This window comes from Mesoplodon densirostris, chromosome 1 (genome assembly GCF_025265405.1).
Source record: "Mesoplodon densirostris isolate mMesDen1 chromosome 1, mMesDen1 primary haplotype, whole genome shotgun sequence".
In the NCBI taxonomy this organism is placed as follows: domain Eukaryota; kingdom Metazoa; phylum Chordata; class Mammalia; order Artiodactyla; family Ziphiidae; genus Mesoplodon; species Mesoplodon densirostris.
Window position 1 is genome coordinate 150,688,360 of NC_082661.1, and position 144,179 is coordinate 150,832,538.

The following is a 144,179-nucleotide window of genomic DNA, read 5'->3' on the forward strand; positions in this document are numbered from 1 at the left end:
CAAAATTTATAAGCAGCTCATGCAGCTCAATAGCAAAAAAACAAACAACCCAATCCAAAAATGGGCAGAAGACCTAAATAGACATTTCTCCACAGAAGATATACAGACAGCCAACAAACACATGAAAGGATGCTCAACATCTTTACTCATTAGAGAAATGCAAATCAAAACTTCAATGAGATATCATCTCACACCAGTCAGAATGGCCATCATCAAAAAATCTAGAAACAATAAATGCTGGAGAGGGTGTGGAAAAAAGGGAACACTCTTGCACTGCTGGTGGGAATGTGAATTGGTACAGCCACTATGGAGAACGGTATGGAGGTTCCTTAAAAAACTACAAATAGAACTACCATATGACCCAGCAATCCCACTACTGGGCATATACCCTGAGAAAACCATAATTCAAAAAGAGACATGCACCAAAATGTTCATTGCAGCCCTACTTACAATAGCCCGGAGATGGAAACAACCTAAGTGTCCATCATCGGATGAATGGATAAAGAAGATGTGGCACATATATACAATGGAATATTACTCAGCCATAAAAAGAAATGAAATTGAGCTATTTGTAATGAGGTGGATGGACCTAGAGTCTGTCATACAGAGTGACGTAAGTCAGAAAGAGAAAGACAAATACTGTATGCTGACACATATATATGGAATTTAAGAAAAAAAATGTCATCAAGAACCTAGGAGTAAGACAGGAATAAAGACACAGACCTACTAGAGCATGGACTTGAGGATATGGGGAGGGGGAAGGGTAAGCTGTGACAAAGTGAAAGAGCGGCATGGACATATATACACTACCAAACGTAAGGTAGATAGCTAGTGGGAAGCAGCCGCATAGCACAGGGAGATCAGCTCGGTTCTTTGTGACTGCCTGGAGGGGTGGGATAGGGAGGGTGGGAGGGAGACGCAAAAGGGAGGGGATATGGGAACATATGTATATGTATAACTGATTAAATTTGTAAAATAAAAAAAAAGAGCTAACACCTATCCTTCTCAAACTCTTTCAAAATATAGCAGAGGGAGGAACACTCCCAAACTCCCTCTACAAGGCCACCATCACCCTCATACCAAAACTAGACAAACGTGTCACAAAAAATGAAAACTACAGACTAATATCACTGATGAACATAGATGCAAATATCCTCAACAAAATAATAGCAAACAGAATCCAACAGCACACTAAAAGGATCATACACCATGATCCAGTGGGTTTATCTCAGGAATGCAAGGATTCTTCAATATACGCAAATCAATCAATGTGATAAGCCATATTAACAAATTGAAGGAGAAAAACCATATGATCATCTCAGTAGATACAGAAGAAGCCTTTGACAAAATTCAACACCCATTTATGATAAAAACTCTCCAGACCGTAGGCATAGAGGGAACTTACATCAACATAGTAAAGGCCATATATGACAAACCCACGGTCAACATCATTCTCAATGGTGAAAAACTGAAACCATTTCCACTAAGATCAGGAACAAGACATGGTTGCCCACTCTCACCACTATTATTCAACATAGTTTTGGACGTTTTAACCACAGCAATCAGAGAAGAAAAAGAAATAAAAGGAATTCAAATCAGAAAAGAAGTAAAACTGTCACTGTTTGCAGATGACATGATACTATACATAGAGAATCCAAAAGATGCTACCAGAAAACTACTAGAGGTAATCAATGAATGTGGTAAAGTAGATGGATATAAAATTAATGCACAGAAATCTCTTGCATTCCTATACACGAATGATGAAAAATCTGGAAGAGAAATTAAGGAAACACTCCCATTACCATTGCAACAAAAAGAATAAAATATCTAGGAATAACCTACCTAAGGAGACAAAACACCTATATGTAGGAAACTATAAGACACTGATGAAAGAAATTAAAGATGATACAAACAGATGGAGAGATGTACCATGTTCTTGGATTGGAAGAATCAACATTATGAATATGACTGTACTTCCCAAAGCAATCTACAGATCTAATGCAATCTCTGTCAAACTAACAATAGGAATTTTCACAGAACTAGAACAAAAAAAATTTCACAATTTGTATGGAAACACAAAGACCCCGAATAGCCAAAGCAATCTTGAGAGAGAAAAACAGAGCTGGAGGAATCAGGCTCCCTGACTTCAGACTATACTACAAAGCTACAGTAATCAAGACAATATGGTACTGGCACAAAAACAGAAATATAGATCAATGGAACAGGATAGAGAGCCCAGAGATAAACCCACTCACATATGGTCCCCTTATATTTGGTAAAGGAGGGAAGAATATACAATGGGGAGAAGATTGCTTCTTCAATAACTGGTGCTGGGAAAACTGGACAGCTACATGTAAAAGAATGAAATTAGAACACTTCCTAACACCATACACAAAAATAAACTCAAAATGGATTAAAGATCTAAATGTAAGGCCAGACACTATAAAACTCTTAGAGGAAAACATAGGCACAACACTCTATGACATACATCACAGCAAGATCCTTTTTGACCCACCTCCTAGAGAAATGGAAATAAAAACAAAAATAAACAGATGGAACCTAATGAAACTTAAAAGCTTTTGCACAGCAAAGGAAACCATAAACAAGACCAAAAGACAACCCTCAGAATGGGAGAAAATATTTGCAAATGAAGCAACTGACAAAGGATTAATCTCCAAAATTTATAAGCAGCTCATGCAGCTCAATATCAAAAAAACAAGCAACCCAATCCAAAAATGGGCAGAAGACCTAAATAGACATTTCTCCAAAGAAGACACACAGATTGCCAACAAACACATGGAAGGATGCTCAACATCGCTAATCATTAGAGAAATGCAAATCAAAAGTACAATGAGGTATCACCTCACACCAGTCAGAATGGCCATCATCAAAAAATCTACAAACAATAAATGCTGGTGGGAATGTTAATTGATACAGCCACTATGGAGAACATTATGGAGGTTCCTTAAAGAACTAAATATAGAACTACCATATGACCCAGCAATCCCATTACTGGGCATATACCTTGAGAAAACAACAATTCAAAGAGTCATGTACCACAATGTTCATTGCAGCTCTATTTACAATAGCCAGGACATGGAAGCAACCTAACTGTCCATCAACAGATCAATGGATATAGAAGATGTGGCCCATATATACAATGGAATATTAGTCAGCCATAAAAAGAAACGAAATTGAGTTATTTGTAATGAGGTGGATGGACCTAGAGACTGTCATACAGAGTGAAGTAAGTCAGAAAGAGAAAAATGCCGTATGATAACACATACATATGGAATCTAAAAAAAAATGGTTCTGAAGAACTTAGTGGCAGGACAGGAATAAAGACGCAGACCTAGAGAATGGACTTGAGGACACGGGGAAGGGGAAGCTGGGATGAAGTGAGAGAGTGGCATGGACATATGTACACTACCCAATGTAAAATAGCTAGTGGGAAGCAGCCACATAGCACAGGGAGATCAGCTCAGTGCTTTGTGTCCACCTAGAGGGGAGGAATAGGGAGGGTGGGAGGGAGACGTAAGAGGGAGGAGATACGGGGATATATATTTATGTATAGCTGATTCACTTTGTTATAAAGCAGAAAATAACACACCATTGTAAAGCAATTATACTCCGATAAAGATGTTAAAAAATAAATAAATAACCTGGGCTTCCCTGGTGGCACAGTGGTTGAGAGTCCGCCTGCCCATGCAGGGGACACAGGTTCGTGCCCCAGTCTGGGAGGATCCCACATGCTGCGGAGCAGCTGGGCCCGTGAGCCATGGCTGCTGAGCCTGCGCGTCCGGAGCCTGTGCTCCGCAACGGGAGAGGCCACAATGGTGGGAGGCCCGCATACTGCAAAAAAAAGAATAAATAAATAACCAAATAAATAAATAAATCATGCAAAAGATGTACAAGACCTCTATGTCAAGAAACATAAAATTATAGGAGAGTTAATAAATGTAATGATATAGCATGTTCATGGACTAGAAAAGTAAATAGTGCAAAAATGACGGTTTTATCCACATTGATCTATTAGATTCAGTGCAGTCCCAGTCAGAATCCCAACAGCTTTGGAGTTGGGGGAAGAGATTTTAATAAACTGATTCTAAAATGTATGTGGAAATACAGAAGACTAAGAAAAGCAATAAACACTTGAAGAAAAACTAGGTAAGAGGATTCACTCTATCAGATATGAAGACTGCAGCTTTAGTTACAATACTGCAGTGATTAAGACAGTGACACAGGGATGGACAAATAGTCCAGTGGAATAGAAGAGAGAAGTAGAAATAGACCTAGTATAAATGAAGTTTTGATTTTAAAAAAATGGCACTGCAGGGAAAGAGTTTTTTGGTAAATGGTGCTAGGACAATTGAATATCCATATAGAAAAAAGAAATGACCCCATCCTTACACTATAAACGAAAATCAATTCCAGACAGATTGTTGATCTAAATATAAAAGGTAACACGATGGGGCCTCCCTGGTGGCGCAAGTGGTTGAGAGTCCGCCTGCCGATGCAGGGGATACGGGTTCGTGCCCCGGTCTGGGAGGATCCCATATGCCGCGGAGCGGCTGGGCCCGTGAGCCATGGCCGCTGAGCCTGCGCGTCCGGAGCCTGTGCTCCGCAACGGGGGAGGCCACAACAGTGAGAGGCCCGCATACCGCAAAAAAAAAAAAAAAAAAAAAAAAAAAAGGTAACACGATGAAGCTCCTGGAAGATAATAATATAGAATATCTTAATTACTGTGCAATAGGGAATGACTTTTTACACAGAATGAAAAGTGCTAACCATAAAGAATAGGAATGATAAATTAGGCTATATTAACATTAAGGACATCTATTTATTAAAGAGCACCATGCAGAGGGAGAGTGGGCTGGGAGGAGATGTTTCCAATATGTATATCCAACAGAGGATCCATATCCATAATATATTAACAAATCCTACAAATCAGTAAGAAAAAGACACACAATCCAGTAGGAAAAAAATGGCAAGAGGTTTGTACAGGCACTTCTAAAAGTGAATATGCAAATGGCCATAATATAAAAGAGGATGTGAAAAGGCCTCAGCCCCATGAGTGATCAGGAAAATGCTATATCTCTTCAAGAGAAATAATAACGTGTCCATACAAAAATTTGTACACAAATGTTCATAGCAAGATTATTCATAATAGCCAAAAAGTGGAAGAAACCCAAATGTCTATCAATTGACAAATAGATAAATAAAACGTAGCACAGTGGTCCCCAACCTTTTTTGGCACCAGGGACCGGTTTCGTGGAAGACGATTTTTCCCTGGGGGAGGGGATGGCGGGGGATGGTTCAGGCGGTAATGCGAGTGATGGGTAGCGGCAGATGAAGCTTTGCTGGCTTGCCCACTGCTCACCTGCTGTGCGGCCCGGTTCCTAACAGGCTGCGGACCACTACCCGTCTGCAGCCGGGAGATTGGGGACCCCTGATGTAGCATATCCATTTAATGGAATATTATTTGTCAATAAAAAGAAATAATGTACTGATACATGCTACAAATAGATGAGCCTTGAAAGAAGCCAGACACAAAAGGCTTTTTTATGATTCCACTTATGAAATATCCAGAAGAGGCAAATCTATAGAGACAGAAAGTAGGCTAGTAGTTAACTTAGAACTGGAAGTATGGAGGGAAATAGGAAGTGATGTTAAAGGATATGGGGTTTCTCTGGGGGATGATGAAAATATTCTAAAAATTATTGTAGTAATGGTTGTACAATTCTGTGACTATGCTAAAAAGCATTGACTATTATACTTTAAATGGGTAAATTGTATGGTATCTTAAGTAAAGTTGTTTTTAAAATATGAGGTAGTGGGCTTCCCTGGTGGTGCAGTGGTTGAGAGTCCGCCTGCCGATGCAGGGGACACGGGTTCGTGCCCTGGTCCAGGAGGATCCCACATGCCGCGGAGTGGCTGGGCCCGTGAGCCGTGGCCGCTGAGCCTGCGCGTCCGGAACCTGCGCTCCACAATGGGAGAGGCCACAGCAGTGAGAGGCCCGTGTACCAAAAAAAAAAAAAAAAAAAAAAGAGGTAGTAATATAAATAATATAAATTAGGAGTTTGGGATTAACATATACAAACTATATAAAATAGATAACCAACAAGGACCTATAGTATAGCACAGGGAACTATACTCAATATTTTGTAATAACCTATAAGGGAACAGAATCTGAGGTAGTATTTCTGCCTAACTCGTTTTTTAACTGACAATACCAAGTATTGGCAAGGAGGTGAAGTGATGGCAAGTCATGTCCTGCTTATGGGAGTATAGCTGGTACAACCTTTTTTTTTTTTTTGCGGTACGTGGGTCTCTCAATGCCGTGGCCTCTCCCGCTGCAGAGCACAGGCTCCGGACGCGCAGGCTCAGTGGCCATGGCTCACGGGCCCAGCCGCTCCGCGGCATGCGGGATTCTCCCCAACCGGGGCACAAACCCGTGTCCCCTGCACCAGCAGGCGGACTCTCAACCACTGCGCCACCAGGGAAGCCCCTGGTACAATCCCTGGTACAACCATTTTGATATCACTCCTTAAATTTGAACACAAGCATACCCTATGGTCCAGAATTTCCATTCATAGGTTTATACCCAACAGAAGACAAGTCCAGAGATGATCTTGACTATATTATTTACAACAGCTAAAACCTAGAAACAACCCAAAAATCTATCAGTAGTACAACAGATAAATAAATTGTGATGTAGCCACACAATAGAATATAACACATCAATGGAAATGAACAGACTACAGCTACACGCAAAAGATGAATATCACAAACATGATATTGAGTGAAAGTAGCCATACACAATGCATACTATCTGACTCCATTTTTATAAAATTCAAAAAACAGGTAAACTCAGCTGTAGAGCTCAGGGGAATGTATGCTTAAGTAAGAAAGCTGTAAAGAGAGCAGGAAAACAGTTACCATGAAAGTCAAGATAGTGATTACTTTGGTGGGGAAGGAGGGGTTAGTAATTGGAAAGGGGCAGAAAGGGGGCTTGTGAGTTACTGGTGGTATTCTATTTTCTCTGTCTGGTGATGATTAAAATTTATTACATGATGATGATTCTTTATGATGTACATTTTTTGTGTGTGTACTCTTCTGTGTGTGTTGTGCAATAAAAAATGTTTAAGAAATAAATATTTAATACAGCACATGTCAGTAGTATATCTTTATATGTGCTCATGTGTATTGAATCTAATCAATAGTAAATGCTTATTTTGTGAAGATAGTGTGCTAAGGAGTATAATTTAATTTCTTCTTTATTTTTGTAGGAATATGTTTATCCAGAAGCCAGAGACAGACAATACTTATTATTTTTCCATAAAGGAGCCAAAAAGTCACGTTTTGACCTAGAGAAATACAATCAGCTCAAAGATGCAATTGCTCAGGTAAGTTTTACAAAAATTAAAATAAATCCCAGCCCCATCTTGTATGGCATCATCATCATCATCTACAATCAAGTACTTAGATGGGTAAACTCTGAAAGAATGATCCAATCCTCTTCTTCCTATGTAAATTATTCCTCAGTTGATAAAAATGACTATTTTAGCATGGTCAACACTCCAAAAAGTTTTATAACACAAGCAGATGAAAAGATAATGAGTCCTATCTATCGTTTTATCACTAGCATATTGAAATTTTTAAACCTATTTTTATATTTTTCATTTTGTTTCTTTAGAGAGGTCTGTTTTTACTTTTCTCTCTTTTTTTAATCTTTCTGCAATTGACCCAAAGATCTCTCACCTAAGATGTGTGGTAGCAATGGAGCCAAAACAAAACCCAGGTCAGAGAGAGACTACTAGAAATGTTTGCAAGGTGCAGGTGAGAGATTATTGAGCTAGAAATGCTTTTTTAAAAGACTGATATCTTATTTTTCATAACAGCTACCTCTTTCACATTTCTGATCGTGCCTCCCCCTCACTCTGATATCTTTGATTTTGGTGAAGAAATCCTCATTTCTTTTCTCTGCAGTCTTTCATGGCTTTAGAGATTTTTTTAAAACCTCTGGAAGCCCTTCCATCCTCTTTAATGTTTAATTACTCTTCTCTGGACCTTCTCTGCCTTCTCTGTCCCTTTTTGGTGACAGGGTTGTGCTTTGAAGAGGCTTAATTCATCTCCCTGCCTTGGCCTAAGTGAATTCTTACCTTCTGTTGCTCTGTGTGGTGGTTCTCAACTGGAGGGAATGCGTCAGAATCATCTCTGGAGCTATTAAAAATACAGGTGCTTCAGCCCCGCCCTAAACCTATTAATCCAACTCAGGGGTGAGGCCCAAGCGCGTGTGAGTTTTGAAAGTGCTACAGTTGACTGCACATCCCTGTTTTAAAAGTTACTGATAGTGAAAAACTTAAACAACTACTAGACAAATAACTAAAGTCTTCAGGAGCATAAATTTGAATTCTGGCTCCAGGCAAAAAGTTTGTAAAAGGGCTTCTCTCTGGAGAAATGCCATCAAGGTGCATCAGATGCTCCCACATTCTTGAACCCCTGAGTCCTACCCTGTTGATTGCACAGTCTTTTCTGGAGGCTCTGTTGATAGATGAAACTGCCAGGACAGACTTCTGTTTCTGTCCCACTTTGTTGTCCTGTGCCTTTAACATTCTTTGCCTCTGAGGCACTCTTACTTTGAGAGTGATTGAGATGATTTCTCTGACTCATAGTGATGGAGGAAAGACAGTTTCCTCTTCTCAGGAGACAGTAATATCATTGAAAGCTTGACTAGCCAGTTTTCTCAACTTTTGTTTCTATTTTAGGCAGAAATGGACCTTAAGAGACTGGTTTAGTCTTGGAAGGTTGTGCTTTTCTAAGAATTTGTCCATTTCTTCCAGATTGACCATTTTATTGGCATATAGGTGCTTGTAGTAATCTCTTATGATCCTTTGTATTTCTGCAGTGTCAGTTGTTACTTCTCCTTCTTCATTTCTAATTCTATTGATTTGAATCTTCTCCCTTTTTTTCCTGATGAGTCTGTCTGATAATGTATCAATTTTGTTTATCTTCTCAAAGAACCAGCTTTTAGTTTTTTGATCTTTGCTATCATTTCCTTCATTTCTTTTTCATTTATTTCTGATCTGATCTTTATGATTTCTTTCCTTCTGCTACTATTTGGGTATTTTTGTTCTTCTTTCTCTAATTGCTTTAGGTACAAGGTTAGGTTGTTTATTTGAAATGTTTCCTGTTTCTTCAGGTAGGATTGTATTGCTATAAACTTCCCTCTTAGAACTGCTTTTGCTGCATCCCATAAGTTTTGGGTCGTCACATCTCCATTTTCAATTGTTTCTAGGTATTTTTTATTTCCTCTTTGATTTCTTCCGCCATCACTTCGTTATTAAGTAGTATATTGTTTAGCTTCCCTGTGTTTGTAGTTTTTACAGATCTTTTCCTGTAATTGATATATAGTCTCATAGCATTGTGGTCAGAAAAGATACTTGATATGATTTCAATTTTCTTAAATTTACCAAGGCTTGACTTGTGACCCAAAATATGATTTATCCTGGAGAATGTTCCATGAGCATTTGAGAAGAATGTGTATTCTGTTGTTTTGGGATGGAATTTCCTATAAATATCAATTAAGTCCATCTTGTTTAATGTATCATTTAAAGCTTGTGTTTCCTTATTTATTTTCATTTTGGATGATCTGTCCGTTGGTGAAAGTGGGGTGTTAAAATCCCCTACTATGATTGTGTTACTGTAGATTTCTCCTTTTATGGCTGTTAGTATTTGCCTTATGTATTGAGGTGCTCCTATGTTGGCTGCATAAATATTTACAATTGTTTTATTGTCTTCTTGGCTCGATCCTTTGATCATTATGTAGTGTCCTTCTTTGTCTCTTGTAATAGTCTTTATTTTAAAGTCTATATTTTCTGATATGAGAATTGCTACTCCAGCTTTCTTTTCATTTCCATTTGCATGGAATATCTTTTTCCACCCTCTCTCTTTCGGTCAGTATGTGTCCCTAGGTCTGAAATTTGTCTCTTGTAGACAGCATATATATGGGTTTTGTTTTTGTATACATTTAGCCAGTCTATGTCTTTTGATTGGAACATTTAATCCATTTACATTTAAGGTAGTTATCGATGTGTATGTTCCTGTTACCATTTTCTTAATTGTTTTGGGTTTGTTATTGTAGGTCTTTTCCTTCTCTTGTGTTTCCTGCTTAGAGAAGTTCCTTTAGCATTTGTTGTAAAGCTGGTTTGGTGGTGCTGAATTCTCTCAGCTTTTGCTTGTCTGTAAAGCTTTTAATTTCTCTGTCAAATCTGAATGAGGTCCTTGCTGGGTAGTGTAATCTTGGTTGTAAGTTGTTCCCTTTCATCACTTTAAGTATGTCCTGCCACTCCCTTCTGGCTTGCAAAGTTTTGGCTGAAAGATCAGCTGTTAACCTTATGGGTATTCCCTTGTATGTTATTTGTTGTTTTTCCCTTGCTGCTTTTAATATTTTTTCTTTGTATTTAATTTTTGATAGTTTGATTAATATGTGTCTTGGTGTGTTTCCCCTTGGATTTATCATGTATGGGATTCTCTGTGCTTCCTGGACTTGATTGATTATTTCCATTCCCATATTAGGGAAGTTTTCAACTATAATCTCTTCAAATATTTTCTCAGTCCATTTCTTTTTCTCTTCTTCTTCTTGGACCCCTATAATTCGAATGTTGGTGTGTTTAATGTTGTCCCAGAGGTCTCTGAGACTGTTCTCAATTCTTTTCATTCTTTTTTTCTTTATTCTGTTCTGTGGTAGTTATTTCCATTATTTTATCTTCCAGGTCACTTATCTGTTCTTCTGCCTCAGTTATTCTGCTATTGTTTCCTTGTAGAGAATTTTAAATTTCATTTACTCTTTTGTTCATCATTGTTTCTTTGCTCCTTATTTCTTCTAGGTCCTTTTTAAATGTTTGTTGTATTTTCTCCAGTCTATTTCCAAGATTTTGGATCATGTTTACTATCATTATTCTGAATTCTTTTTCAGGTAGACTGCCTATTCCCTCTCATTTTTTTTTGTCCGGTAGGTTTTTACCTTGCTCCTTCATCTGCTGTGTGTTTCTCTGTCTTCTCATTTTGCTTTACTTACTGTGTTTGGTGTCTTCTTTTGCAGGCTGCATGTTTGTAGTTCCCATTGTTTTTGGTGTCTGCTCCCAGTGGGCGAGGTTGGTTCTGTGGGTTGTGTAGGTTTCCTGATGGATGGGACTGGTCCCTCTGTTCTGGTGGATGAGCATGGATCTTATCTTTCTGGTGGGCATGACCATGTCCATTGATTTGTTTTGGGGTGTCTGTGAACTTATTATGACTTTAGGCAGCCTCTCTGCTAATGGGTGGGGTTGTATTCCTGTCTTGCTAGTTGTTTGGCATACGGTGTCCAGCACTGTAACTTGCTCATCATTGATTGGAGCTGGGTCTTAGCATTGAGATGGAGATCTCTGGGAGATCTTTCACCGTTGATATTTTGTGGAGCCAGGAGGTCTCTGGTGGACCAATATCCTGAACTCGGCTCTCCCACCTCAGAGGCTCAGGCCTGACAGCCAGCCAGAGCACCAAGACCCTGTGAGCTGCACAGCTGTTTGCTCCCCAGTCTTGGACTAATTGGAAGTGTTTTCTGGCTCCCCATATGGGCCACAAAATGTTGACCTCAGCTTGTCTGCTATGGTATTTCTCTTTTCCTCTCAATTGGGTAAGATTATCGAAATCCATTATAGTGGCACTAGCCAATGCAAGAAACAAACATGCTCATAAGCTGGAGCTCTTCACGCATCTTCCTGTACGATGATGAGTCTTCCTCATATAGTTTTAAACACATTTTCTAATGTAGCTCTTTACCATTAAAATAGATATGTATGAAAGAAAGAAGCATTTATTAAAAGAGGGACCTAAAACTGATATATTGATTTGTCTACCTGTTTGATGCCCACATAAATTTTACATCCCATAGTTAGATACAGAATGGGAACAAGCTAGGCCTTTCTACTGTAAAGTGAAACAACAGTTTTGAGAGCACACCTATGGCCTGTTCTCAGGTTAATTTTATATATGAGTTTTATAGAACTTGAAGATATGGAATTTTATTCCCATTAAACTATCTATATCTAGACACCCAAGTTTGATGTTAATTGGAAAGAAAAAGCATAGCAGCCCAACACACTAACATTGGTTTAACAGGTACATTATAATGGTAATCATTTTATGCCTTATATATTCTTTCTCACTGTTCTATGGAAATAAAGCTCACACTGTAAGAAGTAAACTTTGTATCTTTTTCTTCTATATGATTAATATTCTATAATAAAATCCTGATGAACATCAAACAGTTTACCTTATACAGTTGGTTATTTTAGTCAATGTATCACCTTGACCAAGACTTTGAGTGTACAATCTGAACGTTTATCCCTCTTTCCATCATCCTATTTTATCTTCCCCTAATTTGGAAATAATAGCCATTCACCTAATTTGTCTTATTCTCATTTTAGTTTATGTAAATATGTACCCATAAACATTCCCACTGCAGCTAATTACTGTAAGAATACTGCCAAAATCCAAAGAATTTTTTTCTCACATATGCATGCCATTATACTTTCACAGGAGAAAAATGCTTCTAGGTGCTTTCAGAAGATGTTGTTCATCTTTCCATATCCTCATGTTTGTAATGTCATAGTGAGCGTATTCTCATGAATAATGAGATGGTAAAATTCTCCATTGTCTTTTTTGTTTTGTTTTGGCTTTATCTTCTTTTATAACTGACATACTAATGCTATTTTTTTCACCCAGATAATTTTTAGTTAACTTTCCCAGTTCATTAAGCTCTATTTTATAAGTTTCTGTGCAAAACTACGATGAATAATTCTAGCTCAATATTCAGTCATTTCAATATATTGCTTTCTTTTTCTCATTTGGTTAGCAGAAACAAAGCTAAACCCTACCTCTTTTCTGTTAATATGTTTTGTGACTATTGAAAGAAATGTCACTTGTTTCAGGTTGCAAAAATTAACATTGGTTTTAAAATAATTTTCTGCTTCTATATATTTATTTAATATTAAAGAACATTGTAATGAGAGAAAGGAGACCTGTCAAAACTCAATATATGTGACTCCATTTGTAAACTTGGGTAAAAGTCATTCAACATATGTAGGCCTTTCATTCTCCATCAATAAAAGAAAGTAATAAGATAAAGCACCTTAGGGGTCTGATATTTCTAACTTCTTTCTACACAATTTTCTCTAATGTATCAATTTCAAAAAACTTTCCTAGAACTTTTGTGTCAAAAAGTAGTCTTCCATTTAAATTATGCACAATTATAAAAATCCTACATTTTTAATGCAGAAAATATAACACAGAGCATGAAGCTTGGGAGATATTCATATGCTTTTTTATGAAATTCCCCACTTACCACTCTTCCCTAGTTAAGAGTCCATAATGTTGAGGTCTGAAATTTGATTTCATTGAGAATCAGAATATCTACAATCTGCAATGTTTGTTTACCCTTATATAATCCAATCTTCCCTCTGCAGTAGATAAGAACTTTCTATGGAGAAAAACCCACTGCTCCAGGAGAGAGGGCAGGTGATTTCAAACTTGCAATTTGAAGTGTGCTGCATGTGACTGTTGTTTCTGCCTCATTCTCTCCCCGTGCCACAGCTTGTTTGGGATGCCCTTGTTGACTCATTTTACTGGCATGAATAAACCATAAAAAAGAGTTTTGCTCATTCTACCAGTACTTTCTGCATTTCCCACACAAGTTAAAAGATTTCCAACATAATTTCATAAAGGCTGAATTGTGCATGGTCATTTAAAAAAAATTCTAGGACTATAACTAATACAAAAAGGTAGAGAATAAGATTTGGCACAAAGGAAATGGTTATTTAGGGAAAGTCTTCAAAGAAAAGAGTCAAATATCTTTAGGGTTGATTCCTTCTTGTCCCACATCAAGAACCAATTACTTTAAAGAGACTAGCAAAAAAAAAAAAAAAAACTTTTTTCTCTGGAATTTACACTATCTTCTCTCCATTCTCCTCTACTATTCAGCATCATTTGTCACCCCTCTAACTAACTGCCATTATTATATATTAAATATATTCCCAGGTTGTGTGATAGCCAGAGTTACCAAGTTGAGAGCTGAGAGTCTTGACGGATTAGGGAACCAGCAATATTTCAAAGCTAAAGTTGGTGGTAAGCAAGAACAGCAAGATATATTTGAGTATAAACTGAAATACATAATTTTTGAAAATCAGGGAATTCTGTGCAATAAATTTGGAGCACGACATCTATTTAGTCCTAATTTACTTTTCCTCACTTAACACCTCCCTTCATTGGATGTTGAGGCACAATATTGATGCTATGTCAGCAACTGCTATAGCAGCTCACCAACCCTATTTCATCATTTTCCTGGACAAACTGCTAGTCAGTATTTCCCAGCCTTTTTCTGCCCTTGGGGATTTGGAGGTAGGAGTTCGTGCTCTAGCAAATAGAATGTGACTAGCAATCATGAGAATTACTCCCAGGTCTTCTCCATAAAAATACCACCCCATGTAAAATTTTCTGTGCTTTTCCTTTATTTTATTTTTTTTTTTCTTTTCCTGGATTAATGCAAATGAACACAATGATCCACAAGATCATGGTAGAAGCACAAGATAAAAGAGACTGGGCTCCTGGAACATCACTTGGGGGAAAAACACCTGTCATAAGGAACACCCATTGTGGACTTTGAATGAGTTCTTTTTTTGAGACATTATACCCACTGGAGTTTGTTTGTCACAATTGCTAGCATTATATTAACTAACATGCTACCAAACTAGTGAGAATCATTTTTAATTCTCACTCACGCTGCCTTGCCAGGGAAAGTCCATAAAAAATAAAATATTTACTCCCTAACTGTTAATCATAGTCTATTCAAGCAATACAGGTTAAGTGAAGTGATTCCCCACCTGGGGTATCTGCCTCCCTGGGATTGAGGTTGCCCTCCTTCCCCTCAGCCTATACTTGAGAATTTCTACTTTAAATGACAGGTAGTCCTGATGGGAATGTGTTATGCTGTGCAAAACATCCAGCAATGGATGAAATACCAATTAATGCCTCATATCTTCCATGATATCATTAGCATTTACCAAATGCTAGCCCTAATTCACTATCACTTATCAAGTTTCTAGAAACTCAGTGTGGCAGAGGACCATAAAAGGGTGTAGATATGAGGAGGCTTAGTTCATTGGGGATCTTTGATGTGACAGTCTAACCAGTTACATTTCTTGTTCTTCACATTTCTTCAGAAATAACGAACAACAACTTTACAATTCCATTTATAAACTAATCAGATTCCTAGGAAATAATTAAACTGAGCACAAGTCTTGAGAACTAAAAATTTCATGATCTCTACCTATCTTGAATTTCAAAATTGATTTGAGAGGCATTGCAGGGATGGAAATCTAAATTTAAGAGTAGAGCCAAAAACGCCAGAGATAGGGCTCTGATCCAAAAGAAAATCAGGCAATGACTATGTCCTGCCAAGGCCAGAGAGCAGACACAGAGGAAAGATTATAATTGCCCCCAATGAAGACCACTTTTGAACCTGGGCATAAATATATATATTCTGTTTCAGAAAATTGTTATAGAAGCAGAGGAAGAACCCAAATGGACTAACTGAACCAGGAAGATCAACTGCAGTAGATTGGCTGCACCTATGAGAGGCATGTTCCTGGAATGGGTAATAGTTTTACTAAGGTGTAAATTGACATAGTCAAAAAGCCAAGAAACAAAGCAGCAAGAGAGAGATACATTTTCCCTCAAGGCAAGGCTGGATATTCTCTAACAAGGAAATTCCTACAGTGATTGTTTTAATCTGATTCACTCTCCCTGTAGGATGCTCTATAGTTACTTCCTAAAGAAATTCCACTTTCCACTTTTGAAAAGAAAAATATTTTCCTTTTCATTTTAAATCCAAATATTAGTCTTTTTGGTGGAGAAAGCAGAAACAATTAGCAATTAAGCAGTCCTTCAAGGAATTGTGTAGGAGAGATTCCAAGTCATGAATATATAGTTCTATTTTGTTCACTTGATTTTAACACTCCCATACTTCATTTTATAAAAATGATGTTTACTTAGATATTTAACAAATCTCTCTATACAGATGATGAGATAGCTATAAACACACACACACACACACACACCGTTTACCATCATTTTCTAGATCATTCAGCAGCCACTATTAATAAAAACACTTGTATATCTATGGCAAAATTAAGGTCATTTCTTCTAACACAAAGAAAATGCCTAAACTCTTCACTTTCCATTGTCATAGCAATGGGGAGGACTAAGGAAAGAGAAGTGAAGGAAGTCAGTGCTCAGAAATACTATCATTTATATGGGATGTCCAAGGGATATTTGCAAGAGAATCTTAAGGCTAAATGAGGCTAAAATACTAGTCATTAAGCCAGTTTACTAAAGCAAGAAGAAGAAAACAGTCAGTGAGCCAAAAGGCAAAGCAGGGTGCAGAAAAGCAAGTTAAATGAAACCATTAAAGTGACACTGGGCAGAAATAAAGGGGAGTTAGAAGATGAGCGTAGGCAGTTGCACACAGTATGGGCTGAGGTAGAATTACACCTGATGCAGACAACAGCTAATTGAGAAAAACTCAAATAAGTGTATCTATATAATCATGCCCATGGAATATATCTGAGTTACATCAAGGTAAATGAATAACCTACCTCTCATTCCAGCCAATTGCATAGAGCATTATTCATAAAACTTTATAATTTTGTGAGGCATTTTAGGATGTCAAAAGGCAATGACTTGGCATTTCAAATGCTCCAAATTGAAAGACTATCTTTCACTCTTCTCTTTCTTTGAATAGACAATAAGGTGCACAAGAAGGCTTTATATACCTAGGTAGGTAGGACAGTAACTTTGATCATGAGTGATCATTGCCTGAGTCCATCCTCAGGCAAATCTGGAGATTTTCTCATCCTTCCTCTTTATGAAAATGGAGAAAAGTCACAAGAGGTGCTACTGGACAGATGACTGCCTCATGATAGGTTAAAGGGTATTAATTCCCAAATCACTCAGAACTTTAGTTCTGAAAATGCAAAAATGTTTCAGGATCTTCACAGATTACTGAGAAACTCAAGAGTTCAGAAGGGATGGTAGTGAGGGGAAAGTAATTAACACACCCAATCTTAATTATAGGACCAAAACATTTAATTTTAAGTAATACCAAAATACTAAATGTTGTTCCCTCTCATTTTCTGGAGAAAGGTGCATGACTGCTTGTACAAACTTCCACTTAACCCCTTGGACTTCTGAGAAAGGGAAAGGAATACCTAATGCAAGTAATATTTTGTCTTCTGAAGAATGATTTCAATATACAGTCCTGAAAGATTGTTTTATACAAAGAAAATGAATAGTCTCCTTGAAGTTTGTTTTCAAATATGGTGACCAGAAATGTCCCGTACTTAGCAGAAAGTCTAATACTGTTTTATAGAAGATATGCTGTCTGATGGTATGGAAAAGAATTATTCATCTTTAATAACGCATCTTTAATAAACCTTAGAGAATTCTAGCCTGTGGCATGAGTTAATCCAAATAAACTTAAAATCCCTCGGATCACAGAGAGGTGGTCTTACTTACTGAAAATACTACTGATAAGTGAAGTTCTGGAATCCCTTCAAAGACATTAGTTTTATATTATAGAAAATGTCTTCTGCTTTCTGGACAAAAATACATGAGGTCTCATAGACTACTAAGCTGAAATTGTGAATTACAAAATGAGTCAAAATCAAAGAGGCTCCAGTGTTTTTACAAGGACAGCAAATCTCTCCAACTCAGAAGAGAGAAGAAAATATCCATTCATTATTTTTCTTTTGTCTTTAAGGTTTTTTTTTCCAGTAGTACCTTAAAAAAAAAAAAGAAACAAAATCATCAAGGATCAAGAGAACTATGAAACTCTGATTTTCTGTGACAGTGAAAATATATTCTGTTCTTTTTTACAAAAGCACTACAGCAAACAACCATGAAAATTCTGCCTCCTAGGGTACATAATATATTTATATCCATGCAGAAAGGGAATAGGTTAAAAGGTATTTATAAAGGCCTAAATCTGTAAGTCAGTGTTATAATTCAGATTTGTGGGTGAGATTTTTACCTGGTTCTAGGACTTGTGAACAAGTTATTGATTCTTATGTTCCTTATATTTAAAAATAAAAATAGGAAAAGAAAATGAAGTGCTTTCACAGAAAGAGATGGTATTTTGCAAAACTTTTCACTAATACCAAAAGAATTGGTGTCACATATGTAAATTGATGGCTTAAGAACAAGTTTTGCTTGAATTACCAGAATTATTCACTTTTTAAAACTGGTAACATTGGCCAAAGAGTATCATTCAAGATGAATTAAAAAACAGTTGTAACTATACACTGAGACCCCTGTGCAAATATTATAGAATAGACAAATGGATATAAGATATCTTCCTATGTCTCCTTCTTTATTCAAAAATGGGAAAACTAGATGAGGACAATGCATATTTATTTAGACTCCAAAATTTTTTAATCTTATAACCTTCAGTGTTGGAGCTACTTCGTATGAGTAATTTTACTTAATTTTCACATTATGCATATCAAGCAGGCATTATTATTATTATTACCACCACTGCATAGATGAGAAAACTGAATCTCAGAGAGATTTTTATCACTCATTCTAGTCACATAGGTAAGAAAGAGGAAAGACCATAATATGAACCCAGATAGCTCTAAGTTTAATGGAATCTTTTCACTGTACCTCAACTCATTTATCTGATATTCATCTAAGATCAACTGAAGAAAGATAATTGCAAATATAATACTTTAGCTATATATCCAATCTCCTACTTGAAATCTCCTGGATATCTAACAGAAATCTCAACCTTAGTGTGTCTGAGATTGAAACAAAATTCACTGAATAGTTTTTCATTTCAATAAATGGTGCCACAGCGTGCCTGTGAAACTCCTGCCCCAAAGCTGAGATTAATCTATATTCCTCTCTTTCTATCACTATTCATGTCCCCAAATTTCCATTTTTCTCTTTCCCTGCTGTTAACTCTAGTCAAAGCCACCCTATCACTCCCCTAAAATATGACAATACATCCAAATCTGCCTCTCTACTCCCTTACATTTCAACTTCTCCCTCAGTAATTTACTTTCACAGTAGAGAGTGATATTTTGAAAAAAGCACACAGGATCTTAACTCTTCACTCCCCACACACTGCTTTGATTCCTTGATTGTCTTTCTGTTGCTGATAGGAAAAAAAAAAGCCAACTCCTTTATGATGACATAGATCCAGGTTTGACATTTTCCTGTCTACTTCTTTCCAACCACACTTCATACAATCCCTTTCTTTCTTACTGTCTCAGACAGTAACAAATTACTCTACACTGAGTAGCTTAAACAACAGAAATTAATCTTCATTGTTCCAGACGTTAGGAATTCCAAGATCAGAGTTCCAGCATAACTGAGTTCTGGTGAGAACCTGCTTCTTCTTTTGCAGATGATCATCTCATTGTGTCATCTTCTCATCATGTCCTCACATGGCAGAAAGAGCAGAGAGGAAGCAACCTCTCTTCTCTCTCTTCTTGGGGGTACTAATCTCATTCATGAGGGCTCCACCCTCATGACCTAATTATTGTACTTCTCAAAGTCCTCACCTCCTAATAGAATCACACAGGTGATTAGAATTTCAAACATCTAAATTTTGGAGGGACAAATTTAGTCCATAACGTTTATCATACCCCAAACTTTCTTAATCACTTTGTAAATCTTTGGATATACCAATCATTTTTTCTACCCCTAGGATTGTATGATTATTGTTCTCTCTTTTTAGAATAATCTTTCTCTGCTCCTTTGTATAGTTAGGTTGTTTTTTCTTCAAAATTTCAGCTAAAATGTTTCCTAACAACCATAATTAATTAATGAAGATTGCCTCCCTGGTTACTAGCTATCACCTCACTTTATTTCCCTCATAATCTGCTATTACTATTTTCTATTTGGGTGTTCTCTGTTTCCTGTGTCTCCCTCAGTTCAAGGTCACATTCAATTTTGGATCTTCAGCTCTTATCAAAATCCTGACTATGTGCCTATTATACCACCTAAAATTACTACAGTGACAACATCATTATGAACAGAACAGTTCCCAGTAATGAAATTGAATCATTAATTTAAAAACTCCCAACAAACAAAAGTCCATGACCAGATGGCTTCACAGGTGAATTCTACCAAAAATTTAGAGAAGAATTAATACCTATTTTTTTCAAACTATTCAAAACAATTGCAGAGGAAGGAATGCTTCCAAACATATTCTTTGGGGCCAGCATCACCCTGATACAAAAATCAGACAAAGATTCCACAAAAAAAGAAAATTACAGGCCAATAAAACTGATGAACATAGATGCAAGAATCCTCAACAAAATATTAGCAAACCAACTCCAACAACACATTAAAACAATCACACACCATGATCAAGTGGGATTTATCCCAGAGATGCAAGAATTTTTCAATATCTGCAACTCAATCAATGTGATACATCACATTAACATATTGAATAAGAACCATATGATCATCTCAATAGATGCAGAAAAAGATTTTGACAAAATTTAACACTTATTTATGATTAAAAAGCCTCCAGGAAGTTAGCATAGAGGAAACATACCTCAACATAATTAAGGCCATATATGACAAGCCCACAGCTAACATCATGAGTATGGTGAAACAGTGAAAAAGCTGAAAGCACTTCCTCTAAGATAAGGAACAAGACCAGAATGCCCACTCTTGCCAATTTTATTCAACACAGTATTACAGGATAGTTCTATGCACAGCAATTAAACAAACAAACAAAAAAGAAACAAAAAGAATCCAAATTGGAAAGGAAGAAGTTAAACTGTAGATGACATGATACCATACACACAAAATCCTAAAGGCACCACCAAAAAACTATTAGCACTCATCAATGAATTAGGTAAGGTTGCAGGATACAGAATTAATACACAGAAATATGTTGTATTTCTATATATTTACAATGAACTACCAGAAAGAAAAATTAAGGAAACAATCCCATTTACAATCATATCAAAAAATAATAAAATACCTAGGGATAAACCTACCTATGGAGGTAAAAGATGTGTACTCAAAAAAACTATAAGTGCACTGATGAAAGAAATTTAAGATGATATAAACAGATGGAAAGATACACCATGTTCTTGGATTGGAAGAATTAATATTGTTAAAATGACCATACTACCCAAGGCAATCTACAGATTCAATGTAATCCCTACCAAAATAACAAGGATATTTTCCACAGAACTAGAACAAATAATTTTAAATTTCCTATGGCAACAAAATAGAGCCTTGATAGCCAAAACAATTTTGAAAAAGAACACAGCAGGAGGAGTGATTCTCCCTGACTTCAGATTATACTGCAAAGCTACAGTAATCAAAACAGTATGGGACTGGAATGAAAACAGACACATAGATCAGTGGAACAGAATAGAGAGCCCAGAAATAAACCCTTGCATGTACAGTCATTTAATCTATGACAAAGGAGGCAAGAAAGGAGAAAGGAGAGTCTCTTCAATAAGTGGTGCTAGGAAAACTGGACAGCTACATATAAAAGAATATAATTAGAACATTTTCTAATACTATATACAAAAATAAACTCAAAGTGTAATAAAGACCTAAATGTAAGACCAAAACCCACAAAACTCCTGAGGAAACATATGTGGAACACTCTTTGACAAATCGTAGCAATATTGTTTGGGGATATATCTCCTAAAGAAAAGGAAACAAAACAAAAATAAACAAATGAGACCTAATTAAACGTAAAAGCTTTTGCATAGCAAAGGAAACCATCAACAAAACCAAAAGAAAGGGCTTCCCTGGTGGCGCAGTGGTTGAGAGTCCGCCTGCCGATGCAGGGGACACGGGTTCGTGCCCCGGTCTGGGAAGATCCCACATGCCATGGAGCAGCTGGGCCCATGAACCATGGCTGCTGAGCCTGCACGTCTGGAGCCTGTGCTCTGCAACAGGAGAGGCCACAACAGTGAGAGGCCCATGTACCGCAAAAAAAAAGAAAAAAGAAAAAAGAAAACATAATGAATGAGAGAAAATACTTGCAAACGATATGACTGCTAAGAGGTTAATATTGAAAATATATAAATAGCTCAAACAACTCAACATCAAAAAAAAAAAAAAAAAACACAACAGCAACAACAACAACAAAAATCCCAACCTGATTAAAAAATGGGCCAAAGATCTGAACAGACACTTTTCCAAAGAAGACAAATTGCCAACAAGCACATGAAAAGATGTTCAACATCATTAATCATCAGAGAAATACAAATTAAAATCATAATGAGATATCACTTCACATCTGTCAGAATGGCTATCGTCAAAAAGAACACAAATAACAAATGTTGGCAAGGATGTGAAGAAAAGGGAATATTCCTACACTGTTGCTGGGAATGTAAATTGGTGCAGCTACTATGGAAAACAGTATGGAGGTTCCTCAAAAAACTAAAAATAGAACTACCATAAAACCCAGCAATTCCACTCCTGGGTATCTATCCCCTCAAAAATGAAAACACTGATTTGAAAAGATACATGCACCCCAATGTTCATAGCAGCATTACTTACAATACTCACAATATGGAAGCAACCTAAGTGTCCATCAACAGATGAATGGATAAAGAAGGTGTGAGATATATTAATATATATATATATATATATATATATATATATATGCATACACACATATACATACACACACAATGAAATTCTACTCATCCATGAAAAAGAATGACATTTTGTCATTTGCAGCAACATGGATGGACTTGGAGGGCATTCACAGAAATCCAGTGCTGTTGGATGGAATGTTCTGAGTATATCTATTAGATTCATTGGTCTATATTGTTATTCGGGTCTACTGTTTGTTAATTTTCTGTCTGGATAATCTATCCATGGTTGAAAGTGGGGTACTGAAGTCCTTTACTACTATTGTACTGTTGTCTATATCTCCCTTCATTTATTTTACTATTTGCTTTAAATATTTAGGTCCTACAATGTTAGGATGCCCATACATTTACAATTGTAATATCCTTTTAAGGAATTGACCCTTCAATTATTATTATTATTTCTGTCCCTTTTGAATTCTCTTACTGTTTGAACATTCAGGAGAATTGTACATTTTCCCCAATAAATGTATTAATAACCTTAAGAATAAATTGATTCCTCATCCAAATTTATATTGTTTATATAAAATATAAGAAGTTTGAATAAAAATTAATCTTTATAATCATTTTCAATATGGAAAATGACTGAAGAAGATGAAAATGCAACCAAATGGAAATGGATGTCATTAAAAACTACCTTCTTAACTAAATCAGTAAGTAAAATCATTATTCTGTATCAGTTACATTATATTTCAAACTACCCAAATTGGAATACATTCTAGCTATGAGTTAAATTCAGGAAGAATTGACAATAAAGGAATTGTCTCATATACAAGGAAATATAACTCACATTTTTAGTCTAACAACAAACAGTGTTTACAGAACAAGTTATAGCTTATTCTTCAATACAAAACAATCCTGAGGGTTTTTTTTTCCTTCCAATCAAAATTCAATGTAGAGTCAGAAATGAAATGATGTTCTTATTTCAGCAATGAATACATAAGTGAAATGACTTGATTTTTCTGAAGACTGTATGTTTTGATGTTCATCTGGGTATAACACTAAAAAGTCTCTTTCAATCTTTAAATAAGGTTTGGTTTGTGAATATAAAACATACCTTTTCAGCTCCACTTATTATTCTGCAGAGGGACCCTTCCATATCAAGGATTAACACAATATGCACCATGAGTTCAAAAATTTCAATTTGCAGCTATCCTTAGCAAATAATGAGAACCATCTGGACTGATTGATGTGGAAACTGAAAGTAATTGATCCTGCAATTGAGAAGCTTTTATGAAACATGAAATTAAACAAGATAATATTAAGCACTCTAAAGTTCATCAGAACGACACATCAAATGTCTTACTAGTTGTTCATTTTCCTTCCTTATATGAAGAGACTTGACTGGCATAATGCAGCTGAAATAAAAGCTAAAAAATCTAAATATTGATGTACTGATCGAAAGTCCGCAGCTGGTTTACTTAGTTACAATAAACATTCTCTGTGGTACAAAAAATCTTTGATTTGTAGGTAAAGAATTATCAGTATAATAATTATTAACATGCACAGATCACCCTTAAAAAGAGCAGACTACATAGAAGGGAATTAGCAATAATATTATATTTGAATAAAATTTACATAATGTCAGATTATTTTCTTATTATCTCCTTCTTGGTAAAAGGAGTGCTTCACAAGCCCAGTTAAATATTATCTGATTTCCATAGCAAACTTAATGGTAAACAGAGCTTATTCTTCACATTTTAAGAATAAAAAGCTAACTCTCAGAGGTTATATTATTTGCTCAAACCTGGGTAAATGGAAGACTAAGCCAACACACCAAAATTTTATTTGTTTTTATTTTATACCCTAAAATATTTTCCACTATAGCACATTGTTTCTTGATAAGGAAACACTAACAGACAACTGAAAGCATAAATATTGCTTTACTAGAAAGTTTTAATTTTAAATATTCCATATTACTTATAACTCTTTGCTTGTTTCTCTGTATGAAAAGACACTTATGAGAATTCTTCCACATGTGCATGGTATTCAACTATAGCACTAACTCAGGCACTATTCACAGTATTCTCCTGTATCAAAAGGACACCTGACAACAGGGGCCATTGTGACTCCCGGTAGAATAAGAAGGCAGGCATTTTGTAACTTGAGGATGACATCCTGGGAATTTGTGAATGTCCAGAAAGTAGTATAAAAGAAAAACTTGGCCTCCCTGATGGCGCAGTGGTTGAGAGTCCGCCTGCCGATGCAGGGGATACGGGTTCGTGCCCCGATCTGGGAGGATCCCATATGCCGCGGAGTGGCTGGGCCCGTGAGCCATGGCCGTTGGGCCTGCGCATCCGGAGCCTGTGCTCCGCAACGGGAGAGGCCACGACAGTGAGAGGCCCGCATACCGCAAAAAGAAAAAAAAGAAAAAAGAAAAACTAAGACCTGAGCCTAGTAAAAAGCAGGGCTGCTATTTCTGGAACTGCTTAAGGCTACAACAAGAATCTTCTCAAAATCTGGGCATAAGGTCCAACAATGGCATCTTCTGATATAATCTTGGACATATTTCTCAGTAAGGAGCATTATAAAGTGCGACAAATGTTAAAATGTGATGAACTAAGGAAGAAGCTAACTCTTTCTCGTTTATCTCAATGCTGAAAGTAAAACAATACAGCCTGACACAGAGAAACATCATACGTGTATTCAGAGATGAAGGATATTCAGCAATACATTTACTTAAATAATGGAATGCATAGGCATGAGATTATGCATATTTGTGTAGGAATGTAATATACCCTTTTTGTTTCTCTAAAGCTGCCAAAGAGGTTTCATGGAGAAAGTGAGATTTTATAAGTAATGCTAGAAAAAAAATACATCTTGAGTGATTGTGGAGAAAAGGGCGTGTTTCAGAGATAAAAACACAGCTTGAGAGAGTTCAGGGGCAAGAAGTAATGCATCAATGATCGGTGTAAATGAACCATTTAGGCAATAAGATGTGTCCACCCAAGCAGCTAGTCAACTCTAATCTCTTGTTTTATCTATCTAGTAAAGTGATACCCAAACCCCATGCGGGGCCATATGAAGCTGGATGTTCCCCTAATGTGAGCATTCTTGCAGAAGCTAAGATCAAGTAAAGGGACTGAAGATGCCCATCAACCAATGAGCAAATTACAATGAACTGTCATACATTCTTACTCTCAACACTTTGCTGCATTAAGTAAACAAATCTGCCTCTCAAACTACGTAGGAAAAAAGTTTTAGCACTTAAATAAAAATGTGAAATTAATAACCTGCTTTAGGCTACATGAGAAAAGGGAGCTGTGAGTTCTTATTTCTTCAAAGACATGTACCTTGCATTCCTCATTATAGGGTAGATTTACCCTTGGTCATAGAGTTGAAAACAAACAAAAACTCAAGAAAATCCTAACCTCCACCTCATCCCTCCAAAAAACTTGTTTTTACTTGCTTTCTTGGGAGGTATCTCTAATTTTATCTAAATTAATGTTAAAACTGCTACTATATATTGGTTGTATCATATATGCCCAACATTTTGTACTATTAAATTTTTAATATTTTTACATAGGATTAAAATTCATGTTGTTGTTACAGCTATCAAGGCATACCAACAGAATATCAATTCTTGAGGTAGATGGTATTAGTAATTCCATATTACACATGAGTATATTCAGAAACAGAGAAACTGAAAACTATCCAAGATTCGCCAGCTACTAGTCAGCAGACCAGGCTTCAACACAATATGGCTTCTTAACCTCTGTTATATTTGCTATTAAATCTTCAGTTCTTTATACAGTAGAAAGCAGGTAGGAGAAGCACTGGATGATATATTAGCTGATAAGCAAAGTGCTATAACAAAAAAACTCCAGAACGTACAATAATTCTCACACAATGTGAACACTGTTTATAATAGTCCAAGGCTGGTGTTCTGATCAGCAGGTCCTTTTGACTGAGAGGTCCATCAGTAATATTAGTTTGCTTGCCAAACTTTCATCCCAGTGTTCTTTCACATACTTCATTCCCAATTCTCCTCACACTCTCCATTTATTTATTTAGAGTGAATATGCTCATCCTACCTTTGCTTTTAATGGCAGAAGGAACCTGGGTTTTAAAAATGCAACTAGAGAGTAGTTAGGAATTTCACCTTGGTTTTTAATTATGTCAATGTAATACGTTTATCTGTTGTCGAATAGCTTACACAGGCAGTACAATCGTTAATCTTGATTTTTTTAATCCACATGCAAGCTTATACATTTGTGCTATTATCACAATTAGTGATTACTTCTAGTCTAATAGTAATTAGTGTTATATACACTAAGATTAGATGAAACAAAGCATGCTATCTGTCATTTTATTTGTAACTAATAAGTGATGGAATTCTGTCCTCTAATCCAAGTCCAGGACTATTTCTACTAGAATACAGTTGCTCCCTCTTCATAAACCATCAAAAGCACCTTAAATAATATTTGTTTCATATAATTATCACACTTAAACATAAATTATTATTTGAGTAATAATATTACCAGGGAATAATTTTTAATGGAACACAGAATGAGATTACTCACAATATTTGGTTCATAATACACTGTAATTATTGATACAAATCTGGCCACTTTCATATGCTTTATTTCTATATGTAGTTATGTATTTTTTCTTAAGAATCTAAGGAATACTGGTGAATTTAGTACCAAATCCAATAACCAAGTCTTCAAAAATAATTAACATGTACCCATATACCTCATGTGCTTTTTCCTATCCTGTTTACAACTGTTCTATTCTGTCTACAACTAGAAGTAATTGTTATTCTGTGTTTTAATAACGGTTATATGTGCAGGTGTGTGCATGTGTGGGTGTGTATATATGTGGTTTAGTTTATGTTTGAATTTTTTTTAAAGAACATCAAACTGCATGTAGTTTTCTAAGATTTAAATTTAAAACATTCAACATTATGGTACCAAGATTTGACAATGCTATTGCACATACCCAAAGTTCATTCATTTTCACTACTGTATCAATGCCCATGGTGAAAATTTACCATAATGCATGTATCCAATTTACTATAGACTGGCATTTGGGATTTGGGGGATTATGAAGAGCTTAGATAAAAACCCTTTTATATGTCTCTTGGCACATATGTGTATGAGTTTTTCAAGGATATATATTTAGCAGTGGAATCCTAAAGTCCTAGGGCATAGAAATGTCTACTTTCCATAATTATTTCAGCAAGTTATACTCTTTGTGTCAAGGCATACCACTGGGGAAAGGAAGGACTGTACAATTACTGGAAGTGATAGTATCAGTAATTCATATGGGAAATATCTGAAATTGAATCTAAGTCACTTAAAAACTACAAGTCAAGAACAAATATCTAAATATTATGAGTAAAACAAACACACAAAACACAAAGAAAGTTTCCACTCTGGGCCAAGTTACAGTAAGAGGGACCACATTTTACCACCCTGTCTCTCCTACTTAAGCAAGTATAATAATGAAATAAAAAATAGACAGTAAACAATAGCTGATAACATCACAAAAAAGGCAATCAGTTTTTATGCACATCTGATGGAAATACACAATACCACCTACAAAACCATCTTACCAAAAAAAAAGAGAAAATTTTGATCAAAATATTAGATACAATAACCAATATGGAGAAATGCAAAAGAAAGAGGAGCTTTTTAATTGATACCCCAATGGTAAAAACCTTAAATTTAGGACTATGGAAACTACAGAATAAGTATCATGTCTTCAACAAAAGTAAGTACAGGGATAAAATTGTGGGAAATTTATAGATTAAAAGACATTTACCTAGAGATTGTCATACAGAGTGAAGTAAGTCAGAAAAAGAAAAACAAATATCATATAATATTGCTTATATGTGGAATCTAGAAAAATGGTAGAGATGAACTTATTTGCAAAGCAGAAACAGAGTCACAGATGTAGAGAACAAACTTTTGGTTATGAAGTGGGGAAGGGGAGGTGGGATGAACTGGGAGATTGGGACTGACATATGTACACTATTATGTATAAAATAGATATCTAATGAGAACCTACTATATAGCACAAGAAACTCTACTCAACACTCTGTGGTGACATGAACAGGAAGAAAATCTAAAAAAGAGTGGATATATGTATACGTATGACTGATTCACTTTGCTGTACAGCAAGAAACTAACACAACATTGTAAAACAACTATGCTCCAATGAGAATTAATAAAAAATGACAGTTATAGAAATTTCAACCAGTTAAAATGTATGAACTGTATACCAACACAATTCAAACAGTCAAAAAATGAGATAACTGGAAAATATGAATACCAATTATTTAAGTATATTAATGATTATTAATTCTCTAGGAATAGTAATGGCATTGTGGTCATGATATTTTTAAAGATTGCTTAAGTTTTGAGATGCACACTGTAATATTTACAGTTGAAATCATATGACATCTGGGATTTATTTCAAAATGTATCATAGTGAGTAAATTGTGAGTGTAGGATTATAAATGGAACAAATTTGGTTATGTATTGTTGTTTGAAATTGGGTGATAGATATTCAGGTTCAATACACTATTCTCTCTACTTTTATATATGGTTTAAAACTTTTATAATAAACAAGAATATTTGATCATCAAAAGATATCTTGGTGAAAGAAGGAAGCTAAACTAAAATATGGAAATTTTATAGAAAATATAATGTACAAAGGAGTGGTATTATGTGTGCATGCTGTAAATCAAAAGAAAAGGACAGGGGAAAGGAAGATGGCAGAAGAGTAAGATGCGCAGATCACCTTCCTCCCCACAGATACATCAGAAATACATCTACATGTGGAACAACTCCTACAGAACACCTACTAAATGCTGGCAGAAGACCTCAGACCTCCCAAAAGGCAAGAAACTCCCCACGTACCTGGGTAGGACAAAAGAAAAAAGAACAAACAGAGACAAAAGGATAGGGATGGGACCTGCACCACTGGGAGGGAGCCGTGAAGGAGGAAAGGTTTCCACACACTAGGAAGCCCTTCATGGGCGGAGACTGCTGGAGGCGGAGGGGGGGAGCTTCGGGGCCCCGGAGGAGAGTGCAGCCACAGGGGTGCGGAGCGCAAAGCAGAGAGATTCCCGCACAGAGGATCGGTGCCGACCGGCACTCACCAGACTGAGAATCTTGTCTGCTCACCGGCCGGGTCGGGTGGGGGCTGGGAGCTGAGGCTCGGGGTTCATTTGGAGTGCAGGGAGAGGACTGGCAGCGTGAACACAGCCTGAAGGGGTTAGTGCACCACGGTTAGCCGGGAGGGAGTCCGGGAAAAAGTCTGGACCTGCCGAAGAGGCAAGAGACTTTTTCTTCCCTCTTTGTTTCCTAGTGAGTGAGGAGAGGGGATTAAGAGCGCGGCTTAAAGGAGCTCCAGAGACGGGCACGAGCCGTGGCTAACAGCGCAGACCCCAGAGACGGGCATGAGATGCTAAGGCTGCTGCTGCCACCACAAAGAAGCCTGTGTGAGAGCACAGGTCACTCCCCACACCTCCCTTCCGGGGAGCCTGTGCAGCCCGCCACTACCAGGGTCCCATGATCCAGGGACAACTTCCCCGGGAGAGTGCACGGGGCGCCTCAGGCTGGTAAAATGTCATGCCGGCCTCTGCTGCCGCAGGCTCACCCCACACTCTGTACGCTTCCTTTCCCCCAGCCTGAGTGAGCCAGAGACCCCAAATCAGCGGCTCCTTTAACCCTGTCATGTATGAGCAAAGAACAGACGCCCTCCAGTGACCTACACGCAGAGGCGGGGCCAAATCCAAAGCTGAACACCGGGAGCTGTGCGAACAAAGAATAGAAAGGGAAAACTCTCCCAGCAACCTCAGGAGCAGCAGATTAAATCTCCACAATCAACTTGATGTACCGTGCATCTGTGGAATACCTGAATAGACAATGAATCATCCCAAATTGAGGAGGTGGACTTTGAGAGCAAGATTTATTATTTTTTCCCCTTTTCCTCTTTTTGTGAGTGTGTATGTGTATGCTTCTGTGTGAGATTCTGTCTGTATAGCTTTCCTTTCACCATTTGTCCCAAGGTTCTATCCATCCGTTTTTTGTTTTGTTTTTACTTAACAAAATTTTTTTCTTAATAAAAAAATAAATTTTTTTCTAAATAATTTTTTTCTTAATAATTTTTTAAATAAAAAATTTCTTAATAATTTTATTTTACCTTACTTTATTTTCTTTCATCATCTTTCTTTCTCTCTTTCTTTCTTCCTTCCTCCCTTCCTTCCTTCCTTTCTACTTTTTCTCCCTTTTTTTCTGAGCCATGTGGATGAAAGGCTCTTGGTGCTGCAGCCAGGAGTCAGTGCTGTGTTGCTGAGGTGGGAGAGCCAACTTCAGGACACTGGTCCACAACAGACCTCCAAGCCCCACATATCAAATGGCGAAAATCTCGCAGAGATCTCCATCTCAACACCAGCACCCAGCTTCACTCAACGACCAGCAAGCTAGAGTGCTTGACACCCTCTGCCAAACAACAAGCAAGACAGGAACACAATGCCACACATTAGCAGAGAGGCTGCCTACAATCATAATAAGTCCACAGACACCCCAAAACACACCACCAGACATGGACCTGCCCACCAGAAAGAAAATATCCAGCCTCATCCACCAGAACACAGGCACTAGTCCCCTCCACCAGGAAGCCTACACAACCCACTGAACCAACTATAGCCACTGGGGACAGACACCAAAAACAACGGGAACTACAAACCTGCAGCCTGCAAAAAGGAGACCCCAAACACAGTAACATAAGCAAAATGAGAAGACAGAAAAACACACAGATGAAGGAGCAAGATAAAAACCGACCAGACCTAACAAATGAAGAGGAAATAGGCAGTCTACCTGAAAAAGAATTCAGAATAATGATAGTAAAGATGATCCAAAATCTTGGAAATAGAATAGACAAAATGCAAGAAACATTTAACAAGGACCTAGAAGAACAAAAGATGAAACAAGCAATGATGAACAACACAATAAATGAAATTAAAAATACTCTAGAAGGGATCAATAGCAGAATAACGGAGGCAGAAGAAGGGATAAGTGACCTGGAAGTTAAAATAGTGGAAATAACTACTGCAGAGCAGAATAAAGAAAAAAGAATGAAAAGAATTGAGGACAGTCTCAGAGACCTCTGGGACAACATTAAATGCACCAACATTCGAATTATAGGGGTTCCAGAAGAAGAAGAGAAAAAGAAAGGGACTGAGAAAATATTTGAAGAGATTATAGTTGAAAACTTCCCTAATATGGGAAAGGAAATAGTTAATCAGGTCCAGGAAGCACAGAGAGTCCCATACAGGATAAATCCAAGGAGAAACATGCCAAGACACATATTAATCAAACTGTCAAAAATTAAATGAATAGAAAACATATTAAAAGCAGCAAGGGGAAAACAACAAATCACACAAAAGGGAATCCGCATAATGTTAACAGCTAATCTTTCAGCACAAACTCGGCAAGCCAGAAGGGAGTGGCAGGACATATTTAAAGTGATGAAGGAGAGAAATCTACAACCAATACCACACTACCCAGCAAAGACCTCATTCAGATTTGATGGAGAAATTAAAACGTTTACAGACAAGCAAAAGCTAAGAGAGTTCAGCACCACCAAACCAGCTTTACAACAAATGCTAAAGGATCCTCTCTAGGCAAGAAAGAGAAGAGAAGGGAAAGACCTATAATAACAAACACAAAACAATTAAGAAAATGGGAAGAGGAACATACATATCGATAATTACCTTAAATGTAAATGAATTAAATGCTCCCACCAAAAGACACAGATTGGCTGAATGGATACAAAAACAAGACCCATATATATGCTGTCTACAAGAGACCCACTTCAGACCTAGAGACACATACAGACTGAAAGTGAGGGGATGGAAAAAGATATTCCATGCAAATGGAAATGAAAAGAAAGCTGGAGTAGCAATTCTCATATCAGACAAAATAGACTTTAAAATAAAGACTATTACAAGAGATAAAGAAGGACACTACATAATGACCAAAGGATAAAACCAAGAAGACAATATAGCAATTGTAAATATTTATGCACCCAACATAGGAGTGCCTCAATACATAAGGCAAATACTAACAGCCATAACAGGGGAAATTGACAGTAACACATTCATAGTAGGGGACTTTAACACTTCACTTTCAACAATGGACAGATCATCCAAAATGAAAATAAATAAGGAAACACAACCTTTAAATGATACATTAAACAAGATGGACTTAACTGATATTTATAGGACATTCCATCCAAAAACAACAGAATACACATTTTTCTCAAGTGCTCATGGAACATTCTCCAGGATCAATCATATCTTGGTCACAAACCAAGCCTTGGTAAATTTAAGAAAACTGAAATTGTATCAAGTATCTCTTCCAAGCACAACACTATGTGACTAGATATCAATTACAGGAAAAGATCTGTAAAAAATACAAATGCATGGAGGCTACACAATACACTACTTAATAACGAACTGAACACTGAAGAAAGCAAAGAGGAAATAAAAAATACCTAGAAACAAATAACAATGGAGACACAACGACCCAAAGCCTATGGGATGCAGCAAAAGCCGTTCTAATAGGGAAGTTTATAGCAATATAATCCTACATTAAGAAATAAGAAACATCTTGAATAAACAACCTAACCTTGTACCTAAAGCAATTAGAGAAAGAAGAACAAAAAAAACCTAAAGTTAGCAGAAGGAAAGAAATCATAAAGATCAGATCAGAAATAAATGAAAAAGAAATGATGGAAACGATAGCAAAAATTAATAAAACTAAAAGCTGGTTCTTTGAGAAGATAAACAAAATTGATAAACCATTAGCCAGACTCATCAAGAAAAAAAGGGAGAAGACTCAAATCAATAGAATTAGAAATGAAAAAGGAGAAGTAACAACTGACACTGCAGAAATACAAAAGATCATGAGAGATGACTACAAGCAAGTATATGCCAATAAAATGGACAATCTGGAAGAAATGGACAAATTCTTAGAAATGCACAACTGCCAAGACTGAATCAGGAAGAAATAGAAAATATGAACAGACCAATCACAAGCACTGAAATTGAAACTGTGATTAAAAATCTTCCAACAAACAAAAGCCCAGGACCAGATGGCTTCACAGGCGAATTCTGTCAAACAGTTAGAGCGGAGCTAACACCTATCCTTCTCAAACTCTTCCAAAATATAGCAGAGGGAGGAACACACCCAAAGTAATACTAAGAGGCCACCATCACCCTGATACCAAAAGTAGACAAGGATGTCACAAAGAAAGAAAACTACAGGCCAATATCACTGATGAATATAGATGCAAAAATCCTCAACAAAATACTAGCAAACAGAATCCAACAGCACATGAAAGGTATCATACACCATGATCAAGTAGGGTTTATTCCAGGAATGCAAGGATTCTTCAATATAAGCAAATCAATCAATGTGATACACCATATTAACAAATTGAAGGAAAAAAAACATATGGTCATCTCAATAGATGCAGAGAAAGCTTTTGACAAAATTCACACCCATTTATGATAAAAACCCTGCAGAAAGTAGGCATAGAGGGAACTTTCCTCAACATAATAAAGGCCATATATGACAAACCCACAGCCAACATCGTGCTCAATGGTGAAAAACTGAAAGCATTTCCACTAAGATCAGGAACAAGACAAGGTTGCCCACTCTCACCACTCTTATTCAACATAGTTTTGGAAGTTTTAGCCACAGCAATCAGAGAAGAAAAGAAATAAATGGAATCCAAATCGGAAAAGAAGTGAAGCTGTCACTGTTTGCAGATGACATACTACACATAGAGAATCCTAAAGATGCTACCAGAAAACTACTAGAACTAATCAATGAATTTGGTAAAGTAGCAGGATACAAAGTTAATGCACATAAATCTCTGGCATTCCTATACAGTAATGATGAAAAATCTGAAAGTGAAATCAAGAAAACACTCACATTTACCACTGCAACAAAATGAATAAAATATCTAGGAATAAACCTACCTAAGGGGACAAAAGACCTGTATGCAGAAAATTATAAGACACTGATGAAAGAAATTAAGGATGATACAAATGGATGGAGAGGTATACCATGTTCTTGGATTGGAAGAATCAACATTGTGAAAATGACTGTACTACCAAAAGCTATCTACAGATTCAGTGCAATCCTTATCAAACTACCACTGGCATTTTTCATAGAACTAAAACAAAAAATTTTACAATTTGTATGGAAACACAAAAGACCCCGAATAGCCAAAGCAATCTTGAGAACGAAAAATGGAGCTGGAGGAATCAGGCTCCCTGACTTCAGACTATACTACAAAGCTACAGTAATCAAGACAGTATGGTACTGGCACAAAAACAGAAAGATAGACCAATGGAACAGGATAGAAAGCCCAGAGATAAACTCACGCACATATGGTCACCTTATCTTTGATAAAGGAGGCAGGAATGTACAGTGGAGAAAGGGCAGACTCTTCAATCAGTGGTGCTGGGAAAACTGGACAGGTACATGTAAAAGTATGAGATTAGATCACTCCATAACACCATACACAAAAATAAGTTCAAAATGGATTAATGACCGAAATTTAAGGCCAGAACCTATGAAACTCTTAGAGGAAAACATAGGCAGAACACTCTATGACATAAATCACAGCAAGATCCTTTTTGACCCAGCTCCTAGTGAAATGGAAATAAAAGCAAAAATAAACAAATAGGACCTAATGAAACTGCAAAGCTTCAGCACAGCAAAGGAAACCATAAACAGTACCAAAAGACAACCCTCAGAATGGGAGAAAATATTTGCAAGTGAAGCAACAGACAAAGGATTAATCTCCAAAATTTACAACCAGCTCATGCAGCTCAATAACAAAACAAAAACAAACAACCCAATCCAAAAATGGGCAGAAGACCTAAATAGACATTTCTCCACAGAAGATATACAGACTGCCAACAAACACATGAAAGAATGCTCAACATCATTAATCATTAGAGAAATGCAAATCAAAACTACAATGAGATATCATCTCACACCAGTCAGAATGGCCATCATCAAGAAATCTAGAAACAATAAATGCTGGAGAGGGTGTGGAGAAAAGGGAACACTCTTGCACTGCTGGTGGGAATGTGAATTGGTACAGCCACTATGGAGAACAGTATGGAGGTTCCTTTAAAAACTACAAATAAAACTATCATATGACCCAGTAATCCCACTACTGTGCATATACCCTGAGAAAACCATAATTCAAAAAGAGTCATGTTCCAAAATGTTCATTGTAGCTCTATTTATAATTGCCAGGAGATGGAAACAACCTAAGTGTCCATCATCGAATGAATGGATAAAGAAGATGTGGCACATATATACAATGGAATATTACTCAGCCATAAAAAGAAACGAAATTGAACTATTTGTAATGAGGTGGATGGACCTAGAGTCTGTCGTACAGAGTGAAGTAAGTCAGAAAGAGAAAGACAAATACCGTATGCTAACACATATATATATGGAATTTAAGGAAAAAAATGTCATGAATAACCTAGCAGTAAGACAGGAATAAAGACACAGAGCTACTAGAGAATGGACTTGAGGATATGGGGAGGGGGAAATGTAAGCTATGACAAAGTGAGAGAGTGGCATGGACATATATGCACTACCAGACATAACATAGATAGCTAGTGGGAAGCAACCGCATAGCACAGGGAGATCAGCTCGGTGCTTTGTGACCACCTAGAGGGGTGGGATAGGGAGTGTGGGAGGGAGGGAGATGCAAGAGGGAAGAGAGGGCCTCCCTGGTGGCGCAAGTGGTTGAGAGTCCGCCTGCCGATGCAGGGGATACGGGTTCGTGCCCCGGTCTGGGAGGATCCCATATGCCGCGGAGCGGCTGGGCCCGTGAGCCATGGCCGCTGAGCCTGCGCGTCCGGAGCCTGCGCGTCCGGAGCCTGTGCTCCGCGACGGGGGAGGCCACAACAGTGAGAGGCCCGCATACCGCAAAAAGGAAAAAAAAAAAAAAAAAAAAAGAGGGAAGAGATATGGGAACATATGTATATGTATAACTGATTCACTTTGTTATAAAGCAGAAACTAACACACCATTAAAAAAACAAAACAAACAAGAAAAACTCTACCTTGTTTCCACCTTAATTGTCTGTATTCTTGACTTTCAGAAACTGGGTTGCTAAATTCAGTTAAATTCAAACACACTCTAATTAGGTATCTATCATCACATATTTCAGGTTAAACACAGCATGTGTTCTGGCATGTAATTTTTTTTTCAATATCAGTGTCACATAATATAAAGCAACCCCTTTTTTCTCCTTCAAGTAAGCAGCTTATGCATCCAAGGTATCCAAGTCCAAATGAATTTCTTAAAGACTTCACAGGAACATTGTGTTAGTAACCGAGTTCTACAAGCTACATCCTTAGTCTCCCTCCCCACCCCAAAAGGTCACACATTTACTCTTCTCTACCGTGAGGTTTGAAAGAGTATGTGTCCAGCATCATAAGAGTCACTGAGGGCAACACAGAATGAATATGGCATGGCTGCTCTCCTCTAGGTAGATGGATAAGGCAGACACACAAGTGGGTAATTATAGTACAACACATTTTGTGCCATGGTAGAAGTCTAAAAGTATAGAAATGAGAACCATTAGTTGAGTTTTTACTGCCCCCCATCAGCCAGTTGATAAAATCTGTCCATATCATCCAATCAATCTGAGACCTCAAGTTCAGTGGCATATTACCATTGCTTTACATTAACATCTACTGACACAGTAAGCAAAATCTAGACATGCCTTGTGGAAACAAAGACAAATTCAGAGTTGTATTTTTTAATTTTTGATTTTAAATCTAAGGATGTTATCCTAGTTAAAAGAGAAAAAAATAACTAAAGAAGAACTAGATTATATAATGAAAAATTTAGGGTATTTAAAAAGATGATTTCCCAAAAGTATTAGAAACTGTTATGTATGTAAACATAAAATAGATTACCAAGACAGATGCTGAATCATGAAGCTATAAATATATAAACCATGGTCACATATATGAAGCTTGAAATATATAACTTTTCAGCAAGGTTACTCCTAAAAGTGTTACTAGGACTTGTAGCACTTTGTGACAATATACGTGTCAGAACTCATTAGGAATTTAATATCATTTCCTCCCACTGTGAATTGTGGAGCTACTCTCATTGTTCTTTTCTGCCTCTGAGCTGCATCAACTATTTCTGAGAAACAGAGGTTGAAAAGCACTAGGGAAGAACTTCACATACAGAACATAATCTATTTTTAGAATTTAGCTCATTCTGACGTGAATGCACGATCCACTGTGGCTACAATACCTGGGAATTTCCTGTTCTTAGTAAACAAGGTCAATACATAGCATTCACTGTATCTGGATTTATAAAATTCACCAAATATTTGACATAAGATTTAATGTAGGATTGAAAAGGGCTTGAAAATTTCACAAATTGCCAAATTGGGTCATTGTAATTAACTAAGAGAAGCCTGAATGGAAAGTATTCAACAAGGCAAGCAAGGAAAAGAGGAAAGGATAGAGAGGGGGAGAAGGAGGATGTCTTAATCTGGTCAGACTGCTATAACAAACAACAGAAATTTACTTCTCACAGTTCTGGAGGCTGGGAAGTCCAAGGTCAAGGTGTTGGCATATTTGGGTTCTGGTAAGGTTCAGCTTCTTCATTAATGGCTGTCTTCTCACTGTAATCTCACATGTCAGAAGAGCAAGGAAGCTGTCTCTAGGGCCTCTTTTACAAGAGCACTAATCCCATTCATGAGGGCTCCCCCACATGACCAAATCACCTCCTAAAGGCTCCATCTCCAAATACCATCACATTGGGCATTAGGTTTCAACATATGAATTTGGGGAGGGGGAGAGACACAAACATTCAGACCATGGTAGAGTTGGAGAAAGGAAGAGGAAAGGTAGAACTGAAACTGACTACCGACCTAGTGCAACGTTTGCATTAGGTATTTTCACGTGCATCATCTCATTGTGTTTTCATATATGTTTCTGTCACTTAGAAATTCTTGGAGCCTCAGTCCCCTCACAGTTTAAACCTTGAAAACTGGCTGTGAAGATTAACAACATGTATTCCCAACCAAGAGCCTGGTGCTTAGGAGCTACTCAGTAATTTGCAATTATCAGTAAGAACTGCCATCATCTATACACCTATGCCCCAGAAGAACTTTCTGAGAACAATTCCTCCCTTTCACAACAGGAAAAAAAAGACAAAGTTTTTAGTACATTTCTTTAGACAAGGGAGATTCAGTGTCATCAGGCATCATTTGGCCTCTGAGTGAACTATTTCCAGGAAGTAAAAGCCATTTTACAAATTCAGAGAAATTCATTCACAACTTACACACTGCAAACTCAGTGAATAGAGTAAAGATTAATAATGTGCTTTCTATCCCTTAAAACTACCCATAACTATACAACAGAATTCCCTCCTTAATTTCTAAATTTTAAACTAAATTTGATTACTCCTCTGCTCAACATGTTTCAAGGATTCATTTTTTAAATAACTTAAATAATTTTTGTGGGATCAATAACTATCACAGATTTGTCCTAAATTGTTCAAGGAATTAGACCTTGTACTGATTGAGAAATGAAGCAAATTTTAGTGATAAGAATGCAAGTGCTCTAAGAAAGATTGTTAGCATAGTAATTACTGCACTTATTTATATGTATATCTGACTCCCCTCTGTAAGTTTTATGGCCAAATCTTTTTAGTACTTCAAATTAAACTCCTGAATCAGGCTCTTTGTTCCCATCTCTCAGTTCTGCCATACTCTCTATTGGCTTTATTCTTATGTTAGATCTCTTCCTATGGGAGCAAAGATAGAGGCCCAAAGGTGCCAGGTTTATGTGTTTTGTAGTGTTCAAGATCACAGAAAGAGAAGAACCCCTTCTTCCACTGTGGTTATATCAATCCCTGATAAAGAATTGGCCTTGCTACAATCATGAGCCCACAAGAAGATTAATCATTGTTTTCAAGTTGCACAGATCTTAAGATTGCTTCTCTTCAGCTGAAGAAAGAAGGGCCTAGTATTTTAAAATACCATATGGTACAAGAGGGGGTGAAGTGCAGCACTCAAAAACAAAAATACTAAGGAAACAAACATAAATTTATACATATCCATTCTACTTTATTCCCCCTAATTCAGTCTCCTCATTTGTAAAATGTAGATAATAGCAATAATCTCACTGATCCACTGGGAAGGTCGGATGAGAGAACACAGGTAAAAACAAATACCATATGATTTCACTCATATGTGCAATACAAAAAACAAGCAAACAACAAAATAAATGAGAAAATCAAACCAAATAAAAACAAACACATAAACACTGAGAACAAAGTAGGGGTTATCATAGGGGAGGGAGAAATGGGTAAAGGAATCAACTGTATGACGATGGATGGAAACTAAATTTTTGGTGGTGAGAACACTGTAGTGTATACAGAAGTAGAAATATAATGCTTTTATACAGGAAACTTGTATAATGTTATAAACCAATGTTACCTTAATAAAATATAAATTAAAAACAAACAAACAGGTAAGCCTCTTGGCTTTTGGGAGGGATCTGATGAATATTAATTCCTCTCTTCCCAACTGAAAGTATAGAACATGGTGATTGGATCTAAAACTAAATGATCAGTTTAATCACCTTTGACATGTTTATAAATGGTATGCCAACAGTAGTAAAGACATGTAAATAAACAAAATTCTATCTCCAAATTTTAGTTCAAGAGTTATAGGAAAACTGTAAGTCACTAAATGACGGGAAGTTATAAACCTGGTACAGCAATTTGTTTTTACCTAACTTGTTATACTTCAAGGTCTCTCATTATTCCATAACAATGTCATCGCTAATGAAAATGAAATTACAATGCAACATAGACTCACGAAGTAACTAGATGAATTCCCAATTTTTATACTCTGCAGGTTAATCATGAATGTTGTTCTTATTTCAGAAAGTCTCTAATGCCAATCTTACTATTCATGTCACAGTTAACACTAACATGCAGAACTTTCATTTACAGGCACACAACTAATGACACTCTGGTCCTGAGAAAAATAGCTATTTGATGTCCCAAATAGACTGACAACTGTTAGGAGAACTGTTTCAATCTTTCAGATTGAACGTTCACAAAATAATTAGCAAGAAAATTTTTATGTTCTTTCCAATTGAAAGGCCGATGACTGTATATTTTATTGTGTCCTATTCTTCACATATCTTCTCTCTCAAATCCTTTTCAAATCCTGTTCGTCCATAATAGCTCAAATGCAATATATCTCCACATCTATCAAGTCTTCCTAAATTGTCTGTTCTCCCCTAAATTGTCAGATATCTCCCAGTGTAAGTGATCTTCTACTCCCAGGAATAAATACTCTCAAGGTATTTTGTTAATATTTCTCCTAGAGAACAATTAAAAATTATACCTTACGTTATAGAAATTAAAGTCTAGGACCTTCCCATTAACACCATTGCACTCCAGAGGGTTTCTAGAAAAGAGAAGAACGAATATGACAAAGCCAGTCCATAGTAATTTGAAACACTTCATTTTCCTAGTGAAAACAATCAAGAGAATCCTTTCAGAGATCAATGGGTCTGTAGCTCATCTCAAAGGAATATATTTTGATCCAGGAATATACAGATCAAAATATACAGTAGACAGAAAAAGGTGAAGTCCATTTTTTTCAAAAATATATTTTTTTATGGAATTCAAGAAAAATAACTTCACTGAAAGAAAATTTCCAACCAGCTCAGACTTTCTGGAGCAGAAAATAGGGCCTTGTTTTTGAAAAACCCTAAACATCTAACTTTTATAGAGAAAAATATAGTTCCCTCTAAGGAACATAAAGGATTTTGGCAAGATGGTGATGGAACACTAATAAGAACAGTGTAAAAGAAAGTCAGTTAGTCATATAGAAGAACCAAGAGATAACATCTGCCGAGGGCAGGTATTCAAAGATCATTTCCTAAGGTAACCTTTAAAAACTCCTGACAGGGACTGGTAGATGAAACAAAATTTTAACGTGTTTGGTGCTTGCTTCATTTTTAAAAATACCATGCTTTTAAATTTTGATAACAACTATTTTTAAAATTTAATCTCTGGCAATGTGTGTACTTGTGGCTTATAATGAAGTGAAGGCCAAGAAACCCCAGAAGAATTAGCTCTTTGTTCATTATCAGCACCACATAGAGTGAGGAGCAGAGAAGACCCAACACCAAACTCCTGCCAGGACCACAGAGCACCTAAAGAAAGCGTTTACTTTTGTCTTAAATGGTGAATCTTCCTTAAAGGAATTATCTGATTCTCACTCAGTAGATAAGGACTTGAATCTTGCAGAAATTGAATGCCTTGGGGACTTCTTTTGACTGGATGATTTCAAAAGGTGCTTTGTGTTACTGGTTACTTTCTTACGTGCCACAGAAACTCCTGGATTTGTCTTTTGTTTAACAATGTCTCACAATATGTTCCCTATGTCAATTTCCAGCCCTAATCCTGCTATTCAACTGCCTCTACACCTTACTGCTTTTCAGCTCACCTATCTGCCATCCCCTGAATCTACTATGTTCATTCCTACCCATGGGCCTTTGTACATACTGCTCCTTCTACTTGAGATGCCCTTCTTGCCTCTATTCCTAACAAATGCTGACCTATGTTTTACAGAAAAAAATGCAAATGAATGTCTATGCAAAACAGAAACAGATTCACAGACATAGAAAACAAACTTGTGTTTATCAAAGGGAAGAGGGAAGGGAGAAGGGACATATTAAGGGTATGGGATTAACAGATACAAACTACTATATATAAAATAAATAATTAACAAGGATATACTGTATAGCAAAGGAAATTATACCCATTATCTTATAATAACATACAATGGAGTATAATCTGCAAAAATACTGAATCACTATGCTATACACCTGAAACTATCATAGTATTGTAAATCAACAGTACTTCAATACAAAAAAGAAAGAAAGAAAGAAAAAAAGAAATCTTGGGAAGAAATTCAGTCTCTGGTATTATATTAGAAGATACAAAAGAGCTTATTGTATCTTATTTTTTTAAACCTCCTATAGCAACTAACAAGGTTGTAGGGGGAAAAAATAGCTATATAAATTAAAGTAAATATTTTTACATGTCAGTTAGTGAGAACACTCCATGCTAAATATTGTAAAATGAGAATGAAATAGTTTGAGATAAACTTAACACCATGAATCATTATATACTATTATCTATTAAAGATATGATTTAAACTATGATTTAGACAAAAACACAAAATAACACTTTTATAAACTGTAAGCCTTAAGGGTAAAAGTTTGATAATGTAAGAAGTTCAGAGTTGTGAAAATGTAATATATTGACTGGAATTTTTCACTTTTACTCTGGAGGTTGTGAGGAATTGTCAATGTTGACCTAATGACACAGGAAGGCCAAAGTGTACTTTTGATTCCCAGATCAATGCCTTCCTTGTGAATGTAAACTGCCTCAACCATGATAAAAGAGTAAGCATATCTTATTTTGCAGTGCAGTGTAGTTAGCCATGATCATGCAAACTCATCTTCTGTGTAATGGATGGTCTTTTGTTAGAAACAGAAGGACCAACCTAAAAAACATGTAGCTACCAGAATAATTATTCAGGAGCATTTTCTATAGCCATAGATGAGTAAATCATAGATTTCTAGTGTGGGAGCATAAGAATTTATCACATAAGGAAAACAGGTTTGAGATCAGTGTTGATATTATAAGCATAGCATTTTATAGTTACTATTATGTTGTTGTCCTTTTTTGTTTTTAACATTTCCTGAGGGCTATAGATGATTTTAAAACCTGTGGCGCATCTGAACAAGAGCTCAGACATTACTTTCTCTAAGAAATTGAAAATGGAATAGATGGCCAAGAATGTCACCCAACATAAAATTGAGATAACAGTCTCCTGTGTATAGCATGCTTCAAGCATAAATCACTCAGTGACATGCACGAATTGACAAAAGTGAAACCTCCACTGTATCTATAAAAATATAGGCTGCATCCATATAGAGTTATGAGGCCTAATGCTTTGACAGAAATAGTTTATCCATTCAAACATTTGCTCAGGTTTAGACTATCAATTTTGCTGACTTTTCTCTAAATTGACAAGTTTTTGACTGAAGTAATTGAACTAGCCAATTGTTTTGGTTTCCTGTAGTTCCATCTCTGAAGATGATGGCCAAAGAAATAGATCCTCTGACCAGAAATGCTCTTTTTATAATATATTGTGTAAAGTAGAATTTTCAAAATCAAGTATTTATAGAAAGCAGACAAGTAAGTTAAAAAAATACTGAATTATCCTATTATAACCAACTGGGAGTTCATGAGACATCTAGAGAGGAAAAATGAGCAAGTGCTAGAAACACATCAGCCACTCAAGTCTACCTAACTGTTGCCATGCAGGAATACAGAAATTCTGCAACGTTTGGAATTAGGAACAGAATTTCTAGATATTCCAGTTTTCAAGAAAATCCAGATTTTTACATGAAATCTCATTACTTGTAAGTGCTAGGAAACAATTCAAATAATTTTAAAAATGGAGGTCAACATTGACTCCCTTTCTATATATATAGACCTGTTTGTATATGTGTGCAAATATATACACATTATGTATATACATATATGTGTATATTAGACTATAAAATGAATACATATAATTATACATATAATTTACTTCCAGGCCACATCCATCCTAGACTTTGTTGCCTTGCTCTTCAGTGTAATGCAATATTTACTTCTCCCTCCTTTTTTTTTTTACAAGAAAGATGTGAAAGGTCATTTTCATTCTTTTAGTACATTTGTAGAAATGTGATAGGTATTAGCTAAATGAAATAAGTATACAGTAGACATGTGTTGTTAAATGTGACGTGATAAAGGTTACACTGTAGTCATGGATGAGGACAATCAGTACAGGTCTCTAGGACTCAATTAAATGCCCCAGTTACCCTTGTAATGTAACATCTAAGAGCCCATGAGGGAATCCATTTCCTAAAAGAGGTTTACTTGAAAGGGCGAAACTAAATGTCACATAACCTCTCTCCTCTAAATCCAAATCTTTACACTGAGAAGGGAGAAGTATCCACATCAGCTTCAGAGAAAATGGGGCCAGTGTCCTTACTGTTCAAACGTACTTTAAGTGCTCTAGAGCACATGAGAGGATGGCCATCCTCCTCTGCAGAGAGCATCATGGTAAGGGAAAATGCCATAAATAGGTCATTCTTTACTTAGATGCTGGTGTGGTAAAATATTTAAATACAGGTTTTTAAATTATAATAAACACTAGGGGAATCATTAAAATAAAGTATGAAAGCATTATGTGATAGAATGATATATGGCCATGACAAAATGTGTGGGTTTTAAATATGTTATGGTATAGTAAATGCTTTCAACATAATATAAGTCAAGTAGGTTACAAATCTACAGCCTACAAATACTTATGAAAGTGCCTCTAAAATACCTGTAAAAATCTACAGGTTACAAACCAATTTTAGAAATCTATCTTTATTTAGTCTAGATCTCTATTTCTACATATATTGATATCTGTATTTTTACAATATTGATATTAAAAACCCTGATGCTGTAATGAGCAAACTTGTACGTAAATATTCTCTGTACTGATTTCTGTGGGAAGTTCTCCTCCACTGTCCCCTTTCTCTATAACACGTACATAGTGGATACATAGGAAATCTAGATATATGCCCATATACTTATATATACCCAAAAGAAATATCTGGAAGACATCCTCAACTCCTCCTTCTTTCTCGGCCCTCATGTGGAATCAGTCACTAATTCCTGTAAGTCTATCTCACACTTTTCTAATGCCTCTACTTTTTTTCCATCCTTCCTGTCATTGCTTTTTGTATCAGTCTCTCAGTATTTCTCATCTGGATAACTGAAACTAAAATCCAATCATCTATTTCAGTTGTTTTTCCTATAATATTTCTGCATTCCCCCTTTCCAACCCCCAACAATGCTTGGTTATTACAACTCATCTTTTAAAACTTCACTACTACAAAGAAATCTTCCCCCAAATTCCCCAAATCCCAATTCTAAGTCTAAGATAGTTTAAGCTTCTCTCTCAAGTTACACTGTCTGTGCCTCTATCATAAGACATACTTAAATAATATTATATGTATCTGTTTGTGTCTTGCATCAGGACAAAAGAGCATGTCTTTTTGTTTTGTATATCAAGTCTTGTAGCAAAGTGCCTGACTTATAGAAGGAGCTCAATAAATGGTTGCTTAAAAACTTCAATTTTAGAGTAAGATGAAACCATGTTAGATTAGAGTAACAATCGCAAAGCGATCTTTCTCCATCTTCTATATGATAAAGAAATTTAAGAAAAGCGTTAGTTCAAAACCATTACAAATAATGTATTTTCAGAGTAAAGTTCTTTGATCTCTGTCCCTCACTTTGGACATCACACCAAGTAAAAGCTTTCAAAAATTTTAAAACTAACCTTAGATATTTTGCAGCAATGCTCTTGGCACCTGAAGATAGATACAGAATTTCAGGTTAAAGAAGCCTTTAGAAGTCTAATGCTAATATTCGTTTCACTATAACTTTGAGAGAATATCATGGGTGGCCACTCAAATTATGGGGTTTGCTAGATTAAATAATACCCAGTAAACAGATTTTCTTTCTCTCTGTCTCTCTTCCCACCAGGCAAACCAGTCTCTGTAGTTTGAATGCTACATAGCAAACATGGCCATAACACTCCTTTCAGTATCCATATCCCATTACAATGTAACTTTGTATCTCCTCTCATTAATTGTGGGGTATATCGCCTCATCCCTTGATTCTTGGCCAGAAATATGATTTGCTTTAATTAACAGAATGTGGTGGAATTAGAATTATGCCACTTCCAAATTTAGGCCTTGCTCTCTTTTACTCTGTCTACCCAGTTAGCATGTGACAAGCCTAGAGTAGCCTGATGGATGATGAGACACATGATTCAGTCACCACTGTCACCCCAGCCAACATCTACTCAACCTCCTCAACCTCAAGCTACATATTTTACCTGATGTGTAACTAACCACAAAAGCATAAGGGGGCCCAGCCATGGCAAAAGTACTGCCCAGTTGAACCCAGACCAATTTGCTGACCCACAGAATCATGAACTACATAAATGGTTACTGTAATAAGGCACTAAGTCTTGAGGTAACCTGTTATATAATAGAAACTAAATATAACCTTTTTGTGCTGTTAATTCCTCATCTGTAAAAGGGAACAACAATACTACCTACCTCATATGGGTAATCTGAGTGTAAAATGAGCAAACATATTAAAATGATTTGAACAGTGCCTGACACAGAGTACGAAGTAATAGTGTTAACTATTGTTATGTCAATTTAACACATCTTTGCTTGGAGCATGCTTTTCAAAGATTCTCAGTTCTGACCTCCCATATTTCAAATATGCTTTGCTATTATACTACCGAGAAAAAAAAGTGAGAAAAACATGATTGCATGGGACATGTAATGTCTTTATCATCCTTAGAGGCAATATGACCCAAACATTAATGTTCACCCAAGAACTGCTAACTTCAATTTGCATAATTGCAAATACTGCATAGGTAGGTAAATGACTTCTAAGAGGATAAAGTAGCAAACTTTGTATGTGCATTAAATAAGTGCTTGTATAATGTCCAGATGTTTTCACAATAGTATATGAAGGCCCTATTGGCAATATTTTAACCAACATTTATTGAATACTTACTATGTGCTGGGCACTGTGCAAAGCACTCGTAAGTCATACTAGGGTATTATTAAGTCCTACCCTTCACAATAACCTAATTTATAAGTAGGTTATAAAATGAATATTCGAAGGCTTTATATGTCTAGGAAACAGAAGAAAACATTGGATTTGAAAAGGTCAGGATTGGAGATTTGGACACAGATATGATTTGAAATCATGGGTATATATGTATGGATAATAACATTGCATGAGACAGCAATAAAAGTTTATGCCCATGAGGGTTTAAAATGAGGATGGTGACTGATGTGTAAATGAACATCAGGAGAATATTCTTATTATTCCCATTTGCTTTTACCCTCTTCTTTCTCTTTTTCCTCTCTCAAAGGGGTTGATATATATATATATATATATATATATATATATATATATATATATATATATATATATCACACTACTCCACGTGCATAATACTCCATGTCCTTTTCCAAAGCTTGTCAGGATGAGAGGGAAATACACTACTTAGGAATGTGTAATTAAAAAAAAACTAATTGATAATAATGAAGTACTTCTCTTACCCTTCACCATACTTATAACCCAGACATACATAAAACTGACAAGAAGTTTTAATTTAGAAATTTAAAAAATGGATTTCCTATGGTTTTTTGGCAATGCAAAGGAGCACTGAAATTTTAAAGATATCAACAAGTTAGCTTCATTGATGCATAAGTTAGCATTAGCTTTGAATGAAAGTGACCAAAAAAAAAAAAAAAGCTAAAGTAATAATGTATTAAACAACTGGAATTTCTTCATGAAGACCAAGGACTCAATGACAGCTGATAACACCTATATGCTCTGAAATCAGTAAAAATATATGGTGCTCTTTCTCCCTTAGTAAGGAATCTTGGTTTCAAGACTCAAAAGGTAGGAGTGGGATTAGCTCCTCTGCTAGTATCCTTAATGATCAACTAGGAAAATGATGCTTCATCTCACTACAACTATGCTGGCTTTAGAGATTTAAGTTCTTCAAAGAGGAATTTTTCTCCCAGGGGATAAAATAAAAAGTTCCTTTGAACTGAAACCTGGAATTTCTACTAGGCCACTTTGGACTCCTCATGCCACTAAATCTACAGGAAGTTACAGTTCTGGCTGGGGTGACTGTTTCTGGTTATCAAGAGGAAATAGAAATGCTACCCCATGTTGGGTAATGGAGAGGTATATCTTGAGCTCAAGATAATATCAAGAGCACCACTTAGCACTCCTGTGTTCAGTAGTAAAAATTAATGAAAAGCTATGGCAATGCAATGTATACAGAATAACAAATGCCACAAACATTTTAATACGTAAGGTTTAGATCCTGCCTGGTAAAGAAACATCATCAACTGATGTAATACCTGATGGCAAAAGAAACAAAGAAAGAAGTTCTAAATGTAAACTACAGCTGTGTAACTACATATAGGAAGACAGTAACCATGCATATTTTACTTCTGAGCATTACATGTGTATGTGTATGTGTATACACACACACACACACACACACACACACACACACTGATTGGATTTTTTTCACATTCCCTGTCTACTGAATATCAGGTATATTAATAATAGCTAAACTTGTAATTCAATACTTGTTATAGTATCACCAAAGGGGAAGTGAGTGAGCCAAAAAAGCAATGAATGTAATCTTGAGGCGGATAAATGACATACGGGACTTTACACAGGCCCATTTATGTAAGAGGAGTGGTAAGCAAAGTGTGGAGTTGTTATTGAATTAATTTGGAATTAAGTGTGAGTTAAATGCCATCTATGGATGTTGTGTTGAACACACAGGTGGGCTGTATTGGGCTGTCCATTAACAAATCAGTATCATCACAAGCTCATTCTAAGGTTTTTCTGCAGGACAAAAGAGAAGTCAGGAATCAAGGTTAGGATTTTCTTACGAGAGGCACTCACTTCAGATTCAGAGGCTGAAGAAATGAAAGATCATAATCTCTGGAGGAAATTATCGCCAGATATGTTGTCAGGTGTGTGACTTACAGCTGCTTCCCAGTGGGCCCTGTGAACAACTCACTTTGCTACTGCTGATGGAGATAACTGACTGAGGGAGCTTTTCGGAGATTCTTCATAATTTGGGCATATCTATCTCCAGTAAACTTAAGAACCAGCCAGTGTGTTAATTCAAACTAAGAAAATCCCTAGTAATTTCCCTGATTTCTGCTTTCCCTGCTTTTCCAATTATTAGGTAAACTCCTAATTATCTATATATTCAATGTCTGGAAGAAATAGAATGGCTTCTGTTTACTGACTAATACATTCCCATTAAGGACACTTTCAAGAAGTTGCTCACATCTCTTTTGCCAAAACTTAGTGCGATGAAAGATGAGAATTACTGTTCTTTTCAGGATGGCCATGTGCCAGCTTAAAATCAAGGATTCTATTATTAAGAAACAAGAGAGTGGATATTGATGGCAACTCTGCCCCAAATAGGATGATCCACTTTTTTGTGCGAGGGGAAAGGCACTGTCTTCCTCACTCTAGAGATCTCCTTTAAGCTATTTTTTCATAGCACTATATGAGGAGGGCAGAAGCCTCAAGCTAAAGAAAATAAACACCAGACATCCATATGAGAGAAATTTCTCGAATGCTATGCTCTGGATCCAAATAGCTTTCTTCTAGTTTGATTTCCCCTATTATTTTATTCAAGATGCCATTTTGGACCTCATCAAATTACACATGCACAAACATTACCTTATACCTCTCTGAGCCTTAATTTTGTTCAATTATTAAATAGAAATAATAACACTTTTGCCATAATTACTTATGTTTATTTTAGTAATGAAATGATGGTTGTAAAAATATTTTGTGACCGACAAAGCCCTATGCCAACATAAAGGATTAAGATTAGTATTATTTTAATGGCTGTGCCAAAGTGTTCTATTGATCTATTTCACAAAAGTTCTTGTCTGCGAGGAAGAAATCTATACATGGTTCTGGCAGTATCACGAAATGGATAAAGTCACCTTCTTTTTACAGTTTCCTCCGGCATCTTTCAGTAACCCAGAGGAAAAGGTCAGCTGTGTCATAGTTCCCAAATCAGGATGACCCCAGCATGTGTGTTCTGGCCACTGGCAATGCTGCTTGAGAATCTTAACATTCACGGTCAGTGCTTATGGGCTGACAGCTGGGATTTAAAATACTTGTAGCTAAATCATAAGAGCAGCTGAGAAGCACAGGCCATCTGCTTCAGGTGTACACTAAAATACCCTCAAATTCAACAAATCCACATTGACATCCATTAACGAAACATTTAGCAGTTCAAGTTCTCTTCAGTAGTTTTATTTGGGGTTAGCTCCAAAATGTATCCCTAAGCTTTGTGTCTTTTTCACAGGAAACACTCACTGTCCTCAGCCAAGTATATTCTGACAGAGTGCTGTTCACATGGCAACATACATCAGACCCCATGGAAGCTGGTGACCTGGCACATCTTGGCTTTGCACCTCATCTGTCTGGACTAGACATTTATTGTACAGGTGCTCGCACTGCAGACAGAATTTTATCTATCTCATTACAATCCACTGCATTGACTTCATAAGCCACAAGAATAGCCAGAGTGCAAAATAAGCCCTGGGCTCAAATTTCTAGGAAGTTGGTATTTTCAGTTTATTTTTGCTCTACTTAAGTGCACATATCTGCTTCATGTGTCATGCTATTCTGACTGCCCTATGTCTTATGTAGTCGTGATGCTCATGGACCATCCAAGTCCCCACTGTGCTCCATATTGGCCTAACCTTTAATGAACACTCTTAGGATAAGCTAAAAATTTCAATTTTTTTTATTGGGAAATAATTGAAATAATCTGCTTTGTAATAAGCCTTAAATGATCATCCGTAAGTTCTTATATCTTAATAGAAGATGCTTTATAATGAAAGAGTGGTCTGCCAAGCCAGCTATGATGTATTAATATGCATCCTTTGCCAATGGATTATGTTCAAATGGAGATTTATTGAATCCTATCACTTTCTCTTCCTCCATTTTGACAAAACAGAAACAAAAATAACATAGAAGTCTATGTACTTATGGCTTGAAACCCCCTGAAACATCCTCTCAAAACAAGGATTTTCCAGTAAATGTTTTGTGTAGGAGATAGGTAAAGCTGGGAGACCTAAGCCTACAGCCCAGCTGGAGCCCCTTGCCAGGTGTGGTTACTTAGTGCTCCCAGCAGCTACTGCAATTCAGTATCTAAATTTTTAATTTAATTTGTTTGAATTTTCATTTAGGATCTGAAATGGTGTACAATAATATTTTTCAATTAAATGTAATTCTAAATGCACTCTAACCATTGAAAAATTAGTATCCAAATTGACATGTGCTATTAGTGTAAAATAAACATATTTTGAAGACTTACTATGAAAAAAATTGTAAAATAATGTAAAAAAGTAAGGTGTGATAATTTAAAATTGATTATGTGTTGAAATGATAATGTTTTGGATATACTGGGTTAACCAAATATTTTATTTAAATTAATGTCATCTGGGCTTCCCAGGCGGTGCAGTGGTTGAGAATCCGCCTGCCAATGCAGAGGACATGGGTTCGTGCCCCGGTCTGGGAAGATCCCACATGTCACGGAGCGGCTGGGCCCATGAGCCATGGCCGCTGGGCCTGTGTGTCCGGAGCCTGTGCTCCGCAACGGGAGAGGCCACAACAGTGAGAGGCCCACGTACCACAATAAATAAATAAATAAATAAATAAATAAATAAAATAATAATAATAATGTCACCTGTTTCTTTACTTTTCCTTATTGTGGCTATTATCAAATTCAAATGTACCTAGGTTACTTGCCTTATATTGTTATTGGACAGTGTTGCCAAGAGGACAAAGTCAACAAAGTTCCCTTTACTTTGATGTCTACCTTTACTCTCAGTAATGTTTATTTAAACTCCTATCTCTCACTTCGTCCAAGAGTCCTGATCCTTACTCATCTCTACATTTTCCTGACTATTCAGACACCTGCTCTCAGTAATAGTAATAACCCAAACTGTGTTACAGCAGGAAGAGATCCTGATCTCACTGGCAAAAAGAAAAAAGGGAAGTGGTTACAGAGAAGATAGACGCCCCCCATCCACTTCCCTGGCCCTGCCACAGCAATGCATTTGTATGTGGAGATGGTGAGGGGTAAAGGCAGAAAGAAAATGGCTTCTGGACATCCCAAATTGTATTTGAAGCCATTTCCCAACAAAATATCTTTATCAAATAAGGATACGATACTGAGTTGTTTCTGGACCAAATCACATGTTTCACATACATCATATAGACTTTTTATCAATTATTTAAGGGACCTGCCTAGACCCTTAATATTATTTGAATGGGACCATATATTCTGAGTTTTAAGAAAATAATTCCGAACAGTACTCTAGAAATTTTAATAAAAACAATCATATTTCAATAAGTAATAATCTTTGGAGTAAATTTGAAAAGCTTTTATTACTAAATTAAGGTTAGATTTGGATTTTCTTATTAATATCAAAATTATATTTAGGAAAAGAGCACAAACATTTGGAATTAAATAGTTTTCTGAGATAATGTCATACCATTGCCTAAAACAAAATAACCAAACTCATGATTTTCAAATTGTGCTCTGTGTAATTCTTTGGGTTCTCCCAAGGATGGCAAAATTGCCTCTTGTGAGAGAAGGTCACAGCAGGCATGGATCTCCTGACTTTCAGTTTCAGCCTAATCCAGAGGAGCCCTTCTGTTACTGGAGAGAAACTCAGACAGCAGTTGAAAGTACAGGCTTTTAACTCAAATGAATTTGAGTCTCTATCTGGGCTTTGTCACTTACTGGATGTAGGATCTAAGGCAATTTCCTCACAGGAAAAAGACAGATGATAATATTTACCTCACAGTGGTTTCTGAAAGTTATTTTAGACAAGAAATGTAAATGTGTGTAAAGCACTTAGCACAGCACCAAGCAAAGATTAACCACTCAGTCTAAAATAACTATTACAGTTTATCTGTTTTATAGATTTGGGTCTTTGATAAGATTTCATGTGATTTTCAAGAATTCTAAGATGAAATTTTTATAACCACTAATGTGGACCTTCTTTATCTTTGTTTTAGAAACTAGGCCTGAGGAAAAACTCCATGCTTTGATAAAGTACAAAGCCTTGAATGAGGTATTCTTCCAAGAATGTGGATTTTTTTTTCCAATTAGACAACTTCTACTAAATGAGAAAACTACATTTAAAATGTACTTTAAAACAAAATGGAATGATTTTTAGTTTTTAAAGGAACCTCCAAACTGTTCTCCATAGTGGCTGTATCAATCTACATTCCCACCAACAGTGCAAGAGGGTTCCCTTTTCTCCACACCCTCTCCAGAATCTATCGTTTGTAGGTTTTTTGACGATGGCCATTCTGACTGTTGTGAGGTGATAACTCACTGTGGTTTTGATTTGCATTTCTCTAATGATTAGTGATGTTGAGCATCCTTTTATGTGTCTGTTGGCAACCTGTATATGTTCTTGACCCAGCAATCCCACTGCTGGGCATATACCCTGAGAAAACCACAATTCAAAAAGAGTCATGTACCACAATGTTCATTGCAGCACTATTTACAATAGCCAAGACATGGAAGCAACCTAAGTGTCCATCGACAGATGAATGGGTAAAGATGTGGCACATATATACAATGGAATATTTCTCAGCCATAAAAAGAAATGAAATTGGGTTATTTGTAGTGAGGTGGGTGGACCTAGAGACTATTATACAGAGTGAAGTAAGTCAGAAAGAGAAAAACAAATACCATAGGCCAACACATATATATGGAATCTAAAGAAAAAAAAAAAGGTTCTGAAGAACCTAGGGGCAGGACAGGAATAAAGGCGCAGACATAGAGAATGGACTTGAGGACATGGGGAGGAGGAAGGGTAAGCTGGGACGAAGTGAGAGACTGGCATGGACATATATACACTACCAAATATAAAATAGATAGCTAGTGGGAAGCAGCCACATAGCACAGGGAGATCAGCTCGGTGCTTTGTGACCACCTAGATGGGTGGGATAGGAAGGGTGGGAGGGAGACGCAAGAGGGAGGAGATATGGGGATATGTGTATATGTATAGCTGATTCACTTTGTTACAAAGCAGAAACTAACACACCATTGTAAAGCAATTATACTCTAATAAAGTGTTAGAAAAATGGAATTAGAAAAAAAAAGACATATGCACTGGAAAGAACTTTACACTCTGCTGAAGATCAAATCTCTTGCAGTAATAAATATGCCAATTCATAAACAGAATTCTCAATTTAACATTTTCAAAGATGATGTTAAGGTCAAGAATTTCACATCTATGATAGTACATATAGAAGGGCAGTATAAATACAAGCCACATTTATAAGGGCATATAAAGAATGGCCACATAAATATCCATATAAAGCTTACAAATTTGCCAGGGCTCAATAAAAGCTTTTAGAATCACATCCAAAAGTGCTGCATAAGTGTGATAAGAAGTGATCTGTCTACAGGCCATGTAGTAGGAGTGTTTGTTCACATTTATTGTGAGACCACAACCTATCCCAACAACCCTAACCAATACTATTAGCCAAGTTATGAGCTGAACAGAGCCTCTCTTTTACTACCTCATCTGTGGTTTGGGTCTCAAAATAGATAACAAAACAAAATTATAAATATCGATAATATCACATTTTAATTCACACATTTATCAGCCTTTCTTCCTGTGGATTTCTGCTGAAAGTCATCTGAGATTTCTAAAGGCAACTTGAGAAAACAGAAGTTTCCTTCATTTATCTACTTTCTGCAAAAATCAGTTTCTTTTTATTCCCAGATCATTATCTCATCACTCAATCCTTATTTCTATCCTAATATTTGAAAATGCTGTGATTCTCACCTGAATACCCCTTTTAATTTTCTTCCATTTATTAAAACTTCCTCATTCTTCAAGATCTCAACTTCTTTAAGACATCTAAAATCTTCCATGACCTATAAAGGCTTCTTTGATGACTGTAGCTAATCCTCTTCTCTCACTTCTTTCTGTAAATTTTTCTCACAATTTGAGGCAATGCTACTAGTTTAGCCCTTAATTGTTTTCTTTTTATTTTGTGCATATTCATTTTGCCTCCCAACTGGGTTGCAGGTTTCTTAAGGGCACCCCTATAAACATATCCTAGATATAGGATAAATGCTTCCCAATTGATTTCTCAGCAAAGGTTTCAAACCAGTCATTAATTTAAGGAGCAGATTTGGCACCAGAAAAAGGCTCTTGTGCTAATACACTGAGTAGATGTTAAACCAGTGTGGTATGCTACAAGGCCTATTTCAAAATCTAAATGAAAACACTCAGTCGAAAAGAGACACATACCCTAATGTTTGTAGCAGCACTATTTACAATAGCCAAGACATGGAAGCAACCATGAACAGACAATAGATTAAGATGATGTGGTGTATATAGACAATAGAATATTACTCAGCCATCAAAAAGAAACACTGCCATTTGCAGCAATGTGGGTGGACCTAGAGAATATTATGCTTAGTGAAATAAGTCAGACAGAGAAAGACAAATACTGTATGATAGCACTTATATGTAGAATCTAAAAAAATAATGCAAATGAATGTATATGCAAAACAGAAACAGACTCACAGATATAGAAAATAAACATGGTTACCTAGGGGAGAGGGAAGTGGGGAGGGACAAATTAGGGGTATGGGATGAACAGATATTAACTACTATATATAAAATAGATAAGTAACAACGATATACTGTATAGCATAGGGAGTTATACCTATTATCTTATAATAATCTCTAATGGATTATAATCTGCAAACATACCGAATCACTATGCTGTATACCTGAAACTAACACAATATTGTAAATCAGCTATACTTCAATTTAAAAAAAGTCTTAGCATACTCAGACATAAACACAACTAAAAACAGAGGTTTATAATCATAAAGTAGTTTTCCAAGGTCAAGAAATCAACAGGTGGTGACACTGAAACTAAAGAAACTTCATTTTATTATAGCATAGTCTCACAATTCCAAAATGCCATTCCAGATAAAGCTTATTACTAAAATAGAGCTCAAAATACTTTAGGTGAATAAAATTATTGAGAACAGAAGGAAGGCATTATATTTTGGAATTATGGGATAGCTAATTTAAGCATGTCAAGCTTGTACTCTCCAGTTTGTCTGTGTCTATTTATGTTTCTCTTCTCTTATGCCTGCCTAATTCTTTGTGTGTGTGTGTGTGTGTGTGTGTGTGTGTGTGTGTGTCTGTGTGTAGAGGTAAGGGTAGGAAATCCCTGTCATTGTTGCTAAGTAGGTAATTGCCCCTTTTATTAAAAACAACATGATATGTTTCCATTTCTCTATATCTTTTCTTATTTACCCCAAACAATGTAGTCTTCCTTTAACTTGCAAATTATATTTTATTTTTTCTTAAGTGAGATGCATGTACAACATCTCTCTCAAGTGTTTTGTAATTTATTTTCTGGAAACTTCACTATATCTATTATTCAAAAAGTTTTTTCAAGTCTGAATCATTTAAAATCTAATCTCTGCTACTGGTTGGATTTTGCACTGTAAACACAATAAAAGAAATGCCATATTATAAAGAAGTAGTCTTACAAGAAAAAAAATAACTTAGAAGTTTAGTTCAAGGCCTTCATTTTTTGAGTGAAGTAACTGAGGGTTATGATTTTCCCAAGTAAAAGTGCTTTATCCATAACAAAAATATTACTTTTAAATAACTGTGGTTAGCTGCTACCCCAATTCCATGACAGTACCAAACTATGAGGTTTATTTTGTTCTGGATAAAAGAACAAACAGGTAATTTTCTTGGAAGAGAAAAAAATATATACATCCAGAGAGAGAGATTTAATTATATACCATGACCAAACTTTTATATCATTTAAGATTCTTATTCTATTTATATTAACCCAAATTTGGTCATTATGGATAATTTTGTCTTTTAATAAAAGTTTTAAATGAAAATCACTATAATTTGAACTTTATAGAATTAGAAAATGTTATTTGTGTCCCTTTTGTTCTTTTTTTCTTTTTTTTTTGCAGTATGTGGGCCTCTCACTGTTGTGGCCTCTCCCGTTGCGGAGCACAGGCTCCGGACGCGCAGGCCCAACAGCCATGGCTCACGGGCCCAGCCGCTCCGCGGCATGTGGGATCCTCCCAGACCGGGGCACGAACCCGTGTCCCCTGCATCGGCAGGCGGACTCTCAACCACTGCGCCACCAGGGAAGCCCTTGTGTCCCTTTTGAAAAAGAAAGAAAAGGATTTTATTAGGTTGGTCAGGTTTGAAAGTCATTTTTCTTCCCCATCATCTTTAAAGCTGGCTTGCCATTGTTTTGTTCAGGAAGAGCAGCAAGTATAGGATTCTTCCTATGGAAGTTTATTATTGCCTCATGCCAGACAAGTCTTGAGCTCCAATGGCCATGTACCACGGCCCCTGTTGCATTCTCCCATAGTGCTCATTTTATATTAATTACTATTTTAACTACAAAAATAATAAATCACAAGTTTAGAAAACAGAGAGGAAAAACATTCATGCTTCCACTTAAACACTTTTCTTCCATTTTCTCAACCAGCCTTGTTTCATCCACTTATTTTGCATACTTGTAAAAATAAAGCATATATTAGTTATGACCTATATATTTGTACCTGATAATTGCAAGAAGGAACTGATATGGGATGCACAGCAGTTATTTTTGAACACCTCAATTTTCCCTAATAACGGGCTGACCTTTAGTAAATGTATCATTATTTGTATGACTAAGAGTGTAACAACCTGTCCATTCTATAAGAAACAAACCAGTTATATATTATTATTTCCCTCTCTGCCTCATCACCACTATGAAAACTTTAATTTCCTTTGCAAGCTTTTGAAAGAGACTTGTCTAATCTTTAGGACTGAGACCTAAAAATCTAGGGCATGAATGAGATAATATTTTACTTGGTTCAAACATATTTGAACGCACAGTGGGCTTTATGAAAGCTGCAACATTTAGTACAGATTGTTCTACTAAGCTTGCTCAGAAAAATTGTGTTGACCCTTGTAAACAGGAGATTACAGTGGAAATGTCAAACAAGTCCACTGTTCTCTTTTCTTCATTTGAACATTTTTGTTATCTTACTGACATCAACAGAGCCATACAGAAATACTCCAGTTCTAAAAAGCCAACAGAAAATAACATGTAACAAAAGAATGATGCACTTAGGCAATAGGAGATTTAATGGAAAAAAATTGGTCTGTATTTATCTTACATAAGAACATAGCTTCTCACAAATAAGTTTGTGAATAGGCTATGAATGGAACACAATGTTTTAGCTTTTATGTTTGCTCCATAATTATCTACATTCTATCATCTCCCTATTGCAAACAAGATTGTTATCAACTTTTGATTAGCATTCCTTGTAGCCCTATATTTTATTAGCAATTCATTCAACAAATATTAATTGAATGCCTTCTATGTGCCAGCTACCTTTTAGGTGGTTGGAACACAATGGTGAACATAGATCCCTGCATTTGTAAAGCTCTCTTTCAAGTGAGGAAAGGTAGACAATAAACAATAAATCCAATAAACATGGATACTAGAAGGAGATGAGCACTATGGAAAAGCAAGTAGAACAGAGTAAGGGGGATCAGGAATGCTTTGGTGAGGATGGTTTACAGTATTAAATAAGGTGAGATGGGTGCTCCTAGGCAGAAAAGAGCAGTCAAAACAAAGGCTCTAAAGCAGAAGTGTCTGCGCTATTAGGGAAAAGTAAGCAGAGTGAAGGAAAGAGTAGTAAGAGACAAAGTCAGGGAGGTTAGGGAAGGCTTCCACGTAGGAGCTTATAAAGCACAGCAAGGAGTCTGCTTATACTCTCAGAACGGGAATCCATCTGGAATTGCCAGATTTAGCAAATAAAAAGGCAGACACCCATTTATATCAATTTCAGATAAACAATGAATATATATTTTAGTATAAGCATGTTCTATGCAATATTGGGGACACACTTAAACTAAAAAAAATCTGAATAACTTTATTACAAGTATGCTACATACAATATTTGGGACATACTCATTTCTAAATGTGTTGTTTACCTGAAACTCAAAATGAACTGGATGTTCTATATTTTCTCTGGCAACCCTAAACAATGGGGCAGCTTTAACCAAAGGAGTGACATGACGTGACTTATTTAAAATGATCACTCTGCCTAGAGAATTATTTTAAATAATCTACTTTTATAATGACATTTAAAATGATCACTGCTGCCTAGAGAATGGACTGAAGTGGGGCAAGGGCAGAAACAGGGAGACATGCGGGGTAGCTTTTGTGTGGACCATGTGAGAGATCATGGTGCCTGGAACCAGGATGATAGCAGGAGATAGAAAGGGTGAGAAAAGGTAGGGTTAGAAAAGAAAAAGAAAAAAGCAAGATATTTTATTTGCTTATTGTTATGTATTGTTACATATTTAAACATATATAGTTGATATGTATTTCTGATCAATTTAAACAAATTGGTTATATGACCAATTATTTTGAAATTGAAAAAGAAAAAGGAAAAAGAATGTCTTCACTGCAGACCTGAATAAGAAAGTGGAAAGGAGGACTCTAGACTAGAAATCAAAACACCTGAGTCATTTGTCACTTGTTTGTATTTGACTTAAGATATATCACAACCTCTCAGAGAGCTAGTTTTCTCTTTCAGAAATGTGGATAGGTTTCCCCCTTCTTTACCTCACCAGATTATTTTGAAGGCCAGATGAACCTGGATACCTTTGATTGTCTGTAATGTGTCATGTAATTACTAGTTGCTATAAATATTGAGGTTACAAGTAAATCATATGGATAAAACTATGCAAGTGGGGAAACAAAGTATTCAATAAGCTGAAAAATGCCCTATTGCTTATTCAAGGAAAAGGAACTAAAAAACCTTTTCTTCTAGGTAACAAGTCAAAAGTACCAAAAATCTATAATGGTTTTCAGAAAATCATGTACATGTCTCAATTTTACCTTTCTTCTTGCCACAGAAGCAAGAAGACAGCATGTATTAGCACACATTCTTTCCAGTGTAATGAGGCTTTCCATGGGAAGAGGAAAAGTAAACTTCATAAACACTCAGTTGCTCTTTGTCTCAGAAAATTATTTAGGAATCACAGTGAAATAGAGTCAAGGTGATTAATGAGAAAAGAATTAAAGGTTATACTGTAGCCCCAATAAGACTAGACTTGCCAGTGTTGGAATCAGTATGTGAAATGAAGTGAGGAACTGGAAAAGAGACATGGCCAGTATTCAGCTATTGATCCATCCATCCATTCATTTAATAATAACTTCTTGAGCACTCATGTATAAAAGTCTATGGCGTATTCAAAACTAAATAAAATGGAACCACTATTCTCAAAAGAAATGTACACCAATAGGCAAAATATTAGCTAGAATGTGAGAAATATAGATAACAGAGGGAAGAATGGGCATTGCAAGGGTTGGTTAGAAAGGCGATAGATATGGCAGCGGTTGTCAGGTGGTAGACTATCAGGTGGAATAAAGATGTAGATCACCGTGGTTACAATGTACGGCAAAGGGAAGGAATGGAGAAAGTTAAGGTGTTTAAGATAGGTGAATCCAACAATATGGAAAATATCAAGAGTCAGATGAAGGCACATGGTGTTATTATGTTGGTGGAAGTAAACTACTGAAGGCTTTTGGCAGCACTACTAGAATCAAGATTAAGAAAAATCAACCTGGCAAGTATGTGTAGAAAGGACTGAATGCAGGAAGACAAACTAGAAAACTATTATGATCATCCAGTGGAAAGATGGCAATAGAATGAAGAGGATTGTTTGTGAGGCAGGTACCAGTTAGGATTAGAATTAAATGAGTGGAACAGGCGATCTAAAATATGCGTGGCTTACCCATGATAGAACTTCATTTGTCGCTCGTTTAAAAGAACATTTGCAACACCCCAGAACTAATACAGTAACTTCAAGGAACCTTCAGAGGATCCTAACTTTCCATACTATCGTTCTTTTTTTTAGATTTTTTAAAGTTAATTTTTACTGGAATATAGTTGCTTTACAATGTTGTGTTAGTTTCTACTGTACAACAAAGTGAATCAGCTATACATATACATACATCTCCTCTTTTTTGAATTTCCTTCCCATTTAGATCACTGCAGAGCACTGAGTAGAGTTCCCTGTGCTATACAGTAGGTATCCATACATCCATACTATCATTCTTTTTTTTTTTTTACAGTTCCTCGAACTATTCTTTTTTTTTATTTTTTTTTATTTTTTATTTTTTTTTGCTTTATAACAAATTTAATCAGTTATACATATACATATGTTCCCATATCCCCTCCCTTTTGCGTCTCCCTCCCACCCTCCCTATCCCACCCCTCCAGGCGGTCACAAAGAACCGAGCTGATCTCCCTGTGCTATGCGGCTGCTTCCCACTATCTATCTACCTTACGTTTGGTAGTGTATATATGTGCATGCTGCTCTTTCACTTTGTCACAGCTTACCCTTCCCCCTCCCCATATCCTCAAGTCCATTCTCTAGTAGCTCTGTGTCTTTATTCCTGTCTTACCCCTATGTTCTTCATGACACTTTTTTTTCTTAAATTCCATATACATGTGTCAGCATACAGTATTTGTCTTTCTCTTTCTGACTTACTTCACTCTGTATGACAGAGTCTAGGTCCATCCACCTCATTACAAATAGCTCAATTTCGTTTCTTTTTATGGCCGAGTAATATTCCATTGTATATATGTGCCACATCTTCTTTATCCATTCATCCGATGATGGACACTTAGGTTGTTTCCATCTCCAGGCTATTGTGAATAGGGCTGCTATGAACATTTTGGTACATGACTCTTTTTGAATTATGGTTTTCTCAGGGTATATGCCTAGTAGTGGGATTGCTGTGTCGTATGGTAGTTCTATTTATAGTTTTTTAAGGAACCTCCATACCGTTCTCCATAGTGGCTGTACCAATTCACATTCCCACCAGCAGTGCAAGAGTGTTCCCTTTTTTCCACACCCTCTCCAGCATTTATTGTTTCTAGATTTTTTGATAATGGCCATTCTGACTGGTGTGAGATGATATCTCATTGTAGTTTTGATTTGCATTTCTCTAATGAGTAAAGATGTTGAGCATGCTTTCATGTGTTTGTTGGCAGTCTGTATATCTTCTTTGGAGAAATGTCTATTTAGGTCTTCTGCCCATTTTTGGATTGGGTTGTTTGTTTTTTTGTTATTGAGCTTCATGAGCTGCTTATAAATTTTGGAGATTAATCCTTTGTCAGTTGCTTCATTTGCAAATATTTTCTCCCATTCTGAGGGTTGTCTTTTCGTCTTGTTTATGGTTTCCTTTGCTGTGCAAAAGCTTTGAAGTTTCATTAGGTCCCATGTGTTTATTTTTGTCTTTATTTCCATTTCTCTAGGAGGTGGGTCCAAAAGGATCTTAATGTGATTTATGTCATAGAGTGTTCTGCCTATGTTTTCCTCTAAGAGTTTGATAGTGTCTGGCCTTACATTTAGGTCTTTAATCCATTTTGAGCTTATTTTTATGTATGGTGTTAGGGAGTGATCTAATCTCATACTTTTACATGTCCCTGTCCAGTTTTCCCAGCACCACTTATTGAAGAGACTGTCCTTTCTCCACTGTACATTCCTGCCTCCTTTATCAAGATAAGGTGACCATATGTCCGTGGGTTTATCTCTGGGCTTTCTACCCTGTTCCATTAATCTATCTTTCTGTTTTTGTGCCAGTACCATACTATCTTGATTACTGTAGCTTTGTAGTATAGTCTGAAGTCAGGGAGCCTGATTCCTCCAGCTCCATTTTTTGTTCTCAAGATTGCTTTGGCTATTCGGGGTCTTTTGTGTTTCCATACAAATTGTGAAATTTTTTGCTCTAGTTCTGTGAAAAATGCCAGTGGTAGTTTGATAGGGATTGCATTGAATCTGTAGATTGCTTTGGGTAGTAGTGTCATTTTCACAGTGTTGATTCTTCCAATCCAAAAACATGGTACTTCTCTCCATCTATTTGTATCATCTTTAATTTCTTTCATCAGTGTCTTATAATTTTCTGCATACAGGTCTTTTGTCTCCTTAGGTAGGTTTATTCCTAGATATTTTATTCTTTTTGTTGCAATGGTAAATGGGAGTGTTTCCTTGATTTCACTTTCAGATTTTTCATCATTAGTATATAGGAATGCCAGAGATTTCTGTGCATTAATTTTGTATCCTGCTACTTTACCAAATTCATTGATTAGTTCTAGTAGTTTTCTGGTAGCATCTTTAGGATTCTCTATGTATAGTATCATGCATACTATCATTCTTGTATGGCTCTTATCTTCATGTTCCCCAAAATGGTGACTGAATCTCCATCATAACATCCTCATTATAGGCCTGCATAAGAAAGCAGAAGTACAAAAAAGGATGTCCTCTTCTCTGAGTCAGCTCCCTCTAAGCAACCTTTATGGAAGGCACCCCAAATTTTCAGTGACATCTCCTCAGGTGTGAACTTGGCTATGTGACCACCCTTAGCTACAGAGAAAGGTGGGAAATATAGTCCAGCCAATGCAGGCAGAAACTAAAATTGGGGTTTTTAATGTGTATCAGGTTGTATAATTAGTCATTTTTGCCAAAAACTGAGACATAGACGATTTGATGTCCAGTTTAATAGAGAAGAAGTCTGTGACTGTAAGAGAAATATTAAATACTTAGGAAGCTAAAGTTGAAAAAGATAGAAAAGGAACTGGATGAGGTTGAGATGTCCACAAGCATAAAAATCATGTTCTCTGTTGCAGATATTTTAAAACACTGGAATGTATCATATTTTCATAATAACTTTAAAAGATCTAGCATAATTAATGTCAAGTTTGTTTATTTGTTTGTTTTTTGGAATGTTGTTACCTGTCTAGTTAATTATTTTGGAAGGCTGGCTTTTCTAGCACCACTATACAAGTCAAAGTCGTTATGCTATTGCAAACGTGTTTTTACCATCATTTTTGTTTTCCTAACAATACCATGTTTGAAAACTCTTGGGAAACTGATGAATTTTACTTTAACCTGGTTGCACAGTATTGCAATTACAATCAAAGTTCAATGGAGATATTAAATTCTTTCATCCATTTATTCAACAAATGTTTATGAGCACCTATCATATGACAGGCATTGTTCTAAGTGCTGAAGATAAGGCAGTGAGTAAAACAGACAACGTATTTTCCCTTAAAAGCTTACATGATAGAAGGAGTATGGTAGATACTGGGAGGTCAGACAAAGAGTATATATATATATATATTTGAGACAAAGATTGATGGGGGTAGAGGGGAGATGAGCCACGTAAACAGCTGGGCAAAAAGCTCTTGCCTCTCCTCCCTGCAAGGAGAGGCAAGAGCAGGTGTAAAGTAAAAAGACATGGGGGAGGAGAAATGGTAGCAGGAGTGAAATCATATAGTGATTTGTAACACATGGAAAGGACCTTATTTTAAAATATTTTTTAAATCAAAATGGTTTGAAGAGTTTATTGGTTTGCAGATAGTGACTTTTTCTTAGGAAAGAAATCAACTCTCTTTTAAACTGTACTTTCTTGAAAAAATGCTATAACTCTTCCATTTGCTTGCTTTTGTTTTGCACTAATTTTGAATAGAGTTTACCTAAAGCACCAAATATCAGAACTAAATCTAAAGTATGTGAATCTGTAATTCCTTGAGTGTGCATTGTCTAACACTGCTCTCCTTACAGGCCAAACTGTGACTTCTGTGATCTTCCCAGAGCCATTTTCTTCTGATATGGAGCACACAGGTTAAAGTCCTAAACCCATGATAGGTCTCCATGGTTACAAGAGGACAAGCTGCCTCTCTGTGCCCAGAAGAGCTGGAATTGTTTTCACATGAAAATGAATATCACCCAGGCTGCATTTTCAGAATGACATACACAATAGCGAGTGACACGTTTTTATTCCAATATAAACAGAATGCATTTAAATCACATTAAAGAAGAGATAAAGAGCATTAATGCAGGCACTTAATATTCCAGTCTACACTGACACATGCTCAAGAACATGAACCCAAGAGATCAACAGTGCAATTATGAATTCACTGAACACTGCACTCAGAGTGGAAATCTCTTTCTAGAATTAGAAAAAGAAGCAAGATTAAATCAACCAATAACTGATAGGTCACAATACCTATTGTCCTGGATGGAAAAGTGTGTGTGTGTGTGTATAAACAAATGGTAATTTGTGTACTGTTCATGTTTGGATTCTATTCCTTAAGTATACCTATGAATTCTCCAAGTTAAGTAAGAAATTCTACATGTGTCCACTTTAAACAAATTTCTTTCCTTTTCAGTATTCTTTTGATCAAATAATAATGCCTTAACTCAGAAGTTTCTCTTACATTACCCAAAAAGCTTACACTAAAATAATTTTGTCAATTTTGAGTGTAGATATAACTTTTTGAAACCCTTCACATTCCATATAGTTTGTAATGGAGATGTTTCATTGATGCTCAGCCTAAGGATAGGCATCTGTCTCTTTGCAGACTGTGACCTATAGGAACAAGAAAGACCATAGAGCTAGGCCTGGCCAACAGGTGCTTCTATGTATAAGGAAAAAGAAACCAAACAAGAAGACAGGACAATACATTGAACAATGAATGAATTACAGAAGTATGAAATTAAAGAAAAAAATTAAAATTGAAGGAACAGTGGGTTTGGCTTCCATTTTATAGTCTTAAAAAAGACACTGTGGTCATGGGTGTAAGATGGTAATCAGCAGGCTGAAAATACAACAGATCCTTAAAAAGTAAAGAATTCCAACCAGGTAGGGTTTATCCCAGGTTTAAAAGGCTGGTTCAATACCTTAAAATTAATTAATATAATCTACCACATATGCTAACACATATATATGGAATCTAAAAAAAGAAAATAAAACAAAAAAAGGTCAGAAGAATGTAGGGGCAAGACGGGAATAAAGATGCAGACCTACTAGAGAATGGACTTGAGGATATGGGGAGGGGGAAAGGTAAGCTGGGACGAAGTGAGAGAGTGGCATGGACATACATACACTACCAAATGTCAAATAGATAGCTAGTGGGAAGCAGCCGCATAGCACATGGAGGTCAGCTCGGTGCTTTGTGACCACCTAGAAGGGTGGGATAGGGAGGGTGGGAGGGAGGGAGATGCAAGAGGGAAGAGATACGGGGACGTATGTATATGTATAACTGATTCACTTTGTTATAAAGCAGAAACTAACACACCATTGTAAAGCAATTATACTCTAATAAAGATGTTAAAAGAAAAAAAAACAAAATTAAAAAATAAAAATGAAATGACCATGTCAATAAATGCAGAAACAGCATTTGACACAATAAAACCTCTCAGGAAACAGAAATAGCGGAGAACTTCCTGAACTTGATACAAAAAACCTACAGCTAACCTCATCCTAAATGGTGAGAAACCAGAAGCTTTCCTGTTAAGATCAGGTACCAGGCAAGGATGTCCCCTCCTACCACTCCTTCTTAACATCTTGTTGTAAGTACTTACTAATGCAATAGGCAAGAAAATAAAATCTCCAGATTAGAAAGGAAGTCATAAAACTATCTTTGTTTGCAGATAACATGAAGGTCTATATAGAATATCCAAAAGAATTGACACACACACACAAAAACCCTGGAAATAATAAACAGTTATAGCAAGCAGGATAAAAGCTTAATATACAAATGTCAGTCACTTTTATATATAATAACAATGAAGAAGTGGAATTTGAAATTAAAAACAGTATCATTTACATTAGCATCCCTCAAAAATGAAATACATATAAATCTAACAAGATATACACAAGACCTATATGAAGACTACAAAACTCTAATGAACAAAATCAATGAAGAACTAAATAAATGGAGAAATAGTCCATGTTCACAGATAGAAAGACTCAATACTGTCAAGATGTCAGTTGTTTCCAACTTGATCTATAGATTCAATGCAATCTGAATCAAAATCCCAGCATAGTTATTTTTGAATATTGACAAAATTGTCTACAGTTTACATGGAGAAGCAAAAGAACCAGAATAGGTAACACAATATTGAAGGAGAAGATCAAAATGGGGAAACAACACTACCCAACTTGAAGACTTACTGTAAAGCTACAGTTATCAAGATAGTATGGTATTGGTGAACAAATAGACAAACAGAACAATGGAACAGAATAGAGAGCCCAGAAATACACACCCATAAATATAATCAACTGATCTTTAACAAATGAGCAAAGACAATACAATGGAGCAAAGATAGTTTCTCCAACAATGGTGCTGGAACAACTGGATTTTCACACGTGAAAAAAATGAATCTAGACATAGACATTATACTCTCCACAAATATTAACTTAAAATGGATCACAGACCTACATAGAAAATGAAAAAATATAAAACTCCTAGAAGATAACATAGGGAAAACCCTAGATAACCTTGGGTATGGTGATGCCCTTTTAGATACAACACCAAAAATATGATCCATTAAATAATTAAATGAAATGCTAGATCCTATTAAAATTAAAAACTTTTCTGTGAAAGACAATATAAAGAAATTAGAAGATAATCCACAGACTAGGAGAAAATATTTGCAAAAGACACGTCTGATAAAGGACTGTTATCCAAAATATACAAAGAACTATCAAAACTCAATAATAAGAAAACCAGATTAAACAATGGTGCTTAACAGACACCACACCAAAGAAGATATACAGGTGGCAAATATGACATTAAATAATCTGCTCTACATCATATGTCATCAGGGAAATGTAAATTAAAACGAGATACAACTACACACCTATTAAGATGGCCAAAATCTGGAACACTGACAACAATAAATGTTGGTGAATATGTGGAAGGACAGGAGCTCTCATACTTTGCTTGTGGGAATGCTAAATGTTACAGCTACTTAGGAAGACACTGTAGCTTTTATTTACAAAACTAAATATATTCTTGTCATATGATCCAGGAATTGTGTTCCTTGATATTTACCCAAAGAAGTTGAAAGATTATATACACACAAAAACCTACACACATGTTTATAGATACTATATTCATAATTGCCAAATTTGGAAGTAACCAAGGTGTTCTTCAGTAGGTGAGTGGATAAATAAACTGTGGTATATGCAGACAATGGAATATTATTTAGTGCTAAACATAAATGAGCTATTAAGCCATAACAAGACATGGAGGAATCTTAAATGGTTATTACTAAATGAAAGAAGCCAGTCTCTAAAGTCTACATACTGTATGATTCCAATGAAGTGATATTCTGGAAATGGCAAAACTATGGAGACAATAAAAAGATTAGTGACAGCAAAGGGTGAGAGAAGGCAGAGAAATGAATTGGCAGAGCACAGAGGATATTTAGGGCAGTGAAAATTCTCTATATGTTATTATAGTGAATATATGTCATTACACTTTTTCCAAATCCATAGAATGTACAACACCATGAACAAACCCTTAGGTAAACTATGAACTTTGGGTGATTATGATGTGTCTATGTACATTCATCCTTGGTAGAACATGTACCATTCTGGTGAATGTTAATAACAGGGGAGGCTATGCATATGGGCGGTGGTGTTTATACAGAAAATCTTTGCACCTGCCTCTAAATTTTGTTGTAAAGCTAAAACTGCTCTTACAAAATAAAGTCTTACAAAAACCCTATAGTTAAATGGCATATGTAAAATCTACCTTATGTAAATTGATTAAACACTAGAATTAAAAAGCAAAGGATAGCTCAATGTATTTTAAAATTTACTCAACTATATATTGTCTATGATACATACTTTAGATTCACAACACAAATAATTTGAGAGTAAAAGGACAGAAAATCACACACCATACAAACAGTAACCAGAGAGTGCTGATGAGCCCACAATATCAGACAAATAGACTTAAGACTAAAATTGTTATTAGAGAAAAGGAAGAATATTTCATAATGATAAAAGTTCAATCTGTCAAGAGGACATAACAATTATAAACATATATGTATATACATACATACACACACACACACACACACACACACACCTATGAATAGAACTCCAAAATATATAAAGCAAAAATAGAATTGAAGAGAGAAGTAAATCATTCAACAATAATAGTTGGAGACTATAATATACTGTTTTCAATAGGATAAATTAACTAGGCAGAAGACCAGCAAGGAAATAGAAGACTTAACAGGAAATCCAACTAAACCTAATAGACATCTATAGAACATTCCACTCAACAATAACAAAATACAAATTAGTCTCAATTACACATGGAACAGTCTCCAGAATAGGCCACATTTTAGGACATAAGTCTCCATAAATTTAAAAGAATGTAAATCATGTAAAGTATATTCTCCAGCCAAATTAGAAATAATAAGAGGGAAATTTAGTAAATTCACAAATATGTAGAAATTGAATACTTTCCTTAATAACTAATGGGTCAAGTAAGAAATCATAAGGGAAATTATAGAATATTTTGAGATGAATAAAAACAAACAATAAAAAAACCCCAATAAAACACATACCAAAATGTATGGGATGCAGCTAAAGCAGTGCTCAGGGGGAATTTATAGCCCAAAATGCCTATATTTAAAGAGGTATGAGAATATTACAGCAATATCCTACCCTATCCCCTTAAGAAAGAAGAGAAAATTCAACCCAAAGAAAACAAATATAAAGATATAATGAATATTATAATGAACACAAATGAAATAGAAAATACAACAGAGATAAACAATGAAACCAAAAGTTGGTTTATCAAAAAGAGCAACAAAATTTACTAATCTTTAGCTAGTCTGACCAAGAAAAAACAAAGACTCAAATTACTGAAGGCAAAAATAAAAATAGGATGTCACTAAAATCTTACAGAAATAAAAAGGCTTAGAAGGAGTACTATGAAAGACTGCATGCCAACAAATTAGATAACACAGATGAAATGCATATGTTCTTGGAAATACACAAACTACTTTACTCAAGAAGAGTAGAAAATTTAATAATTTTATAAAAGTAGATAAACTGAACAATAAGAAAACTACCCACAAACAAAAGTCCAAGATCAAATAGCTTCTCTGTTGAATTCTACCAAATATTTAAGGAATTAACACCAATCCTTTATAACTCCCCTCAAAAGAATTTGAAAAGGTGTGAACACTACCCAACTCATTCTATAAAACTGCTATTACCAAAACTAGACAAACACATGACAATAAATGAAAACTTCAGACCAATATCCACTACAAATAAAAATGCAAAAATTCTCAACAAAATACTAGCAAACTATTCTTGGTAGAATATTGGCTCCCCTAAGAGATTCTAAACCCTGGGATCTGTAAATATGACAAAGAGGAATTAAGTTAGCAGTGAATTATGGCTGTTAATCAGTTGAAGTTAAAATAGGGAGATAATCCTGAATTACCCAAGGGGGTCCAATGTGATCACAAAGGTCCTTAAAAGTGGAAGAGAAAGGAAAGGGCAGATGAGACAGTCAGAGAGATATCTGAAGATGCTACACTCCTAGCTTTGAAGATGAAGGAAGATTCCATGGGTTAAGGAATGCAGGCAGCCTCTAAAAGCTGGAAGGCAAGGAAACAAATCTCTCCTCCCACCAGAGCTTCTAGAGGGAATGCAGCATTTTAGCCTAGTAAGACCCATTTTGTACTTCAAGCTTTCAAAAACGAAATACAGTAAATTTGTTTTGTTTTAAGACATGTTTGTGGTAATTTGTTAGAGCAGCAGTAGGAAATTATTACAGCAACTAACTCTAGCACCGTATAAAAAGAATATATAACATGACCTAGTGGAACTTATCCCAGGAATCCAAGGTTGTTTGAACATAAAAAATTCAGTCAAAGCAATATACCACATTAAGAGAAAAAAGAACAAAAAACAATTATCTCAATAAAAAACAAGAAAGCATTTGACAAAATCTAACAACCTTTCATGACAAAAACACTAAAAATCTAGGAATAGAAAGGAACTTCCTCAATTTGATAAAGGGTACTTAGAAAAACCTCACAGATTACATCTTAATTAACAATAAAAAATTAAAGTCTTTCCCCTAAGATCAGGAACAATACAAAGATACCTCTTTTTCACTACTTCTATTCAATATTACATCAATATTTTATTGAAGGTTCTACCAAGGGCAATTATACAAGAAAAACAAAAGACATCCAGATTGGAGACAAGAAACTATCTCTATTTGTTGATGACATGATCTTCCATATGCAGAAGATCCTAAAGCATCCATAATAAAATGAATACGGTTAAAATAAAAGTTCTGAAAAATTAGATAATACAAGATTATACATCAGCAATGAACAATTTGAAAATAAAATTTAAAACACAAGTCTAGGGACTTCCCTGGTGGTCCAGTGGTTAAGACACCACCACCAGTGCAGGGGGCAAGGGTTCTATCCCTAGTCAGAGAATTAAGATCCCACATGCTGCACAGCATGGCCAAAATAATAATAATAATAATAATAATAATAATAAATAATAATAAAATAAACTTGCACACACAAAATCACTCTGAGATTAAAAAAACAACACAAGTCTATTTAAAAGTAGTATCAAAAATAAAATATTTCAGAATAAATATAACCAAAAAAATGCAAAACTGGTACACTAAAAATATCATTAAAGACCTAAGTAAATGAAAAGACATCTGCTGTTCATGGATTGGAAGATTTAATATTAATAATGCAATTATTCCCAAATTGATGTACATATGAAATACAATCTCTATTAAAATCCTAGCTGCCTTTTATATTACAAATATTGACAAATGATCCTATAATTCATAGGAAATTCAAGAAACCCATAATAGTTAAAACAAGCTCAAAAAGAACAAACTTAGTGAAATCACATTTTTCTATTTCAAAATACTACAAAACTACAGTAATCACAACTGTGTTGTACATAAGGATAGATCTATAAATCAATGGAATAGAATTGAGAGTCCATAAATAAACCCATACAGTTATCAGTAATTCATTTTGACAAGGATGCAAAAACAATGCAATGGGGAAAGAATAGCCTTTTCAACAAATGGTTCTGGGAAAATACCAAAAACCTACATGAAAGAGCTAAAATTATAAAACTCTTGGAAGAAAAATATGTAATATGTTTAAGCCCTGGGCAATGGTTTCTCAGATATGACAATTAAGCATAAGCAACCAAAGAAAGTATATATAAGTTGGACTTTACCAAAAATTTTTAAATTGTCCTTCAAAAGATACTGTAAGTAAAAAAAATGATGTCAGCATCATGGTGAAATTAGATGTTCCCTTTGTCTCCCCTTCAATCTATCATACAATCAGTAAAACACCCATAACTCAACTAAGGTACCTCTGCTCAGCATACCAGGATGTGAAATAATTCCACACATCTAAAGGTGGGTGGAATGGAATGCAAAGAGGAGGTGAAACGGGGGAAACAGTGAAGGTGGTACCTGCGACCCTGGAGCCACAGCCAAGGTGGCTAAAGCTACATGTGGCATCAGAGGAGGCAGCACACATGATTCTTGCCTCTGGGCCACAGAAGCCCCCATGCACAGGAAACGGGCAGCAATAGCAGTGAGACCTGCAACCCATCCTTCCAGTTGCAGAAATACCCATGACTCTGTTCCCCCGCCCCCTACCCACAGTGGTGGTGCCCACAAACCTGACAGTCTTGGACACAGCAGAGGCACCCACAACCCCAGCTTCCCCCAACCCTCATCCTCCCTCTGTGGCAGTGGAGCCTGCAACTAGGAGACCTGGGATGTGGCAGAAGCACTGCCATCCCAGTGTCCCAGGAGACAACACCAGGGACATCATCAGCAGCAAGGCAACAAAAACCCTGGAGAAACAAGCAACAAATTCAAGGGCACCAGGCAACACCTCTGACAAAGGTGGTGGAGGGTGGAAAGTGCTAATTCTCGTATAGAACCAGAGGCAGCTCAAGTAAGAGAAACCCAAAATTTGTGTTGTACCACCACCTACTGATAAACAAAAGGAAGCCCTCTAATTTCTAAGCTGTTGAATCATTAGAATCAAGCACAAAGGTGTTCCTACTTCAAATGCCACATTAGAGGAACAACACATCTAGCACCATAAAGAACCATGGTGACACCGGTTACCAAAAAAAAAAAAAAAAAAAAGACACTTTTTCAAAGACAAAACTTAAAGTCAAAGAATATTGCTATCTAATTGATAGAGAACACCAAATAGCTGTCATGAAGAAACTCAACAAGAAAACTCAGAAAATTAATGAACAGAAGGAATATTTTACCAAAGAGATTGAAACTCTAAAAAAGCATCAAACAGAAATTCTGGAGATGGAGAACTCAATAAATGAGATTCAGAATGCATTAAAAAGCACTGGAAATAGAGCAGACCATTTGAAAAAGAGAATTAGTGAGCTCAAAGATAGAAATCTACAAATGCTTCAGAAATAGAAGAGAAGAGAGAATTGAGATCTAGAAAAAAATGGAGAAATTCTATAAGAATTATCTGACTCTTTTAAGAAGGGCAACATTAAGATATTAGGATAATGAGTATCCCAAAAGGAGAAGAGAGGGATAAGGGAACAGAGAGTTTATTTAAAGAAATAATGGCTGAGAACTTCCCAACCCTGTGTAAGGAACTGGATATACAAGTCCATGAAGCTAAGAGAACACCGAACTACTGCAACACAAAAAGACCTTCTCTAAGACACATTATACCAAAACTGTCAAAAATTGATGACAAAGAAAGAATTTTAAAGGCAGCCAGAGAATAAGGATGGTGACCTACAATGGAAGGTCACCATTAGGCTATCAGCAGATTTCTCAGCAGAAATTCTCCAGGCCAAGAGAGAGTGGAATGACATACTCAAAATATTGAAAGATAAAAACTGTCAACCAAGAGTATTCTATCCAGTAAAGTTATCCTTCAGATATGAATGAGAAATAAAAGCTTTACCAGAGAAGCAAAAGCTGAGGGAGTTCATCAACACTAGACCTGCTTAACAAATGATGAAAGGAGCTCTTCTACCAGAAAAAAAGGCAAAAGTACACAAAACTTTGAGTAAGTTGATATATAGAAAGAATCAGAAAATTTCAACTCTCTTATCAGTAGGTTTTTAAACACTTTATGATGTCATAATGGTTATAGGGGAAAATGCAGTAAAAAATTACTATAGCTACTTCAATTTGGTAACAATCTCACAACTTACAAAAGGATAATTTGAGACAACAAAAAATAAAGGGGGGAGAGAAAAAGAATGGAACCCATATAGGCATATGAAGATAGGACGCTATCAGCAGAAAAAGGACTGATATATTTATGAGACATTTTACATAAACCTCATGGTAACCACAAAACATAAATCTAGAGCAGAGACGTAAAACATCTAAAGGAGGAAAGTGAGAAAAACATCATAGAAAACCACCAAACTAAAATGGCAGACAGAAACACAAGGGGAAAATAATGGATATATAGAATAACCAGAAAACAGAAGATAAACTGGCAGTACTAAGTCCTCATCTATCAATAATCACCCTAAATAGAAATGTGTTGAATTCACCAATCAAAATACACAGAGTGACTGAATGGATTAAAAAACAAAACCGAACATTATGCTGTTTCCTGGAAACTCACCTCAGCTCTAAAGACAAACACAGGCTCAAAGTGAAGGGCTAGAAGATGATACTCCAAGCAAATGGCAGGTACAGGTAAGCAGGTGTAGCCATAATCATATCATACAAAACAGACTTCAAGCCAAAAAGGTAACAAGAGGCAGAGATGGACATTATATGATGATAAAAGGGACAATTCATCAAAAAATCATAACAGTTATTAATATATATACACCCAACATAGGAGCACTGAAATATATAAAGCAATGATCAACAGACCTAAAGGAAGAAATGGAGAGCAACACAATAATAGTAGGGGTTTTAAAAAGCCACTTATGTCAATGGGTAAATCACCCAGACAGTCAATAAGGAAACAGCACATTTAAATGAAACATTAGACCAGATGGACTTTATAGATTTATACAGAACAGTTCATCCATGCAGCAAAATACAGATTCTTCTCTAGCACACACTGAACATTCTCAGGATAGAACAGTATAGAATGTATGTTGAGACACAAAACAAGTCTCAGTAAATCTAAGATGACTGAGGGACTTCCCTGGTGGTCCAGTGGTAAAGAATCCACTTTCCAATGCAGGGGACGTGGGTTCAATCCCTGGTCAGGGAACTAAGATCCCACATGCTGTGGGGCAACTAAGCCCATGTGCCACAACTACTGAGCTCATGCGCTTCAGTGAGAGAGTCCAAGTGCCACAAACTACAGAGCCCATGTGCTCTGGACCCTGCACCCCACAACTAGAGAGCCCACACGCCCTAGAGCCCATGATCCACAACTAGAGAGAGAAAACCTGCAGGCCAAAACTAGAGAGAAGCCTGCATGCCACAATGAATAGCCTGCACCGCAATGAAAAAAGTTCCCACGTGCCTCAGCAAAGACCCCACATGCCGCAACGAAGACCTGACGTAGCCTCCCCCCCAAAAATCTAAGATGACTGAAATCATATCAAGCATCTTTTCTGATCAAAATGGTATGCAATTAGAAATCAACTACAAGAAGAAAGCTGGAAAAAATCACAAATATGTGGAGACTGAACAACTACTGAACAGCTATTGTATCAACAAATAAATCAAAGAAGAAATAAAAAAATACCTAAAGGCAAATGAGAATAAAAAATTTGACATAACAAATCTATGAGATGCAGCAAAAGCAGTACAAAGGGGAAAGTTTATAGCAATACAGGTCTACTTCAAGAAATTAAAAAAAAATCAGATAAACAATCTAAACTTAAATCTAAAGGAATTAGAAAAAGAATAAATGAATCCCAAAGTGAGCAGAAGGAAGGAAATAATAGAGATCAGAGCAAATATAAATAGAATAGAGACTAAAAACACAATAGAAAAGATCAATAAAACTAAGAATTGGTTCTTTGAAAAGATAAACCAAACTGACAAACCTTTAGCTAAACTCACTAAGAAAAAAAGAGAGAAGGGGCTGATAAACGGAATCAGCAAAAAGAAAAAAAAAAAAAAACAGGAGAAATACCACTGAAATACAATGGATTATAAGAGAATATTATAAACAGCTATATACCAACAAATTGTAAAATCTAGAAGAAATGGGCAAATTCTTAGAATCACACAACCTTCCAAGACTGAATCATGAATAAATAAAAAAATCTGAATAGACTGATCACTAATAAGGAGATAAAACGGTAATTAAAAAAAACACCAAAAATAATTCAGGACCAGATGGCTCTACAGGTAAATTCTACCAAACATTTAAAACAGATTTAATACCTATTCTTCTCAAACTCTTCCAAAAATTGAAGAGGAGGGAATACTTCCTAACTCATTTTACAAGGCCAACATTACCCTGAGCCGACATTACCTTGATAACAAAACCAGACAAGGACAGCCCAAAAATGATTAATTACAAGCCAATATCTCTGATGAATATAGATGCTAAAATTCTCAACAAAATACTAGCAAACCAAATACAACAATTCATTAAAAGGATCATACACCATGATCAATTGGGATTTATTCCAGGAATTCAAGGATGGTTCAACATCCACAAATCAATCAATGTGATACACCACATTAACAAAATGAAGGATTAAAAGTCATATCTCAATAGATGCATAAAAAGCATTTGAAAAGATCTGACACCTAGTTATGATAAAAATTATCAATAAAATGGGTATAGAAGGAACATACCTCAACATAATAAAGGTTATGTATGACAAATCTACATCTAACATCACACTCAATAGTGAAAAGCTGAAAGCTTTCCTTTTGAGATCAGGACAAGACACTGATGCCAACTCTCACCAATTTTATTCAACATGGTATTGCAAGTTTTAGCCAAAGCTATTAGGCAAGAAAAGGTAATAAATGGCATCCAAATTGGAAAAGAAAAAGTAAAACTGTCACTATTTTCAGATGACATGATTGTATATATAGAAAACCCTAAAGACTCTACAAAACAACTATTAAAAATAATAGACAAATTCAGTAAAATTACAGGGCATGAAATCAATGTATAAAAATTGTTGCATTTCTATACACTAACAACACACTAGAAGAAAAAGAATTTATGAAAACAATCCCATTTATAATCACAACAAGAATAATAAAATCCTTAGGGATGAAATTCACAAAAGAAGTAAAAGACCTGTACACTGAAAACTGTAAGACACTGTTGAAATAAATTGACAACGACACAAGGAAATGATAAAATTCTCCATGTACATGTACTGGAAGACTTAACATTGTTAAAATAGCCATATTATCTAAAGCAATCTAAAGATTCAATGCAATTCCTATCAAAATTCCAAGACATTTTTCACAAAAATAGAAGCCAAAATCCTAAAATCGCTCTCTTCAATAAACAGTATTGGAAAAACTGGACAGCCACATGCAAAAGAATGAAACTAGACCACTATCTTACACCCATACACAAAAATCAACTCAAAATGGATTAAGGACTTAAATGCAAGACCTGAAACCATAAAACTTCAAATAGAAAACAGCACACTCTTTGATATTGGTCTTAGCAATATCTTTCTGTATATGTCTCCTCAGACAAGGAAACAGAAGCAAAAATAAACAAATGGAACTACATCAAACTAAAAAGCTCTGCACAGTAAAGGAAACCATCAACAGAATGAAAAGACAACCTACCAAATGGGAAAAGATAATTTGCAAATCATGTATCTGATAAGGAGTTAATATTCAAAATATATAAAAAAATTCATACAACTCAACAGCAAAAACAAACAACCTAATAAAAAAATGAGCAGAGAAGCTGAATAAACATTTATCCAAAGAAGATATACAAATGGCAAACAGGCACATGAAAAGATGCTCAACATCACTAATCAACAGGGAAATGAAAATTAAAACCACATTCTAACCTCACACCTGTTAGAATAGTTATTATCAAAAAGGCAAGAAATAACAGGAGTTGGTGAAGATTTGGAGAAAAGGAAACCCTCATCCACTGTTGCTAGAAATGTCAAATGGTACAGCCACTATAGAAAACAGTATGAAGATTCCTCAAAAATATAAGAATAGAACTGCCATATGCTCCAGCTATTCTGCTCCTGTGTATTTATCTGAAGATTACAGAAACACTAATTGGAAAAGATATATGTACCTCTAAGTTCATTGCAGCATCATTTACAATAGCCAAGATGTGGAAACAACTAAAGTGTCCATTGAAGGACGAATGAATAAATATGTAGTGTATATTTATAATTGGAATACTAGTCAGCCATAAAAATAGATGAAACCTTGCCATTGTGACAACATGGATGGAACTTGAGGGTATTATGCTAAAGTGAAATGAGTCAGACAAAGAAAGACAAATATGGTATAATTTCACTCATATATGGATTATAAAAAACAAACAAAATAAATTAAACCAAACAAAAACAAACACATAGATACAGAGAACAGAGTAGTAGTCACCAGAAGGTTGAAGGGATGGTGAAATGGGTAAAGGAGGTCAAACTTATGGTGACGGATGGAAACTAATCTTTTGGTGGTGAGCACACTATAGTGTACTGAAGTTGAAATACAATGCTGTACACATGAAACTTATACAATGTTATAAAGTAATGTTACCTCAAAAATAAGAAGAAAAGAAATGAAAAAGACAATCTATAGAATGGGAAAGTATTTGCAAATCATATATTTTAGAGGGGTCTAATAACCAGAATATACAAAGAACTATTGCAACTCAATGATAAAAAGACAAAATAACACAAAAATTGAAAAGTGTTCAATAAACATTTCTCCAAAGAATACATACAAATAGTCAATAAGCACATGAAATGATGCTCAACATCATTAGCCATTAGAGAATGCAACTCAAAACCACAAGGTGATACCACCTTACATTCACTAGTATGATTACATGGAAAAATATATATATGGGAAATAAATACAAAAGTTTAAGTGCTGATGAGGATGTGGAGAAACTGGAATCCTCAAATATTGCTGATCAAGTTGTAACACTGTGTAGCTGCTTTAAAAATAAGTTTGATAGTTCCTCAAGGAATTATACATAGAGTTATCACACTAACCAGCAATTCTACTCCTAGTTATATGTTCAAGTGAATTGAAAGCAAATGTTCACAGAAAATTTGTTCATGAATATTCTTACCAACATTATTCATAACAGCCAAAAAGTGAGAAAGAACAAATGTCCATCAACTGATGAACAGACAAGAGTGGCATATCCACACAATGAAATACTATTCAGTCATAAAAAGGATAGATGAACTTTAAAAACATCATGTTGAGTGAAAGAAACAGACACAAAAGGCCACATATTGTATGATTTGGTTTATATTAAATGCCCAGAATAGGTAAATTCATGGAGACAGAGGGTAGGTTAGTGGTTGCCAGGGGTATGGGGAGGGTAAAATGTGTAGTAACAGCTAATGGGTAAGGGTTTCTTTGGGGGTTATGAAGCGTTCTGGAATTAGATAGTGAAGGTGATTAGACAACTTTGTGAACATACTGAAAAGCACTAAATTTTACAGTTTAGAAACATGAATATTATATGTCAATTACTTCTCAGTGAAAAAAGATCAGTGGGAGGAGTAGGTATATAATTACTATTGACATAATTGTTCTATCTTGTATAATCAGAACATTTCTTTAGCGAGGTTGTTCTGGATAGTACAAAATTTTCTTTGATTCATGACACATTTTAAACCAAAATAGACTTATTGCCTAGTTCTAATGTTTTTAGTATGTATTTTGCTTTTCTGTTCCTACAGAAGAAAAATAGACATATTCTGCAATGGAAAAATCTCTCTTTCTGAGCCAAAATCTTCCTTATCATTTCTATACCAATTTCCAAGTTTAGAAAAATCTCAAACAGAATTTTTAAAAATTTTTCTTTAATTTCACATTATTTTTAAAATTGAGGCTCAAATGAATAGGACTGTGAAACATAATTTATAAAACACAATACAAATGTTGTATATTACTAAGTATCCCCAAATACTGTAGGCTGACCATACAAATGCAGTACAAGATATACTCTTACTTTTCTATTGATACTATTCAGGTATATTAACCAAAAATGTTAACAAAATGTGAAATAGAAGATAAACTATTAAAGATTAAATTTACTTCCTTTTTTGTTATAATGGACAAATAGAGCTTAAATTGGTATTATTTAAAGGTATGCATATACACTCAAATACTTATACTTAAGTTGATATAAATCATCATAATCAGCACAGAGCATCTGTAAATATTCTTTTTCATATGAACTTTAAAAATCTCTGTGGTTATATATCACCTACCTACGATTTATTCTTTCCAATAAATTTTATTTAAAATGACCAGAATTTTGTTGTAACTAATAAGAAGTTAGGGCCTATTATTTAATTTGCTAAATATATTAACTAATACTATCTTTATGGTTGTCTCTGAGATAAAACAAGGTCAAAATATACACGCACTTAAATTTCAAAACACAAAAATACATTTACTTGGCATGGGAGTCACATGAGTTGTATTATTCTTCAGTTTGTCATTACAATCACTGAGAATCTAATGTCAACAGGGAATGGATACAATCAAATGAAAGGAGCCTATGATCACTAATAAATCAGAACTCCTTAATAAAATTGGTAATTCAGGACTAGAGCAGAAATTATACAAAATAAGCCTGGGGCATCTTGTAGTGCCAGAAAGTAAGGAAGTGCTCAAAGAAACAAACACACACACCATACCACACCACACCACACCATACCCACAATGATGGGGGTATGTTAAAGATGACAAAGGGACAAAGGAAAAACCTGAAAGAGTGCCCAGTGGCCAAAGCTGGAACATTTGAGCAACAAAATATATAAAATGATATTTGATTATAACTCAAAGCATAAAAATATCAATGAGACCACTTAATATAAATGTCTGAATAAATATATAAATGAGAAAGAATAGACAAACCTCCCATGAAGAATTCTGAATAATTTATGAGAATATTCTGACTCAAGAAAGTGGAGTATAATTCTCCTGTCCTTAAGTGTGGGCTTCATAATTGAATAAAGTACATACTTTAGTCATAATGATGTATCAATATTGCTTTAATAATTGTGACAAATGTACCATGTTAATGTTAAGCGTTAATAATAAAGTAAACTGGGTGTTGGGCATATGGGAACTCTTTAGTATATTCCCAACTTTTCTGTATATCTAAAACTAATCTAAAATAAGTAAGTTATATTTTGAAAACAGAATCTGTGCAGATTGGTATAAACTCAAGGACACAAGAATAGAAGACTTTAACATTTTTCTCCCACCATTCAAAGAAAAGTGAATCACATCTTTCAAGTCACCTGGAAGTGGGTGGTAAGGTTTTCTTAAACATCCTAGAGGGAAAAAAAAATGAAGAAATTATTCAGGCAAGAATCAGAAGGAAAGAAAATCTAAGATGGAGATGAACACAATAGAAAGGATAATGCACTGAGTTGTTCGAAGCAAGAAACATTTTAGAACAAAACACTGTATATTGTGATATAGTTTTCCATACCTATTAACATTACAGGTTAGTACATTCAAAACTGTGTATACTATACTTCATGGGAAATTCAAAGGATTCTGTAAAAGCATCTTTTATTTGAAATTTTCTTCTAATTCACTGACTTTGAACTTTTTTTTCCTACCTGAGTTTTCCACATCAGATTTAGGCCAGTGGCTCAAAATTTAATATTCATGCAATCCTCTAGAGACAGGAATTAGGTGGGGAGGATGTAGCCTGTTTAAAATTCAGATTGCAGCCTGCTTCCACCACTAATTCTAACTGGATTGATCTGATAGAATTTTGCTGGAAAATGGTCATGTTGATTGTCTTCAGAGTTCAACTTGAGAAATAGGAATTTATCAAAATCTCCTTGGAAACCTTATTTGTCTTATCTCATGAAAACTTAGTTTCATGCACATACAGTTCTGTTTTCCCGAAATTGGAGAAATGGAGTGTAATAGACTAACATTAACCACTTAAAGCACCATATTTGTATATTTTTGGACCATGTTTTTATTTCATTTAATGAAAAACTGAAGCCAATGAGACATTTGAGAGAAGAAATTAGTTTTTAATTTTAAATATATTACCAAGTGTCTGAAAATATAGCCCTATAGGTCTTAAAGTCTAAAAAAAGATTTAGTTATGCAAAATGAATAAATTCTAGAGATCTGTTGTACAGCATTGTGTCTATAGTTAACCATACTGTATACTGTGCACTTAAAAATTTGTTAAGAGGGTAGATCTCCCATTAAGTATTATTAACAAAATAAAATATAAAGTAAAATAAAATAAAACCTTAAATAGGTCTTAAAAAACAACCACCACCAAAAATAATCTTTGTTCTTTGGGACTCAAGTAGAAATCTGGTAAGAGACAGTGTATAGAGCTGGAGTTATGTAAACCTAGAAATTGTGGGGTTGGACAAAAAGTTCATTTGGTTTTAAGTAAAAATAAAAGTTTCATTTTCACAAAGAACTTTAGTGAACAATGTATTCATTAACCAAACAAACTTTTTGGCCAACCCAATATTTACTGTACAGTATTGGGTAAGATACTTAAATTCTTTGAGCTTCAGTTTTCTCGAATTTAAAATGAGAATAATAATACTTAAAGCACAGGGTTCTTAGAGTTATTCATTGAAACATTATGTGGAAAGCATCTGATAGATTATCAGGCACATACCCGGCACTAGTAGCCAGGAATATACTAGATCAGTTCGCTTATTGTATTACATTTAGGAATAGTACCCCTCACAAGTTAAAAGTTGTTAAACTGTTAATACCATGAACAAAGGCATTTAAAAAATGACCATCTATATTTCATAGATGGAGATATCAAATTTTAAATAAGTTGAATAATGTGCCATAAGACATAGATTTTGTTAGTTCTGATTTCATGCCCACAACCAGAAACCTAGACATCCAAGCCAGTGACATGTGCCCTTACAGAACAGCATCCAGCAATAATGTTTCCTACTCTTTCCACAATAACCAAAGGTCCCTTCTTAAACTGAAAATCACATTTCTGATCAGTATAATAATTTAAATGAACTTTTAAGGAAAACGTTATAGACAGAAAGAAAGCTACCTAACTACATCCCTTTTTTGAAAGGCAGATTTTCTTTCAAACTAACTTGTATTATGAGTATTTTTTTATTGTTGTTGTTGTTGTTGTTTCATTTTAGAATCTTTTAAGAATGGAAACTGGTAAATTATCATTTAAATTAAAGCTTAAGTTTTACCCAAAACAGAAGGAGGTATAGCTAATCCTTACTAAAGCTGGTGAATATCCATTTCCCTATCCAGGATATTATAGTGGATTCAAGTTGCAGAAATCCCTTTAGGATATGGTTATGATTATATTATTTGGCTGATTCAATAAACAGGAAGAATGATTGCTAAGCTCTCCAGGGAACTGGTTGGAAAAATCATCCCCCAGATGGTACTAACAATTATTTACTTTGCTTGATTTTTTTTCAATTTTTGAACAGAATACTTTCTAATATAATAAATGTAAAAAAATATCTGAGGATTTGGACATTACCTACACAGTTAAATGCAATTCAACAATTGTGAGGAATGAGGTTTCTAACATACCTTGATTCAAATGTGTCAACAGAAGCTTCCCTTTTCTACCATTAAGAGTTTCTTTTTGCATGATAATTGAGAAAATACCATAAAAGATGCAGATATTAAACTAATAAAATAGAGCAGGACAAAGGATTTCAAATATGTTAGACCAACTCTAGAGTAAGTGGCTAGATACTGAAATACCCAGGCTTCTGATCTGTGTTCTCTTTTCCTGGATATCTAAACCCTCTGCCTTTGAAATCTAGTTCAATCATTTGGCTTTAAATATCAACAGCATACTGATGACTCTCCAGTTGATGTCTTCTGCCCTAACTGTTCCCTGAGTTCCAGACTTATACATCAAACTGCCAATCCAATCTCCATCTGCATATTTTGAAGTGAGCCTGAAAGAGAGTGAGAGTTTGTTCTAGGTTCTCTGAAAAAGAGAAAGAAGAAAGGAAGGAAGGGAAGAAATACAGAAAGAAAAACAGGAAGGAGGGAAGGAAGGAAGGGAAGGAAGAGGGAGGAAGGGAGGGGGAGAGAGAGAGAGGAAAGAAAGAAAGAAGGAAAGAAAGAAAGGAAGAAAAAGGAAGGAAGGAAGGAAGGAAGGAAACAACAACACTAAAACACCTATCCTCCCATAAGTCTTTCTCATCTCAGTAAATAACTCCACCATCTACTCGGTTTTTTTAACCAAAAACCTGGGGTATATTTTTGAATCCTCTTTTTTCTCCCATATCCTGTATCTAATCCATTTTCTAATCTGTTCTATTTTTAAAATCTATCCCTAATCCATCACTTCTGTACTGATACAACCCTAGTCCAAGCTATCCACCGTTCACCAAGACTCCTACAATAGCCTCTATGCCCACTGTCCTCTCTTTAATCCATCTGCAACATAGCAAATTTATCCTTAGATTTGGCATTTGTTTATGAGCCTCCTATGGCTTCATATTCTAAGTAGAACAAAATCCAATTCTTACTTCAACTTATAAGACTGATGAGATGGCCCCTGCCCAATTCTGCTCTCTTAACTTTAACCACACTGATCTCCCTTTATGGAACCCTTGCACTTTCTCCTTCATCTGCCCAGATAGCTCTAATCCTGGCTCACAATCCTGGCTCCTTTGATGATTATGTCTTGGCTTATATACCACTTCTGAAGAGTGGATTTATGGAATTAATGTCTAATGTCTAACTCTAAATGGAAGCTGAAGAAGAAAAGACTAGTGTCTAGGAAGGAAAATGTACATGAATTCAGTGGAAGCTCCCCCTCCCCTACTGAGGTTGAGAGGGAAAGTGGTTGTCCAATTTCTGTTGGAGGAAGAAGTGCTTCTTCCCTACTCTTCAAGTTTACTTCAGTGGAAGTTCCTCTAATCTGCCCGTCCTCATTCCCAGTCCCTTCACCAAACTGTCACCAAGGGAAAAGGAGCAACTCAATCTGATACACTGGGCATGTGTATTCCAGCCCCTTCCTCTCCCCACAAGAAGAACTACTCTGCTGGATCCTCCTCCCTACACATTTTATAGAGATTTCCTCTATCCTTGCACTGAGTAGGTAACTCTGGCTATATCCCACTGAGCTGCAGCTATAAGACATATCACAATATGTACTTCATCTGTTTAAAAAAAAGTTCTATTTTGGTATATATTTGCCTTATGTCTATATATATATATATATATATATATATATATATATATATATATATATATATATCTCTGCTTCAGTACTCAGGTAGAGACAAGGAATGGTATCTGTCAGAACATTTTTAACTCCAAAAGAAGCATGTAGTCTTCCAGCATGGATAACTAAAATGAACTACAGCTGGCTGCGAGCTGCAGTCTGAAATGAAGCCTTGGTCTGAGCTGGGACTAAGTTCTCCAAGAAAAGGTCTTCTGCTTCCTGGTTAGAAGAAAAAATAATAATGACCACTTAATTAAGAGAGTTTTATATATGACTCTAACTCATAGACTATAGGAAGGCTCAACAATTATCTGTTGAAGTAGTGAACAGGTGGCAGGAGATGCACACGATTCAACACCAGAAGGATACAGCCTATTTGTCCCTAAAGATAGAAGCACAGTAGTAAAGCATCCATATCCACATGCAAGAACAGCCAAGGTGAAGAGGGTGAGAGACAAATAACAACTGTGCTAGCAGATGAAATTTCCAGACAATTATGGCAGATGGATTGTTTCAGAAAGAGAAACAGCACATATATCAGAGTAATCTAGAGGATGTACACAGCAAGCCAGCAGTGAAGAGGTATATGAGAATATGGGAAAAAAGGCAATTTGAGAGAAATCAACAAGAAATAAAGATTTATTATTAGTAACTACATCCTCCAAACCTGGAAAATACTTCTCCCAAGAGCTTCCTTTTAAGTCACTCTATCTGTTGGATTATATTTTACTAATTGTCTTTTTTTCCCCTGGCTTCCTTGAATTTGAAATTAAAAATCAGCTAGTAGCCTAAGAAATATTTTCTTGAAATTTTATTTGAAATCCACAAAATAGTGAGTCTAATAAAGAAGAAAACTAAAAATAAAAGGTCTGAGAGTGGATTGTTCATTTTTATTGAAGTATTTAGCTAGTTTGTTGTATTAAGCAATGATTCCATAAAAGTGGCAAATTCTTAGTTTGTTAATTTCCATGAGGCATTTCAAAAGTCCCATGATTCTTTCCTGAGCAAAAACTCTAGCCTCTTGGGAACAACTCCCAATTCACAGCTGTTTAGCATCCTATTATCATGGTTTGTTGTCACAGTAGCCTGGATTGTCTCTTTGAAGATCAATTTCCTAGTGAGCAATCACATCAAGAGTAGTCAATCTAATTCCGTCACTTTAATGACCCAGATAACTGGAATAGGGCTGGTAATTTTAGTGATTAAAATGACAAATACAAATCTATTGTGCAAAATTGACATAGCTCAGTGCTTGGCTGTGATGTCAACACACATACACAAAAGTCCCTCTGAGCCTGACCAAAGTACTTTGTGGATACAGTCCATAAATGTCCCTCTATTACCATTGCATTGCATGCCAAGGGTCTATCATTTTTGACAGTTCTATCATAATAATGAATTGTACTTTCCATATTCCTTGCATAGCTATATCTTAGTGAAAAAATAAATCAAATTGCACCTTACCTCAATCATATAGAATTTAGAGGTAGAGTTCTGACAATATGATTAAAGTAATCACAATTGCTTATCACTCTGGTGGGAAAAGGTTCCTTGGTTTTCAAAACAAACATAATGCCTTATAATTTGCAATTTTGGAGGACATTTTAGAAAAAGGAAATCTGGAACACCTGTTGTCAAGGCTCAGGAAAACTGCCAACAGCATTTAAAATGGTGCCTTTACCTGTTTCACACAACAGCTGAGACTCACCATCTGGACAAGGCTGAAATTTCCATGAGTTCAGCCAAATTGCCAGAATAGCTTCCTTTTGCCAGTCCTCCAAGAAACGGCTGCTTGGGAAAACTAAAAATACATTTGACATCAGAAAGGCGTCTCCAAATGCATGAAGCTCAAGTGCCACAAAGTGATGGAATGAATATTAAGCTTACACACCATATAGTCATTTCTAGTGGAGCACTGTATTAGAATTGGGGATTAAGCCAACAGAGCATGTTTGTTTAGAATTGTGATAATTGCTGGGTCCAGAGCAGTATAAAATCATTCCTCAAAGTGGAACATTGCATTATCCTAATGGACAACTAAATAAACGTGTTGTGAATGTTTCAACAAATCAGACAATAATATAGAGCAAAAACCGCATATACTCTCAAAATCATAAACTTTTCCTATGAAGCACTTAAGACAATGCCAAGGAAATTTAACTGCACTAAAACCATTTTATCTTCAGAGACTGTGGAGATTTTAATTTCAGAATTATTGATTAAAATGTTTTGAAAATCAGAAAATTACTGACCTATAAAATGAGCAACACTTTTTAATGAGGTGTAATTTACAACAGTGAAATGCACAGATCTTAAGTGTAATATCTTGATGCAATGTACAAGCACGCATCCATGTACCCAACATAGATACCAAGAAAAAAAGTATTTCCATCAACCCATGAAATTCCCTCCCCAGTCAACCTCCATTCCACCTGTATGAACCACTACTATTCTAATTTACACCAGACTTACCTGTTACAAAATTTCATATAAATGGAATCATACAATTTGTACTTTTTTGGTACCTTGCTTATTGTTTTTAAGTTGTATTGATGTCACTGTGTGTTTAAGTACTATTTCATTGTATAAATATACCACATTTAGTTTATATATTTTTCTGATTGAAAAGCATTTAGGTTGCATCCAGGTTTGGTCTACTTTCAATAAGACTGCTATAAACATTACTGTTATGTCCTTTGGTGAATATATGTTTGGAGTTTTCTTGGGTAAATACCCAGTACGGAATTTCTGGGTAATAGCAGAAGTGTATGTTTAACTTTATAAGAAAATGCCAAATTTTTTATCAAAATGGCTGTACCATTTTACACTTCCACCAGCAGTGTATGATTCCTGGTTCTTTTTCATTCTTATCAGTACTGAATGCTGTCAATCTTCTTTTATTTTAACCACCAATATAGTATGTCATTTGGCTTTAGTTTGCATTTCCTAAATCACTATTATTGGTGAGCACTTATGCTTATTTCCTCCACGTACATCTTCCTTCCTGAAATGTCTTTTTAAGTCTTTGGCCTTTTTTTATATGAGGTTGCTTGTAGATGTGGTTTATATTTTTCTGAAAACAAATCCTTTGTCATTTATAGGCATTACAAATATGTTATTTCAGTTAATTGCTTATTTAGTTTTAGTGATACATTTGTTGAGACGGTTTGATGAAATGTAATTTATAACTTTTTTTATTATTTGTGATTTTGATTCCTAAAAAATATTTGCCTACCTCAAGGTCAGGAAGGCATTTTTCCCATTTTTTCCTTACAAGCTGTGTAATTACAGCTTTTATGCTTAGTTGTATGATTTATTTTGAATTAATTTTGTATATGATGTGATGTAGGGTTTGAGGTTTTTTTTTTTTCTTTTCTTTTCTTTCTTACATGTTTACTAGAATTCACCAGGGAATCCATCTGGGCCTGAAGTTTTCTTTTGGGGAAGCTTTTAATCATGTATATGATTACTTTTACAAATATGAAGCTATTCTAATTTTTATTTATTCTTGTGTCAATTTTGTTCTTGTTCATTTCATCTGAATTGCATATTGCCATAAATTTTTCATAATAATCTATATTAAGTATTTTATAAATGTAGGGTCACAGTTTTGCTGCCTTTTTAATTTCTGATGTTTATCTTTTGGGTATTCTTTTTTGTTGATCATTTTAGCCAGGAGTGACAATTTTATTGATGTTTTAAAAAAATTACTTCAGATTTCATTGATTTTCTCTATTGTTTGTTTTCTAGTTCATTGATCTCTACTTTTTATTATTTTCTTCACTTTACTAAGTTACTTTTTAATTTGTTCTTCTTTCTCTAACTTAAGGTAGAAACTTAGACCACTGACTTAAACATTTAGACATTTAGAGATATAAATTTCCTCATAAGCTCTTTTTAATCTATATCCCAACAAATTTTGACAGGTTTCCATTATCATTTAGTCCAAAATATTTTTAATTTCACTTGTGATATCATGTTTGATCCACTGGTTATTTAGAAGTATATATTTTTTTATTTCCAAACATTTGAGACTTCCCATAGCTTTTTGTTATTGATTTTTAATTTAATTCAATTGTGGTCATAGAACATACTCTTTAATATTACAGTCTTCTGAAATTTAAGGCAGTTTATGATCCAGCATAGGGTCCATCATGGTGAATGTTCCATGTACACTTGAAAAAAAGTGAATTCTGCAATTCTAGAGTGGATTGTTTTATTTCAGATCTTCTATACACTTACTATTTTTTTTCTTTTTTTGGCTATATTTTTTTCTTTCAAATACTAACAGAAGAATATTAAAATCTCCATAAATGGCTCTGGGTTTGTCTTTTACTCATTTAAATTATGTCATTTTCTGCTTCATTATTTTAAAGGCATATTATTAAACACATACATCTTTAAGATTGTTAAGTCTCTTGATGCATTGATTCATTCATCGTAATGTATATATCTCTCTTTATCTCTGATAATATAATTTATTTTGAAGTATATTTTGATATTATTTACATGGCCACTCTAGTTTTCTTATGATTAATGTTTGTCTACTTTTTTGTATTCCTTTTAACTCTTAACCTATCAGTGACATTTTGTTAAAATATATCTCTTGTAAGAAGTATGTAATTCTTTCTTGCTTTTAGTAAAATCCAACATTGTATACCTTTAAACCAAAGATTTAATCAACTTACTTTACTGTAATTGATTTGAGTGCATTTAGTTCTACTATCTTGCTGTTTTCTTTTAATCTGTCCAATATATTCTTTTTTTTCTTCTTTCCCTGTCTTCTTTGCATCAATTAAATATTCAAATATTTTTTACCATAGCATATGAGGGATACCCTGCACTAAGTAGTACAGGATGGCCAAACATATTAAACCTAAATACTGGACATATAAGACTGGCAAGAATTTTTTAGTTACATATACCCATAACCTCAGGAGAGGTGAACACTGCAAGCCATGCATGGCTGCAAGGGATTGCACTCAGGAGCACAGTGAACCAGCACGGGCCATGGCTTTGTGGTGACAAGAGTGTGGATGACACTTGGCTCCTGCAGGAGAATGTGACTGGCTTGGTTGAATAATTCTGTGGGCTGGCAGAGAAATGAAACTTATTAGGTTAAGACTTGGTAGGGTGCAAGTGGTCCAGCTGATAGGGAAACCAACCAGGTGGGGAGACTTTTCTACTGGGTGAGAGAGTAGGGGACCTCAAAGCTAGGCCTTTGGAGCCTTGTGAGGCTCAAAGATGTCAAGGATGTCTATCATGAATAAACATATACCACTTTACATACAGTTTAATAACCTTACAATGGCATAATTCTATTTACCACTCTTTTATATTTTGTGCTAATTTAAGCATTCATTTTATGTCTGCATATGTTATGGACTTCACAATACAATATTATTAATTTACTGCAAAACATTTTGTAAAAGATTTTAAAACAAGAAAAATACCTTATTTTACCACATATTTATAATTTCTGATGCTGTATTTTCCCTTGCGTAGACCTCGATATTCATATAGTGTCATCTTTCTTTGGCTTGAAGAACCTCCTTTACTACTTCTTACATGGTTAGTCTTCTGCAGACACATTCGTTCAGTTTTTGTTTTCCTAAAATGTCATTATTTCACCATAATTTCTGAAGGATAGTTTAGCTGAATATAGAATTCTAGGTTGGCAGTTTCCTTTTTTTTCTTTTCTGCACTTTATTTATTTATTTATTTATTTATTTATTTATTTATTATTTTTTTTTTTTTGCGGTATGCGGGCCTCTCACTGTTGTGGCCTCTCCCATTGCGGAGCACAGGCTCCAGACGCGCAGGCCCAGCGGCCATGGCTCACGGGCCCAGCCGCTCCGCGGCATATGGGATCCTCCCAGACCGGGGCACGAACCCGTATCCCCTGCATCGGCAGGCGGACTCTCAACCACTGCGCCACCAGGGAGGCCCCTCTTTTCTGCACTTTAATGATGCACTTCCATTACCATCTGGATTACGGTATTCTTAACAAGAAATCAGCTTTTATTCTTACCTGTGTTTCTGTCAATGTTATGTGTTTATTTTTCCTCTACTACTTGTAAGATTTTTTCATCCTCTTTGATTTTCAGGTGTTTGTGTGTGATATGCCTATTAATTATTTTTGTTGTTTTTATTCTCCTATAGGTTCACTGAGCTTCTTGGATCTGAGGGGTTATTTTTCATCAAATTTGAAAAATTTCTGTCATATTTTCAATGAATTTTCTTAACATAATATCTATCGCCTCTCCTTCTGGGTCTCTAATTACATATGTATTTGATTGATTGATATTTTTCCACAGGTCTCTGACAGTTTGTTGTTTTTCAGCCTTTTATCTCTGTGATTTAGTTTGCATGATCTCTTCTTACTTGTCCACAAGTTTATAATCTTTTCTTCTGCACTACCAGTTTTTAAATCCTAGGCACTGATTATTTTCAGATATCTTAATTCTTATTTCTAGAATTTCATTTGGATCTTTCCTATCGTTTCTATTTCTCTATTAATATTCTCCATCTTTCTTTTTCCTTAATAGTTTTATCTTTTTCACAAATCCTTAAACATACTTATAATTACTGTTTTAAAGATTTAATCTGCTAATTCAGTAATTTCTGTATTCTTTGAATCTGTATTATTGACTGATTTCCTGTTAAAAGCTCATGTTTTTCTGCTTCTTCATTTTTGATTGGATGTTGAACATTATGTATCCTACATGATGACTGTGAATGGTGTTGCAGCTTATTTTGGCAGGTAGCTAATTTAATAGCAGGTTAACTTGTCCTTTTGAGGTTTTTTAAAAAGATTTTAAAAGTGTGAATGTAAAAACAAGCCCATATTCTAAGGCTAGAGGACTCTTCTCCTCAGGCATGGCTTTTCTGCTGTCTCAACTGAATGCTCTGAGAGTTTAGTAGTCTCTCCACTCCAATTATTTTGGAATTCCTACATCTCTCCTAAATTTATGACCAATGGAATTTCAACTTGGTTTGCAGTTTCCCAGTTCTCTGCTGTTCTCACCCTATGAATGAATAGCTTGAACAGTTGGCCTCCTCTGATCCCTGTCCTGAAAATTACAGCCCCCCTCTGCAGCTTCAAACTTTAATCATCCCCTCCTGAGTGAGACTGCCATACACTGGGCTCCACTTCCTTGTGCCATTGTCCAGAAAGTGCTTCTAGGGTGAGAATCATATATATCTTTGCTTTCTCAGGGATTATATCCTGTACTGACTTCTGTTCCATAGCCAAAAGTTAGTTTGCACGTTTTGTCTGTAAAATGTTACTTCATGATTAAAGCAAGCACAAGTTGTGAGAAGCAATTTTCACTTTTTACTTGTTAGCATTGAAATTACAACCAGGTGATGGTTTTATAGTGCCTGAAGCTTATAAAGTTTAGAGATTAATCTTTTTAAGATAAATATAAAATTTTGAACACAAGATTAGGCATGGATAGGAATATTTATCTAAAGAAATTATTGCAAATCACAATTTTTAAAAATCGGCAAGTAACATAAGTATCACACACAAAAAAAAACAGAAAATAATCTATTGATTGAATTAATTATCTACCAATAATATTTTTGACCCTAAAATGTTGGACACTTTTAAGATTATCTCTTTGTAAGTCAATAATTGTGTTATAATTTGCTTTAGAGAGAACACCATGGTCGAATGAATTTTGTTTTTTATTATTAATAATTTAAAATAGTTTAGTTTTACAACTTATAACTGATACTTTTAAGAATTTTTAGATTGTAGTCATATTTGAGAAAAAATCATGAACATTTTAATATATGAAGTACACTATTTCTCAGCATTTTAAATTTTCTTATGTAGTGAATAATGCAATCAAAATAGAAAGACATTCACATTTTCTAATGTTTTTTTCTAATGCATGTGATTCATTCCCTATGTTTAAATGCATAAACAAATAATAAAAGAGCCTATCATTATGGTTTTTCAAAACTTCTCTCTCCTGTTATCAGATTGCTACCTTTGATATCATGAGAAGTTTTTACAATTTATTTCTGATCTTAAAATAATTTCTAACAATGACATCCCTCGATTTTATAATTTTTTTAGCTTTGACTTATTTTTACTTGATTTCCTTGAAATTTTTTACTGAATAAATGTAAATACACAGAAGAAGATATCTTTCATACACACCCAAATCAGAAGCCTATAATTTCTCATTTTTTTTCTAAAATGTTTTTAAAATGTCTGTGTAACTTGTAATTTAAAATGAACTACTGAGTTTTGGTAAATTTTTGATTAAATTGTTTGCATTTTATTTATGCATAGGCTTCCTTCACATGTATTTGAAAATATATTTTAGCTTCTTTAAAATGTTGTTGTAGCAATGTTCCAGGACTTGCATTATTTTACAATAGGCAGATCATCTCATTACAGTTATATTAAAAGGAGTTGGCATGTATGCACAATACTTTAAATGAAAAAAGAAAACCTATGACTATTATAAAATATTCAAAATTGGCAGTAGACTCAGGGACCATAAATGCAGCTTTTTTCTTTGATGAGAATGAGGAAATAAGAGCACGTTATACATATGCTGCCTACTTGTTAATGTTCATAAAGAGGGCATGCAGCCCTTTATCATCACCTTTCAGTCATATGACAGACCACAAATGTTGCTAAAGGACATTTTACAGTCATCTCAAAGAGATTTTATTTGGTGAAAAAAATCACTGATAGATAATTTTCAGTTGGCAAGAAAGTTCAAAATTGCTCAGAGTGTTTCACATTATAATAGTAGTGCACAGTAATTATCAACTAATTAGTGTTTGTCACATCCAACATAGAAACTAGAATAATACTGTTGAGTGTCTGCTTTATCTGTTAGATTTATTGGTTCATTTTGTCCATGCTTTCCAATTATTTTGTTTAATTCCTTATAAACCCTCTGGGATAAATAAATCACATTTTGTTTCAGTTTGGAATTTTTTAAAAAGTGCTTCTGCAAAATATTGATCAATTTCAACTATTATCATTTTTCCATTATTTGAGCCCCTCTGCATGTTTCCTTATGGAGAGTAAATCTCATTTATTTGAAAATGTAATAGACACAACTACTCCTTTTAGCACTTCAGAATAGAACTAAATGGGGACCTCCCTGGTGGTCCAGTGGGTAAGACTCCGTGCTCCCAATGCAGGGGGACTGGGTTTGATCCCTGGTTGGGGAACTATATCCCGCATGCATGCCACAACTGAGTCCACATGCCAACTAAGAAGCCTGCATGGCACCAACTGAAGAGCATGCATGCCACAACTAAAGAGCCCATGTGCCGCAACTAAGACCCAGCTCAACTTAAATAAATAAAATAAATAAATATTTTTTAAAAAAGTAGAACTGAATGTTCTGTCTTGTATGTTCAAGATACTAGTCTAGTGAATTTCCATTTGATTTTCAAAATCCAAGTAAATACAGTTTTCTCTGACCGTTGTCTTCATGACTTTTAAGGGCTATAAAAGTATTCATCTAGTCTGAAGATCAATCTAATGTTTACATGGTCTGTCTTGTTTATAAACAGCTGATAAACAAAAATATAAGCAAGTTTTAGAGTTGGAATAGACTACCAAGTGTCTGGTAAGAGTCTGATATATTTCCATATTTTTCCAAATAATCTGTTTGAGAATAAACTTTTTTTGCCATTATATATTCTTTGATTCTCTATAAATATTTTAAGACCATGATTGTGAATAAACAAGCCATTATTAATTAAAGAGTGCTGAGTAAATTTATCCTCATTATGATACTTATTGAAGATCACAGTACTTATCAACATCAACAAAAGTTCATGTTCTGTTTTGACCATACATATTATGTTTTTCTTTATCGTTATTGCTGTCTCCTTTCTGGGTACCCCTCATTGTTTGGATGTATCTTCATTCTCAAAATTTTCTCTTTTTTCCACTAGCTTTACTGAGATATAATTTACACGTAACACTGTGTAAGTTTAAGGTGTACAATGTGTTGATTTGATACATTTATATATTGCAAAATTATTACCACCATAGGGTTAGCTAATACCTGCATTACATAGTTATCATACATGGTTACATAATTGCCATTTCTTTTTATGGTAAGAACATTTAATATCTACTCGCTTAGCAACTTTCAAGTATAAAATACAGCATTATTAACTATAATCACTATGCTGTACATTAGGTTTCCAGAACTTATTCTTTTTTTTTATTTTACTACATTATTTAATAGATCTTTATTGGAGTATAATGGCTTCACAATAACGTGTTAGTTTCTGTTGCACAACAAAGCGAATCAACCATATGCATACACATGTTCCCATATCCCCTCCCTCTTGAGCCTCCCTCCCATCCTCCCTATCCAACCCCTCTAGGTCATCTCAAAGCATCAAGCCGATCTCCCTGTGCTATGCTGCTGCTTCCCACCAGCCAAGTATTTTACATTCGGTATTGTATATATGTTGATGTTACTCTCAACTTCGCCTCAGCTTCGTGCTCCCACCCCATGTCATCAAGTCCATTCTCTATGTCTACCTCTTTATGCCTGTCCTGCAACTAGGTTCATAAGTACTTTTTTTTTTTAAGATTCCATATATATGCATTAGCATATGGTATTCATTTTTCTCTTTCTGACTTACTTCACTCCGTATGACAGACTCTAGGTGCATCCACCTCATCACAAATAGTTCAATTTCATTTCTTTTTATGGCTGAGTAATATTCCATTGTATATATGTGCCACATCTTCTTTATCCATTCATCTGTCGATGGACATTTAGATTGGTTCCATGCCCCGGCTATTGTAAATAGTGCTGCAATGAACATTGTGGTGTATGTCTCTTTTTGAATTATGCTTTTCTCAGGGTGTATGCCTAGTAGTGAGATTGCTGGGTCATATGGTAGATCTATTTTTAGTGTTTAAAGGAACCTCCCTACTGTTCTCCATAATGGTTGTATCAATTTACATACCCATCAACAGTGCAGGAGGGTCCCCTTTTCACGACACCCTATCCAGCATTTATTGTTTCTAGTTTTTTTAATAATGGCCATTCTGACCAACATGAGGTGATAGCTCATTGTAGTTTTGATTTGCATTTCTCTAATAATTAGTGATGTTGAGCATCTTTTCATATGCCTCTTGGCCATCTGTATGTCTTCCTTGGTGAAAAGTCTATTTAGATCTTCTGCCCATTTTTTAACTGGATTGTTTGTTTTGTTTTTGTTTTTGCGGTACATGGGCCTCTCACTGTTGTGGCCTCTCCCGTGGCAGAGCACAGGCTCCGGACGCGCAGGCTCAGCGGCCATGGATCACAGGTCCAGCTGCTCCGCGGCATGTGGGATCTTCCCAGACTGGGGCACGAACCCACGTCCCCAGCATCGGCAGGCAGAGTCTCCACCACTGCACCACCAGGGAAGCCCTGTTTGTTTTCTAGATATTGAGCTCCATGGGCTGTTTGTATATTTTGGAGATTAATTCTTTGTCTGTTGTTTCACTGGTAAATATTTTCTCCTATTCTAAGGGTTGTCTTTTTGTCTTGTTTATGGTTTCCTTTGCTGTTCAAAAGCTTTTAAGTTTAATTAAGTCCCATTTGTTTATTTTTGTTTTTATTTCTGTTACTCTAGGAAGTGGGTCAAAAAAGATCTTGCTGTGGTTTATGTCAAAGTGTGTTTTTCCTATGTTTTCCTCTAAAAGTTTTATAGTGTCTGGTCTTACATTTAAGTCTTTAATCCATTTTGAGTTAATTTTTGTGTATGGTGTTAGGTAGTGTTCTAATTTCATTCTTTTACATGTAGCTGCCCAGTTTTCCCAGCACCACTTACTGAAGAGGCTGTCTTTTCTCCATTGTATGTTCTTGCCTCTTTAGTCATAAATTAGATGTTCATATGTGCGTGGGTTTATCTCTGGGCATTCTATCCTGTACCATTGATCGATCTTTTTGTTTTTCTGCCAGTACCACACTGTCTTGATTACTGTAGCTTTGTGGTATAGTTTGAAGTCAGAGAGCCTGATTCCTCCAACTCCATGTTTCTTTCTCAAGATTGCTTTGGCTACTCGGGGTCTTTTGTGTTTCCATATGAATTGTATGATTTTTGGTTCTAATTCTGTGAAGAATGCCATTGGTAGTTTGATAGAGATTGCACTGAATCTGTAGATTGCTTTGGGTAGTAGAGTCATTTTCACAATGTTGATTCTTCCAATCCAAGAACATGGTATATTTCTCCACCTGTTTATGTCATCTTTGATTCCTTTCATCAGTGTTTTATAGTTTTCTGAGTACAAGTCTTTCCGCTCCTTAGGCAGGTTAACTCCTAGGTATTTTATTCTTTTTCTTGCAATGGTAAATGGAGTGTTTCCTTAATTTCTCTTTCAGATTCTTCATTGTTGGTATATAGGAATGCCAGAGATTTCTGTGCATTAATTTTGTATCCTGCAACCTTACCAAATTCATTGATTAGCTCTAGTAGTTTTCTGGTGGCATTTTTAGAATTGTCTATGTATAGTATCTTGTCATTGGCAAACAGTGACAGTTTACTTCTTCTTTTCCAATTTGTATTCTTTTTATTCCTTTTTCTTCTCTGATTGCTGTGGCTAGGACTTCCAAAACTATGTTGAATAAGAGTGGTGAGAGTGGACATCCTTGTCTTGTTCCTGATCTTAGTGGAAATGGTTTCAGTTTTTCACCATTGAGTATGATGCTTGCTATGGGTTTGTCATATATGGCCTTTATTATGTTGAGGTAGGTTCCCTCTATGCCCATTTTCTGGAGAGTTTTTATCATAAATGGGTATTGAGTTTTGTTAAAAGCTTTTTCTGCATCTATTGAGATGGTCGTATGATTTTTATTCCTTAATTTGTTAATGTGGTGTATCACATTGATTGATTTGTGTATACTGAAGAATACTTGCATCCTTGGGATAAATCCCACTTCATCATGGTGTATCATCCTTTTAATGTGCTATTGGATTCTGTTTGCCAGTATTTTGTTCAGGATTTTTGCATCTATCTTCATCAGTGATATTGGTCTATTATTTTCTTTTTTGTTATACCTTTTTCTGGTTTTGGTCTCAGAGTGATGGTGGCTTTGTAGAATGAATTTGGGAGTGTTCCTCCCTCTGCAATTTTTTGGAAGAGTTTGAGAAAGATCAGTGTTAGCTCTTCTCTAAATGTTTGATAGAATTTGCCTGTGAAGCCATTTGGTCCTGGGCTTTTGTTTGTTGGAAGATTTTTAATTACAGTTTCAATTTCATTACTTGTGATAGGTCTGTTTATATTTTCTAATTCTTCCTGGTTCAGTCTTGAAGAATTGTACTCTTCCAAGAATTTGTCCATTTCTTTGTGGTTGTCCATTTTATTGGCATATCGTTTTTTTGTAGTAGTCTCTTATAATCCTTTGTATTTCTGCTGTGTCAATTGTGATTTCTCCTTTTTCATTTCTAATTTTGTTGATTTGCATCCTCTCCCTTTTTTTCCTGATGAGTCTGGCTAAAGGTTTATCAATTTTGTTTATCTTTTCAAAGAGCCAGTTTTTAGTTTTATTGATCTTTGTTATTGCTTTCTTCATCTCTATTTCATTTATTTCTGCTCTGATCTTTGTGATTTCTTTCCTTCTAGTGACTTTGGGTTTTCTTTGTTCTTCTTTCTCTAGTTGTTTTAAGTGTATGGTTAGATTGTGTATTTGAGATTTTTCTTGTTTCTTGAGGTGAGATTGAGTTGCTATAAACTTCCCTCTTAGAACTGCTTTTTCTGCCTCCCATAGGTTTTGGGTCAATGTATTTTCATTGTCATATGTTTCTATATTTTTTTTGATTTCTTCTTTGATTTCTTCAGTGATCTCTTGGTTATTTAGTAGTGCACTGTTTAGCCTCCATGTATTTGTGTTTTTTACAGTTTTTTCCAGAACTTATTCATCATATAGCTGGAAGTTTGTGCTCTTTGACCAGCATCTCCTCTTTCCTCCACCCACTAGTAATCATCAGTTTAGTCTCTGCTTCTATGAGTCTGGCTTTTTTAGATTCCACATAAAACTGAGATCATACAGTATTTATCTTTCTCTGTTAGGCTTATTTCACTTAGCATAATACCCACAGGCAGGTACATCCATACTGCCTCAAACAACAGTACGTCTTTGATATTCTCCTTTCTCATGGCTTTCCACTGTGTGTGTGTGTGTGTGTGTGTGTGTGTGTGTGTGTGTACACGTACATCATATCTTCTTTATCTATTCATCTGCTGACAGACACATAGGCTGTTTCCGTATCTTGGCTACTGTAGCTATGTTGAAATGAACATGGGAATGCAACTATCTCTTTGAGAAAGTAATTTCATTTTCTTATGCTATCCAGAAGTACAGCTGCTAGATCATATTGTAGTTCAATTATTACTTTTTTGGGGAACTTCCACACTGTTTTCCATAGTGGCTGAACCAATTCACATCTCCACCAAAAGTGCATGAGGGTCCTCTTTTCTACACATCCTTGCCAACATCTATGGTCTTTTGTCTTTTTGATGATAGTCATTCTAACAGGTATTAGGTGACGTCTCAAAGTGGTTTTGATTTGTGTTTCCCTGATGATTAGTGATGTTGAGCACATTTTCATGTATGTATTGGTCAATTGTGTGTCCTCTTAGGAAAAATTCCAAAAATTTCCAAAAATATTTCTTTGGAAATATTCAGTTCCTCTGCCTTGTTTGTTTGTTTGTGTGTTTTTTGCCACACCATGCAGGTTGTGGGATTTTAGTTCCCCGACCAGGGACTGAACCTGGGCCCTCAACAGTGAAAGTGCAGAGTCCTAACCACTGGACCACCAGGGAATTCCTGATCTGCCCATTTTAATTGGATTTTTTGTTTGCTATTGAATTGTATGCATTCTTTTTTTTTTTTTTTTTTGCGGTACGCGGGCCTCTCACTGTTGTGGCCCCTCCCATTGCGGAGCACAGGCTCCAGACGCGCAGGCTCAGCGGCCATGGCTCACGGGCCCAGCCGCTCCGCGGCATATGGGATCCTCCCAGACCGGGGCACGAACCCGTATCCCCTGCATCGGCAGGCGGACTCTCAACCACTGCGCCACCAGGGAGGCCCTTGAATTGTATGCATTCTTTACACCTTTTGGATATTATCCCTTGTCAGATATATGATTCGCAAATATTTTCTTATCTCATAATTCTCTTTACCAGTTCTCTTCTCATTTTAAAATCTGCATTTTCTTAGCAAGAGTGATTCTTTTCCTTATTTTCATAATTTTTGACCATCATTGGGTTTTAGTTTTCATGTTAAAGTTTTTTTGACATTTTGAACTTCTTCATTTATCTTTTTTGGGGGGCAACAAAGAGGTATATGTTTTTGGCATGTATGAGGATATTTTTGGTATAATCAATCATTCTTAAAGTATATACAAAATTATTCTGAATTTAAGGCACACATAAGGACAATCTTAAAACAATTTTAAATTGCTGCCATTGTGTATTGAGTTACATAAGTGTGTAATCAACTTGCAAATACACTACCTTGACTTATTAAGCATGAAATTTTGTCACTGAAATGTTTGTTTTTTTTCTGGCTGTTTCTCCATATCAATAAAATTTTGGTGTTGTTTCACCTGGAATTATCAGAAGATGTGTCAGGTATTCCAAAAGGTGACCCAATATTGTGATCTGTGACTCATAAAACAGGCTATGTCACGCATAAACATACTATTTGTTCATAGTACTGCTATGTGTTTTTTGCCCTATGAAACCAAGAATTCTGATCAATTTTATTTCTTTTCATTCTGATCAAAAAAGGAAAAGGTGTAATTTGTCTCCAATTGTGTACTCCGCATGTTATACTTATTTATATACTCCAGACAGGATGAAACATCTGTTTTGCTTAGGTAGCACTAAGAACCAAATCCCATGCTTATAACTTTGCACATCCAATGACTGGAAAGTTTTTTGACACAATAGCTTCTGACTTCATAAATTTCACATTTGTATCTCCCCACTATACACATTCTTCTGGTGCCAGATGCCATAAAACATGTTTATATCACAATAGGACCTTTGTTCCTTCACCTTCAGTCACTTCACTAGGTAAGATATAAAACTGAGCATGTGGAGTATTCTTGGAAGCCCTTACTATGTAAGAACGGCTAGCAGTAAATTAATACACAGGATGACTGCAAACTACCTAAAAAAATATCCTACTAAATCCAACAAAATGTATCCCAACTCAATTTCCATTAGTTAGCACCAAAAATGCTCATGAACACAGTAACACCATCCAACAAAAGTATGACAGAGAAAAAGTTAAAGTGGAGACAAAGATCTTAACCCATTATGGTGAAAACACATTATTTCAACATATCTTATAATATCAAATTACCATGTAAATACATTGCTAGGATTCTTCCTAGAGTCCTTCCTAGGTCCTTGGAAAACACTTGGTATAAATGAGGAGTCCTGTAACTTAAGCTTCATTAGCCTCATGGCAAATCCACCTCAACCAGGTATTTAGATTGACATAGTTCTAATGAATTTGTACCGTATAACCAAACTATGAGTGCTCACCAACTGATACATTTTATATTTCTGCCATTGACAGTACTACCTGTCTTAAAGTGCCTTTAATCCAATATGAGTGGGATGAAAGCATTCATGACTAGTGGGAAGGAAATTTCATGACTACTACAGCAGGTCTGGTTCCAGGTATCTTCTGACTACCACTTCCAGAAAAACTTTTCCAGTCTGTACTCCAATAATTCACATTGATTACCTGACTTCTAGTAACCAGAAAGATAGTCAAGTGGATTTTAAAAGAAGTAGACCAAGAGAGCTGGTTAATCAAGCATTTGCTAAACTTCCAGTTAAATTATCTGTCTTAGCTGGATCATAGTTGATGATATATTAGTAGATACATGAGCTGTTGCCAGCATTTCTTCCCTTTTTTCAAACTCCTAACTAAATACTTTCTGCCCTACTTTCACCAAATTATCTGACTCCTACTTTCCTTAGATTAACCCAGTATTGTGACCTTCCTTCTTTCATCCTTAAAAAACTAATTCCCTTGATGACCTTGATTCAATTGTTTCCCATTCTCCCTTGCCACCCAGAGTTTTTCTCCTGTAAAATTCATTTATTGCTTTTGGTGAAGCTCTACTTTTACAGAAGCTTCTTCCTCTTTCATATAAAATCTTAGGTAACACCATGCTCAAAACAAAGCTATTTATTTACTTGAATATTTCTGTGTGCTTACTCTGTGCCAGACACTTGATGAATAAATTAGACCAAGGTCCCTGTCCTTACAGAATATACAATCTAAAAGGAAAAACATGATAAAAAACAAAAAATACATATTATAACTCAATAAGAAATTAAGTGCTCTGAAGAAAAAATTAAAGAATTAGGAGATAATGACAAGAAAAGTGGACAAGATACATTAGACAGAATGCACAAGTCTTTGCTAAGTGAGTGCATAGCTCAAATGGAGTTGAATAGACAGGGTGGTTAGGAAGGGCTATCCTCAAGAAGTGACTTCTGAGAAGATCTGAATGTTATGAATACCGAGAGAACCAAAGAAAAGGTCAGGGGGAACAGCAGATGCAAAGTCCCTGAAAGGGGAAGGAGTTTATTAGAGGTGCAGCAAGAAACCTGACTGGACCAAAGCAAAGAGGGTAATAAATTGGTAATGATTAGGAATAGACAGTTGGTTAAATTAATTATGACAGAGCCAAACAACTGAAGCAATGTAGTCACTGTTTGTTGAATAAATGAATGAATGAATTGAGATCACAGTGATTTTCACCATCTTTTTCAAATTAATTGTTCAAGTAACATAAATACATGTGGTCTAATTTTAAAAAATAAAGCAAAAAATGGTGGTAGTTACATGAATTTCACATGTAATAAAATGACACAACTAGACAAACACACTGTACCGATATCAAATTCCTAGGTTTAATACTATGCTAGAGCTAGTATAAAAATTCACAGATCTATTGGGAAAAACTAGGAGAGGGAACATGGGACCTCTCTGTAATATCTTCACAACTTATTATGAATTTATAATTATTTCAAAACTAAAAGTTAAAACAATATAGCAAAATATAAGTAAAGACTGTTTTTTCCACTACCACTTTGATTTATAGCCCCCTTTCACACTCATCCCAGTTCCCAAATGTAGCCACTGTTATTATTTTGGGGTCCATCTTTCCATACCGCTAAAAATATTTTAAAATAAATATGAGGCAAGCCAGGTATTGGTTCAAGATGGTGGAGTAGAAGGACGTGCTCTCACTCCCTCTTGTGAGAACACTGGAATCACAACTAACTGCTGAATAATCACTGACAGGAAGACACTGGAACTCACCAAAAAAGATATCCCACATCGAAAGATGAAGGAGAAGCCACAATGAGATGGTAGGAGGGGCACAATCACAATAAAATCAAATCCCATAACTGCTGGCGGGGTGACCCACAAACTGGAGAACACTTATACCACAGAAGTCCAGCCACTGAAGTGAAGGCTCTGAGCCCCACATCAGGCTTCTGAACCTGCGGGTCAGAAAATGGGAGGAGGAATTCCTAGAGAATCAGACTTTGAAGGCTAGTGGGATTTGATTTCAAGACTTCGACAGGACTGGGGAAAACAGAGACTCCACCCTTGGAGGGCACACACAAAGTAGTGTGTGCATCAGGACCCAGGGGAAGGAGCGGTGACCCCATAAACACTGAACCAGACCTACCGGCTAGTGTTGGGGGTTTCCTGCAGAGGCAGAGGGTGTTTCTGTCTCACCATGAAGACAAGGACACTGGCAGCAGAAGTTCTGGGAAGTACTCCTTGGTATGAGCCCTCCCAGAGTCCGCCATTAGCCCAACCAAAGAGCCAAGGTAGGTTCCAGCATTGGGTCACCTCAGGCCAAACAAGCAACAGGGAGGGGACCCAGGCTCACACAACAGCAGGCAAGCAGATTAAAGTTTTACTGAGCTCTGCCCAGCAGAGCAACACCCAGCTATATCCACCACGAGTCCCTCCCATCAGGAAACTTGCACAAGCCTCTTAGATAGCCTCATCACCAGAGGGCAGACAGTAGAAGCAAGAAGAACTACAATCCTGCAACCTGTGGGAAAAAAACCGCATTCACATTCATAGAAAGATAGACAGGATAAAAAGGCAGAGGGCTATGTACCAGATGAAGGAATAAGATAAAACCCCAGAAAAACAACTAAATGAAGTGGAGGTTGGCAACCTTCCAGAAAAAGAATTCAGAATAATGATAGTGAAGATGATCCAGGACCTTGGAAAAAGAACGGAGGCAAAGATTAAGAAGATGCAAGAAACGTTTGACAAAGACCAAGAATAATTAAAGAACAAACAAACAGAGATGAACAATACAATAACTGAAATGAAAACTAGACTAGAAGGAATCAATAGCAGAATAACTGAGGCAGAAGAACGGATAAGTGACCTGCAAGACAGAATGGTGGAATTCACTGCTGCATAAGAGAATAAAGAAAAAAGAATGAAAAGAAATGAAGACAGCATAAGAGACCTCGGGGGCAACATTAAATGCAACAACATTCGCATTACAGGGGTCCCAGAAGGTGAAGAGAAAGAGAAAGGACCCGAGAAAATATTTGAGGAGATTATAGTTGAAAACTTCCCTAACATGGGAAAGGAAATAGCCACCCAAGTCCAGGAAGCACAGAGAGTCCCATACAGGATAAGCCCAAGGAGAAACACACCTAGATACATAGTAATCAAATTGACAAAAATTAAAGACAAAGAAAAATTATTGAAAGCAACAAGGGAAAAATGACAAATAACATACAAGTGAACTCCCATAAGGTTAACACTGATTTCTCAGCAGAAAGACTACCAGTCAGAAGGGAGTGGCATGATGTACTTAAAGTGATGAAAGGGAAAAACATACAACCAAGATTACTCTACGCAGCAAGAATCTCATTCAGATTTGATGGAGAAATCAAAAGCTTTACAGACAAGCAAAACCTAAGAGAATTCAGCACCACCAAACCAGATCTACAACAAACGCTAAAGGAACTTCTTTACGTGGGAAACACAAGAGAAGAAAAGGACCTAAAAACAAAAACAAAACAATTAAAAAAAGGGTAATAGGAACATACATATAGATTATTACCTTCAACATGAATGGATTAAATGCTCCAACCAAAAGACACAGCCTTGCTGAATGGATACAAAAACAAGACTTATATATATGCTGTCTATAAGAGACCCATTTCAGACCTAGGCACACATACAGACTGAAAGTAAGGGGATGGAAAAAGATATTCCATGCAAATGGAAATCAAAAGAAAGCTGGAGTAGCTAAACTCATATAAAAAAAAAGACTTTAAAATAAAGAACGTTACAAGAGACAAGGAAGGACACTACATCATGATCAACAGATCAATCCAAGAAGAAGATATAACAATTATAAATATATATGCACCCAACATACGAGCAGCTCAATACATAAGGCAACTGCTAACAGCCATAAAAGAGGAAAATGACAGTAATACAATAATAATGGGGGACTTTAACACCTCACTTACGCCAATGAACAGATCATCCAAACAGAAATTTAAGAAGGAAACACAAGCTTTAAATGACACAATAGACCAGATGATTTAATTGATATTTATAGGACACTCCATCCAAAAACAGCAGATTACACTTTCTTCTCAAGTGCACATGGAACATTCTCCTGGATAGATCACATATTGAGTCACGAATCAAGCCTCAGTAAATTTAAGAAAATTGAAATCATATCAAGCATCTTTTCTGAGTACAACACTATGAGAGTAGAAATCAATTACAGGAAAAAAACACAAACACATGGAGGCTAAACAATACATTATTAAATAACCAAGAGATCATTGAAGAAATCAGAGGAAATCAATAAATACCTAGAGACAAATGACTATGAAAACACAATGATCCAAAACCTATGGGATGCAGCAAAAGCAGTTCTAAGAGGGAAGTTTATAGCTATACAAGCTTACCTCAAGAAACAAAACTCTCAAATAAACAATCTAACTTTACACCTAAAGGAACTAGAGAAGGAAGAACAGACAAAACCCAAAGTTACCCGAAGTAAAGAAATCATAAATATAAGAGCAGAAATAAATGAAACAGAAACAAATAAAACAATAGCAAAGATCAATAAAACTAAAAGCTGGTTCTTTCAGAAGATAAAAAAAAAAAGATAAACCATTAGCCAGACTCATTGAGAGAAAGAGGGAGAGGACTCAAATCACTAAAATTAGAAATGAAAAAGGAAAAGTTACAACAGACACTACAGAAATACAAAGCATCCTAAGAGACTACTACAAGCAACTCTATGCCAATAAAATGGACAAACTAGAAGAAATGGACAAATTTGTAGAAGTGTATGACCTCCCAAGACTGAACCAGGAAGAAATAGAAAATATGAACAGACAAAGCACAAGTAATGAAATTGAAACTGTGATAAACGTCTTCCAACAAACAAAAGTCCAGGACCAGATGGCTTCACAGATGAATTCTATCAAACATTTAGAGAAGAGCTAACACCCATCCTTCTCAAACTCTTCCAAAAAACTGCAGAAAAACAAACACTCCCAACCTCATTCTATGAGGCCACCATCACCCTGATACAAAAACCAGACAAAGATACTACAAAAAAAAATTACAGACCAATATCACTGATGAATATAGACGCAGAAATCCTCAACAAATTACTGGCAAACAGAATCCAACAACACATTATAAGGATCATACACCATGATGAAGTGGGACTTATCCCAAGGATGCAAGGATTCTTCAATATACGCAAATCAATCAATGTGGTACACCATATTAACAAACTAAAGAATGAAAACCATATGATCATCTCAGTAGATTCAGAAAAAGCTTTTGAGGAAATTCAATACCAATTTATGATAAAAACCCTCCAGAAAATGGGCACAGAGGGAACCTATCTCAACATAATAAAGGCCATATATGACAAACCCACAATAATCATCATTCTCAATGGTGAAAAACTGAAAGCATTTCCTCTAAGATCAGGAAGAAAACAAGAATGTCCACTCTCACCACTATTATTCAACATAGTTTTGGTAGCCCTAGCCATGGCAATCAGAGAAGAAAAAGAAATAAAAGGAATCCAAATTGGAAAAGAAGTAAAACTGTCACTGTTTGCAGATGACTTGATACTATACATAGAGAATCCTAAAGATGCCACCAGAAAACTACTAGAACTAATCAATGAATTTGGTAAAGTCACAGGATACAAAATTAATGCACAGAAGTCTCTTGAATTCCTATACATTAATGATGAAAAATCTGAAATAGAAATTAAGGAAACACTCCCATTTACCATTGCAACAAAAAGAATAAAATACCTAGGAATAAACCTACCTAGGGAGACAAAAGACTTGTATGCAGAAAAGTATAGGACACTGATGAAAGAAATTAAAGATGATACCAACAGATGGAGAGACATACCATGTTCTTGGATTGGAAGAATCAATATTGTGAAAATGACTATACTACCCAAAGCAATCTACAGATTCAATGCAATCCCTATCAAATTACCAATGGTATTTTTTATAGAACTAGAACATATATCTTAAAATTTGTATGGAGACCCAAAAGTCCCCGAATAGCCAAAGCAGTCTTGAGGGAAAAAAATGGAGCTGGAGGAATCAGACTCCCTGACTTCAGACTATACTACACAGCTACAGTAGTCAAGACAATATGGTACTGGCACAAAAACAGAAACATAGATCAATGGAACAAGATAGAAAGCCCAGAGATAAACCCAAGCACCTATGGTCAACTAATCTGTGACAAAAGAGACAAGGATATACAATGGAGAAAAGAGAGTCTCTTCAATAATTGGTGCTGGAAAAACGGGACAGCTACATGTAAAAGAATAAAATTAGAACACTCCTTAACACCATACACAAAAATAAACTTAAAATGGATTAGAGACCTAAATGTAAGACCAGACACCATAAAACTCTTAGAGGAAAACATAGGAAGAACACTCTTTGACATAAATCACAGCAAGATATTTTTTGATCCACCTCCTATAGTAATGAAAATAAAAACAAAAATAAACAAATGGGACCTAATGAAACTTCAAAGCTTTTGCACAGCAAAGGAATCAATAAACAAGATGAAAAGACAACCCTCAAAATGGGAGAAAATATTTGCAAACGAATCTACGGACAAAGTATTAATCTCCGAAATATATAAATAGCTCATGCAGCTCAATATTAAAAGAACAAACAACCCAATTCAAAAATGGGCTGAAGATCTAAATAGACATTTCTCCAAAGAAGACATACAGATGGCCAAGAAGCATGTGAAAAGCTGCTCAACATCACTAATTATTAGAGAAATGCAAATCAAAAGTACAATGAGGTATCACCTCACACCAATTAGAATGGACATCATCAGAAAATCTACAAATAACAAATGCTGGAGAGGGGGGTGTGGAGTAAAGGGAACCCTCTTTCACTGTTGGTGGGAATGTAAATTGATACAGCCACTATGGAGAACAGTATGGAGGGTCCTTAAAAAACTAAAAATAGAATTACCATATGACCCTGCAATCCCACTACTGGGCATATACTCAGAGCAAACCATAATTCAGAAAGACACGTGCACCCCAATGTTCATTGCAGCACTATTTACAATAGCCAGGTCATGGAAGCAAACTAAGTGCCCATCAACATATGAATGGATAAAGATGTGGTACATATATAGAATGGAATATTACTCAGCCATAAAAAGGAACGAAATTGGGTCATTTGTTGAGTCGTGGATGGATCTAGAGACTGTCATACAGAGTGAAGTAAGTCAGCAAGAGAAAAACAAACATCGTATATTAACGCATATATGTGGAACCTAGAAAAATGGTACAGATGAACCAGTTTGCAGGACAGAAATTGAGACACAGATGTAGAGAACAAACATATGGACACCAAGGTGGGAAAGCCGCGGGGGTTGGGGGTGGTGGTGGGATGAATTGGGAGATTGGGACTGACATGTATACACTGATGTGTATAAAATGGATGACTAATAAGAACCTGCTGCATTAAAAAATAAATTAAATTAAATTTAAAAAAATAATGAGGTAAGCTAGATCACGAAAGTGATCTAGATATTGCCATAGACTCAAAGTTGTATTCCCTCAAAATTCATATGTTAAAACCTAATCCTCAATGTGAAAATATTTGGAGGTGGGGATTTTGGGAGTTGATTAGGTCATGAGAATTGGGTTTTCATGAATAGGATTAGTTCCCTTCTAAAAGAGACCTAAGAGAACTTTCTTTCCCCTTCTATCATGAGAAGACACAGCAAGGCTAGGGAAGTCTATAAACCACGAAGCCAGCTCTCACTGGACACCATAATTGCCTATGTCTTCATCTTGGACTTCCCAGCTTGCAGAACTGTGAGAAATAAGTTCTTGTTTATAAGCTACACAGCCTATGGTGTTTTGTTATGTCAGCCCCAAAAGAAGACAAATACAAAAATTGGAAAAGATGACTCTAGGTTTAGATTTCTTTTACTTCAATTTGCTATAAACTGGAACAAAAAAATATCCAAAGACACATACCAAAATCAAGAATACAAATGAGCAAGTAAGTAAAGTTTTCTGATGCACTCCAAGATCCTTCTGATGGAAACACTCCTGGAGAAGTAGAATTGTCCCCAAAGTTTGAAATTTGGTTTTCATTGAAGAGTCTTGGAAGTGATAATCCACTGATGGAGGAGCACAGAAATGGATACTTGCTGCATTCAGTAGAGTGGGGTATAAGCAGCCATGCCAGCATGTATGCATCTTCCACCAGTTCTAACATCCAACGAAACTTCCCCTTGACCACAATTACATAGGGTATTATTCTTTTTTATTTTATCATTGGACCTTTTTCATGTCTTGGCTTATTAAACCATAATAAACATATCATGTGCTTCACATACTCATTATTTACTTAAATTATATTATCCTGTAATGAGTATTTACAAATTTGCTTTCTTTTCGCTCAAAATATATATTAATGAAATAGCCACATTAATGACCATAGGTCTTGTTCTTTCAGGTGCTTTGTAGAACTCTAATGTAGGAATGTAGTTATCATTTAGTCATTTCCTACAAAAGGACTTTAAGGTCCTATCCAGTATTCTAGTATTGCAATTAATATTACAATAAAAACATCTCTGCATAGCTTATTTTTTCCTCTGCTTTGTCAAAGATACATATTTAGAAGGGAAATTACCTACTTCAGGTCAATACAATTTTTGTTTTAAATAATACTGCCAAATTGCCTTCTAGAATGCCTGATTCAATTTATATTCCCTCTTTAATGTCTGAGTAGCCTTTTTCCACATGTTCACAAGCAATGGCTTTTATTAGCTATTTAAATTTTTCTAAAATTAAGGGTATAATTGTTTTAATCTTCATTTCCCTAATTATCTTCTGTTGTTTTTTCCTTATGTTTAAGCTTTAAATTTATTTAGATTTTAGTTTTATATGGTATGAGGTAAGAATCTAATTTTATATTATAATTATATTTTTATGTTATAATGATAACTTTTTGACATTTATTGAACTGTATTTTCCCATGGCTTTGGTATTTCTTGTTGGTTTTTATTTATATATATATTACCTAGTTGAGGTCAATGAATATTTTTAAATATGAGTAAAATATGAAACATATATATATACATATACACATACAAATATACCTATTTCTAGATTTTCTATTCTATTAAGCTACTTGTTCACTCATGTACCAATATTCTATACTATTAATTTCTACAGCTTTATGATATACTGCTATATGATATAATTGCCACCCTTCTTTGTTCTTTTCAAAATTTTTAAAAAATTTTGCTGACTCTCATAGCAACATTAACCAACACCACAACACAGATGAGCTTAGGAAAAATTGCCATCTTGATCTTGACAATGTTGAATATTCCATTTTATAAACAAGGCATCAAAAACATTAGCTTTCCAAATGAAATCCCACACATAGATAGATATATTAACAGGATTAGATGACAAATACTACATTCCAAAATTGGAATCACATTAAAATCACAGCAAGGACCTTGTTTTTCTCGTTCACCCTCCAGCATCTGGAAAACTACCTGCCACATAGTGTATACCCAGTAAATATTTGTTGAATGAATAATTAATATATGAATATAGTATTGATATTAAATATGAAACTGCTACATCACTCTCTTCAACAGCTATAACTACAATAGGTACAACTTCAGCCTCTTGAATTTTTTTTTAGTTTTTACTAAACAATGTTTTGTTAGTTTTTATTTTACAACCTATTTCTCAAAAAATAAGATACTTTCTAATTACATATTTACAGTCTCTGTCTTCCTTGTAACCCTTCACTTCCAGTGGTGAAACCTCATTTAAGGTTCCAAATGTGCTACTGTAATTAAGCCACCGCCCAACATATCTAGATTTACTTTATATAGAAAGTCTTTCCATACTTGTATTGCCCCAAATACTAAATATTTTAAATATTAAATATTCAAATTCATTTTTTCACCTGACTTCTATCCAAGAAGAGAAGAAAAAAATACTATCTTTGATCAATTGTATATCTTTATATTACTATATAGTTAGAAAATTTTCAAAGTCTTAAATTAGAAAAATAATGTTTTGACAGGATGAATGGATGAGGAAATTAGGCTAAATTTGTACGTAGTAACCTCTGTGAAAGTTGATAAACTGAGCAAATATGATTCAAGAAGTCTCTCACTCTTTGGGTGTTCTGCAATGGAAGGGAAAGTTTTAAAAAACAGAATTTTGAAATCAAGGTCATGAGGTAGTAAACCATTCTGATAATATTAATGAGCATTTATGCTGTAGGACTCTCATTAATTTAAAAAAAAGGTGGAACTGGCCAGGTGGTTAATGCTTATATCTATTTGTTTTTTTCTTATTTGTTTCCTTCACTTTGTCTCCACCCTCATCAGTATGCACATAATCACGGAGGCAACAGAATTTACTGAAGGTCTGCCATAACCCACATTCTAGACCAGATGTTCAAGATACAGTGCTGTGTAAAATCAGACAGGTTCCCTACAGCCGTGGATCCTGGAGTTCAGTTCACACACTGAACAGTTTCTGACTTCCTGCCTCTCCCCGCTTTGTCTGGCAATAGGTAAAATTTCAAAATATGAACAGCCTTATTTTTAATAGTCATCTGTAATCACCATTGAAAGAAACTGTGTATGAGCTGGAGGAACAACGAAAATTTTTTTTCACTTACCAAATTACAGGCATTTCCCCACTTCCAACTACTAGCCTCTGATTCATGATGTTCTGACAAAGCTCTTTGAAACTATGATATTTCTAGCTTCTCTTACACTATTATGACATCTACTTAAGAATTTGTGCTACATCATCTGACCTATCAGATAAGGCCCTTTGGAAGTCACTGGGGGACTAAATACATCGTTGTGTGCTATGATCTCCCCCTTCCATCAAGTGTTATGTTTTCATTCAATTTCTCTGTCATCCTTTTTTGAGTATAGCTCTGTCATCCTTTTTTTGAGTGGGTCTGCACAGTTGCAACTTCAAAGTCTCATTATGGCTTCTAGAATTTGGACAAGACATAAGAATTTCACAACGCATAATCTTTTTCTCTCCTGTGGGAGGAGAAATCATGACCAAAAGTGGGGCAGGGGAGGGAAACTATGAACACTCTATTTTGGAATTTATCTTTATTCTTATTTCCATAATTCTGATTAACTTTTTCCTTGTCATTTTATACACTAATAAGTAACCCAAATAAAAATTTTACATTATCATATGCAGAAGCTAAAATATACTAGTTTCTGAAAACTGAGTTCCCTCAGTATTCTGTAATAACCTAAATGTACAACAAACACAATACCATTATTACACCTAAAATCATAAAAATAATTACACCTAAAATCTCTAAAAATAATTCCTTAGTAGCATCAAATATATAGTCCACAATTGTCTTCTGTAATAGTTTGTTTTAATTGGGATCCAAAATTTAGAACTGCTAAAATATCTCTTCCTTTTTAATCTATATTTTCCTCTTATTTTACCTTATATGTTTGTTTTTGTGGTTGAAAATTCAGGTCATTTGTCCCAAGGGGTTTCCCACATTGTGGATTTTATTGGTTATATTATTGAATACTGTTTAATATGTCTCTCTTTCACAGGATTCTCCAGGAATTTGACAGATCTAGAGGCTAAGTGTGAGTCTACCTATTCAAGGATTTTGTTTTCCCATCACTCTGTGAGTAATACTGGTATTGTGCTCTGAGACTCTTGCTGGTGTAGGGTGGGATAAAGCAAATGAGAAATTATGTTGGTGACACTGAAAACAGAGGGTTTTTTTCTTTTTCTTAAGAGAAAGAAGATACAGTTTTGAGATGAATAAATTTAAAAATCCTACTGTCCTAAATCTGAGTTAGAAATATGAGTATAAATTTATGATTTTATATAGATACATACATATGTATACACAGACAAACACACCCACAGAAGTTGTGTGTATGTGTATGTGTGTATACTAAAAATACCTAGAGACAGTGACCACTCAGTAGCAATGAGCACAACTACTGTCCAGATTTTCATCATTAAGTATAATGTCTCACTAAAAGAAACCATATTTTTTGGAGAAATGGCAGATTCCTGATCTGGATTGAGATATGCACAAAATTAGCCTGGTATATCCTGTTATACCAGAAATTAAGGAAGCCATCAAAGACTACTAGTATCTTGTAATAGGCTCCCACTGGGCCAGATAGAACCATTTGAGTACCAATAAGATAATAAATGCAATGAATTAAAACATATTAAATATATTTAATTCCATCAGTTCGTGATGATATTTAAAACAAAACTCAGTGGTCAAATTTAAAAGATTCCAGGGAACCGAATCATCATTGTGAAAACTGGAAAATAACGGGAAAAAAGCAAAGCATTTATCCTGCCTTTCCCCTAGAAAGTGTACCTAAGGGTAATCAAAATTTGATGAGGACAAACTTCTGTTTATAAAAGTCATCCAACTAATAAATGAAGAAGGAATGATATAATTAGAATACCATGATTTTGAAGTGCCTGGCAAATTAATGAATCAGGGCATTGATCATCTGTAGCTGTTAACATCACTAAAAGAGAACAGTCTGGCATATGTGCCCCCTGATGAAGTGCACAATGCTATCTATGAAATAGTCTTGCCAAAAAAATAAGGTGGGGGAGGGGGAATAATAAAGGAAGAAAAGAAAACCTTAACCATTTGAAAACTTTTAATGGCAATATTCAAAGTAGCTCAAACTTTATTAAACACTTACTAGGCCTCACACATATACCAGGGAAATGACAACATCTAGTACCTTTTTGGACCTCAAAGAAAATTGAATGACTCTAAGTGAATAAATATATTTAAAATACTCACTTTGGATTTAGAAAATGAACCCTCAAAACTCTCAGTAGAAAATATTAATAGAAAAAGAGCATTGAACACATGAAAACTGATTAAGAGGAGAAAGACAAAGATATAGTCAATATAATTTAAGCATATAGTCTTTTTCCAATGGGGACAAAGCATACCTCTTATATAAAAGAAATAGTAAGCTTTAAAATTACTGTGACTCACTATTAAATTCAGCTTGTAAGCTTCTTTCAAAAATGATCATAATGAAAGGTATTTCTAAAGAGATTTTTGCACATTGAAGTTTGAAAGTCGGCATGGGCCACACAACCCCATGCAGGGGAGAATGAATGTGCTGAGGAGGTGACAAGCTCTTTGTTCACAGAGGAAGAAAAAAACTATGTAATCCATATCTCTGCAAAAGCCATCCTGCTGGGCAGTAGCTTTGCAATGAGAACACTCTTTGTCCACCTTCTTGAACTCATGGCTCTGATACACATAATACTATTTCCTATGTAGTCTACAGCACTGAGTATTTTGTAATGTTACAAATTATGTTTTGGCATTTTCTAAGAGATTATACAGAGTACACAGTCACACACACATACTCACTTGCTCCTTCCCATTTTATTGTAAGAAGCCATTGTCTAAACCAGCTGTGAGTTTAGAGCCAAACCAAAAATACTATTCTACTTGTACCAAAGAGGTATGTTCAAGAAAGGAACAATTGTGCTAAGTAAAACAATGTATTGGTTTTAAGTAAAATTTATTAATATAGTTTCAATAAATGAATAACATTTTATTACCTAATAATATTACATAATCATTTGCATGGTATATATTTACTTTACCATTGACTCAAAGTTCACAAAGGATGCAAAACTTGCTACCAACTAATTCTGTACCCTAGGGAAAGACATTTAACCTCTCCAAACCTCCATATCTCTCTCTGGAGAATCCAGGAAAATTGAAGTAAGTCATCTCCAAAAGACTTTTACTTCTAGAAGGTTATTAGTGTATGATAATTTTTTATTATGATACCTGCAATATCACAGGCAATGCCTACCTGTGCAATGTCTCTAACTTTGGCTTTATTTATGGGTACATTAAGATCAGGATTACCAACATGTTTTAACATATTTTTCTGGGAAGTCAAATGGGATGTCCACTATTACTTGTGGTAAACAACAACAACAAAAAGAATCAGACGCAGATCCCACTTTGAAAGGCTCACATAGAAGGGTAAATGATGCAAGGAAAAGTAGATAATTTTCAATGCTCAGATGCAATATTGCTACCACAATGGTAAAGGCAAAACCACCCTTTCAAAATCAGAAAACTATTTATGTGGGTAGTGATACTTGAACTGAATCTTTAATGATGGAAGAGTCTGGTAGAATGTCTCACATATGTCTCCAAATACCTTTCATAGTTCCATAAGAGTGAGTACTGTATCTCATTAGTCTTTATATTCTAATGTTGCTAATTATTGAGAGCTAAAAGTGTTTTTTTGCATTCAATTGAAAATGGAGAAATTCTAAACCATCTAAAGTAACAACTAAAAGAGACGTAAAGAGTAACACAGAACAATCCAGAGACTAAAAATAAAAATTTGAAAACTCTCAAAAAAATGTTATAATTTTAAAACAACATTCTCAAAATTTCAAGAAACTTTTCAAGTTGAAAATAACCTCAGTAGGCAGTTCTGGTAATAAATCATCTTCATAAGCAGCATATTTTGGGTTATTAATTACAGCCTAATGAATTTCTTTTAATAGTGATTAAGCCCACTTCTCATCTGATTCTTCATGGAGACAGAAAAAAGCTGCCACCCTATTGATGACATTCCTTTTTACAAATAGAATAACAATAAGTTTAAAAATGAATATTTTGGGTATGGATGTCAGACAATTTGAAGAACACAAGAAACATGTCAAATTTGTTTTTTTCTATAATCTTAATTTCTAAATTGGGCTCCTATTCTTTGGATATATTAGATAGAACCTAAAATTGCCACTTTTGTTGTTAGAAAACACTAAATGTTTTTAACTAATAAAACCATAATCATATTCAGTACAGAGTGTTCTCAGTCAGTTTGATCTTTTCTCCACTCTTCTCCTTTCTCTCCCAAAATTGTCTGACTACATTTCTCCAAAGAAGACATACAGATGGCCAAGAGGCACATGAAAAGCTGCTCAATGTCACTAACTATTAGAGAAATGCAAATCAAAACTACAGTGAGTTATCACCTCACACCTATCAGGATGGCCATCATTAAAAAATCTATGGGCTTCCCTGGTGGCGCAGTGGTTGAGAGTCCACCTGGCAATGCAGGGGACACGGGTTCGTGCCCCGGTCTGGGAAGATCCCACATGCCATGGAGCGGCTGGGCCCGTGAGCCATGGCTGCTGAGCCTGCGCGTCCGGAGCCTGTGCTCCGCAACAGGAGAGGCTGCAACAGTGAGAGGCCCACATACCGAAAAAAAAAAAAAAAAAGTCTACAAATAACAAATGCTGGAGAGGGTGTGGAGAAAAGGGAACCCTCCTGCACTGTTGGTAGGCATGTAAGTTGGTGCAGTCACTATGGAAAACAGTATGGAGATTCCTCAGAAAACTGAAAATAGAACTACCGTTTGATCCAGCAATCTCACGCCTGGGCATATACCCAGACAAAACTATAATTCAAAAAGATACATGCACCCCTATGTTCAAAGCAGCACTATTCACAATAGCCAAGACATGGAAACAACCTAAATGTCCACCAACAGATGAATGGATAAAGGAGATGTGTCAATATCTTGAATGAAATAATGTCATTTGCAGCAACATGGATGCCACTAGAGATTATCATACTAAGTGAAGTAAGTCAGAAAGAGAAAAGACAAATACCATATGATACCACTTATATGTGGAAGCTAAAATATGGCACAAATGAACCTATCTACAAAACAGAAACAGACTCATGGACAGAGAGAACAGACTTGTGGTTGCCAAGAGGGAGGGGGGAGTAAGAGGGCTGGACTGAGAGTTTGGCTTTAGTAGATGCAAATTATTACATTTAGAATGGATAAACAACAAGGTCCTACTGTATAGCACAGGGAACTATATCCAATCTCATGGGATAAACCATAGTGAGAAAGAATATTAAAAAAATAATGCATATATGTGTATAACCGAGTCACATTGCTGTACAGCAGAAATTAGAACAATGTTGTAAATCAACTATATTTCTATTAAGCAATTAACAAAAAACCCCAAAAATGTTTTACTAAACAAAGAAAAAAAGAGCTTAAAAATAGAAAACTTGACACAGCTCATTAGCCATAGAGAATAGTTGCTTTAAAAAGTATTCCAGAACAAAGAGCAGGGGTCCCTAAAATGACAATGAAAACTGCAAATTTTGGAAGTGCCTTGAGTCATTTTTCCCAATTACTGCCACCGTATGATACTCAGGTATTCACAGTGTGAGGTGAGCATAAAAGGTTTTGATTATTCCAGCGGGCCATGGAGAGATCATATGGCATAGGAGGCCATAACTGGGCAGAAGCAGTTGAAGCCAGACATCCCCTGAGGAGATTTTTGCCAGGCAGTAAAAGCATGACTGAATGTTGGAGGCATAGGGGAGGAGCAGGTGGTGCTGGTCAGCAGTCCCCGCTTTGCAGCTTACGGTAAGGGGGACCCTGCTCTTCCTCACTTGTAAGGGTCTTAAACGCATTTTAAATCAAAATGAACTTGCAGCCTCTCCCGCCTCAGTCTTTCTTCAGTGGGAAAAAAAAATCTTTTAAACGTTGGGCTTCAAAGTACTAAATGACCCCTCTGAAAGAGTGAGTGTAATTCTTTAAGTGTTGTATATACAATCGGAGAGCAACAGACACCAGGTAGAATCAAAGTCAGTGATACCTACCAATTTTGTAGAACGTTTATGAGAGACTTGGTGATCAGATGAAATGACTAAAGGGTGAAGTTCAATGAAAGGGCTCATTAATTCTATTATTGATGGAGCTGCAAAGGGTCATGTCCATTATGCAGATGCAGAAAAGGAAAAAGTCCCATTAGGCTAAGAATTTAGTTTATCATTTTTATCATTTTGGCCATAGCTATTTAATATCAAAACCAATTGAATGTTTAAACCATTTGTTTTCCTGCTGTTTTTTCATATACATTTTCAAATATATGTATTATTTTAAGTAAAAGACAGAGAAAAGTTCCCTAATTACTATCATATTTAGTTCTTTATGTGTTGGAGTATTTCTTAGTATGTTAGAGACTTTTTCAAGTTTACCTTCAGAGGACATATTCCCCTTGGAATAGATTGATAATGACTTCATACAAGAAATTTATTTGTTATCTTCAATAACAGAATCAATTTAATGGGACCAAAGATAGACCTTCTTCTCAATGCATTCTCTTTAGAAAATCAGGAAATAAGTTTCATAGGCTGAATAATTCAGGCCTATGCTATTTCTTTCTTTTTTTTTTTTTTTTTTGCGGTACACAGGCCTCTCACTGTTGTGGCCTCTCCCTCTGCAGAGCACAGGCTCCGGAAGCGCAGGCTCAGCGGCCATGGCTCACGGGCCTCTCCGCTCCACGGCATGTGGGATCTTCCTGGACCGGGGCACGAACCCGCATCCCCTGCATCGGCAGGCGGATTCTAAACCACTGCGCCACCAGGGAAGCCCGCTATTTTTTTATTTAACTAACTACAACAGTGAATCTCAAACTATATCAGGCATCAGAATCACATGGAAGGCTTGTGAAAACACAGATTCCTGGGCCTCACCTCAGATAAAGAAGGTCTATGATAAGACCTGATAATTTACATCGCAAATAAAATCAAGATGATACCGGTGCTATTGATCAGTACGTAGACCACACTTTTGAGATGCACTGAATTAGAAGATAGGAGTCATGTTGATTTAAATCTTTATACAGAAATGATTAAATATAGAGAATCTTGGTAACTGGCATAGGATGAGATATAGAATATTATTTGGACAAAGTGCAGCTTCAGAGGGAGTTGTTAGCAAAATCTTTTAAAATGAATAAATAGATATTATGATTGAATTGATTGTAGTGGGTTTAGGAAATAGAACTGATGTGTTATCAATAAGTTAACCTGGCATCAGCTGAGTATGATAATAAGCGAAATTTAAAAATAAGTACAGCATACATGCACTGTCAAACCAATCACAGTTGAAGGTTTACGACATACAACTTGGTGTAAAATGAGTAAATCTCACTCATTAAACACTCAGTAAACACTGTGACTCAGTAAACACATTATGGATGACACTCTGCAAATGTTGAATTTAAATACATATTCCAGTTTTCATATCGGTTTTGTGAGATCATAAAAGCTATATATGCTAGTCAATTTATTAAGTGTATATATTACAATACAAGAATGCTGCCTATTACCTTGATGATCACAGGTAGGTCCAATGGTGATAACACCCTAGCAATACCCCCAAAGTACCAACAGGAACAATTAGAAATAGCATGGCTTTAAATTGATTAAAAAAAATTTTTAAGATGACAAATACCTAGTCATCTTCCACCTAAAGCTCAATCCTCAGAACAGCAAATTAGAAACCCACTACCTGGAACGTTTCCCCATGCCTAGAAAAATGCACAAGAAGGATTTCTGTTGTTCAACATAGCTTAATTAAACAGAGTCAGATTATGTCATTTTTTTTTTCTTGGCAATGGACAAGAAAATCAGGACTGTAGCTATAGTTTTGTCATTGGTATGGATCAACCATTTCAATATAAGTGAGTTTTCTCCCTCTTGTGCTTATATTGAGCCTCGAGGGGTGGATAAACATGCTTCTTTTTCCTCTCAGAGTTTGGAACCAAGTGAGAGATAGAGAATATCCTGCCAGATGGAGGTCAAAATGAAAGCTTCATTTTTAAAAAGTTATGGGTCTTTTTGCAGTAACAATGGATTTCCTATTACTGTAAACAAAAATACCTTCTTAGTCACAAGTAGAGCTAGACATCTACAGGTCTCCCCTACCTTACCTCCTGTCCCTATAAATGGACAGGATTTTAAATCCTTAAAATGGTAATGAAAATAATTATTATATCACTGCATCGGTAAATCGTTCCTGAAAGTGAAACACACTTTCTGAGGTGAAAATATCTAAGATAAAAAACAGAAAATATATGTGATCAAAGTAAATAGTAGGTGCTATTTCATGTATGCAACATGACTCCTGCTTCTTCAGGAGCCTGGTGAACAAATGGTCCACCTTTGAGTGACTGACTTTTATCAGAAGTACTAAATACTGAAAGTTCCCCATTCTTGGGACAATATGATGTTTCTAAATATTTCACAAATCCAAGTGAGGTTATGCTTTTTACACTGAAGCATCAAATTCAAATATAGATAGCCAAAAATAATGAATATGGCTGTCAGACAGACTGTTTATCTAGAAACTTTAAAGATATAGAAAGTTGAAGTTTTAGAAGAAGAGCCCTGCTTTAGTCAGCTAGCGCTGCCATGACAGAATACCAGTCTGGGTGGCTTACATAACAGAAATGTATTTCTCACAGTTCTGGAAGCTAAAGCCCAACATCAGGGTGACATCATGTTTGGGTTTGTGAGAGAACTCTCCTCCCTCCCCCCTCCTTTCTCCAACCCTCCTCTCTAACATAGTGGGGAGAGAGAGAGAGAGAGAGAGAGAGAGAGAGAGAGAGAGAGAGAGGTGGAGAGAACAAGTGTTCTTCTTATAAAGGCACTAATCTTATCATGAGAACCTTACCCTCATGACCTCATCTCAACCTAATTATCTCCCAAAGGCCCCATCTCCAAATACCATCACACATATCACATTAGGGGTTAGGGCTTGAACATGAAAATTCTGGGGTAGACACAATTCAGGCTACAGCAAGCCCTAAAAAGAAAAAAATCCATCTCTGAACCCATACTTCTCGGTACATTTTACAACCATGGATATATGGCCCAGTATAATTTATGACAAGTGGCACTAAAGATGGTGTTTTAGAAGTACATAACACTCCTTCCTGATATTGATCCCAAAAACATATGTGCATCTTTCCCAAACATGGTGATTTCTCTTAATAACTTGTATCAGTTTTATCTCCAGCTGAAACCTCTGTTCTGGGCTCCAGACACCTACCAAGTTATTGACTTTCCATTTCTAGTTGGAAGCATAATAGACATCTCACACTTAACATACCCAAAACAGAGCTCTTAATCTCTCCTATTATTCTCCCCACTTTTCCCCCCTCCATCTTCCTCATCTCATTTAGCACACTCCTGCCTTCTCTTTAAGCCCCCAAACCTTGGTTTCATCTTTAACTCCCCTGATTCTTTTATAATTCACACTCTATTAACAAATCTTGTTGACACTAGCTTCAAAATAGATTTGGATTATGTCCATGTCTCACCACCATCACTATGGCCCTGCTTCGAATCACCATCAACCCTCCACTGTTCAGTTTGATTTACTTCTATAGCCTCCAAACTTGTCACCCTGCTTCTGTGCTGCCCCCCGCCCCCCCATTTCAGACTATTCTCATTTCTGAAGCCTGAGGGATTCTATTAAAGCATGTCAAATTGAGACACTCTTCTCAAAACCCTCCAATGGCTTAATTCTATCTCACCTAGTGTATTTGTTTCCTAGGGCTTCTGTAACAAATTGCCACAGCTGGGTGGCAGAAACTTATTCTCTCACAGTCAGAGAGGCTAAAAGTCTGAAATCAAGGCATCAGCAGGGCGATCCTCTCTCTGAAGGCTCTAGGGGAGAATTATCCCTTGTTTCTTCCTAGTTTCTGGTGGTTGCCAGCAATCTTACTGTCCCTTGACTTGTAGCAGCATCTCTCCAGTCTCTGCCTCCATCTTCACATGGCCTTCTCTGCTGTGTGTATCTCTGTCCAAATTTCCCCTCAGCCAATCTACTATGACCGTAGCTTAAATTGATTATATTTGCAAAGATCCTATTTCCCAATAAAGTCATATTCAGAGGTACTGGCAGGTAGCACTTGATCTTTTTTTTTTTTTTTTTCTTGGTGGTGGGGCACAGTTCAATCCACAACATTCAACGTAAATACAAAGTCCTTACAATGGCACACAGCCCCAATTATTTTGCTATTCAAAGTGTAATCTACAGACCAATAGTATCAGCATTACCTGGGAGCTTGTACACAATGAAAACTCTCTAGACTTCCTAAACCAGAATCTTCATTTTAACGTGACACATAGGTGACTTATATGCAAATTAAAATTTGAGAAGTACTGTCCCTCAAACTGATCCACCTACTTTTCCGTTCTCTTCATAAACTACTAACCTCCACATCTCTCTATTACCCTGCTTCAGTCATACGGGCCTTTTTACTGTTTCTGAAAGGCCTGGAAAATTACTCTCACAGATGTTTACATAGAGTATTCCTTTACCTGCTTTGGATCTTTATGCAAATATCATCTCAGGGCAACTTTTCCTGGATACTCAATCTAAATGAAAGTCCTCATCAACCCACCCATTTTTCTTGTTTTATTATTATTATTTTTTTTACTACAGAACTTCTCATCATCTAATATGCTAAATATTTTACTTATTAACTATGTTTACTGTTTTCTCTATCAACTAGAATATAAACTCTTTCAGCACAAAGATTTAAGTCTGAATTTTAGGCTCCTGGAATGATATGGGACATTCAAGACAGGCCACACAATAAACATGTGTCAAGTGAGCCTGTGAGCTCATTAATTTATTTGCCCACATACATTAAGTAACTCTTGTTATTTAAATCACCTGTATTATATACTTCATGTAATGCGTTTTAAAAAAGATATGTAAGACTCATATAGGTCTATGATTTAGCAGGCAAAAAATTATAATTTACCTAAACATTTGTGAATCAATTTATTCTTATGCTTCACTACCTCTCATGGTAAAACACACCTTAGCCCTAGTACAATACATCATGTGAGAATAGATAAATGCTTTTATGCATTCTAAATTTATCCTTTTTAAGCTTCACAGGATGTTCCTTTGTTCTATGACATAGAAATATGGTCACCAAGTACACGTGCATCATATCCTGTCTTTCTTACATTTTGTACTTTTTCATTATATTTTCTTTCCATTTTCTTCTTCTCAAAATGAAGAGTCCTAATCTCCTCATTTGGTCCTAATACAATGGGCCTCCTGGGAATGTACTTCTTTCTACAATCATGACGTTTTAACTAGAATCTCACAGATAAAGTTATCCAAGCACAGCCAAAAGGGAAGAATGCAGACACCCTCCTCCCTCCCATCTCCATTGAATCCAAGTGGGCTCAGCCTATGTTAGGTTTTGTCATTTTTGTTTTTTTCTCTGGAAAAGAAAATATAGTCTCTACCTTAAAGAAATGTATAATCTAACTGGGGAGATGTGACTTCAGAGTAGGGGATTTCTTAGTTTTAATTTTGACCATCTTACATTCAGATATTTGGAAAGGGCAAAAGGCTGAATACCTATGGACTGCAAGCAGTATAACTGAAAAACAAAAGTAATAAATGTACATTAGTTAATAACTGCTTACTGAAGAAACGTTTAAACTGAATATTATTAAATATGTAAATAAGAAAAAGCAACTGAGCCAATAAAGTTTAGGCCCCAGAAACTACTGGTTACATATGACCAAAAAACTCATTGAGACTTAATTCTCTATTGGTGATGTAGAAATTCATGAGGTTATTGGTTTGTAAGGACCCAAGTAGAGGCTAAACAATTTAAGAGCACAGAGATCTTTTCAACGGATAGAGAACATCCTCCTTGTTCAGATGATGCTTTCAGATACGGCCACCCATTTTGGCTCCCTCTTTGCAGATTCCACTTGAGACCTTAAAATCCAATAGCCAAGGGAAGGCAGGAAGATGGCGGAAGAGTAAGACGCAGAGATCACCTTACTCCCCACAGATACATCAGAAATTCATCTACATGTGGAACAACTCCTACAGAACACCTACTGAACGCTGACAGAAGACCTCAGACCCCCCAAAAGGCAAGAAACTCCCCACATACCTGGGTAGGGCAAAATAAAAAAGAATAAACAGAGACAAAAGGATAGGGACGGGACCTGCACCAGAGGGATGGAGCCGTGAAGGAGGAAAGGTTTCCACACACTAGAAGCCCCTTTGTGGGCGGAGACTGCGGGTGGCGGAGGGGGAAAGCCTCGGAGTAGCAGAGGAGAGCACAGCAACAGGGGTGTGGAGGGCAAAGCAGAGAGATTCCTGCACAGAGGATCAGTGCCCTCAGGCACACGCCAGCCCAAAAGGCTTGTCTGCTCGGCCGCCGGGGCGGGCGGGGCTGGGAGCTGAGGCTCGGGCTTCGGTCGGAGCGCAGGGAGAGGACTGGGGTTGGCGGCATGAACACAGCTTGAAGCGTCTAGTGTGCCACGGCTGGCCCGGAGGGAGTCCGGGGAAAAAGTCTGGAGCGGCCGAAGAGGCAAGAGACTTTTTCTTCCCTTTTGTTTCCTGGTGCGTGAGGAGAGGGCATTAAGAGCGCTGCTTAAAGAAGCTCCAGAGACGGGCGCGAGCCACGGCTAAAGGTGCAGACACCGGAGACGGGCGTGGGACGCTGGGGCTACTGCTGCCGCCACCACAAGGCCTGTGTGCGAGCGCAGGTCACTGTCCACCCACCACTTCCGGGGAGCCTGTGCAGCCCGCCACTGCCGGGGTCCCGGGACCCAGGGACGGCTTCCCCGGGAAAGTGCACGGAGCGCCTCGGGCTGCTGCAACGTTGTGCCGGCCTCTGCAGCCGCAGGCCCGCCCCGCACTGCGTGCCCCTCCCTCCCCTCGGCCTGAGTGAGCCAGAGCCCCCGAATCAGCGGCTCCTTTAAACTCGTCCTGTCTGAGCGAAGAACGGACGCCCTCCGGCGACCTACGCACAGAGGCGGGGCCAGGTCCAAGGCTGAGACCCGGGAGCTGTGAGAGCAGAGAAGAGACAGGGAAATCCCTCTGTGCAGCCTCAGAGGCAGCGGATTAAAGCTCCATGGTCCACTTGATGTGCCCTGCGTCTGTGGAGTGCATGAATGGACAGCGAATCATCCCAAATTGAGGAGGTGGACTTTGAGGACAAGAATTAAGATTTTTCCCCTTTTCCTCTTTTTACAACGAATTATCCCAAATTAAAGAGGTGGACTTTGAGAGCAAGATTTTCAATTTTTACCCCCGTTCTCTTTTTGTGAATGTGTATATGTATGCTTCTGTGTGAGGTTTTCCCTGTATAGCTTTGCTTCCACCATAGGTCCCAGGGTTCTATCGGTACGTTTTGTTTTTTAATATTTTTATTTTTTTCAATAATTACTTTTTTATTTTTAATAATGCTACTATATTTTATACTTTATTCTATTTTACTTTATCTTCTCGCTTTCCATTTTTCCTACCTTCCCCTCCTCCATCCCTCCCTCTGCCCCTTTCTCTTTCTTTCTTTCTTTCCTTCCTCCCACCCTCCCTCCCTTCTTCCTTTCACTTTCTTTTTCTTTCCTTTCTCCCTCCCTCCCTCCTTTCTTACTTTCTTTCTTTCCATCCTTCCTCCCTCCCTCCCTCCAGTCTTTCTTTCCTTCTTTCTTTCTTTCCTCCCTCCCTCCCTCCCCCTTTCACTCTTTCCTTCCTCCCTCCCTCCTTTCTTTCTTTCTTTATTTCTTTCCATTGTTCGTCCCTCCCTCCCTCCTGTCTTTCTTTCCTTCCTCCCTCCCTCCCTCCCTTCTTCCTTTCACACTTTCTTTATCTTACTTCATCCCTCCCTCCCTCCTGTCTTTCTTTCTTTCTTTCCTCCCTCCCTCCCTTCTTCCTTTCACTGTTTCTTTTTCTTTCCTTCCTCCCTCCCTCCCTCCTTTCTTTCTTTCCATCATTTCTCCCTCCCTCCTGTCTTTTTCTTTCTTTCCTTCCTCCCTCCCTCCCTCCTTTCTTCCTTTCACTCTTTTTCTTTCCTTCCTGCCTCCCTCCTGCCTTTCTTTCTTTCTTTCTTTATTTCCTTCCTCCTTCCCTCCCTCCCTTCTTCTATTCACTCTTTCTTTTTCTTTCCTTCCTCCCTCCCTCCTTCCTTTCTTTCTTTCTTCCTTCCTTCCTTTCTTTCCTTCTTCCTTTCTTTCTCTCTTTCTTTCTTTCTTCTACTAATTCTTTCTTTCAACATTTTCTCCCTTTTATTCTGAGCCGGGTAGATGAAAGGCTATTGATGCTGCAGCCAGGAGTCAATGCTGTGCCTCTGAAGTGGGAGAGCCAACTTCAGGACACAGATCCACAAGAGACATCCCAGCTCCACATAATATAAAAACGGCGAAAATCTCCCAGAGATCTCCATCTCAACACCAGCACCCAGCTTCAGTCAATGACCAGCAAGCTACAGTGTGGGTCACCCTATGCCAAGCAACTAGCAAGACAGGAACACAACACCACCCATTAGCAGAGAGGCTGCCTAAAAACATAATAAGGCCACAGGAACCCCAAAACACACCACCAGACATGGACCTTTCCACCAGAAAGACAAGATCCAGCCTCAACCACCAGAACAGAGGCACTAGTGCCCCCCACCAGGAAGCCTACACAAACTACTGAAACAACCTTAGCCACTGGGGACAGACACCAAAAACAATGGGAACTACGAATCTGCAGCCTGCAAAAAGGAGACCCCAAACACAGTAACATAAGCAAAATGAGAAGACAGAAAAACACACAGCAGGTGAAGGAGCAAGATAAAAACCCACCAGACCTAACAAATGAAGAGGTAATAGGCAGTCTACCCAAAAAAAGAATTCAGAATAATGATTGTAAAGATGATCCAAGATTCTATTTCCAAGATCCAAAATCTTGGAAATAGAATAGACAAAATGCAAGAAACAGTTAACAAGGACCTAGAAGAACTAAAGATGAATCAAGCATCAATTAAAAACACAATAAATGAAATGAAAAATACTCTAGATGGGATCAATAGCAGAACAACTGAGGCAGAAGAACGGATAAGTGAGGTGGAAGATAAAATAGTGGAAATAACTGCTGCAGAGCAAAATAAAGAAAAAAGAATGAAAAGAACAGAGGACAGTCTCAGAGACCTCTGGGACAACATTAAATGCACCAACATTCAAATTAAGGGGTTCCAGGGCCTCCCTGGTGGCGCAGTGGTTGAGAGTCCGCCTGCCGATGCAGGGGATACGGGTTCGTGCCCCGGTCCGGAAGGATCCCATATGCCGCGGAGCGGCTGGGCCCGTGAGCCATGGCCGCTGAGCCTGCGCATCCGGAGCCTGTGCTCCGCAATGGGAGAGGCCACAACAGTGAGAGGCCCGCGTACCACAAAAAAAAAAAAAAAAAAAAAAAAAAAAAATTATAGGGGTTCCAGAAGAAGAGAAAAAGAAAGGGACTGAGAAAATATTTGAAGAGATTATAGTTGAAAATTTCCCTAATATAGGAAAGGAAATAGTTAATCAAGTCCAGGAGGCACAGAGAGTCCCATACAGAATAAATCCAAGGAGAAATACACCAAGACACATATTAATCAAACTGTCAAAAATTAAACACAAAGAAATCATATTAAAAGCAGCAAGGCAAAAACAACAAATAACACACAAAGGAATCCCCATCAGGTTAACAGCTGATCTCTCAGCAGAAACTCTACAAGCCAGAAGGGAGTGGCAGGACATAATTAAAGTGATGAAGGAGAAAAACCTGCAACCAAGATTACTCTACCCAGCAAGGATCTCATTCAGATTTGAGGGAGAAATTAAAATCTTTACAGAAAAGAAAAAGCTGAGAGAGTTCAGCACCACCAAACCAGCTTTACAACAAATGCTAAAGGAACTTCTCTAGGCAAGAAACACAACAGAAGGAAAATACCTACAATAATGAACACAAAACAATTAAGGAAATGGGAATAGGAATATACATATCAATAATTACCTTAAATGTAAATGGACTAAATGCTCTCACCAAAAGACAAAGATTGGCTGAATGGATACAAAAACAAGACCCATATATATGTTGTCTACAAGAGACCCACTTCAGACCTAGAGACACATACAGATTGAAAGTAAGGGGATAGAAAAAGATATTCCATGCAAATGGAAATCAAAAGAAAGCTGGTGTAGCAATTCTTATATCAGACAAAATAGACTTTATGTTTGTTTGTTTTTTTCAGTATGCGGGCCTCTCACTGTTGTAGCCTCTCCCGTTGTGGAGCACAGGCTCTGGACACGCAGGCTCCGGATGCGCAGGCTCAGCAGCCATGGCTCATGGGCACAGCCGCTCCACGGCATGTGGGATCTTCCCAGATCGGGGCATGAACCCACGTACCCCGCATCGGAAAGCGGACTCTCAACCACTGCGCCACCAGGGAAGCCCCAAAATAAACTTTAAAATAAAGACTATTAGAAGAGACAAAGAAAAACACTACATAATAATCAAGGGATGGATCCAAGAAGAAGATATAACAATTGTAAATATTTATGCACCCAACATAGGAGCACCTCAATACATAAGGCAAATACTAACAGCCATAAAAGGAGAAATCGACAGTAACACACTCATAGTAGGGGACTTTAACACCCCACTTTCACCAATGGACAGATCATCCAAAATGAAAATAAATAAGGAAACACAAGCTTTAAATGATACATTAAACAAGATGGACTTAATTGATATTTATAGGACATTCCATCCAAAAACAACAGAATACACATTTTTCTCAAGTGCTCATGGAACATTCTCCAGGATAGATTATATCTTGGGTCACAAATCAAGCCTTGGTAAATTTAAGAAAATTGAAATTGTATCAAGTATCTTTTTCGACCACAATGCTATGAGACTAGACATCAATTACAGGAAAAGATCTGTAAAAAATACAAACACATGGAGGCTAAACAATACACTACTCAATAACGAAGTGATCACTGAAGAAATCAAAGAAGAAATCAAAAAATACCTACAAACAAATGACAATGGAGACACGACAACCCAAAACCTATGGGACACAGCAAAAGCAGTTCTAAGGGGGAAGTTTATAGCAATACAATCCCACCTTAAGAAACAGGAAACGTCTTGAGTAAACAACCTGACCCTGCACCTAAAGCAATTAGAGAAAGAAGAACAAAAAACCCCCAAAGTTAGCAGAAAGAAAGAAATCATAAAGATCATATCAGAAATAAATGAAAAAGAAATGAAGGAAATGATAGCAAAGATCAATAAAACTAAAAGCTGGTTCTTTGAGAAGATAAACACAATTCATAAACCATTAGCCAGACTCATCAAGAAAAAAAGGGAGAAGACACAAATCAATAGAATTGGAAATGAAAAAGGAGAAGTAACAACTGACACTGAAGAAATACAAAAGATCATGAGAGATGACTACAAGCAACTCTATGCCAATAAAATGGACAACCTGGAAGAAATGGACAAATTCTTAGAAATGCACAACCTACCAAGACTGAATCAGGAAGAAATAGAAAATATGAATAGACCAATCACAAGCACTGAAAATGAAACTGTGATTAAAAATCTTCCAACAAGCAAAAGCCCAGGGCCAGATGGCTTCACAAGTAAATTCTCTCAAACATTTAGAGAAGAGCTAACACCTATCCTTCTCAAACTCCTCCAAAATATAGCAGAGGGAGGAACACTCCCAAACTCATTCTATGAGGCCACCATCACCTTGGTACCAAAACCAGGCAAGGATGTCACAAAGAAAGAAAACTACAGGCCAATATCACTGATGAACATAGATGCAAAAATCCTCAACAAAATACTAGCAAACAGAATCCAACAGCACAGTAAAAGGATCATACACCATGATCAAGTGGGGTTTATTCCAGGAATGCAAGGATTCTTCAATATATGCAAATCAATCAATGTGATACACCATATTAACAAATTGAAGACGAAAAACCATATGATCATCTCAATAGATGCAGAGAAAGCTTTTGACAAAATTCAACACCCATTTATGATAAAAACCCTGCAGAAAGTAGGCATAGAGGGAACTTTCCTCAACATAATAAAGGCCATATATGACAAACCCACAGCCAGCATCGTCCTCAATGGTGAAAAACTGAAACCATTTCCACTAAGATCAGGAACAAGACAAGGCTGCCCACTCTCACCACTCTTATTCAACATAGTTTTGGAAGTTTTAGCAACAGCAATCACAGAAGAAAATGAAATAAAAGGAATCCAAATTGGAAAAGAAGAAGTAAAGCTGTCACTGTTTGCAGATGACATGATACTATACATAGAGAATCCTAAAGATGCTACCAAAAAACTACTAGAGCTAATCAGTGAATTTGGTAAAGTAGCAGGATACAAAATTACTGTACAGAAATCTCTGGCATTCCTGTACACTAATGATGAAAAATCTGAAAATGAAATCAAGAAAACACTCCCATTTACCATTGCAACAAAAAGAATAAAATATCTAGGAATAAACCTACCTGAGGAGACAAAAGACCTGTATGCAGAAAATTATAAGACACTGATGAAAGAAATTAAAGATGATACAAATAGATGGAGAGATATACCATGCTCCTGGATTGGAAGAATCAATATTGTGAAAATGACTCTACTACCCAAAGCAATCTACAGATTCAATGCAATCCCTATCAAACTACCACTGGCATTTTTCACAGAACTAGAACAAAAAATTTCAAAATTTGTTTGGAAAAACAAAAGACCCCGAATAGCCAAAGCAATCTTGAGAACGAAAAACGGAGCTGGAGGAATCAGGCTCCCTGACTTCAGACTATACTACAAAGCTACAGTAATCAAGACAGTGTGGTACTGGCACAAAAACAGAAAGATAGATCAATGGAACAGGATAGAAAGCCCAGAGGTAAACCCACGCACATATGGTCAACTTATCTTTGATAAAGGAGGCAGGAATGTACGGTGGAGAAAGGTAAGCCTCTTCTATAAGTGGTGCTGGGAAAACTGGATAGGGACATGTAAAAGTATGAGATTAGATCATTCCCTAACACCATATACAAAAATAAGCTCAAAATGGATTAAAGACTTAAATGTAAGGCCAGAAACTATCAAACTCTTAGAGGAAAACATAGGCAGAACACTCTATGACATAAATCACAGCAAGATCCTTTTTGACCCCCCTCCTAGAGAAATGGAAATAAAGACAAAAATAAACACATGGGACCTAATGAAACTTCAAAGCTTTTGCACAGCAAAGGAAACCATAAACAAGACCAAAAGACAACCCTCAGAATGGGAGAAAATATTTGCAAATGGAGCAACAGACAAAGGATTAATTTCCAAACTCTATAAGCGGCCCATGCAGCTCAATAGCAAAAAAACAAACAACCCAATCCAAAAATGGGCAGAAGACTTAAATAGGCATTTCTCCAAAGAAGATATACAGACTGCCAACAAACACATGAAAGAATGCTCAACATCATTAATCATTAGAGAAATGCAAATCAAAACTACAATGAGATATCATCTCACACCAGTCAGAATGGCCATGATCAAGAAATCTAGAAACAATAAATGCTGGAGAGGGTGTGGAAAAAAGGGAACACTCTTGCACTGCTGGTGGGAATGTGAATTGGTACAGCCACTATGGAGAACAGTATGGAGATTCCTTAAAAAACTAAAAATAGAACTACCATATGACCCAACAATCCCACTATTTGGCATATACCCTGAGAAAACCATAATTCAAAAAGAGACATGTACCAAAATGTTCATAGAAGCTCTATTCACAATAGCCCGGAGATGGAAACAACCTAAGTGTCCATCATCGGATGAATGGATAAAGAAGATATGGCACATATATACAATGGAACATTACTCAGCCATAAAAAGAAACGAAACTGAGCTATTTGTAATGAGGTGGATACACTTAGAGTCTGTCATACAGAGTGAAGTATGTCAGAAAGAGAAAGACAAATACCGTATGCTAACACATATATATGGAATTTAGGGGAAAAAATGTCATGAAGAACCTAGGGGTAAAACAGGAATAAAGACACAGACCTACTTGAGAATGGACTTGAGAATATGGGGAGGAGGAAGGGTAAGCTGTGACGAAGCGAAAGAGAGTCATGGACATATATACAGTACCAAATGTAGGGTAGATAGATAGTGGGAAGCAGCCGCATAGCACAGGGAGATCAGCTCGGTGCTTTGTGACTGCCTGGAGGGATGGCATGGGGAGGGTGGGAGGGAGAGAGAGGCAGGAGGGAAGGGATGTGGGAACAGATGTATATGTATGACTGATTCACTTTGTTATAAAGCAGAAACTAAAAAAAAAAAAATCCAATAGCCAAGAAAGAAGTAGGAAACTCAGTGTTTAAGCATGCACTTTATGCTATACACAGTATTGGATGCATATTCATTATATGATTTAATCATGATAACAATAATACAAGTTAGGAATCATAATAGTATCCCAATTTTACAGATGAGGAAACTGAGGCCTAAACAAGAAGTTGAATAACAATATGCCCAAATTCATACAACTAATCATGGCAAAAGCAGCAATTAATTTCAAGCCTTTTAATTTAATTCTTCTTTTAATACTTTTTATTTTGAAATAATTTGACTCATAAGAAATTGCAAAAATAGTATAGAGAATTACTATTTTATCTGCACCTAGCTTCCCACAATGATTGAATGTTACTTACATAACCATAGTGCATTGTCAAAACTAGGAAACTGACATTTATATAATACCATTAATTCAAGTCCAGATTCTGCTCGGATTTCAAAGGTTTTTACATTCAACCTTGTGTGTGTGTGTTGTGCATATAGTTATATGAAAGGTAGATTTACATAACCATCATAAAAATCAAGATACAGAACTGTTTTGTCACCACTAACAAAATACCACGTTCTCATATTATGCCTAAATAGTCTACCCTAATACTTGGCAACAACTGATCTGTTCTCCATCAGTCAAATTCTGTTATATAACTTAAGCCTTCTTAAAACCAAAGCCCATGATTGTTTAATGAATGGTAATTTCTTTTCTTAAGTATTATTTGCATTCTTTATAAATTGTATACCACAGCACATATTCAAATGTGCATATACATGTATAGGTGAGCTAAAGATTGAACATGGATTTAAAGGCACAAAAGAGAAAAATATTATATGCTTTCATCTCTATATCTATATTTGTAATTGTTCTAAAAGCTAGTTTTGTCTTTGTCTTTTATTTATAATACCTATCTGAATTATAGTCGTTACTAAATAAGACTGTTTAAAACTTTATACTATGCCTGAATTTTGCATTTTGCTTCACAACTTTGAATGGTATTAAAAAGACATTTTTATATTTAAATACATCTAACTGACGGAAAAGGTACAAATAAGTGATCTCAAATAAAATATAACCTTGGAAACTATTTTTCCATTTTGAATAACACCACTGTTAGTCTTTAATAATCATGTATATTCCATGTAAAATCATGATGTCTCAAGAGGCAATAGACAGTAGAGAACAGGTCTACTCTAAGAAAACTTTTAATAAGTGAATATAATTTTTGTCATCCTCTTTTCTTGTCCCAACTCCAGGTACTTGCACTCTGAGATCCACTTTGTGACACAACATCCCAGCTGTCCACAGAGTCAGGGCATCCTCTATCTGCTGTTCCCTGGAGATGTCAGTAGACCTTGCCTTAGCTAGAGTTTCTCAGTGCCTGCCTTCCTATTAAATGTGCAAGTCCTAGGGACTATTCTCATAAGTTCTTGAAGAGCAATGCATAATACATCTTGTGCTAATTATCTGATGAGAATCACTAAATTAATATTTTATAATATCAGATAAAATATCCTTAGATCTAATGGTACAAGAATTTCCAATTATGTTAGTCCTTTGGATTAAATTCTGGGGCTAGTTTGAGGACTACATCACAGCGTGGAAATGCTAGGGACAGAAAATAGGATTTGTTCCCAACTGTGACTGGACTGTCACTAAGACCACACTGCCACTCTTTGCAGAGTGTTTTCAGATAACAAAATAAATGCATTATTAAAATGAAAACTTACTATAACCCTGTGTGACAGGCAGGACTGATATTATTATTCATAGTTTACAGATGAAACAGTTAGGTTCAGTAGTATTAAAAGATTTATCTCAGGTCACTGGTTTATTAAATGACAGGCTACGATCAGAACTAAGTTTTATATTTAGTAGACAAGACAGCTGAACCAAATAAATTATAAACTTTTGTTACAGCCCAATAACTATAATTGACCATCTAATGATTTGTTTAATGCCATCTATAAGACAAGGTCAATGTGACAAAACCAACACAATCTATTGATTAGATTTGAGTAATTTTTTTTTATTGTTTGCTGTTTTAAGTTATGTTTTATCAGAATAGAAGACACATTAATTCATGTATTTTTCCTTTATATGCTCATTAAATGAAATAGAGCAACTCCTTCCATGTTATTAACTAAAGGAAAACCATTTAATAGTTATATTTATTACTATAAAAATATAACTTGGGTATGTACCTTTTGCAAAGCAATTTCTAGGCACAGAGATTACAAGAGGAAGTAAAACAGAGCCAATATTCTCATGGGTTTTATATTTTAGTGGAAGGAGGTAATGTGTAAATACACAAATAATTTAAGAGAATATCTATAAAGAACATCTATCAGCAGTAAGTGCTACAAAAAGAAATAAAGCCAGGTAAAAAGATAGAGAATGATAGGAGGTTGCCCATTTTAGGTTGAGTAGTTACCAATAGCCTCTCTTAGGTGATGACATTTGAAGAAACCAGAATGATATGAGAGTGAACATGTAAATACCTGGAAGAAGATCTTTCAGACTGTTTTAAAAGCAAATAAAATGATTTTTTTTTTTTTTTTTTTTTTTTTTTTGCGGTACGTGGGCCTCTCACTGTTGTGGCCTCTCCCATTGTGGAGCACAGGCTCCAGATGTGCAGGCTCAGCAGCCATGGCTCACGGGCCCAGCCGCTCCACGGCATGTGGGATCTTCCCGGACCAGGGCACGAACCTGTGTCCCCTGCATCGGCAGGTGGACTCTCAACCACTGCGCCACCAGGGAAGCCCAAATAAAATGATTTTTAAGGTGGGAATTAAGCTGGTGTGTTTGAGGAAGAGAAAGAAGGCCAATAAAGCAGGGTCAGACTGTACGACTAGAAGAGAGACAGAAAATGGGGTAAAAGAAACAGCCCAGAGTCTCATGGTGTTCTCATTTGTTGTATTGTAGGCCTTAGGATTTTACTCTGAGATGGGAATCTATTAGAACACTTTGAGATCCGTGTGTTAGGGGGTTGGGAGTATGGACAGGTAAGTTATGATATGATGGAGACATTTTAAAGTTTTAAAGGGTCTCACTGTTATTTGAATAGAGAACTGTATCAGTTTGCTAGGGCTGCCAAAACAAAGAATCACAGACTGGGTAGTTTTAAAAAACAGTATTTTATTGTTTCACAGTTCTGGAGGCTTAAAGTCCAAGATCAAGATGTCTGCAGAGTTCGTTTCTTCTGAGGCCTCTCTTCTTGTCTTATAAATGGCCATCTTCTCTTTGTGTCTTCACACTGTTTTACCTCTGTACCTGTCGTGTCTAAATTTCCTCTTCTTATGAGGACACCAGTTAGGTTGGATTAGAACCCACCCAAATTACCTCATTTTAACATAATTAAAACTTTAAAAATCCTACCTCTAAATACAGTCACATTCTGAGGTACTGGAGGTTAAGACTTCAACATGTAAAATTTTGGAGAACACAATTCAGCCCTAAACAGGAATGAAATGCAGGGAGTGTGCTGCTGGGACACATAGGACATTTCCTTCGAAAGATCACTTTTTTCACAGAGTGAAAAAACAGGTCATTTAGAAGGCTGTTGCATTATCCACCCCTGCCCCCACCAAAAAATGATGCTACTTGGACTACAATAGAAGTCATGTAAATCTGTCATTATATAAGCTACATAAAGAAAAGAATTAAGGACAGAGTTCCCAAGATGGTGGAGTAAAAAGACCCTGAGCTCACCTTCTCTCATGTGCACACCAAAATTACAACTATTTACAAAACTATCAGTGAAAAAGACCAGAAACCTACCAGAAAATATCTTCTACAACTTAAGATATAAAGAAGGAAACACAATGAGACAGGTGGGAGGGGCAGAGTCGTGGTATAGTAAAGACCCATACACCCAGGTGGGCAAGCCACAAATGGGAGAAAAATTACAACTGCAGGGGTTCTCCCCAAGGAGTGAGGGGTCTGAGCTCCACATGGGCTCCCCAGCCCAGGGGTCCTGCCTCAAGAAGACAAGCCCCCAGAATGTTTGGCTTTGAAGGCTAGTGGGACTTACTTTTGGGAGACCCAGAGGGATGTGGGAAATAGAAATTCCACCCTTAAAGGACACACACAAAAACTCACATGCTCCAGACACAGGGCTAAAGCAATAATATGAAAGGAGCTTGGGTCAGTCCTACCTGCTAATCTTGGAGAGTCTCCCAGAGAGCCAGGAAGCAACTGGACTTCACCCTGGGGACAGAGACCCTGGTGGTGGCCACTTTTGGGAGCTCTTTCTACCACATGGATACTGGTGCTGGCTAGCACCATTTTGGAATCCTCTCTCTAGCTAATCAGCCTCAGGACCCACACCTGCTCTGCCCAGTAGCCTGTAGGCACCAGTACTGAGATGCCTCAGACCAAGCAATCAGCTGGGCATGGACCAAGCCCCACCCACCAGCAGACAGGCTGCCTTAAGACCCCTTGAACCCACAGTAACCCCTGGACATTGCCTTGCCCCAGATGGCCCAGTGCATGTCACCACATACCAGTGCACATACACTAGACCTGGGATACCTGGGGCCCTGAAGTTAAAGACCCTGACACTCAGCTCCACCAATCAGTTGGCAGGCACTAGCCCCAGAAACCCCTCAGCTCTGGCCCTACCCACCAACGAGCTGGCTCTAGCCTTGAGACAAGCTACATCTACCAGACAGCCAACAGTAGTCAGCCCACCACAACAGAAGGACCCACAGAGCTCACATAGGGGGCATTCCTAGAGCACATGGCTCTGGTGACAAGAGGGGAGTGTGCTGCTGGGACACATAGGACATGTCCTACAAAAGATCACTTCTCCAAGGTCATGAAATGTAACCAATCTACCAGGTACATAGAAATAAAAACATCAAGTTAGGTAAAATGAGGTGAGAGGAAAATGTTTCAAATGAAGGAACAAGATTAAAAACTGCAGAAGAAGAATTATTAGGTGAAGTGGAGACAGGCAATTTACCTAAGAAAGAGTTTAAGGTAATGATTGCAAAGATGATCAAAGAACTTGGAAGAATGGATCAACAGAGTGAGAAGTTGGAAGTTTTAAACAAAACTCTGGAAAATATAAGGAAAAACCAAACAGATGAAGAATACAATAACATGAATAAAAAATATACTAGGAGGAAAAAAACCAGTAGACTAAATGATACAAAGGAATGGATCAGTGAGCTGGAAGACAGTAGTGGAAATCACTGAAGCTGGATTAAAAAAAAAAGAATAAAAAGAAGTGAGGACAGTTTAAGACCTCTGGCACAACATCAAGTGCACTCATATTCACATTATAGGGGTTCCAGCAGGAGAAGAGAGAAAGAGGCAGAGAAAATATTTGAAGACATAATAGCTGAAAACATCCTTAACCTGGGAAAGAAAAACAGTCATCAAGTCCAGGAAGCACAGTGTCCCAAATGGGATGAAGCCAAAGAGGACCACGCCAAGACACACTGCAATAAAAATGACAAAAATTAAAGATAAATAAATACAGAATATTAAAAGCAGTAAGGGAAAAGCAACAAGTTTCACAGAAGGGAACTTCCATAAGGCTATCAGCTGACTTTTCATCAGAAACTTCAGTCTACAAGGGAGTGGCACAATATATTAAAAGTGATGAAAGGGAAAAACCTACAACCAAGAATAATTTACCTGGCAAGGCTCTCATTCAGATCTGATGGAAAGATGAAAGTATTACAGATAAGCAAAAGCAATGAGAGTTCAGCACCACCAAACCAGCTTTACAAGAAATGTTAAAGGAACTTCTCTAAGCAAAAAAGAAAAGACCAAAACTAGAAACATGAAAATTGGGAAAGGAAAAAGCTCATTGGTAAAGACAAATAAATACACCAAAGGTAGAAAATCATCCATGTACAAAGCTAGTAGGAAGGTTAAATGACAAAAGTAGTAAAATCATCTATATCCACAAAAAGCAGTTAAGGGATACACATAACAATTAGATGTAAAATATGTAAGAAAGAGGAATATTGAGGGGAGGAAAGTACAGATGCAGAGTTGTTAAAATACATTTGAAATTAAGAGATCGGCCACTTAAAACAATCATGTGGGTAACTACAAACCAAAAATTTATAATAGAAAGACACACAAAAAAGAGAAAGGAATTGAAAAATAAAACTAAAGACAGTCATCAAATCACAATGGATGAAAACAAAAGAAGAAGGAACAACAACAACAAAAACCCTACAAAAACAACCCAAAACAATTAACAAAAGGGCAATAAGTACATACATATCAATAATTATTTTAATATAAATGAGCTAACTGCTCCAATCAAAGGAGAGAATGGCTGAATGAATATAAAAACAATACCCTTATATAGGCTGTCTAGAAGAGACTCACCTCAGATCTAAAGACACACACAGACTGAAAGTGAGAGGGTAGAAAAAGGTATTCCATGCAAATGGAAATCAAAAGAAAGCCCAAGTAGCAACACTTATATCAAACAAAATAGACCTAGAAATAAAAACTGTTACAAAAGACAAAGAAGGACACTACATAATGACCAAGGGATCAATCTAAGAAGAAGATATAATAATTGTAAATATATATGCACCTGACATAGGAGCACCTAAATATATAAAGCAAGTATTACTGGACATAAATGGAAAAACTGACAGTAGCACAATAGTAGTAGAGGACTTTAACATCCCACCTACATCAACAGACAGATCATCCAGACAGAAAATCAGTCAGGAAACACTGGCATTAAATGGCACATTAGATAAGACTTAATAGATATGTATAGAATATTTCATTCAAAAGCAGAATACACATTCTTTCAAGTGCACACAGAACATTCTCCAGGATAGATCACACGCTGGGCCAGAAAATAAGCCTTGGTGACGTTAAGAAATTTGAAATCATATCAAGCTTCTTTTCTGATCACAATGGTATGAAACTAGAAATCAAATACAAGAAAAAAAACTGCAAGAAATACAAACACATGGAGGTTAAATAATATGCTACTAAACAACCAATGGATCACTGAGAAAATCATAAGAAATAAAAAAATACCTGGAGACAAATAAATATGAAAACATGATGATACAAAATCTATGGGATGTAGTAAAAGCAGTTCTAAAAGGGAAGTTTATAGTGATATAAACTTACCTCAGGAAACAAGAAAAAACTCAAACAACCTAACCCTACACCAAAAGGAACTAGAAAAAGAACAAACAAAACCAAAAATTAGTAGAAGAAATCATAAAGACCAGAGCAGAAACAAATGAAATAGAGACTTTAAAATAAAAAATAGAAAACATCAATGCAACTAAGAACTAGTTCTTTGAAAAGAAAAAAAAAAGTGATAAACTTTTAGCCAGACTCATCAAGAAAAAGAGAGGACCCAAATCAATTAAAGCAGAAATGAAAAAGTAAAAACCAACACCACAAAAATGCAAGGGATCATAACAGATTCTTGTGAACAACAATGTGCCAATAAAATGGACAACCTAGAAGAAATGGAAAAATTCCTAGAAATGTACAATCTCCCAAGACTGAATCAGGAATAGAAAATATGAACAGAGCAAATACCAGCAATGAAATTGAATCAGTAATTTTAAAACTCCCAACAAACAAAATTCCAGGACCAGATGGCTTCACAGGTGAATTCTACCAAACATTTAGAGAAGATGTAACACCTATCCTTCTGAAACTGTTCCAAAAATTTCAGAGGAAGGAATGTCTCTGAACACATTCTCTGAGGCCAGCATCACCCTGATACCAAAACCAGAGAGAGATATAACAAAAAAGAAAATTACAGGCCAATACTACTGATGAACACAAACACAAAAATCCTCAACAAAATATTAGCAAACTGAATCCAACAATAAATTTAAAGGATCATATTCCATGATCATGTGGGGTTTATCCTGGGGGTTTTTCAATATCTACAAATCAGTCAACGTGATATACCACATTAATAAATTGAAGAAAACAATATGATCATCTCAATTGATGCAGAAAAAGCTTTTGGCAAATTTCAACATCTATTTATGATAAAAATTCTCCAGAAAGTGGTTATAGAGGGAACATACCTCAACATAATAAAGGCCACATATGATAAGCCCAAAGCTATCATCATACTCAACAGTGAAAAGTGGAAAGCATTTCCTCTAAGATCAAGACAAGGATGCCCATTCTCACTACTTTTATTCAACATAGTATTGGAAGTCCTAGCCACAGCAACTGGAAAAGAAAAAGAAATAAAAGGAATTCAGACTGGAGACAGAGAAGCAAAATGGTTACTGCAGACGACATGACTATACATAGAATATCCTAAAGATGCCACCAAAAAAATACTAGAGCTCAACAATTAATTTGGTAAAAATTCAAGGTACAAAATTAATATACAGAAATCTATTGAATTTCTATATAGTAAAAAGAAACTATCAGAAAGAGAAATTAATGAAACAATCAAAAATAATAAAATACCTAGGAATAAACCTACCTAAGAAGTAAAAAAACAGGAGGTTTTCCTGTGCTCGGAAAACAATAGGACACTGATGAGAGAAACTGAAGACAGAACACACATATGGAAAGATATACCAAGTTCATGGATTGAAATAATTAGTATTGTTAAAATGACCATACTACCCAAGGCAATCTATGTATTCAAAGCAATCTCTATAAAAATACCAATGGCATTTTTCACAGAACTAGAATAATTTTAAAATTTGTATGGAAACACAAAAGACCCTGAAAAGCCAAAACAATTTTGAAAAAAAAAAAAAAAAAAAAACAGAGCTGGAGGACTCACACTCCCTGATTTCAGGCTATACTACAAACCTAAAGTAATCAAAACAGTATGGTACTGAAACAAAAACTGACATAGATCAATGGAACAGAATAGAGTCTGGATATAAACTCAAGCACCTGTGGTCAATTAATCTGCAACAAAGGAGGCAAGAATATACAATGGAGAAAAGACAGTCTCTTCAATAAGTGGTTCTAGGAAAAATGGACAGCTAAATTTAAAAGAATGAAGTCAGAACATGTTTCATACAATATACAAAAAGAAACTCAAAACAGATTGAAGACCTAAATGTAAGACCAGAAACCAAAAACTCCTAGAAGAAAACATAGGCAGAAGACTCTGACATAAATTGTAGCAATATTTTTTTGAATCTGTCTCCTAAGGCAAAGGAAAGAAAAGTAAAAAATTTTAAATTGGGACCCAATTAAATTTAAAGCTTTTGCACAGCAAATAAAACAATCAACAAAACAAAAAAATAACCTACTGAAAAGGAGAACATATTTTCAAATGCTATGATCAATAGGGAGTAATATCCAAAATGTATAAACAGCTCACACAACTCAGTATCAAAAACACAAACCACCCAATTCAAAATGGGCATAAAACCTGAAGAGATATTTTTCCCAAGAAGACGTACAGATGGCCAACAGGCACATGAAAGGATGCTCAACATTGTTAATCAGAGAAATGAAAATCAAAACAACAATGAAATATCACCTCACACCTGTCTGAATGGCTATAAGTTTTAAAAATCACAAATAACAAATGTTGGCAAGATTGTGGAGGAAAGGAACCCCTTGTACACTATTGGTGGGAATGTAAATTGGTGTAGGCACTGTGGAAAACAGTATGGAGGGTCCCCCAAAACTAAAAATAGAACTACCATATAATCCAGCAATTCCACTCCTGGGTATATATCCAAAGGAAATGAAAACAATAATTCAAAAAGATACATAAACCTCAATATTCATAACAGCATTATTTACAGAAACCAAGATATGGAAGCGACCTAAGTGTTCATCAACAGATGAATGGATAAAGAAGATGTGGTATATATATGCAATGGAATACTACTCAGCCATAAAAAATGACATTTTGCCATTTGCAATATGATGACCTGGAGGGTGCTATGCTTAGTGAAATAAGCCAGACAGAGAAAGACAAATACTGTATGTTATCGCTTAGGTGTGGAATCTGAAAAATAAAACAAACTACATAATATAACAAAAAAGAACTGACTCAGATATAGAGAACAAACTAGTGGTTACTAATGGTGAAAGGGAAGGCAGGAGGGGCAAGATAGGAGTAAGTGATTTTTTTTATACAGAGTAGTTTGTACCTCTTAAACTACAAGTATATATTGGACAGCATAGTGAATGCAGCCAATATTTTATAATAATTATTAATGAAGTATAATCTATAAAAATTTCAGGGCCTCCCTGGTGGCGCAGTGGTTAAGAGTCCGCCTGCCGATGCAGGGGATACGGGTTCGTGCCCTGGTCTGGGAGGATCCCATATGCCGCGGAGCGGCTGGGCCCGTGAGCCATGGCCGCTGGGCCTGCGCGTCCGGAGCCTGTGCTCCGCAACGGGAGAGGCCACAACAGTAAGAGGCCCGCATACCACAAAAAGAAAAAAAAAAAAAAAAAAAAAATTTCAAATCACTTTGTTGTACACCTGACACTAATATGATGTTGTAAATCAAATATACCTCAGTCAAAAAAAATTTACAAAGAAAATGAAAAAAAAAAAAAGAAAGGACTTAGGGTGCTTACCAAGATTATCTCATGAAATCCCCCTAACAACATTTTAAGTC